The sequence below is a fragment of the Euleptes europaea genome, chromosome 1, assembly GCF_029931775.1.
Source record: "Euleptes europaea isolate rEulEur1 chromosome 1, rEulEur1.hap1, whole genome shotgun sequence".
NCBI classification, from domain to species: Eukaryota; Metazoa; Chordata; class Lepidosauria; order Squamata; family Sphaerodactylidae; genus Euleptes; species Euleptes europaea.
The window spans coordinates 162,270,451-162,372,188 of NC_079312.1; the positions used below are offsets into that span (position 1 = coordinate 162,270,451).

General features: G+C 46.6%; 1 protein-coding gene across 2 annotated transcripts; it reads left to right on the forward strand.

Annotated features, from left to right (window-relative positions):
• Nucleotides 1-26,932: 26,932 nt before the first annotated feature.
• CTDSP2 (CTD small phosphatase 2) lies at nucleotides 26,933-87,885 on the forward strand. 2 transcript variants are annotated; one of them, XM_056858156.1, is made up of 8 exons: nucleotides 26,933-27,040; nucleotides 71,197-71,345; nucleotides 72,771-72,809; nucleotides 78,052-78,153; nucleotides 80,082-80,138; nucleotides 83,936-84,028; nucleotides 85,365-85,550; nucleotides 87,737-87,885. In XM_056858156.1, the coding sequence occupies exons 1-8, from the start codon at nucleotides 26,977-26,979 to the stop codon at nucleotides 87,860-87,862; spliced, it is 816 nt and encodes a 271-aa protein (XP_056714134.1). In that variant the 5' UTR covers nucleotides 26,933-26,976; the 3' UTR covers nucleotides 87,863-87,885. The 2 variants fall into 2 exon arrangements, with proteins under 2 accessions (XP_056714134.1, XP_056714142.1); XM_056858164.1 differs by lacking the exon at nucleotides 72,771-72,809.
• Nucleotides 87,886-101,738: the final 13,853 nt, after the last annotated feature.

Here is a 101,738-nt window from a genome sequence, read left to right on the forward strand (position 1 = left end):
GGCATTAGCGTTTCAATAGAGATCCGCTGTGGGATCTCTGGTGCCACGGAACAATGCTTGGGAGCCCGAGAGATCGCCCGGTCATTTGCTAGTCAATTTCACCAGGAGGTTTAGTGGTGGGCAATCACCGGTGAACACTTCCTTATTGTCACCTTGTATCCTTTCACATTTAAAACAACTCTGCTGCACCTCACCCTTTCATGTCCTACCATTCATGTAATCAATTGTATTGTATGTTCCCTATAAAGATGACCAGTATTTCCCCCATCTGTATTCTGACCTTAAGTTTGTATAGACCTACTGAACCCGTTTGCTTTCTTAATAAAACTTTAAACTCTCTGCAACGTCTGGAGCGAAGTTTATTATTACTGAGATGCAACGAGGTACTGAAGTCTGACACTATTAAAGGGACAGGACATTTTTCTGCAGGCCAGCTGGCAAACTTAAGTTCCTGACAAGGGCCCTTTTCCTCATGCATCGCTTACCCCAGATTTTCCATGTGGTCAATCTGCAAGGCTTGGAGTTGCATTTCACGATTTTTGTCCGCATGCCCCCTTTTGCAATGTTGTTTTTTGTTTCCCTAAATCAGTTTTATCCTGTCCACACTTCCCCTAAAAAGCGATGTTTTCCAGTGGGAGCATCACGTCATTTGTGACATTGTGGATGATTGTGCTGGACATCACTTCCCCCTAATTTTTGTGCATGCGCTCTAACGCTGATGCGCACACCCATTAAACTGGAAAAACTATTATAAATTGAGAAGCGGTCCTGTGATTGAAGTTGCCAGATACAGAAACACATTCCCATTATTCAATAGCATTGTAACCCTCTGTGATTGGTCCCTGGGTGCCCACAAGGCGATTCTGAGAACGTTCTGGGAAAGTTGCATCTCTTGCGCACGTCTCATCCGCCGTTGTACACATAATGGCTGTCCCACACCAAAGCACAATCCTCCATTAGGCACATCTGCACCCCCCCCAAAACAACAACAACAACAAGAGGGCCCAGTGTGACCAGCCACTTTGCTTTACACTCAAGCACTCAAGAATTATCGAATTATCACACACTCAGTCCTATTTGCTTATTGTATTGCTAACCGAGAATCCCACATTCCAAAAGGCCGGGGAGACTCTCACGCTTTTGAAACCCGCCCTTTGCGATTTCCAAAATCCTTCCTCGAGCAAGCAGATAAATGAAAAGGGGATGGGGGCAGTCTTGGGGGCTGAGGCTCTCGGTGGGGTGTAATCTACCGGGAAGGTCTCCTGGATTGCAAAGAGGACTATCTTCGCATCCATGCGTCCATTCAACCCAGCATTCTATCACTAATCTTGGCTTCAAAAAATAAAAGAAAAATTACAGGGGGAAATGGTTGAAGAGAGGGGAGAAAAGCAAAACAGTGGGCGCGAACAAGGGAAGGGTGTTGGTGGGGCAGAGAAATAAAGACGGTTTGAAGAAGTTCGCATGCTCAAGGGATGCTGACTCAGAAACAGAGGGGGAAAGCCATCGCAGAAGTGCTCAGGAAAACAACAGAGGAAAAATGGTGGGAAAACATTTCCAATACCAAATGGAGAAAAAAAGTGTGGAAATGAAAAAATAAAATGTCGCTTTTGACAGCATGAAACATTGTAAACCATTCATGCGGAAAAGGCCAGTGACTCAAAATGATTTGGAAGTGATTGTTGAGAGCTGCTAATAGTCAGTTGAAGAAGAAAAAAAAGGGGGGGGGATTAGCCTCCTCAAAATTTCCTGAAAGTTCCTACAAATCTGGAGATAGTTTCAAAAGGTAACCGTGTTGGTCTGCAGTAGAACAGCTAGATTCAAGTCCAGTAGCATCTTAGAGACCAACAAGATTTTTGGGGAATAAGCTTTCAAGAGACAGCAAGTGTGGTTTAGTGGTTAAGAGTGGCACACTCTAATCTGGAGAACTGGGTTCGATTCCCCACCCCTCCACATGAAGCCTGCTGGGTGACCTTGGGCCAGTCACGGTTCTCTCAGACCTCTCCCAGCTAACACAGAGGCAGGCAATGGCAAACCACCTCTGCACGTCTCTTGCCTTGAAAACCCCACAGGGCCAGCATCAATCAGCTGTGACTTGACGGCATTTTCCACCACCAAGTTTTCAAGAGTCAAAACTCCCTTTGTCAGATAGCCTAGAGGAGGAAGTTTTAAAGAGGTGGGATTTTCAAACTGTCCCCTCCCACAGTTCTCTGCGGGTCCCCAGATTGTTGCATCCGAGCACAGAATAAAGGTCTAATAATCCCTAAAGCATGGTGGACCTTTTCCATTCCTCGTGGTCCAGGTTTGTCTGCCCTCTCTATTATCATACTGAAATACGTGTATTCCTACTCCCTAACAGTAGGAAACCAAAAATATAGTGGTCAGATTTCTTCTCTTCTTTGCAAGGGAGGGAATGGGAGTGGATGTTGATTGTAGTGGTGCAGAAGGTTTTCCAGCTGTCAGAACTGATGGGGTCTCATAATAAAGCCCAGTTCTAAATCGGGAGCCTTCTTCTTCACATTCAGATCTTCCTCTCCCCACTTCTCCAGATTCAACCTGAGGCCAGCATCAGGAGCGCTCTTGAGACTGGAGAAGGCTTTACTAGGTTGATAACTGCACACATTAAGGGAGACATATGTAAACCAGTATTACAACTAGAGTCAATCTTACCAGATGTTTGAGTAATTGGTAATATAGTATACAACCTATATACATGCCCGGTTTTATTTAAACTGTTTGTATATGTATATATTTCTGTAAATGTGTGCAGGTGTTACATGGGTTTTAATTGACCACTGATGAAGGCCGAATAGGCCGAAACGTTTCTGGCATGTGGTTAGAGACATCAACCTCAGGAAATGCCATTGTGCTATTTTAACTTTTTTAAAAAATAATTTTAATCTAGACATAGCGCTTCCAATAAATTATATTTTCATTAAATATATATATATTTATTTCATTAAATATATATATATTCTGAGGGCCTTCTTATCATTCATCTCCTTCCAGCAGCTTGTTCACATTCCACAAGTAGGAACAAACCCTGTCCTCCTTTGCTATGTTCCCCGGAGGCACGGGGCGTGGAGCTTTCCTGCATAAATCCTGAGAGAGACCTCCAGAAAGATGAGTCACAAATGCTCCATTACTTGAAGGCATGTTGCAGGTTCCAAGTCATTTCTGAGCTTGTCCTGAAGCAGCAAGACAAGCAGGGTCAGGGAACACTCTGACAGCGCAGTCCTAAGCAGAGTTACACCCTACCAAGCCCCGTGACCTGACTGGATTTAAAAGGGTGTAACTCTGCTTCGGATTGCATTGTGAGGGTGCAGAAGGATAAGAGCTTGGCCAGGTTTGGGGGTGGGGGAGCTACTTTAATTTTGCAGCCTGCGTATTTTCATTCAATAACATATCATGCCACATCACTGTAGTGTGGAAAGGGACGTCAAGTCGCAGCCGGTTTATAGAAGAGTTGGTTTTTATATGACGACTTTCTCTACCACTTAAGGGAGACTCAAACTGGCTTACAATCACCTTCCCTTCCCCTCCCCACAAAAGACACCCTGTGAGATAGGTGGGGCTGAGAGAATGTGACTTGCCCAAGGTTACCCAGCTGTCTTCATGTGTAGGAGTGGGGAAACAAATCCAGTCCACCAGATTAGCCTCCGTTGCCCATGTGGAGGAGTGGGGAATCAAACCTGGTTCTCCAGATCAGACTCAGCCGACACCACACTAATTAATCAACCATCTTGACCTTGCTTCAGGTCTTCAAGAAGATTTGTCCAGAATGCTCTAGCCTTGGATTTCCTGCAGGCCCTGTGAGGTAGGTGGGGCTGAGAGAGCTCTAACAGAGCTGTAACTTGAGTCCACCGCTCCAAACCACGTTCTTAACCACTACACCACGCTGGCTCCCTGTAGAGTTTTCAAGGCAAGAGATTAACAGAGGTGGTTTGCCATTGCCTGCCTCTGTGTAGTGACTAGGGTTGCCAGCTCCAGGTTGGGAAATACCTGGAGATTTGGGGAGTGGAGCTTGAGGAGGGCAAGGTTTGGGAAGGGCAGGGACTTCAATGGGGTACAATGACATAGAGTTCACCTCCCAAAGCGGCCATTTTCTCCAGGTGATCTGAGTTCTGTCACCTGGAGATCAGCTGTAATAGCGAGAGATCTCCAGCTACCACCTAGGTCTTAGAGGTTGGCAACCCTAGTAGTGACCCTGGACTTCCCTGGTGGTCTCCCATCCGAGTACTAACCAGGACCAACCCAGCTTCTGAGGTCTGACAAAATCAGGCTAACCTGTGGCATCCAGGGCAACGGTGTAAACAAGATTATGTACTAGCCAAAATCTGCACCAAAATAAATCTGCCAAGGTAAAAAATGGCATTCAAAGCAATGTGGTATTGGTTGCTTGTTTTTCACCATTGTTGTGTTTCTGCTAAGCAACTGTAGAGACAGGAAAGCTCCAGTGGAAGTCGTGCCTCATTCGCCCTACCCACCCAGCTTCTAAAATGCCATCGGTCATTAGCATTTCAGTCATAAAAGCTGAACTCTTGCTTTTCTTCTGCAAATGAAAACGGGGGGGGGGGTGTTGAATTCTGCCCTGTCAATTTACATCTTTGAATGTTGCAGTTCACGACTCACAGAACACAAAGAATCCTGGCCCTAGGCCTAGAGTGACCTTCTTATGAGTAACTGTTCCATTTGTGAAATACTTGGAAGGTAGGGTTGCCACTGCCAGGTAGTAGCAGGAGACCTCCTGCTAATTCAACTGATCTCCAGCCGATAGAGATCAGATCACCTGGAGAAAAATGGCCACTTTGGCAATTGGACTCTATGGCATTGAAGTCCCTCCCCTCCCCAAACCCCGCCCTCCTCAGGCTCTGCCCCAAAAATCTCCCACCGGTGGCGAAGAGGGACCTGGTAACCCTATTGGAAGGGGAGACTGAAGTGAGGACTTTTAAGGCCTCAGATTAGGGTTGCCAGCTCCGGGCTGGGAAATCCTGGAGATTTTGGGGGCGGAGCCTGAGGAGGGCGGTGTTTGGAGAGGGGGGGACTTCAACGCCATAGAGTCCAATTGCCAAAGCAGCCATTTTCTCCAGGTGACCTGATCTCTATTGGCTGGAGATCAGTTGTAATATCGAGAGATCTCCAGCCACCACCTTGAGGTTAATCAATATAAGTAAACATAAAGCTGTAGTACTAGTACTGAAAATAAAAGTTACAGCCTAAGGCTTCAAGAATACTATATATTCAAAGATTGCAAGAAAGGCAAAGTTTACTGAACTGCCTATGCATGTGTTTTCATCAGTCACATATATTTTTATTTATGGTTTCTTTGCTTGTTATTTTCACAAGACAATATTCTTTGTTAGTTATTTTCACAGAGCAGTATGGTTACATACCAAATAATAACAGCTTAAAGGTTACAAGTATATATTATACAAAGTTTCATATGAAAATCTCCCGTTTGCTTATTACAGAAAAAGCTACTGAGGAAGCAGATAAGGTAATGGATGAAATTGAGAAAGATGAGGTTGAACTGGCTAACTTATTGGAGCCTTAGGCTGTAACTTTTATTTTCACCTCCTGGAGGTTGGCAACCCTACCTCAGATCCATTCTGCCTCTTCCCCTGGCTGAAACCTCACCTCTACTGCAAGCTCCCTGCTGTTTTTTCTGTTCATAATCATTTTGTGCTGCTGGTTTTTACTGACTGCTGGTTTTTACTGTTATATTATTTTTAATATTTTATATATATTGTACACATGAACACAGGAAGCTGCCTTATACTGAATCAGAACCTTTACCCATCAAAGTCAGTTAGGGTCGCCAACTTCCAGGTACTAGCTGGAGATCTCCTGCTATTACAACTGATCTCTAGCTGATATAGATCAGTTCACCTGGAGAAAATGGCCACTTTGGAACTGGACTCTATGGCATTGAAGTCCCTCCCCTCCCCAACCCTGCTTTCCTCAGGCTCTGCCCCAAAAACCTCCCGCCAGTAGCAAAGAGGGACTTGGCAACCCTAAAGTCAGTATTGTCTACTCAGACTGGCAGCGGCTTCCCAGGGTCTCAGGCAGAGGTCTTTCCCATCACCTACTTGCCTAGTCCCTTTAACTGGAGATGCCAGGGATTGAACCTAGGACCTTCTGCATGCCAAGCAGATGCTCTGCCACTGAGCCACAGCCGCTCCCCCAAATTGTAATATATTTTATATAATTTTGTTAGCTGCCTCAGGCTGTTTCTGGAGAAATGGGGGTCGAAATAAAAAATAAATGCTTAGAATGCTGAGTTATACAAACGTTAGCTCTTATTGTGGTGGAAGATAACTATCGGTAGATCCCCACAAATGGGAACCAATGAAGGGGGTGGTGGTTGAATGGGGCCGTGTCAAGTGTCAATCCTCCCAACTTCAGGTTGGTGACACACACACATCTTCCCAGAACAGTTTTTAGTACGTGTCTTAAAGTTTGTAGGCCCTTAGTCACACTGTTTTTTGGCACAAGGAGTTGCTGTTGATTGATGGGAGACAGTTCAACCCCCTGTCCCAGGAGCATGGAAGCATTACAGCCTCCACCCTACTGCTCCAGAAAGGAAAACGGAATCCTAATATAGCCCAGTCTTGAGTTGTTTGGCTTTTGCCCTTGGTTTGTGGTTCCTCAATGGAATTTTCTGAGACTTGTGAATTCAGGGAAGAAGAGAATGGCTTTCTCCTCTCGGCCTGGCAAAGGAGCCTTGCTCCAAGAGCTTTCCTCCTTGGATACAAGCCAAGAAGATCTTTTGTGTGTGAAAAAGAGTACCAAGGCCATGAGTTGGAGATGCGCTCCTCACTGCTCTCCCGTCTCAAAACAGTGCCTGTCACTAAAGGCAAGGAGATGAACGATCAGGAACCCTAAATGGGAGCTGATTAGTTCTCCCATTACTTTCCCCATTGCTCTATAATTATTCCCCATTGTGTAGGGTGGGGGGAGGGAGGTTCCAGGTTAAGAACTTCCTAAGGCCTCTGCTTAGTTTATAGGGCTGCCAGCCTCCAGGTAATGGCTGGAGATCTCCTGCTATTACAACTGATCTCCAGGCGACAGAGATCAGTTCACCTGGAGAAAATGGCTGCTTTGGAAGGTCAACTCTATGGCATTATACCCCATAAGTCCCTCCCCTCTCCAAACCCAGCCCTCCTCAGGCTCCACCCCCCAAATCTCCAGGTATTTCTTAACCTGGAGCTGGCAACCCTATTAGTTTATGATAGAGTCAAGATTTGGTCCATGATTGTCCAGACCATTTTGGCTTTAGGGGCTCTCCTGCCTAACACTGCTTTTGATCTCCCTGGACCCTCGCCTTATTTTGCAAGTTGTTTCCTGGACTGCAGCCCTTCTCTACTCAGATGCATCTGTAAGACAGTGTGGTGCACTAGTTAGAACATAAGACCAGGATTTGGGAGTCCCAGGTTCAAGTCCCCACTCTGCCATGATGTTCACTGGGAGACCTGGGCTTGGTTGCTCTTTCTCAGCGGAATCAACCTCACAGGGTTGTTATAAGGATAAAATGGAGGAGGACCATAAGATTATGCTTTCTGAGCTGGGCGTTCCAAGTCCTTTGCATGCAGGGAGAAGAGGAAGGGTAAGATTTTTTCAAAGGTAGTATGTGTAGTAGTTGGAGTATCAGGATCTTGGAGCCCCAGATTTAAATCCTTCACTCTGCCATGGAAGCTTTCTGGAAGACTTTGGGCCAGTCACATACTCTCAGCCTGACCTACTTTACAGGGTTGTTGTGAGGATAAAAGGAAGGAGAATGGTGTAAACCACTTCGGATCCTGCACTAGGGGAAGGGGGGCTATAAACAAAGCAAATAAATATAATACCTTTACAAGTGATGTCCAAACAGCAGGACCAGGCTCAGATGAGCTGCAGCCTGCTGTATTTATAGGTTTGCCAGTTCTGGGTTGGGAAATACCTGGAGATTTTAGGGGCGGAGCCTGAGGAGGGCGGGGTTTGGAGAGGGGAGGGACTTCAATGCCATAGAGTCCAATTGCCAAAGCGGCCATTTCCTCCAGGTGAACCTATCTCTGTCACCTGGAGATCAGTTGTAATAGCAGGAGATCTCCAGCTAGTACCTGGAGGTTGGCAACCCTATGTATTTAGGCTCTTGCCTGTGCAATGCAAAATTCTGGGGATCCTCAAATAAAGAACCTTCTTTTGGTCATTGGGTCCTTTGCCGGTCTTGGAGGGCTAATCAACATGGGGTTGGATCCCATGGATCCGCTATGCTAGCAGAGGCATTGTGCCCTGGTAGAAGGAACTTTCCCCTAATGCAAGTTGCTCCTTCTGCTGGAGGAAAGTACTTCCATTAGTGCAACAGATTCACTGGATCCAACTCAAGGAAGAATTTTTGGTGCCTTATAATGACAGCAAACCAAAGAAAAACAACACATGCAAACATTTAGATCAGCTGTCGGATGTCATTACTTAACAGTCATAACAGACAGAATTATGCAAAATGCACAGAAACAAATACAAAGGATAACCCCAATGCCCTCTAAATCCTTGCTAATGTCACCAGCCACACAGAACAAATGAGAATCCATTCATTCCTAACAAGTAACATGATTCTTTTTTGTCATGGCATGCTTCCTAAGGTAAAGGAAAAGGTCCCCTGTGCAAGCACCGGGTCATTCCTGACCCTTGGGGGGACATCACATCCCGACGTTTACTAGGCAGACTTTTGTTTATGGGGTGGTTTGCCAGTACCTTCCCCAGCCGTTTCCCTTTACCCCCAGCAAGCTTGGTACTCATTTTACCGATGGAAGGCTGAGTCAACCTTGAGCCGGCTACCTGAAATAACTTCCATTGGGATCGAACTCAGGTAGTGAGCAGAGCTTGGTCTGCAGTACTGCAGCTTACCACTCTGCGCCACGGGGCTCTTTTGGCATGCTTCCTACTGGAGCAGAAATATTTATAAAGTCTCAAAGAAATCAATCTATGCTATTTTCCATCACAGCAAAGTCTCTTTCATATTGTAAATATTATCCACTTTAAAACCCCAAGTGACTGGAAATCATGCAGAGAAGCTGTTACTTATAGTCCTGCAGGATAAACCATCTCAGCCTCTGAGGGAAGATTAGTCTCTGCTAGAATTTAAAGATTACTGTGCTCAGCTGGAAGTAGAATCATTGCTCAGCTGAAATGGAATCACTGTGCTCAGCTGGAAGTAGACGTGGATTGCTGACCAACCTGGCCTCTTCCTTTTTTGACATCAGGTATTTTCCAACAATATTTTAAAAGTGAACATACCATATCCTATATACATAAAGGTAAAGGTAAAGGTCCCCTGTGCAAGCACCAGGTCATTCCTGACCCATGGGGTGACGTCACATCCCGACGTTTACTAGGCAGACTTTGTTTATGGGGTGGTTTGCCAGTGCCTTCCCCAGTCATCTTCCCTTTACCCCCAGCAAGCTGGGTACTCATTTGACCGACCTCGGAAGGATGGAAGGCTGAGTGAACCTTGAGCCGGCTACCTGCAACCAACTTCCATCGAGATCGAACTCAGGTCGTGAGCAGAGCTTGGACTGCAGTACTGCAGCTTACCACTCTGCGCCACTGGGCTCATCGTATATACATACAGTAGTATAAATCAAGGATGTGTGGGAGATCTCCAGCCACCACCTGGAGGTTGGCAACCCTAACCCCCACAGAAAAGTGTCTTGGAATAGTGAGCTCGGTTCAGTGAGTCTGAGTATTTGATAGAAAACAAACCCCAGAAAATGCTTCATGGAAACCACTTCAAGAGTATGCACAGAATTGTATCTTTTTTTTAGACAGTGTAAAATATAGTTTTAGGCCCTTATGCTAGAACTAAACTGAAGAGGTAGGGGGAACACAGAACAACAACAACAAAACCCTCACAGCTAGCTAATATAGCAGCATTCTCTCAGACTTCAAAAAAATAATGAACAGATGACACGCTGTCTGACCCGTACCTCATGGGATAAGAGGACTTGTCCTCTTATGGATTGAGAGCTGGCTGAAAAATAGGAAGCAGAGAGTAGGAATCAATGGTCAGTTCTCCCAATGGCGGGATGTGAGCAGTGGGGTGGCTCAGGGATCTGTGTTGGGACCGGTGCTTTTCAACCTGTTCATCAATGACCTGGAGTTGGGGTTACACAGTGAAGTAGCCAAGTTTGCAGATGACACCAAATTATTTAGGGTGGTTAAAACAAAATCGGACTGTGAAGAACTCCAGAAGGATCTCTGCGTACTGGAAGAATGGGCATTAAAATGGCAAAAGAGATTCAATGTGAGCAAGTGTAAAGTGATGCATATTGGGGCAAAAAATCCCAACTTCACATATACACTGATGGGATCTGTGCTGGCAGCGACAGACCAAGAAAGGGATCTTGGGGTGGTTGTGGATAGCTCAATGAAGATGTCAACCCAGTGTGCGGCTGCTGTAAAAAAGGCAAATTCCATGCTGGCCATAATTAGACGAGGAATAGAGAATAAAACTGCTGATACCATACTGCCCTTGTACAAATCTATGGTGAGACCACACTTGGAATACTGTGTACAGTTCTGGTCACCACACCTAAAAAAGGATATGACAGAACTTGAGAAGGTGCAGAAAAGAGCAACCAAAATGATTACGGGTCTAGAGCAACTGTCCTATGGGGAGCGGTTAGGACGCTTAGGACTGTTTAGCTGGGAAAGAAGGCGGCTGAGGGGAGACATGATAGAGGTCTATAAAATTATTCATGGTTTGGAGAGAGTGGACAGCGAGAGGTTTTTCTCCGTCTCCCATAATACTAGAACACGGGGTCATCTGCTAAAGCTGGAGAGCGAGAAATTCAAAACAGATAAAAGGAAATATTTTTTCACACAACGCATAGTTAAATTGTGGAACTCCCTGCCCCAGGATGTGGTGATGGCTGCCAGCTTGGAGGGCTTTAAGAGGGGAGTGGACATATTCATGGAGGAGAGGGGTATTCATGGCTGTTAGTTAGAATGGATACTAGTCATGCTGCATACCTATTCTCTCTAGTATCAGAGGAGCATGCCTATTATTTTGGGTGCTGTGGAACACAGGCAGGATGGTGTTGCTGCAGTCGTCTTGTTTGTGGCTTCCTAAAGGCACCTGGTTGGCCACTGTGTGAACAGACTGCTGGACTTGATGGGCCTTGGTCTGATACAGCAGGGCCTTTCTTATATTCTTATGTACCAAGTCAGCCCCACAGTAGCATGACTGACCTGTGTTGTAAGTAGGTAGATAGACTTTCCATTAGGGTTGGGAAATACGGGGAGATTTTGGGAGCGGAGCCTGAGGGGGTTGGGGTTTGTAGCGGGGAGGGATTTTAATGCCATAGAGTCCAATTGCCAAAGTGGCCGTTTTCTCCAGGTGAACTGATCTTGTCAGGTGGAGATCAGTTGTAACAGCGGGAGATCTCCAGGCACCACCGGGAGGTTGGCAACCCTCCCTTCCCTTGTCGAGTTTGCCTTGTGATACCTGGCCCCAGGACACAGAAAGATTACAGTGAGTCCTTTTAAGCGACACTAAAGAAATCACATCTCCCAACTGCAAAGGATTAAGTTGTTGTCTTTTGAGTGGCTTAGTTAAATAATGAGAACTGCTTTCAGGCTGATTTGGGCTGTTACCACACTAGGTATTCCCAGCGATGTATCAAGAGTTTGGAAATGTTATAAAAAACATCGCTTTAAAAGGGTTTTTGGATGCCATGGCTAAAAAATAGTTGGAAGACGTCTTCACAGCTAAAGGGGCCAAACAAAGTGCAAACAGTATTTTTTATAACAGTTTCAAACTCTTAATACCTAGTGCGGTGTTTGTGTGTTTTTCTTCGAACCAGGGTATTAGAGATCTGTTCTGCTGGAACAGAAAAGTTTCGATCGATTCTGGCACTACTAAAACAACAATCGTAACATTGGTCTTTCCCGCCTCGCTCTTGCCCAGGAGCTGGAGAGCTGAAAGCGTTGTGTGTGCGGGTGTACTCTCCCTCCCAAAAAAACCCTCCTCAATGTTTTCTTCTAGGAAACGCAACTAACTAGATTCAGATGTCTTCTGCAGTTAATTTCCCTTTTTAAAAAAAGAAAAGAAACTGCTTATATTTATTCATGAGCAGAATGCCTCTTGTAATGTGCAAAAAAGATGTGTATTTGCAAGGGCATTATAGAAGCTGCAATGTGCACTCCCTCCCCTCCCCAAACCCCGCCCTCCTCAGACTCCACCCCAAAAATCTCCAGGTATTTCCCAACCCGGAGCTGGCAACCCTAGAGGGACTTCAGCAAGGTATAATGCCATAGAGTCTGCCCTTCCAAAGCTGCTGTTTTCTCCAGGGGAACTGATCTCTCTCATCTGGAGATGTAATTCTGGGAGCTCTCCAGGCCCCACCTGGAGGTTGGCAACTGTACAGGTGAGTGAGAGGCCCAAGGCCTCTCTGGACACACTCAGAAGTACTGTACTTAAATTATTACTCAATTACAATGATGATTTTATATTAATAGTCACGTTTTAAATATATACATATGATAGGGCAGTAGGATTGCCAACCTCCAGGTGGTGGCTGGAGATCTCCCACTATTACAACTGATCTCCAGGTGATAGAAATCAGGTCTGGAGAAAATGACCGCTCTGGCAATTGGAGTCCATGGCATTGAAGTCCCTCCCCTCTCTAAACCCCGACCGCCTCAGACTCCACCCCCAAAATCTCCAGGTAATTCCCAACCCAGAGCTGGCAACCCTACAGGGGTGGAGTAAAGGTCATACAGTAGTTGTGTAGCTCTTTTGGGTGATGGAAATTGCCAGTGCAGCTCTCTTTGAGCTAGGGCTGTGTTGGCGAACCTATGGCACGCGTGCCACTTCCGGCACGCGTAGCCCTCTCTGCCGGCACGCGCGGTTCCTCCAAGCCGCTGGCCTTTCCGGCTCTGCCCCGCCCCGGGTGATCTCCAACCAATAGAGATCAGTTCCCCTGGAAAAAATTGCCACTTTGGCAATTGGACTCTATGGCACTGAAGTCCTTTCCCAAACCCCGCCCTCCTCAGGCACCACCCCAGAAACCTCCCACTCATGGCGAAGAGGAACTTGGCAACCCTAGCCTCTCCCTCTGGGCCCCCTCTGGGGGTGGTATTCAGGTTAAATTGCCGCATTGGCACTCGGCGATAAATATGTGGGTTTTCGGTTGCAGTTTGGGCACTCGGTCTCTAAAAGGTTCACCATCACTGAGCTAGGGAGTGAAAGGCCCACTGATTTAGCCCATGGGTTATTCTCCATCTTAAAGTATATGGGCGAAAACGCATGGTCGTTTTATCCTCCTTTAATCCCTGTTTCAGCCAGGATTCAGCCAGGATCGAACGCATGCGTTTCACCTAATGTGCGTTCGATCCTGGCTAAAACAGGGATTAAAGGAGGATAAAGCGACCATTAGTTTTCGCCCTATAACTGCTGTGTAAGCTATTTGCCAATAGGCTTGGATTAAGTATTCACTTTGGAATCATTGTAATCAGTTATAAACCAAGAGAGTTCCATGATCGAAGATGTTAATGAATGTGGCCTAATCTTATGCAACCCTGTTGCTTCATCACGGGATAGGTTTTGTTCACTAGAACATGTGGAAAGTGCGAACAGTATTTTTTATAACATTTTCAAACTCTTAATACATCGGTGGGAATACATAGAAAGTGCGAACAGTGTTTTTTATAACGTTTTCAAACTCTTAATACATCGCTGGGTATACAAGTGCGGTAACCCCCGCATTGCTTTAAGCACCCCCACTGAACATAACTACATTTATTATACCAAAACTCACCCTTCTCCCCACCCCCCACAAATCATGACAATCTAGTAGAATGACATGACAAAACATATTTCTCTGTGATCTTGGGAAATCAGAAGCGAATTCTAAGGAAAAACATTGAAGAATTTACTTGTGAACTGACACGTTTTCTAAACCATCCAAAGAAAGAACCAGAGTGAATATAATGCTGTGAACAACGATGGTACTACCTAGCTATTGGGAGTTGTTATTATTTGGTTCTCATTTTTAATAATGTCCCATATTCAGCTTCTTTCTTATCATGTAAGACAGTACATCTTAATGCCTCAGACATTTTGGGATTTCACAGAAAAGGTGGAAAGGAAGGGGGTGACAGGAAGATATACTGATGTATAATCACCACAGTTCCATTTAAAATTTGATGGGGGAAAGATGGATTTTAGAGGGGAGGATTCATTCACAAAGCCATTGTTTCGCTCCATGTTAATAAACCCCAACTGACTATCACCCCCAGTTTTTTCCAGGTGCTGATGCACATTAGGTTCGAGTCTAGGGTTGCCAACCTCCAGGTAGTTACAAACTTATAAACACAGCAGCATAAGACAACAAAACACATAAATCATACTATGCAAAGAGTGCTATATTCTATGTGCAGTAGTCAAATACAGTGAATAAATATATACAGTGATGTTAGCTAAACAAATGGAACTATATACAAAAATTAAACGTTCTTTTTTAGAACCAGTGTCTTTGGAATCATTGTCCATCAGTAATCCTTTCAAGGTTGACACATTTGGGTGCCTTGTTGCTGAAGTGCATCACGGAGTTGTATCCTGTTGATTGCACTGACAATATGAAGTTGGGGTCATACAAATTTCACAGTCCAACGTGTATAACAGTGGTCCGGATTAATGCCCAGTTTCGACCTGAGGTCTTCATCAGAAAATATGCTATAATATACATATACATTCTGTCAATCAGTTGTTCATTGTTATCAATATAATATTGAGAAGATAGCTTACTCCACAAGAACCACCCTAAAAATTGGTTCTCCTCCTGCTATTACAACTGATCTCCAGCCAATAGAGATCAGTTCCCCTGGAGAAAATGGTTGCTTTGGCAATTGGACTCTATGGCATTGAAGTCCCTCCCCTCCCCAAACCCTGCCCTCCTCAGGCTCCGCCCCAAAAACCTCCCACCAGTTGCAAAGAGGGACCTGGCAACCCTATTCGAGTCCAGGAGCACATTAGACACCAACCAGGTTTTCAGGGTATAAGCCAGGGGTGTCAAACTCAATTGTTACGAGGGCCAGATACGACATAAATGTCACTTGCTCGGGCCGGGCCAGGCCTCGCCAGCCCAGACTGAGAAGGGGGGTGGCTGCCTCAGCTGGCTCGTGGGCCGGATAAGAGTTCTCAAGGGGCCGGATCTGGCCCTCGGGCCTCATGTTTGACACTCCTGGTATAAGCTTTTGAGAGTCACTCTGGAAAGCTAATTCCCTGCAACTCCTGTTGGTCTCTAAGGTGCTACTGGACTTGAGACTAACTGCTTTACTGCAGACCAATATGGCTACCCTCTGATGCACATTAGAATCACCTGTTTGTACAATCACGGTGGCTACCGAATGTGGTTAAAAATGTACTTGAGGGGGGTAACTTGAGCAATACAGCGTGCACTGGAAACCCCCTTATATGTTCGTGTGTGTGTGTGTGGGGGGGGGAAGCTGGCATTTGTTCACGGGACAATTTATGGGATATAACCCTCACTCTTTGGCAGCCCCTCACTCTTTGGAGACAGAAGGGTTGAGGCAGAGAGAGGAGCGTGAACACTCCAGAGGTCAAGGAGGCAAGGGAGAGAAGGGGGCAGGAACGATCCTTTTGGCTGCATACTGCGCCGTCTTTCTTCTCCAGATGGCAGCAACAAGCCCATCTGTGTCTCTGGGGTCACACGGGGCAGTTCCTTTGCTCTAGCTATGTAACTGCTATTGACAATGAGGTCAAAGGGCAGAGGGATATGGGGGCTGTTGCCAAACGGGAATGGCCCATTGTTCTGTTTTGCCCAGCGGCCCATCCTTGACAAAGGCAGCACCAGATGCTGAAAGTGAAAAGGGAAGGTGCAGAAATGATAGGTGAAGATGATCATCTGATTTCTTCTGTAAAAACCTCTTTCCTTAAACAGAGATTGGTTTCGGCTCCAGAGCAAAGTTAGGGGCTTTCCCAATAATATTATAATCATGTAGTTGTAATAATAATAATAATAAAAAACAGTCATAGGGATGCTCATTAAACTCTTTGGTAGCCCTCTTTCTTTCTTTCTTTCTTTCTTTCTTTCTTTCTTTCTTTCTTTCTTTCTTTCTTTCTTTCTTTCTTTCTCTTCTTTCTTTCTTTCTTTCTTTCTTTCTTTCTTTCTTTCTTTCTTTCTTTCTTTCTTTCTTTCTTTCTTTCTTTCTTTCTTTCTTTCTTTCTCAGCTCCTGAGTATTGGCTTTGATTCACAGGCACATGTGCTTGATAAATTTGATTTAACGATAGGCTTAAATCCCTTTGACTTGTTCCATGGATGTTCACGGAGCTCTACGTTTAGGCCTCCCCACTCCTGTGGCAGGCTGAAATATCCCCCAAGTCCTGTTTCTGGGGAGTTCCCTGTCCCCCAAGAACAAGATTTCAGGGATGTTTCACGCAACTGTAGGGCAGGGAAGGGGTGAGAAAGTTGCATTCCCCAAATCCTTCCACCTGTGGAAAGCAGAAAAACTCTGGGGCTCTAAGCCACTGTTTTGTCTCAAGAATGCAATACTTCCCAATGGTTCCTTTGTCAAATATATACCTTGCCATTCTAGCTGTAAGCCACTAAAATCCACTAAAGTGCACAGACTTTTAATTTCAGAATAACAGAATACTGCAAAAGCATCAAGCAGTAGCAAAAATAAGTACAGGTTTTAAAAACAATGTTGTTAGCCATTTATTTTAAACCCAGCAGGATTCCAGCCTAAGAGATCTTCCTTGGTCTTCATTTGCACTTGCCAGTCCCAGTTCCAAAGGAAGGGACCTTTGGGTCTCTCTCAAAGGACCCATTCCTGAGAATTGGGCCGAAAGCCCATAGGAGGCCGACTAAGGCCTCCACTGGCACAGGGGTCCACACTGCCAGCGGCTGGAAGTCGCACGCCAGTGTTTGTCGCCCCAGCGTGCAGGTCTGGCCACCGGTCCCCGGCTGCCTCCTCCTCCCGCTGGCCTCTGGCCGCCGGCACAGGCCGCAGCAGTGAGCCGGGAGGCGTTCCAGCTGCCCAGGAGGCGTGCCCGGGCGTGACGGTGCCGGCCAGGGAGCGGGGCTGACATTAGTCGGCCTTCCTGAGCCGTGCAACCCTATGAGTAGGGTTGCCAGGTCCCTCTTCGCAACCAGTGGGAGATTTTGGGAGCAGAGCTGAAGAGGGCGGGGTTTGGGGAGGGACTTTAATGCCATAGGGTTCAATTGCCAAAGCGGCCATTTTTCTCCAGGTGATCCGATCTCTATCAGCTGGAGATCAGTTGAATTAGCAGGAGATCTCCTGCTGCTACCTGGCAGTTGGCAACCATACCTATGAGGGTTGCACGGGTTTTTTGCTCCGGGCGGAGGTTTTGGCAGTGCCGAAACCTCTTTAGGAGGCAATGCCGTTGGGTTGCCTCCTAAACCCGGCGCAGGCATTCCGCTGAAAATGTGCTGGCTATTCTATATGGCTGCACCAGCGCTCAGTGGTGGGATCATATTGCACCACGCCTGTGACCCGGTATAGGTTATCAATAGAAGATGTGTTGGTAAAGAAATCTATCCCCCCAAAAAAAACCGTGAGCATCACTGCCACCTGGGAAGATGGAGTAAGGATCCTTCTTTCAGCATCCCCAATTCTGGAGTCCTCATAAAATAAAATTAATGCACAAGTATCGAAAGGCCAAGGAATCAGGGCCTGTTGTTTTGATAAAGTAAGAAAGGTTTTCATCTCACTGAATGCCTAGCAGGTGACTTGAGTGTAGGAAAAGTTGATGGATATTAACAAGACAGGGACGCTTCAGCAAAGCACTCTTGACGATTAGGAGAATAAAACAGGGGCGCTACGCCAGGGGAGATAAACAGTACAAACAAGCAAAATGGCTATCGCTATGACAAGCACATTGTGCGGAGGGAAGGCTTGTACACCACCAACACCCTGAGAAGGTGCAATGTGAAAGCCGGCATGGTTAGAATGTAGGACTAGGATCTGGGAGGTCCAGGTTAAAATCCCCACTCGGCCAACTCCCTGGCCAACTCAGTCACTCTCTCTCAGCCTGACCTGGATAAAATGGAGGAGAGCAGAACAATGTAAACTGCTTTGGGTCCCCGTTGAGCAGGGGTGGGGAACCTTTTTTCTGCCAAGGGCCATTTAGATATTTATAATAGCATTTGCGGGCCATACAGAATTATCAACTTAAAATTAGCCTGCTATATTCTTGGGCAGTCCTAGCAGCTCCATAGCTAATGACTCTTCTTCAAGGCAGAAAAAAGGTTCCTTTTCTCGGCAAAACAAACTCACATCCGCCTTGAATAAAGGCTATTGCTGTCTGCGGGAGGGGGCAGATCACCAGTTTTAGATCCTTCTGAGCTAGAGATCTGCCAGGACCCACGAAGGGCCAGACCAAATGCTTTCGCGGGCCTTATACGGCCCCCGGGCCTGACATTCCCCACCCCTGCCGTTGAGGGAGGAAGGCTGGATATAAATGATATAAATGATCCAATAAGTGAAGTAATAAATAATCCAGTAAATAATCCAATACATAATCCAATAAATGAAGTAAATAATCCAATGTTCATTCCCTTGTTGTTGTCACTATAGTAGTCTTGTAAGGTGGGGCATCCATGATACATTGTAGAGCCATTTTAGGTCTCCACTGAGGAGAAATATTAATGAAGCAAATAAATAAAAACAAATAAATGCAATGTCTGTGTGATTTTTCACAAAGAGATATATAACCCCTCCTCAAGTTTGGGATTGTTATAAAAGGGGGACAGTCCACTCTCTGACAGAGGGGGAAGGCAGATTTTGTCCACCACACAAGAGTGTCTCCACATACTGGGTTCCATTTTTCTCTGTAGGGGTGAACAGCAGCCAGGATATAACAAAAAGATAAAATGGTTTATATAATATGGAAAGGAGTGTACTTGAGGACACAGCCAGGGCGGGGGCTGTTCCCTTTCTGTGGCGAGCCAAGTGGCTGAGAAATAAACCTTCTTCTGCATCGCCCACCTCTGGGAGGTTCTGTCTCTTGGTCCCACTACAGTGTGATGGAATCTTAGGAACTGGCAGATGGATGGGTAGATGTTGCATTATCTGCGTCCCACATCCTGTTGCTTCTGGCAAGCCCCTTATTTATTTTGGGATGGCCCCACGGCCTGGCATCAGACACCAACAGAGCTCCCCTCACATATTGTTCCATCTTCTGCTGCATGCTTTGCCCAGCTGGCTCTCTGCCCTTCTCGTCTCAGGGAACCTTACGTCAAAATAGTTATAATTTACGGGCCCTGAAGAAAGAGTCACCCACCAGTCTCTCATCCAGTGCCATTCCCTGCAAATGCCTCCATAGAAAGATGCCAACTGGCGCCCAGTGGGAGGGCCATTTCCTAGACTTGAGGAACAAAGAGCGCACCAGGGTTGGTGGGTCTGACTGAGCTGTTTTGTTCCAAGTAGAGGGAAGGCCAAAACTGGCTGGGGGGACGGTGGTTCAGCTGTGAGTGACATAGTGAGGACATGGTCATAAGCAAGAGAACTTGCATCATGGTGTAGTGGTTAGAGCAGAGGATCCCAAACTGTGCTCCATGGAATGTGGGTGGTCCACGAATCATCTCCTAGTGCTCCATGAAGAGATTGGAAAGAAAAATACGACTGTCGTTTGGTTTAATACATAGGTGCCAGGTGAAAATAAGTGCTCTGTAACAAATTTCTCTCCTGAAAAGTGCTCCGTGACTCAAAATGTTTGGGAACCTCTGGGTTCGAGTGTCGGACTAGGATCTGGAAGACCCAAATTCAAACTCCTCCCTCTTCCATGGAAGCTCACGGGAGACATTGGGCCAGCCTCTCTCTTTCTCAGCCTGACCTTCCTCACAGGGTTGTTATTGTGAATATAAAAGGATGAAAGGAGAATGGTGTTGGACGTTGCTTCGGGTCCCTATTGGGGAGGAAAGTAGAGTGCAAACATCTAAATAAATCAATATATAGTGATGAATGTCACAATACGTGAAAGCATCCTGAGGCAGCCGATAGAGGATGGTGGACAGGAGAAGGTTACTGGGTTGCCACCCAGAGATTGTTCCTTTACTTTGAAGAGAGAGAGGTTGTTCCTTTACTTTGTAAAGCCGGTGTGGTGTAGTGGTTAAGAGCGGTGGTTTGGAGCGGTGGACTCTGATCTAGAGAACCGGCTTTGATTCCCCACTCCTCCACATGAGTGGCGGAGGCTAATCTGGTGAACTGGGTTTGTTTTCCCACTGCTCCACATGAAGCCAGCTGGGTGACTTTGGGCCAGTCACAGCTCTCTCAGCCCCACCTACCTCACAGGGTGTCTGTTGTGGGGAGGGGAAGGGGATTGTAAGCTGGTTAGATTCTTCCTTAAGTGTTAGAGAAAGTCGACATATAAAAACCCACTCTTCTTCTTCTTCTGAACAATGTACAAGGAGCAGGAGAGGTTGCAGGGGCTAATCTCCCCCCTTTCCCCAGGTCCTGTTATTCAGGCTGTTTTTCGGGTCAGTCCAGATATCAGATGTCCGGATAAGGGATACTCAACCTGTATATTTCAACAACCTACAACTGACTCTGGGCCTGTAGCTCTTAACATTTCCCCTCATGTAGCAATGGAAGAAATGGCAGGACCATGGGTATGTTTTTTTTTTTTACAGCATGACAGATTTTATTCATAAAGATGAACAACTTAATACAATATTATGACCAAATCAACCACAGACAGTCCGACAAAACTAACACCCAGGAATAAAATCTTTCTTCCCAGTGGCTTTCTGGAATAAGTACCGGTAGGTTTTCAGTTGATATTGGAACAGTGCATTCCTGAGCCTGGGAGCCGAATGGGCTTAGGAGGTGCTCAGACCCCAATGCCGGCATCTGCGCCACTTGCGCCATGCAAACTGGCACGGACGCCGGCGTAATGCCACTTGCACCCCCCCCCCAAAGACTGTTGCGGCAGCGGGGCCCTCGGAAGCTGGCTTGGCCTCCCGCTGGCATCCTGTCGGCGCAAAACCTCGTGGGGGACGCCCCCTTTTGCTTCAGTAGTGCTGCGCCGGGTTTTTGCTGGCGCAGCATTGCTTTTCTCTATGGGGTTCCCCCCCCCCCAGGCCGCTGCAGGGCTCAGGAATGAGCTGGAAGGCCTGAAAGGAGGAAGTAAAATGAAGATCTTGCAGAAGGAAGTTTCTCCATTGAGTTCCACTTCGCTTGGCAAATGAAATTCAGTTTTGCAGATTTTTTTGATGCACGTTATGAATGTGGATATTTTGTTGGGAATCAGAATTTTAATATCTGAGCCATGCTTATTAAACTCTGCATCTGGTAATATTTGTGCCATGTGCATTGCTGTGTTTGTTTAACATGATGGTAGGGTAAGAATAAGGAAAATAGGTATGAGAGGAGCAGGGAGATTGGTGTGCTGGGTGCTAATGTCACAAAGCTGTGTTCTAGTGTGCATTTCACAGAACCACTTTGTTGTTATTTTTTCTCCTTGGAGTGTTCCAAGTAGAAGGGGCACCAGGGAGGTTTTCTTCCAGATGAAAAGCGAGACATTCCCCCAAACATAGCCTTTTACCTCCCATCTCCCTCAGCATTTCAGTGGTATCTTCCCACCCACCCTGGCCAAACAGTTCCAGAGGAGAAAATAGAAGAGAGAGCCATGTGACCATAAAATGCTGTATACATACATAGGTGATGTCAAAGAAGAACCATGGTAGACAGAAGTGCCCCAGGATTGGAGTAAAAAATGTAAAACAAAACAAAACACCCATATAACCACTGGAAATAATTGTTACATTATGTGTGGGCATAAGTGAAGAGGCACCAATATTTGCTAGAAAATGAATTTACTTCATCTCCAAACCCAGCCTCATCTTCCAAGATTTTGCAAGCTGTAAGACTTAGACCTCATTTAATTTGGGGTTTTTTTTTGCAGGGGGAGGGGCTTCATGGTACAGGTGCCCTGACCTGGATGGCTGAGGCTAGTCTTATCTCATCAGATCTCAGAAGCTAAGCAGGGTCAGCCCAGGTTAGTAATTGGATGGGCGACCACCAAGGAATGCCAGGTTGTTGTGCAGAGGAAGGCACTGGCAAAACCACCTCTGTTAGCCTCTTGCCTTGAAAGCCCATAAGGGGTTGCCATAAGTCAGCTGTGACTCGAGCGCCCTTTACACACAACTGTAACGATTCCCCAGGTCTTTAACAGGCTATTTAGTAGTTTAATTAAACGTTTAGTACCCTTTTAACCCTATCCTTCCTCCAGAAGTCTCAGGGCATCCTACATCCTTCTCCGCTTCTCCATTTTGTCCTCACAGCAACCCTGTGAAGTAAATTAAGCTGACAGAGAGTGTAAGAGGCCCACAGTCACCCACTGAGTTCCCATGGTAAAGCAGCAGAGGTCTGAACGTGGTCCTCATGGGTCCTCGTATGGCACCTTTACTCCTAAGCCATGCTGGTTCTCACTAGGGTTGCCAACCTCCAGGTACTACTGGAGAAAAGAGGCACTTGGTACTAATGGAATTTGGGAGAAAATAAGTACCAACACAACGTAAATGCAACCTAAGTTTAGTACAGTGAAAAAGTGCACAGTGAACAAACAACAAACATTACAAGCAGGAAAAATACATGGCTCTCAAAGAGTCTCACGGAATCTTCAACAATCTTCACTGAAGTTCTTACTAAAGTCCAAAAGGCTTCAACAAGCAAAGTCCATAAGAAGGACAGTGGAAAAAAACGGATAGTGTGAAACGCAGTCCGGATTAACTTTAACGTTTTCACCGCCGCGCAAGCGGCTTCATCAGCACACCGTTCTAATATCGGGAGACAAGGCTCCTAGATAAATACAACAATAATAATATATGATATATATAATCTTCCAGATACATTTTAAATACATTTTAAATACATTTTAAATTTTAATTATTTTAAATAATTTTTTAATAATTTAAATAGATTGTTACTGTTGCTAAAATACACTTTTGCTATTAAAACAAAGACCTGACATACCTTTCTAATAGGGTTTACAAAAATCTCAAGACAATTTAACAGCGCTGCAAAGCTGCTCCGTTCAAAGTCAGATACTGAGGTTACAGGTGAAGTTAATTTATACAATGCTCCACAGTAGAAACGTTATTAAAGGAGACAGCTGACTAAAGACAATTATAAGAAGAAGTTTATAAAAAACAAGACAAGTCCATTTCATTATTGAGCCCATACGGAAAATAAGATTTGAATAAATATATAAAACGCATTTCTTGCTGTAATAAAATTTTTTGTACATTTTCAAGATCAAATAAATTACCCTTATAAGTCCAAATAACAAAAAACCGGATATCATTCTCACTGTGTTTATTGTCTATAAAGTGCATAGTGAGGGGGGCGTCCAAAATCTTCTGTCTAATTCTAGATTTATGCTCACCTATTCTGAGCTTTACCTGACGAACTGTGCTCCTCACGTACAATTTTCCACATTTACAAGAAATGCAGTACACGCATTTACTGGTAGAGCAATTTGAAAATTGTTTTAACTCAAAGGAAAAATTGGAGGTGGTGGATGTAAATGTTTTTAAAGGTAAGCTTAGGGGACAGAAGGTACAAGAGCCACAAGGAAAGTGGCCCTTGGTAGAAGGACTGAATCTATATACAACTGATCCCCAGCCGATAGAGATCAGTTCACCTGGAGAAAATGGACAACTTTGGCGATCCCTCCCCTCCCTCCTCAGGCTCTGCCCCCAAAGCCTCCCACCAGTGGAGAAGAGGGACCTGGCAACCCTAGTTCTCACACATCTCCAGTATGCCTGGCATCCATAGGACAAGGCAGGGCAGCCGTACAGGGCCTGCTCTAGTGAGGCAGCTGCCTCAAGCTTCGGATATCTACTCCTGTTGCACTAGGAGTTACTGAAGACGGGCCTGGAGGACTGTTTCAGGTAGCTCCAGGCACCCTCAAACTGGACCTTAGATCCAGGTCAGGATATCAAGACCTAAGAGGAACACAGGGAGGAGGAGGTACTGTTGCCCGCGGAAGGTCCCAGGTTCAATCCCCACCATCTCCAGCTAAAAAAGGATCCGGTAATAGGGGATGTGAAGTAGGTGATTTGACCTCTCTACCTGAGACTCCGGAGAGCTGCTGCCAGCCATGGCTGACCGTGACTGACCAGGTCTGACTCAGTTTAAGGCAGCAACAAGTATGGTTGCCAGGTCCCTCTTTGCCACCGTTGGGAGGTTTTTCGGGTGGAGCCTGAGGAGGGCGGGGTTTGGGGAGGGGAGAGACTTCAATGCCATAAAGTCCAATTACCAAAGCAGCCATTTTCTCCAGGTGAACTGATCTCTATTGGCTGGATATCAGTTGTAATAGCAGGAGATCTCCAGCTAGTACCAGGAGGCGAAGCAACAACAAAAATCACCAGTGCTGTATACTCATCAACCAGCACAGAGGCCAAGAAAAGACCCAAAGAAGTAAACTAAATGGAACAACAAAAATATAATGAAGTCTCACAAGACTAATAACAAGTGTTATACTGTGTTCAACATTACATTGATGTAAATGTGGAGTTGATACATTAAAATATATTAAAATCTAACAGGAGCAGGAAAGAGGAAGGAAAGGAGGGATGCAGTTCTGAAATAATGTATTTGCTATTTATGCCATGGAAGAGTAAATTGGAGTATCAATATCGTAGCTACGTTATTGCAAGTCTCCTGGTTTGGAGAGGCGCACCCCTCCCCCCCCCATTTTGGTGGAGAAGAATTTGCTCATTTGGGGAGGAGCTGTGGCTCAGTTTGTAGAGTCTCTGATCGGCATGCAGAAGGTCCCAGGTTCAATCCCCGGCATCTCCAGTTAAAGGGACTAGGCAAGTAGGTGATGTGAAAGACCCCTGCCTGAGACCCTGGAGAGCCGCTGCCGGTCTGAGTAGACAATACTGACTTTGATGGACCAAGGGTCTCTGATTCAGTAGAAGGCAGCTTCATGTATAATCATGTATGACCCACCCCAAACAGAGGATGATTGCAAGGTCAGAACTCATGCAGGGCTACTATAGGCACCCCCTCTGGGAGTGAATACTTTGCAGTTCGAGGAAACTTTATTTCTTGCTGCATACCAGATCATGGCATGGCGCCCCCCCCCAATTTGGGAACTACTACAGTTCGTAGTTACACATACACCCCCTCCCCTGCAAAGGTGAAGAGAAAACACTATTGACTTTGATGGGCCAAAAGTCTGAGGCTGTTACCGCACTTGTATTCCCAGCGATGTATTAAGAGTTTGAAAACATTTTTTAAAATACTGTTCGCACTTCCTATGTATTCGCAGCGATGTATCAAGAGTTTGAAAACGTTATAAAAAATACTGTTCGCACTTTGTTTGGCCCCTTTAGAAGTGAAGACGTCTTCCAACCATTTATAAGCCGTAGTATCCAAAAAACCCTTTTAAAGCGGTGTTTTTTTTATAACATTTTCAAACTCTTAACACACCGCTGGGAATACAAAGTGCGGTAACCCAGATCCAGTATCAGGCAGGATCACGTGTTCTCATCCTCCCGGGTTAGGACCGACACCAAAGCGCGCCTTCGGTCCCGTCGAGCCTCTGCCTGCCCTGTTGCGCCGCCTTTCCCTTCCGCACGGCGGGCTTGCAGCCCGGGCCGAGGGCTTTCTCTCTGGCCATTTATGTTTTTTGGGGTTTTTTATAATTTTTATTGAATTTTTAACAAACCGTACAGTATAAAATGAAAAAGAAAAAAAGAAAAAATACAATACTAATAAAAGAAAAAAAGAAAAGTATAAAAGGGTATTTATACAACAACAATATTCAATATTCGTTGCAATCATCAATCTAATGATTCAAAAATACCCTTTCTCCCCCACCCAAAGGAAAACAAAAAAAAGCAAAAAGAAAAAACAAGTGACCCATCACCAGACTTCCGAAGAAGTGTCAGGTAGTTTTGTTAATCAGTAGTCTAAAAGCCATTTATGCACGGGAGGTTTTGCCTTGGATTTGCCGCTCTGCAGAGGCACATTTCCCCCACCCAAGTTCTCAAAACTCAAAAACAAGCCCCCGTGCAGAGTTCTGAGAATCCGGATGGGGAAAACATGCCTGTACAGAGCGGCAAAGCCAAGGCAGAACCACCCGTGCATAAATGACCTCTCTCTCTCCCTCCCTCCCTCCCTCCCTCCGGCCAGCTGCCCAGCTAAGCCAGGCCGGCCCCCTCCGGAGAGGCGTGGCCGCCCCTGCCCGCCTGCCCCTTCCCCCGCGCGGCTGGAATGTTTGTTAGGTAAACACCGCATAGTAGAATTGCTTGGCCACGCCCACTCTCCCCCCCCGCCAGCGCCGGGCCAATGGGAGCGCCGGAGCGGTTTCAAGGCCGCCCCTCCGCGGAGCGCGCCCCTGGACTGGCAACAACAAAAAAAATCACAAAAGCGTCCAGGGTTGCAAAAAAGGGTTGCAAAGAGCCGCCGCCGGGGCTCTTTCCCCCCCCCGCCCCATTTCCCTCGCCCCACTTCCCTCCCGGGTCGCCCCACTTTCTCCGGCCGCCGGGAGCTGTCAGCCCGCCGCCAGGTGCAGGGAAGGGGAGCCGCGGCGGGTTGTTTATCCGGAGAAAGGAGGAGGCGGAGGAGGCGGGGAGACTGGAAACCGCCTGTGTCCCATTTCCTCTCCCTCTGTGCGTGTGTGTGCGAGTGAGTGCATGGTTTCTCTCTCTCTCTCTCTCCCCCCCCCCTTCGCTCCAGCCCTGGATTCTCCATGTTGGACCCGACCTGAGGAGCATCTACGTTGCTGTCTTTGCATGCAGCTTGCTCCGGGGCTTCGCAGTTGAAAGGAGGAGCGGACGACACCCTCCTCCTCCTCCTCCTCCTCCTCCTCCCCTACTTCCCCCCCCATTGCGTTGCTTCTCTCCCCCACCCCCCCGGTTCCTCCTCCTCTTCCTCCTCCCTGGACATTTCCCTCCTCCTCCCGAGCAAAGGGTCCCCAAGGTCTGCGGGATTGTTAGATGGAAAGCCGGTCTATCATCACGCAAGTGCAGAGGGACGAAACCTTGGCGCTTTCCAAACAAGGTAAAGGGGGTGGTGGGGGAGACGGTGGAAGTTGGGAAAGTTTGGGTTGTTTGTTGTTGTTTTGCGAGGAGGGGAGAGGGTGGGGGGGCTCGCGCCCTGCTCCGCGTCGGTCTCCGCGATCTGGGAAATCACGACCCGACGGGGGGTGGGGGGCGCGCCGATCCCTGGGATCCGGGCGCGGAGGCACGAAAGCGTGCCTGTGCAGCCGGCGCTGGGTTGGAGCGGCGCCCGCCCGCCGAAGCGGCTCCCCTCTTTGCACGGACGAGCGGCGGGGCTTCTTCGCCTGCTTGTCATCCCTCTGTTTAATAAAAAGCGGGGTGGGCTTTTGTTTTGGGTGGGTGGCAGGGGCCGATCGCGGTTGCTTCCCCGCTCCCCGGCCGGTCTCCAGTAAACAGGACCCCCAGCCGGGCTCCTCCAGCGCCTCCCTCCCCTCGCGTCCCCCTTGGGGTGGGCTTGTTTTTGTAGCTCGCGATCGCCCCTCGCGTCTCTCCTCTCCTCGCCCCCCCCCCCCGTTCCCCGATCGCCGACTCTTCCCCCGCACCGAGAGGCTGGGATTTGGGGGGAAATGTTCATAAACACGTCGGTTATGTGGCCGGGCGGCGCCTGTTTTCCGCGCGGCCGCCTCCTCCTCCGGTTCTCCCTTCGCCTCTTTTTTTTTTGCGCGTGCACGCACATCCCATTTGTGCCTGGGAGGTTTTTGCCTTGGATTTGCCGCTCTTTAGATGCGCATTTTCCCCATCCGAATTCTTAAAAGTCCACGGCCTTGATGCCTGGGAGGTTTTTGCCTTGGATTTGCCGCTCTTTAGATGCGCATTTTCCCCATCCGAATTCTTAAAAGTCCACGGCCTTGATGCCTGGGAGGTTTTTGCCTTGGATTTGCCGCTCTTTAGATGCGCATTTTCCCCATCCGAATTCTTAAAAGTCCACGGCCCTTGATGCCTGGGAGGTTTTTGCCTTGGATTTGCCGCTCTTTAGATGCGCATTTCCCCCATCCGAATTCTTAAAAGTCCACGGCCCTTGATGCCTGGGAGGTTTTTGCCTTGGATTTGCCGCTCTTTAGATGCGCATTTTCCCCATCCGAATTCTTAAAAGTCCACGGCCCTTGATGCCTGGGAGGTTTTTGCCTTGGATTTGCCGCTCTTTAGATGCGCATTTTCCCCATCCGAATTCTCAACCATTAGCCCCCAGGCAGAGTTTTGAGAATTCGGCTGGGGAAAGCGCGCATCTACTGAGCTGCAAGCCCAAGGCAAAACCTCCTAGGCATAAATGGCCACAGTTTGCCACCCGACACATCCGACTGTGAAAGGGTGGCTCTCTTCTCTTCCGCCACCCCTTTCTGAAATGTTGGCGTGAAATCACGCTTCGCTGGGCTCTCCGCCCTTAGCTCGGCGTCGAAAGTGACGCTCTGAAAAAGCAAATTCCTAGATGCCGAGGGTGAATTGGCCCTCCGGCCTTAAGCACCCTCTTCTCTCCCCCCCCCCCCCGACAGATTTAAGCTCTCCTCGTGGGCGTTGGTGGCCCCGGGTTTCCTGTGCCAAGGAAATGGGGCTATTTTTGCCAAAGTAACTCAGTCCCACCCCTGGGATCGGTCCCGCTGGATGTTTTCCTCAATGATGGCACGCGCCTTGCCAAGTCCTTACAACCTACATTGGACCTGGGCTTATGCATTTGGGGGGGGGGAGCGTCTTCCTGGAAGGCGAGCCTGAATTGGAACCTCCACCTTCCCTCCCCCCTCCCTTATTTATTGCCCGTGTTGATTCAGCTGAGGTTTGCTAAGCAGGCTTTTCCTCGTCCCTATTGGCCAGCAGCTCCCCTCCCCCTTGGGCGCTGGGGGAAAGGGGTCTTGCCTTGCAAATGGCTGAGCACCCTGGGTGGGGAGTAAAGGTGGGTGGGGGGCAATATACGGGCCCCCTCCCCTTTGAGGCTAGGTGGCCAATCCAAAGTGCCTTTGCTCAGAAGTAAACCCCGTTGACTTTGGTGGCATTTACGTCTGAGTAATCCCAGAAGAATGAGCTGCATTACTCTCTTGTAGCAAAATTGAACAGAGGTCCCGGTGGTACCTTAAAAAGACTGACCAGCTTTATTCCGGCATGAATTGAATTGCATCTGATCGAGTGAGCTCTGACTCACCAATGTTTATGCTGGAAAATTTTTTGTTAGTCTGTAAAGTGCCACTGGTCTGCTGTGTTATTTTCAAGTAGCTGTGTTTAGGATTGCAATGCCACCAGATCCTATGTCGAATAAGGTGCACTCAAGCCCCCTTGTACCAAGGATTGGGCCATACATTTTGTTGGAAACGCCAGAGGAAAATTGGAATAGATCTACTTGCAAGTTATCTAGGAACCTCTTTTTTTTCTTAATGGGATTTTTAAAATTAAGTATCTCACATAAACAGCTGCTGCCAGCCAGTCTCTGTACTCTGGATAATGGGACTAATGCATGCATGCGCGCACATACACATTTTTCTGAAAAGAGGTGAAATCCAATCACCGCTATCAATGTCAGAATTTTCAGAAGTTGTTCAAGAGTAACACCAACAAGAGGGTTTTTAGACAGATTATAATGTAATCAGCTCAAAATGCTGTGTGTGTGAATGTGTTCAGGTCCTCGGAATTGAGGGGCGTCCCTTTCTCCATGGCCTGGGTATGCTCTGTTGATTTTAATGCTCTTTTCGTGGCCACTTGAGAGATTAACATTCCACTTGAGTCAGTGATTCCACCCACCACCTGTTCAGGGAAGTGAAAGTAGGCTTGTGCGGGAAGATTTAGGCTTGCAACAGTCCTAAATGCATTTCCTTGGGAGTAAGTCACACTGGGACCCAGTTCTGAAAAGACATGTATTGGATCTGTCTGCTGGGGAGGCAGCAGTAACTGCTGTTGCACATTGACTTCTGCATGTAATGTTCGGGCCTCTGGTTTAAAACATAATTAGGCGTTGCCAGGATTCTTTCTTGGCGTTTCTTGTTTTACGTGTTTGTCCCTTTCCCTTTTCTGTCAGTTTGTTGTTTCTGAGTGTTATCTAAAAGGGGTTTGGTTGCTCTGGCAGCATTTCCAGGCACCGTATTAATGTGTCCCTTTCCCCAGAAAATGGCAGGGATTTTTTATGGCATTTGCCCAGAAAAAAACAAAAGACTAAACAGTATTGTGTTGAATTTTTCTCCTGCCTTCCTTCCGAGTAGTTCAGGGCAGCATATGTCATTCCCCCCCTACCATTCTCCCCCTTACCATTGTATTCTCTCAACAACCCTGCAAGGTAGGTTTTGCTGAGTGTGTGTGTGTATGTGACTGGCCCCACATCACCCAGTGAGCTTCTGTGGCAGAGGAGGGATTTGAATCTGGTTCTCCCAGATCCTAGCCTGACAGTCTAACTACGCAGGAACAAGCAAGGTGTGTGCATGCCCATAGTCAACCAGCTCACAAAGATCCTAGGCTGCCCTCTGTGCTGAAGGTTACCTAGAACTAATAAAGAGAATCGAGAGGCATCCACTAGCAGTGTTTTCTTCTCTTCCTACGGTCAGGGCATTTAAAGGAAGGCTTTGTGAGATGGGGGGTGGGTACGCTGAGGTTCCTAGACATTTGTCTCTGTGTGTGTTCGGTCTCTGTGGGTGGCGAGGCAGAGAAAAATGCAAGTAACTTTCACCAGCTTGATCAACAAAGCAGAAGAGAGGATTTTGAGTGGTTCTCTGTAATCTCTTGTCTTGGGTTTTGGCTCTTCACCAGCACCAGGCAGGCTTTCTCCCCCCCCCCTCCACTCCCGGGAGTGTTTTCCTTTTTAGATCCACGCTTGTAAAAGGTACACCACTGGCTAAGTTTGGGCTGGGCATTTAATGTGCTAAGAAATGCTGTGGTTGAGAACGTTTAAAGCATTACGTTTTATTAGAGCGACAATCCAAAGAGAGAGAGTGTTTAATTGTCAACAAGTATGATACTTATGCTAATTGCAAAAACAGTCTAGATAACGGCTAATGTGAAATGAGGCAATGCACCCTCAAACCATTCTCTGCAAAAACTTCTACATGTTGCATTTGGGATACATTTCCATCCCAAACCGAATTCCCCCATGTATGGGGTTAAAATGTCAAAGAGTTTTTTGTTTGTTTGTTGTCAGGCTGTATCTCTTCAGAGTGCTTAAAAACCATTCCCTGGATCACTGCTTTCCTAATAAACTGATGGGGTGGGGGAAGAGTTATCCTGGTGGTGTATTTTAGTATCCCATGGTGCTAAAAACAAAACCCAGTGGCAAAAAATGCATAGATTACCTGGGATTTATTTACTACCCAGATGCTTACAAATATATATATATAAAATAAAATAAATTCTAAGTGGTAAGTAGCTGTATTTTGGGGACACTGTTTATTACTCAACAGGTGACGGTATCTTAAGGGGAAAAGGTTCTAGACTCTAGAGCCTTTTTTCTCTGCATTCTACCTAAAAAAAGGACAATTGGGATAGCTAATTCATCCCAAGGGTATTTTCAGGGTCAAAGAAAATGATAATGAGTTCACCATTTGAATGAATTTAAATGAGTCGCCTCCTAGGGAGTCTGTTGTGCAGCTGATGACTGGTTTCACAATGCCTGAAGTTATAGCAGGAAGGCCATAGGAAAAGGTCTTGTCCTTAACTGCTTCAGGGCTAAGGAGTGAGCAGAACTCAGTCCTGCCTTTGCTTACATATGATACTGCAAATAAAATCTAAAAGGGCGACCTGCCCCCATATGGTGGCATCCATGGACTTTATCGAATATTTGTCCCTATTTGGCAATGCTCAAATAATAGGTGTTTGGTTGGCAATGTTTAGCCAGTCGATTGCCTGCTCTAGGGTCACCATATTGGCAAGGATTCAGAGGAGATCTACAAGGATGTTAAGTTGACCTATGTGGAAACAGTTCAAAGAGAGCCACTGTGGTATAGTGGGTTAGTGTGCCAAACTAGGATCTGGGAGACCCAGTTTCAAATCCCCTGTCTGTAGGGTTGCCAGGTCCCTCTTCACCACCGGCGGGAGGTTTTTGGGGTGGAGCCTGAGGGCGGGGTTTGAGGCGGGGAGGGACTTCGATGCCATAGTCCAATTGCCAAAGCGGCCATTTCCTCCAGGGGAACTGATCTCTATCTGCTGGAGATCAGTTGTAATAGCAGGAGATCTCCGGCTAGTACCTGGAGGTTGGCAACCCTACCTCTCTGCCATGCAAGCTTGGGCGACTTTAAGCCAGACACACACTCGACCTAAGATACCACACAGGGTTGTCGTGAGGATAAAAACAGAGGCGAGGAGGAGGATGCACGCTTCTTTGGGTCCCCATTGTGGAGAAAGGCAGAGAATAAGTGAAGTAAACAAACCAAACGAGATGGTGATGTTTATCCTAAAGGGGGAAATGGTAAAGGAAGGGTTGTGTTGGTCAGTATTTTAAAGGGAAGTTCAAGAAAACAAAGGGGAACGATAGTTCATGGCCGATCTCCAGAGCTGTGGAACTCCCTTCCTTTAGAGTTCTGGCAAAGTCCAGGATGCCTTCTGGGAACACCGCAAAGCTTTCTTGCGGGTGTTTCATTGCCGCACCAATTCTCCATTGCACATTCATAGCTGATGCAAAGGCATTTGAGCAGTGGCGGTGGAGCATAGGCACGTGGGAAGAACCCCCCCCCCACTTTCCTTGGCCATTCCTTCCTCCCCCCACTCCATCAGAGCACTTTGGGCCCCTTTAAAAAACAAACAGTTGCTTTATCACTATAGTGTCCTAACGCTAGTGATGTGGCAGTGACCTTTGCTACAAATAAAAACCAGCCAAAAGTCCTATGGTAGGATAAACATAACCAACTATTTATTTATGTATTTATTTTCTTCATTTTTATTCCCTATTTCTCCCCAGTAGGGATCCAAAGTGGCTTATGAGGTGGGTGGGACAGTGTCGCAGAGGGGACGCACAGGTAATTCCTGAGCCTTGCCGGGGCCGGGGTGGCTGCGGCACTGCCACGGCTCCTCCAAAGAGGTTTCCCGGCTGCTGCAAGGCTTACAAGGCCCCTTTTGAAAAACACAAAATTAAAAATGGGGAAAATAGACCCATTGAAAACAGCGATGCTGCACCAGGGGAAACCTGGCGCAGCACCACTGTTTCTGAAGGTGGCGTTCCCTGGTTGGAAGGGGTTAGGTGGCAGTTTACCAGCAGCCATGGCCCCAGAACGCCCTGGGAATGCCTCCCAGAATGCCAGCACGGTCCATGGGCTGTGCTGCCATGGCAGTCCTGGGGGGCCAGTGCACTACACCAGTGTCCATGCCAGTTTGCATGGCACAAGTGGCATGGATGCTGACGTAGGGGGCTGGTCGCCTCCTAAGCCCATTCGGCCCCCAGGATCAGGAATGAGCTGAAAGTCAGTAAGATTGTGCCAAAATAGGTGGGAGGTTCAGAAATCTGCACATTCCCATCCACACGCCGGGAAAACCCACTTTGACTGTCTTCTTTCCAGAATGATCATAGCAGAACCAGAAAAGCTGGGAAGTCCATGAAGGGATGACAACATTATACAGAATACTCCCCCCCCCCCAAAAAAAAAAAGACTGCTCCAGTTTGGGAGCCAAGGTGCAGCAAAATGATCATGTGGAAGCAGCCCTGGGTGAACTGGATTTTAATAACGGTGATCAAATGGGTATGGAGAATTCCTTTTTTAATTTCTGCATCGCCTATACCATTTTTATTGCCTCTCTTAAACTGTCAGTAGCTGCCTTGAGTTTTGGGAAGAGGCTGAAGAGCATCAGAAATAAAATTAATAAATAATGCTATGGACAAGACACATTCCTGGAAGGCAGATTTAGTCTTTACAGTCAAGAAAGAACCTAGTCAGAGTCAATAATGTACAAGCCTAAGAGCATGGAGTCTCAGACATATATAAATACAGCTTCTTGAGGGGTAGCCTCATTAATCTGTGGTAGTCTGGTGGCTCTCTAAAGATGGACAGCTTTATCGTGGCATAAGCTGATGCCCCAGTAAATCAGTCTTTAAGGAGTTACCAGATGTTTTGTGTGTGTGTGTGTGTGTGTTTTAAATAAATGATGAATAGAGTACATTCACTGAACTGTAGCCATGAAATAAATTTGGTTCTTATTTTGCTGCGGCTTGAGCAAATACCACTGATGCATTTTGGAATCCCGGAGACAATTGTCATTTAAAAGACACACGATTTTGGCTAAGGTAGACACGGAACTAATTGGATCTCCAATAAGAGGCAGCCATCAAGTGGTTGTGTTGAGAAGACAAGAGTCACGGGAAAAGACAATCATGCTAGGAAAAGTTGAAGGCAGCAGGAAAAGAGGAAGACCCAACAAGAGATGGATTGAATCTATCAAGGAAACCACTGCCCTCAGTTTGCAAGATCTGAGCAAGGCTGTTAAAGTTAGGATGTTTTGGAGGACATGGATTCATAGGGTCACCATGAGTTGGAAGCAACTTGACGGCACTTAACACACACAAGTGGTGTGCCCTGACCTGGATGGCCCAGGTGAGTCCAGTCTCATCAGATCTTGGCAGCTAAGCAGGGTCGGCCCTGGTTAGTATTTGCATGGGAGACCACCAAGGAAGTCCAGAGTTACTATGCAGAGCCAGGCAATGGCAAACCACCTTGGAACCTCTCTTTGCCTTGAAAACCCTACAGGGTGGCCATAAGTTGACTGTGACTTGATGCATTGACTTTACGCATTGAGTAGTATTAACTCGTGGGGGAAACTGTTAGAAGTATCCACCCCGGGCTCAATCTGGATGGGATGCAAAGAAAAAAAAAGGAGTCAGCTGAAAGAACGTGAAACAGTGTAAAGTTTCCTTTTCTTTTTAGAATGGTGAAGGCAGCCATCCTAAACAGATTTTACTAGGGAGTAAAATCCTATGGAACTTATTTCCAAATTAGGGTTTGCAATGCACATTTTATTTTCAAGATGGCATTGAAAAAGACAGATTTCTGTGTGCTTGGAGGCTTAGTGAGAGCAGCAGGCCAGCGGCATGGGAACACTGCTGCGTCTTCTGATCCGGTGTCCATAGCCTAATGCAGCACACAGCATGTTTAGGCTGCACACCTAAGCAAGGTTACTTGAGAGTAAGCGTAATTGAATTCTATGGGACTTCTGAGTAGATGCCACTGAATACTACTAGCAAAAGAGGAGAGAGCTTGAAATGTTAGCACCAACACCTTCAACGTTCTCAGTTTACAGATTCCACTAGTCCCCTTCCCAAGGGATCATTTCATGCTTGGTTTATACTCCCTAACTTCTGTAGGCATTTCATCCAGGCTATAGTTTTTAGTAAAACCAGGACCGGAGTTCCAGTGGGCAAACTGGCCACTGAAGCAGGGACCTGCCCTGAGCGTAGAAATTAATGGTTTGGCACTGAACCATTTCAGTTGGGTAGACATAATCGAATATCCGATACTGGAGTTCCACAGTTTCCTAGGGAGGCTGTGGAACTGGAGCTTCTGGGAGGATGTTGCTGCCTTTGAAGCATGCGGGGTGTGTGTGTGTGTGTGTGTGACGGTCCAGTGTCTTGGAAGATCTATGCCAGCTCTTTGATTTGCTCCCTTCCCTTTCTCTGCCAAACCTACATGTGCCGCCCACTTCTTCTCCCCTTACTAAAAACAGGCCCTTAGGAGAAGAACCTCTCCAAATCCATCCCACAGCTTCTCAATGACCAGCTCCATTGGACAAAGCAAACAGCATCTTGTGCCTCCAACTTTTAAGTGGCAGGATGAATTCTTATGCGTGGATGTGGCCTTCTTTGCATTCCTGTGTTCCTTAAGATGCATGTGTGTGTTAAGTGCTGTCAAATCACTTCCAACCCATGGTGACCCTACAAATTAACGTCCTCCAAAACATCCTATTGGTAACAGCCTTGCTTAGGTCTAGTAAATCTTTATTATGTTTATGCTTGTTTTTTTAAAAAAGGATCAGGGTAAAAATCTGCTGTTTCGACCTGTGGTAGAGCAGCCTGCAATCGGGGTCTGAGATTTTTCTGAATATCCTCTGCTCTTCCTTGTTCTTGTGGGTCTACTTCAGTGGGTCTCAAACAGTGAGGTAATTCCCGTAGTGTGTGGATGTGCCGGTGATGCTTGCTTCCGGAAGCAGAGGCTGACCTTTTTCTTCATACTAGCAAAAGCTAGGGAACAGCTTCTTCCTCACACAACGCATAGTTAAATTGCGGAACTCCCTGCCCCAGGATGTGGTGATGGCTGCCAACTTGGCAGGCTTTAAGAGTGAAGTGAACATGTTCATAGAGGAGAGGGGTATTCATGGCTAATAGTAAAAATGGATACTAGTCAGGATGCATACCTATTCTCTCCAGATTCAGAGGAGCATGCCCATTATATTAGGTGCTGTGGAACACAGGCAGGATGCTGCTGCTGCAGTCGTCTTCTTTGTGGGCTTCCTAGAGGCACCTGGTTGGCCACTGTGTGAGCAGACTGCTGGACTTGATGGACCTTGGTATGATCCAGCATGGCCTTTCTTATGTTTTTATGTCCCCCTTTTCTTAGCTGTCTGCTTTTAAGAGCGAGTCTGAGCTGTCCTTTCCTAGTTCTCCTATCTTGCCAGTTTTGCATTACTGACCAAGAGTGTATATCTTCACATCCACAGCAGCGGACTGCACATGATTTGCAAGGGTTGTGTGCTTGTCTGCCCAAAGGATGGCCACCTGTGGGGGGAACTCCTAAAAGTAGAACTGGATACTGTTGCTAAAAACCTGGAGGAGAAAAAAACCCAACCCTGTCTCTTTAATAGAAGCTTAATGGGAAGGTTTTTTTTTAAACCAGGTGATGTTATCGATTTCTGTCCCATGAAAAAGCTTCAACTGCCCATTTCCACACATTACGTCTGTGCTAAAGGGGCAGGCTATATTTTTTCTTCCGGTTGTAGGAAACTCTGCGAGCTGACTTGAGACACTTTGAGAAACACTGCTTTATTACAGGAATTTATTACAGGAATGTTTGGAATGAATCCCTCCCTTTGTTTAAAACATGCCCTAGGTACCTTTAAAAAGACAGCTGCAAGTCTTGATGCATTCCTCCTAGATGAACAAGGATAGCATTGCATGAAGTTATGCTCAGTGTTAGCGCGTGCATTGTTCGGCTGAATTCTGGTCACTTTTATTTTTAAGGAAGAAACACCCCCCCTTCATTTTCTTAATGTTGCATGAGAAGTTATGGTTACTATCCTGATTGTGGATCCATGACTGCTATGGATTACCCCCCCCCCATGTACCATTAACAGTAACTTGGCTTATAGAAACAAACTAACTAAAGCTTTCCCATTGCATACAAAATGACATTGTGTGTGTGTTCTGTCAAAAGCCCAGAGGAAAAAAATGGTAAAAGAGCCAGCGTGGTGTAGTGGTTAAGAGCGGTGGTTTGGAGTGGTGAACTGTGATCTAGAGAACCGGGTTTGATCCCCCACTCCTCCACAAGAGCGGCAGAGGCTAATCTGGTGAACTGGATTTGTTTCCCCACTCCTTCACATAAAGCCAGCTGGGTGACCTTGGGCTAGTCACAGCTCTCTTAGAGCTCTCTCGGCCCCACCTGCCTCACAGGGCGTCTGTTGTGGGGAGGGGAAGGGAAGGTGATTGTCAGCCAGTTTGATTCTGCCTTAAGGGGTAGAGATAGTCGGCATATAAAAACCAACTCTTCTTCTTCTAAAAATGTACGATTGTTATTTAAACGATTCACCTCAAATTGGATGAGGTTCCCTGGTGTTCTGTATCTACACTTGAAAAATGCAGAATTCTGTTGGCTTTTCAAATGACCAGGTGGTATGGGAATTTTGTTGCCATTGTGTGCACTATGTTATGCTGGCAAAATACTTGTTTCTGCACCACTAGTGCTTTTAATGATGTGAACATAAGGGGGGTTTCTGCAAAGGGAAGGTTGGTTTTTCCTCTACCTTTTAAAATGAGATGGGATCTAAAGCTGTCAGAGGTGGGTATGGAATCACTTAAGGCATTTGGGTTTTAGGATGAGATTTACCTCAGAGAGGAGGTAGCCTTCCGCTCTGTCTCCCTTTTGGAAGGGACCTGTGAAACCTGCTAGTAACACACTGAATAAGTTCTCACTATTTATGAAACAAGGACAACCAAAAGCATTTTTAATTAAAAAGCAATGCTGGGATAAGATGTGGGAGACTGTATTTCAACTCAGCGGTGACGGCACGGGTATTATCCTGTACGTGCCAGTGACAGTTAATTGCACAGGGAGATTAGACCTCTTTCTTGCTTGCTAGTAGCACAGGGGAATGGCATTTTGCTATGCAATGCAGCATTATGGTTTGAGCGTGTGCAAAGGGTGAATTCCCCACCCAAGAAGCACACTCTGGACAGAAGACGGCTCCTTGAGATCAAAAGGCTAATTGATCTGTTGAAAGACTAATTTTCTATATAAACAGTTAGGGCCGGGGGCGGGGGGGAAAGGTACTTAGAGTTTAGGATCCTACCCAACAATGGTCTCAGAAAATACTCCAGTTTTGCATGCCAGTATTAGATTATTTGGGGCTTAATGAGTAGGTACCCAGAATTTATCAACGCCCAAGTTTAATATTTGTGTATGAGAGGTGTGTACATGTGTAAAATTCTCTTTAGTTGCTTCTTCGGAATTTCTCTCCAGTGCTTTTACTCATTGGAGGTGTTTGCTGCTGACTGCTTATGCACATTTATGCCACTTTTTGAGACCCCCCCCTCCCCAATGTAGGAGCCCAGTGGCACAGCATGGTAAGCTGCAGTACTGCAGTCAAAATCTCTGCTCAGGACCTGAGTTCGATCTCAACAGACGTTGGTTTCAGGTAGCCGGATCAAGGTTGACTCAGCCTTCCATCCTTCCGGGGTCAGTAAAATGAGTACCCAGCTTGCTGGGGGTAAAGGGAAGATGACTGGGGAAGGCAATGGCAAACCACCCCGTAAACATAGTCTGCCTAGTAAACGTTGGGATGTGACGTCACCCCATGGGTCAGTAATGACCTGGTGCTTGCACAGGGGACTACTTTTACCCCTCCCCAATGTAATGGAATAGCTGAATGCCTTGGCAGACAGTAAAATCATGTAATATTTTTTTATTAGCTTTTGGCTTTGGTCTGGAGTTTGCTTTGGACTGATGCAACTACCTTCAGTGTCCAGGACTGGAAGATCAATAGAAGAGAGACAGGTGAGGGCTGTAGAGTTGGGCATTTGGGTTTTACAATGAGATTTGCAGTACAATCCTAATCAGAGTCACACCCTTCTAAATACACTGACTTCAATGGATTTAAAGGGCTATAACTCTGCGTAAAATCGCACTGTTATGAATATATCAAATACTCTGGTGCCAGCCCAGTATCTCCAAAAGAAGAGCTATGGGGATTGAGAACGGCACTTTCTGGCTTGGAAGCCTTAATATCCCAGATAGGTAGAAAGGGCAGGTTGTTGTTTACTGGGAGTGATGGAAAGGTACTCTGCATATATTTTAGAGGCAATTTGATAGTTCATATTCTAGGACTGGCAGAACTAGTTATTGTCTGGTCGTAAACTGAAACAAGCTGAAAACTTCTAGTTCCAGCCCTGGAATCTGTATGTCAAAGAGTAATGGCGCTTTCACTCATGGTAGAGCACTAACTCAAAGGGTTGTTGTAAAATTGGGGGATATGCCACATATGTCACTCTAAGCTTCTTGGAGATCAGGTGGGATAAAAATCTAATACATTTGCCAGGGTCTAGGAGGGCCAGTGTGGTATAGTGGTTAAGGCAGGGGTGTCAAACATATGGCCCACGGGCCGGATCCAGACCCCTGAGAGCTCTTATCTGGCTTGTGAGCCACCTCCCCCCCCCAGTCCTGATCTGGGCTGGCGAGGCATCACCCAGCTCGGACCAAGTGACATTTATGTCATATCCAGCCTTCACAACAAATGAGTTTGACACCCCTGGGTTAAGGTCTCGGACTAGGATCTGGGAAAGCTAGGTTCAAATCCCCACTCTGCCATGGAAACTTGCTGGGTGACCTTGGGCCAGTCATACACACTCAGCTTTGATCCTGGCAAGTATTACGATGGGAAACCTCCAAGGAATACCAGGGGTGGGACGCGGAGGCAGGCAATGGTAAACCACCTCTGAGCTCTTTTGCCTTGAAAACTACGGGGTCGCCATAAATCAGCTGTGACTTGACAGCAAAAACAAACAAACCAGAGGACTACTGCCTCTGGACATGAAGGTTCTGTTTTTTATTTTAGTTGATTGCCATTGACAATAATCTATCCATTAATTTATCTAATTTTTTAAGAATCCTAATTTTATTTAATGATCAACCTAAAAAAAGCCTGGGAAATACCTTGAACACTTAAAAATGTGATGCTGGAGCCAAAAAGTTTAACACGCATTTTAAAATCACTGCACAGGACTCATGCCTAAACATTTGACATTAAAGCCCAGAAATCTGAATTATTTCCCCTTATCCATGCAAATTAATTTATATGGTAATCTGACACATTGGGTTTCTCACACCCCTTTCCCCCATCTGTTTATAAAGATCCTTTTCCCTTCCTTTCTCCTGAAAGGAGAAATAGCGAGAACCTGTTTACCGGGAATTTGTGACAGCAAAACGGGTCTCCCTGGAATTATTACAAAAGTCTGAAGTCTCTTCTAGCGTGTCAATTTTTGTAGCCTTGGATGACAGGCAAACTTGGGTGGGCGGGAAAATGTAGACTTGCAAATTGCCGCTGTTCTTCCATTGCTACTCTAGCTGTCCTCTTCCCTCCATTCACAAGAGGCCCCCCAGCACAACCCAAGAAGTTTCTGGCTAAGGGATCAGTCTGAGTTGAAGGATACCTAAGGATTCACTGGGGGCAAGGACAGTGAGAAACAGCAGTTTGTTTATCAAAACATATATACCACACCTTTCCTTTTGTCTCAAGGTGACTATGTTTAGCAGAAAGTTATTTAGAGTTACTTAACAAATAGTTTGTTAATAAACCACAGTTTGTTTATTAAAACATATATGCCACACCTTTCCTTTTGTCTCAAGGTGGCTATGTTTACCGGAAAGTTATTTAGAGTTACTTAAATAGTTTGTTAATAAACTGCAGTTTGTTTATTAACACATATATGCCACACCTTTCCTTTTGCTCAAGGTGGCTATGTTTAGCGGAAAGTTATTTAGAGTTACTTAACAAATAGTGTAATTTAAAGCAAATGTGTTTGAGTGATAAGTACTTCTCAAACACTCCAGTGCCTTTTGTATTTCTTGGCTAAAATTCCAGAAGTTAGACAGAGCCTTCTTGGGGAGGGATTAGAACATTTCCTGCATGTTTGTTTCCCCCTATATATTTCTTAAAATAAAAGGCCTGAAATGTTCCTTTAAGGGTCAAGATCCTCTAGCTAAAACCATAACCTCTAATCTGGTTGAACTGTGTTTCGCACAGTAGCACAATTGTCCTGGCATGTCTCTTCCCGTAACTGGACTCCCAGCAACGAGAAGTCCTTATCATTGTTTTGATGTGACCATTTTTTAACGGTTTCAGTGAACTCATTGGAGAAATTATAATTTGACATTTCTGGAAAAGGACTGTTTTACAGCCTATGTCTGCTGGATGATGCTGTTGCAGCGTCTTTAGTGTGCAAGTAGATTCTCCCCCCCCCCAATTCTTGTAAAGGTTGAGCAACATTAATGGACAAAAGAGGTTTGTGGTCTGGAAGAATCCTGGTTGTATGGGATTCTCTTGATTGCGGAAGAAGTTGGTGTCAGTGTCTAAGAATTTGAATTCCATCGGGATGCGCAGTGTTAGTCTATCACGGGGGGGGGGGGGAACCGGCGTTTGGGGGCATTTTACCGATTTACAGCTTCTTATTCCAGCATAAGAAGAGCCCTGTGGCGCAGAGGGGTAAGCTGCAGTACTGCAGTCCAAGCTCTGCTCATGACCTGAGGAAGTCAGTTTCAGGTAGCCGGCTCAAGGTTGACTCAGCCTTCCATCCTTCCGAGGTGGGTAAAATGAGTACCCAGCTTGCTGTGGGTAAAGGGAAGATGACTGGGGAAGGCACTGGCAAACCACCCCGTAAACAAAGTCTGCATAGTGACCCCATGGGTCAGGAATGACCCGGTGCTTGCACAGGGGACCTTTACCTTTTTATTCCAGCATAAGCTTTAGTGGACTACAGTCTCAGATGCCCCAAGAATGTACCTTTGGTTCCTTGAAGAGCAAGTCGGCTGCAGGCTTCTTTGAATTTCGCGTAATTTTTCTTCTTGGCTTGGGGTTACTGGTGCCATAACTGGTCACTTCTGCACTTCTAATTTTCCTTATACCCATCCCTGCTGTTGGAACCAGTATAGGATTAAGAATGTTCACAGCCCTTTAAGATATTGTTGCTGAAATTTCTGCTGCTCAGATAGACAGTTACTGCTCTGACGATATTGTGCAAAAAGATCCACTTGCTGTTGATGGGTTAGTTTCTTCTGTGCCCCCCCTCCCCCATTGGCATTATTCACTGATGCAGTCTTGAAAACTGGCTTAGTTATTCCATATGGAAAGAAAACGTCAAATTGTGTAGTGTTATTTTGGTAACTGTTAAGATGGTCTTTAATGTTCACTTCTGAACCACTGTTCCTACAGTCAAGGATATCGTTTATTGCACATTTAATTTCAAGTTCTCTTTCCCACCTTATCTCTTTATATTCAGGGCCGAGAACAGACGGTTTAAAAGGAAAAAAAATGCATCATATTAAAAATACAGAAATATCTCCCTGGGTTCGTCGCCAGCCACTAAAAGCAATTTTTTTAAGTCTTGCGTTGCTTCTGGAATACGCCCAGGCTCTGGCTTTGGCAGATCTCCAAGTTCTCTTCCTAGGAAGCGAGTAATTGGTGTTAGACTGAAATGGCTGAAGGAAAGGGATTGACTTGTTTGCCAGAGATGAGGGGGGTTACAGGTGGTCCAAGCAGAACCAATTACACCTCTATAAAACAGACACTAGGGTCCACCTGATGTTGCAGGGGGCAGATACCTGCTGCTGAGTTGAGAGTTTGGTCCTGGGGACCAGCAGAGAATCTTTACTGTTACATCAGTAAAATGGGTAACAAGGCTCTGAGAGGCTGTTTGTTTAACTTGCAGCTGTCTGTTATTTAATGAGGTACAGCTGGGTTCTTGTAAGACTCTGGAGTATTGCTCCTTCCCGTGAGGACAGAACACAGGGATTGTGAAGACTCTGCCCCACCCCTCCTTAAAATCAGCTTCATCTGCCTCCCCTGGCAGTTAATGCTCAGGTAATAAAAGAGGGAGATGGGATGCTCGATGTATTTTTTAATGTTGTCTACCTCGGCTTCCATTGCTGTGGGAGATTGCTGAGAGATTCTGTCCCAACTGTAATGAAACAACTTGATGACCCTATAAGGATAGGTGGGGCTGCTAGCCCATTTTATGAATGGACAATTGAGAGTTTGGCTTCTCATTCAGTTGATTCAGCTTGAGCTGGTGTGCTTCTTGCCTGAAAGCAAATTGGGGCGCACCTTACAATACACTCTCACAGTGAAATGCCAACCAGAGTTACCTCTTTCAAAATCTTAGGATGGCACTGCTGACTGAACAGGGGAGGTGCCAGAAGATTGGAGACCGGCAAATGTTGTCCCCATCTTCAAGAAGGGGGAAAAGGAGGATCCAGGTAACTACTGACCCATCAGCTTGACGTCTGTACATGGAAAAGTTTTAGAACAAATCACCAAACAGTCAGTCCTTCAGCATTTAGAAAGGCTGTGATTACTACAAGCCCACACGGGTTTCTCAGGAACAAGCCGTGTCAGTCTAATCTTATCTCTTTTTTTGACAACGTTACTACCTTGCTGGATCAGGGGAATGACGTGGACATAGTTTACCCTGATTTCAGCAAAGCTTTTGATAAGGTTCCACATAATATTCTTGTTGACAAGTTGGTAAAATGTGGTTTAGATCCTATTACTGTTAGGTGGATCTGTAACTGGTTGACAGATTGCACCCAAAGAGTGCTTGTTAATGGTTCCTCATCCTCTTGGAGAGGAGTGACAAGTGGAGTGCCTCGGGGATCTGTCCTGGGTCCTGTGTTGTTCAACATCTTTATAAATGATTTGGATGAAGGAATAAAGGGGATGCTTATTAAATTTGCAGATGATACTAAATTGGGATGGGCATCAAATACGGTAGAAGACAGAGCCAGGATGACCTTGGCAGGCTGGGAAACTGGGCTAAAACTAATAAAATGAATTTCAGTGGAGATAAATGTAAAATTTTGCATTTGGATAAGAAAAATCAAATGCATAATTATAGGATGGGGGAGAATTGTCTTGGTAGTAGTATATGCGAAAAGGATCTTGGGGTCTTAGTAGACCAAACACTGAACATGAGTCAGCAGTGTGATGCTGTAGCTAAAAAGGCAAATGCGATTTTGGGCTGTATCAACAGAAGTATTGTGACCAGATCACACAAAGTGATGGTATTGTTTTACTCTGCTCTGGTTAGTCCTCACCTAGAGTATTGTGTTCAGTTTTGGGCACCACAATTTAAGAAGGATGTAGACAAGCTGGAGAGTGTCCAAAGGAGGGCAAGGAAGAAGGTGAGGGGTCTGGAGACCAAGTCCTATGAGGGAAGGTTGAAGGAGCTCAGTATGTTTAGCTTGGAGAGCAGCACCTATAATGTGATATCCCAACCCTATGTAATGTCAGGCCTCACCTGGCAGCCTTAGTAGGCTGCAATCTTGTTATGAACAAAAGTGCAGGAGGTTAGTTTGGTTCACACATGCATTCTCATGGCTTGAGATCTGCGGCGTTTTGCATGTATGAATGGGCCATCACAGAGAGACCATTCATTTCACCTCATAAGCTCAGTGACTTTCAGTGGGGGGGTCCATTCACTCCTCTAGTGCCCAGTGATCCAGAGTACAATAGTGTAGTGAAAACAAGCAATGTACTCACATGTATGAACCAGCTTATGTAGCCTTAAGGACATAAGAACATAAGAAAGGCCCTGCTGGATCAGACCAAGGCCCATCAAGTCCAGCAGTCTGTTCACACAGTGGCCAACCAGGTGCCTTTAGGAAGCCACAAACAAGACGACTGCAGCAGCACCATCCTGTCGTGTGTTCCACCGCACCTAAAATAATAGGCATATTCCTCTGATACTAGAGAGAATAGGTATGCAGCATGACCAGTATCCATTCTAACTAATAGCCATGAATACCCCTCTCCTCCATGAATATGTCCACTCCACTCTTAAAGCCCTCCAAGCTGGCAACCATCACCACATCCTGGGGCAGGGAGTTCCACAATTTAACTATGCGTTGTGTGAAAAAATATTTCCTTTTATCTGTTTTGAATCTCTCACCCTCCAGCTTTAGCAGATGACCCCGTGTTCTAGTATTGTGGGAGAGGGAGAAAAACCTCTCGCTGTCCACTCTCTCCAAACCATGCATAATTTTATAGACCTCTATCATGTCTCCCCTTAGCCGCCTTCTTTCCCAGCTAAACAGCCCTAAGCGTCCTAACCGCTCCCCATAGGACAGTTGCTCTAGTACCTTAATCATTTTGGTTGCTCTTTTCTGCACCTTCTCAAGCTCTGTAATATATCCTTTTTTAGGTGTGGTGACCAGAACTGTACACAGTATTCCAAGTCTCACCATAGATTTGTACAAGGGCAGTATGATATCAGCAGTTTTATTCTCTATTCCTTGTCTAATTATGGCCAGCATGGAATTTGCCTTTTTTACAGCAGCCGCACACTGGGTTGACATCTTCACTGAGCTATCCACTACCACCCCAAGATCCCTTTCTTGGTCTGTCGCTGCCAGCACAGATCCCATCAGTGTATATGTGAAGTTGGGATTTTTTGCCACAATATGCATCACTTTACACGTGGAGTGTTTAATTGAAATTAGCATTCATTAATTTGTGGTTTGAGAAGGCTTCAGCCAGGACATCTGGACTGACATCTGATTTCCAAACAAAAGACAATTTGTCAGAGTGCTTGCTTCATAATTTTGCAGTCTCCAATCCTAGCAGCCGTCTCTATATAAACAGAGTTAACCTTACCCATTGGTTGCAAAATTCTTTACAAAGGAGTGTTGTGCCGTAACTGTTCACAACTGGAGTGTCCACATATTAAGAGCATGGAGCCTGCTGAACTGTGAATCCACTTCATACTGCGCTGACAGATATTTAAGCTAGGTTGAGTGTTTTTTTCCCATTTCCCACATCTGCATGATGTCATCCCAGCAGCCTAGATTATGTATGTCCAAATGGCACCGTTGTTGTCAAAGGGTTTCCATCACAATGCACTTTGATTGGCACTTCGTATTTCCAACTGAATGCAGCCATTTGGCTTTCAACCAATTCCCGGCAAATAGGGCTAGCCCCATAGAGATGCAGGGGTAGAGAGTCGTCCCCTTGTTTGTGTTGTTATCCTGGCACCCAGATGACAAAGGAGAACGGGAAATAAGCACTGTGTGCCATTCTTGCCTCTCTTTTTTTTTTTAGCTCTGTGATTCCCCTACCCTTAAAGGTATCACATCCATCTGGGTGCTGCATTTTCCAGAGTGTGTCCTATAGGATGTGCCAAAGAAAGAGAGCTCGTGCTAGATTTCCCAACAGCCCCCTGCCCCCTGGCAGTTTAAGCCTGCATACTTGTGTTCACAGGTATAGTATGGAAAATGCATATCCATCAGGTCGTACAAATGTAACAATATTTTAAAGAGCATGTTTGAATTAAACATTATCTCTTCCCCTGCCCCCTGTCATCTTGCCACATTTGTAGCCTGTCTTGGCTGGGTGTGTGTGTGCGTGTGCAAAACGAGAAATGTCCTTGTACTGCTACGAGTTGTCCTTTCTTGGCTTCATTTCCACCCAGGTGTGTAAAAATGTACCATTTTAAGAGAAGTGGAAGCAATATCACTTCTCTGTCTGCGTATGAACTTCTTCATCTCTAATGGGAACCCACTGAAGTAAACAAAGCTCGTTGTGTAGGTCTGTGTAGCAATAGGGGAGATTCTTTTTGTGGATTGTAGTTATTGACATAAAACTATCTCACCCAGGAGCTTCTCTCAAAGAAGGGATTCTGCAGTTTGGGGGCAATAATGGTAACTCCCCCCCTTCATTTATACCCCACTTTACGCCCCAGTGGGGATGAGGGTCGCCAACCTCCAGGTACTAGCTGGAGATCTCCTGCTATTACAGCTGATCTCCAGCTGATAGAGATACGTTCCCCTGGAGAAAATGGCCGCTTTGGCAATTGGACTCTATGGCATTGAAGTCCCTCCCCAAACCCCGCCCTCCTCAGGCTCCACCCCAGAAACATCCCACCAGTGGCGAAGAGGGACCTGGCAACCCTGGTGTGGACTCAAAAGTTGCTTGCCACGTTGTCCCCGTCTCCATTTTGTCTTCACAGCAACCCTGGGAGGTAGGTTAGGCTGGCCTGAGGTCACCCAGTTGAGCTTCCATGGTACAGTGGCGATTCAGACCTTCAAACTTCCCCACAGTCTACTGACCCAATGGCTTTTTCATTACAGAAGCCTAAGGGATATGCTCCTCTGAGGGTGGGTAATTTATACTCTTTCAGTCACAAGAAGGAAGTGGGCTTCCAGTATAAACTCAGAAGAAAAGTGCACTCTGGCTATTAAAAACAACCCCTGGGAATTAGGTAACCCATCAGGTGCTGTGTCTACGTAAGGTGTGTTTTGAGTCGCTTCTCCAAGACGTCCACCAGGCCTTGTCACCAGCCTCTAGGAAAAATGGTGTTAGCAGGGTTTGCTCTCATGCCTCTGTTCAGAATCGCCTTTCCTTATTTACGGCGCTCTGGAATCTGTTTCCTGTCTGGCGTCAGGAGCTGTGTTGTCTTTGTCCTTTACCCTTATTAAAAATAGGCTGTGAAGGAAACAGTCAGCTGGGATTGCCAAAAGGGAAATCTATTGCACATTTGCAGCTGGTGGGGAGGGGTATGCATTTTTGAGGGGCTGAACCAGCCTGTCTCATGATGACACCTGGAAAGAATCTTTTTGGAAGGTCGTTTGGGAAGGAAACGGTTCAAGTTCGCAATTCCCCCCTCCAGCATAGGAAACTGCTACAGTGCTCTGAAAAAAGAAATTCTATACAAATACAAATGAGTTACAATTCCAAGGAATGCCCACCATTTTACGATTCATGCCTTTTGTTAGCTTTTAAGGCTAGCCAGCATGGTGTAGTTAGCTTTTAAGGCTAGCCAGCGTGGTATAGTGGTTAAGAGCGGTGGTTTGGAACGGTGGACTCTGATCTGGAGAACCGGGTTTGATTCCCCCCTCCTCTACATGAGCAACGAGGCTAATCTGGTGAACTGGGTTTGTTTCCCCACTCCTACACACGAAGCCAAGCTGGGTGACCTTGGGCAGGTTACAGCTCTGTTAGAGCTCTCTCAGCCCCACCTACCTCACAGGATGTCTGTTGTAGAGAGGGGGAGTAAGCCGGTTTGAGTCTCCCTTAAGTGGTAGAGAAAGTCGGCATATAACTCTTCTAAACATAGGCCTTGAACACATATGGGCATGAGCCTGGTGAAATTTCAGAAGTTGCGTGTGAGCTTTGTGGATTTGTGAGGTAAGGGCTTCAGAAATCTCCTTGTTCTTACAGTCCCAGTAAGAAGCCAACACTCAACTCCCCAGAGGTATATCAAGGCTGATGGCTCATGACTTCTCTGATGGTTGGTGGTTCCCAAATGGTGCAGGACCCATGCGATGTACTGTTTACATTATTTCAGCTGGTGGCTCAATTATTACCTGTTGCCTGGCTTTGATATCTGGTGCCTTAGTTGCTGTGTACACAAGCACACATCTAAATGTTGTGATGAAAACCTATAATAACTTGGCCTTAACACAAAATACGCGGATAGCTTAGCCTTGCCTAACATCCTTCAGAAAATCCAATGACGTCATTTCTGTAAGAGCACTCTTGGGAAAATGTCAGCGGCGCTAATTGGGGGAAGAAGTGGGAATTGCAGATGCTTGCTTCTCTTGCAATCGAATGACAGCCTTCCAGTCAACCCAGCTCAAAAACAAACAAGGTTTTCGAGATGGATTCAAGTACTATAGTGTGGGCTTAGAATCCATCTGCAGCCATTACTTGTTGAGCTGTTAAAGTAGCCATTGTGCCTTGAGAGTTATTGGTTGCTGGTGTATATGGAATTCATATTTTGCTTAGTCGTCAGATACTGTCAAGGGTTGGAGGGTAATAACAGAACTGTATTCTGCAGAAGGATCGTATTGTGTTCCACCGGTCTCATTTTGGAGAAAGCAATTTCCTTTCTTCCACCCCCATCCATTAGTATCCAAGGGATCTAGAAATCAGTAAGTTTCTGCTTTTTCAGGGAGTCAGAGCCAGAGTTCCCACACTGTAGCCTGCCAAAGCTTTCAGTAACCCTGTGGATACTAGAAGAATATCTACCTGCAAGGGTTTGATTTAAATGTTACAGTGGCCAGAGGCAAAGTGCTTACCATGCGAATGTTCCATATGGCTGCTATTCCATGTAAGTGATATGATAATCATCTTCAAGTACTTGAAGGGCTGTCATATAGAGGAGGGTGCCGAGTTGTTTTCTGTTGCTCCAGAAGGTCGGACCAGAACCAACGGGTTGAAATTAAATCAGAAGAGTTTCCGTTTAGACGTCAGGAAGAATTTTCTAACAGAGCGGTTCCTCAGTGGAATAGGCTTCCTCGGGAGGTGGTGAGCTCTCCTTCCCTGGAGGTTTTTAAGAAGAGGCTAGATGGCCATCTGTCAGTAATGCTCATTCTATGATCTTAGGCAGATGATGAGAGGGAGGGCACCGTGGCCATCTTCTGGGCATGAAGTATGGGTCACTGGGTGTGTGGGGAGGGGAGGTAGTTTGGAATTTCTTGCATTGTGCAGGGGGTTGGACTAGATGGCCCTGGTGGTCTTTTCCAACTTTATGATTCTATGACTCTTTCCACAGCCCATATGTGTTTTGGGTTATAGGACACCAAGGATCTTTGGCTTCGCCACATGCAAAACCTTGTAAATACTTTTTACCGAGGGCAGCCCGGATGACGCAAAACATTGTGCAAGCTTTTGAGTTCTATAGAATCCTTCACCAGGCTGACATTACCAAAAGCCACATTTTCAAGTCCAGATCTTTGATGTTGGATACTGGCAGGCTCACAGTCTGATCGCTGTAGGTGTTAGATTACGGCACTTGACCTAGCAGTCTTTGAGCAGCAAAGGCTGTGGATTCAGTGGAGAGTCAACGGATCCAAATTGTAATCTGGAATGTCCACTGTTCTCTGCCATGTTCCGCTTTCAGTGCTTGTTACTTCAGAAGGCTGCATTCAAAGGTATCTGCACGATGTGATTCCTGCTTGCACCATGCAAATGGAATGTCTCATCCACAATTGATACTTATGGGGGAGGGGACTAGAAGCATGTTTCTAGTCCTCATGGATGCTGAGGGGGAAAAAAAAAATAGCTTAAGCAGCTTGCTGCAATGCTCAGGCACCAGAACTAGAAGGGTCTTATCACGTGGTCACCTGGATGTGCAGGGGACACGTGAAACTTCTATATGACTAGGCTAATAGCTGTGAGGTGCACAAAGATGCTTCCATGCACATGATTGTAGTACATGATCCCACCACCTAGCCACACTTAGGTTGCTTGTGTCATAGTTTCCAAAAAATTCAGGTATGGTCCTATCCATATGCTGGTTCCGGCACATGACTGTCATCCCTCTGGGACTAGAGAATCAGTGGGCACAGCAGCCTTAATGATCACCAGATTCTCAGTGACGGTGTGAACAGCATTGCTCCTTGAGCTGTACAGTTGCTCTCTGAATGAGCTTGCCATTTTAACAGAACAAAGTGTCCTGTTCTCCTTCCCACATTTTACTGCTGCTCAAAGACTGTTCATCTTGAGACCTCAAGGCTATGTCTTATATACAGCTGGCTCGGATGCCATGTAAAGAAGAGGGTACAAAGAGTCCACCATCTTTTGCTACACCTTTTCAGAGTCAAAGAACTGTGATTGCTGGCTGGTACTGTGAAGCCTGAATAAGAGCCGGGGAGGAGAAATGGTGGAAGGGCAAATGGGTGTTTGATATTTAGGGTTGCCAGCTCGAGGTTGGGAAATCCCTGGAGATTTTGGGGGCAGAACCTGAGGAGAGCAGGGTTTGGAAAGGGAAGGGACTTCAATGCCATAGAGGCCAATGGCCAAAGTGGCCATTTTCTCCAGGTGAACCGATCTCTATTGGCTGGAGATCAGTTGTAATCGCAGGAGATCTCCAGCCACCCTAGAGGTTGGCAACCCTATTGATATTGGGTTGGTGTGTCGGTGGCTAGAGGACAACGTCATGGCTTTATAGACATTGCTGTGTCTCAGATTTTGGAAGTAGGATCTTCACCAACCTGGCTAACACGGCTGTTCTCAAAGTCTTACAAGGTCGGGATAAGACTTGGACTCTGTGTGCATGGACGCATGCGCATTTTCCACTTGATTACAGCATTCCACTTCCTATCTGTCTTATCCACAGTCCCTACGAGGCTCCCTCCCTGCTATCTTGCTGGATTTTAATAGCAGTGGGAGCTCATCGGAGCAAGCACGAGTTTGATAGAAAAGAAACCACAGACATAAACAAAGTGTGGCCTTCTGGAGCTAATGAGGGCCTGCCTGTGAGGGCGGGAACAGTCCTTTCCAGCAGCAGATTTCTTGTGCACCCAGCTGTCCCTCCCTTCATCCCGTAAAGGGTCCAACACATCTAGAAGCTTTTAAATAGGAGGCTGAGGACACCTAAGAACTAAATTCAATAGCGCCTCTAAAGGCTTTCAAAGACACCTTTAATACCTTTATAAAATTGAAAAAGTTGATATTAAGAGAGGAACAACGTGCTAGGCTTCAGCAAAGCATGGTGCAGGTTGGCAAAGGGTAAAGGCACAGTTTACTATGGGGATAAAACCCTTAAAAAATCAATTTAAAATCCTTCATAAATGTCCAGGGTTCCTTTTATACAGTGGAAAGAAACATTTTCAAAAGCATTTCTGTACTTCCTAGTGCCAGATATATCTCCAGACAGGGTTCAAAACTTAGCTATTTGTATTGCAATCCTGGCCTAAACCCTGGGGGGTTTCCTTCTTGGGGAAGAAGCAAAAGTCTGCCTTGCTGTCTGTCTGGCTAATGACCTCAAAGCATATCTATTGTAACAACAAGAAGAAAACCCTAAAAACCAACTCTGTTCACTTGAACTGGTAAGGGAGCCAATTTGGCGTTCATTTATGTGTTTCTTGCATTTTGTTTGCTGGTAAGAGTGTTTTTGAAGCCAATGACATAGAATATGAAGGCAGCCAGTCACAGGGACTAACCTATGAACAAAAACCCAGTTTCTATCCCTCAGGGCTGCAAAGACACATGTTTGAAGGGGTGTGGATAATGCCTAGGATACTCTCAGAAACTGGGCTGGATTTCTAGTGGTCAGGAGTAGAAAGAGTCCTAGCAGAAGCAGAATACATTTCTATCAGAAACAGGATAAATTCTGCAAAACAAGTAAATAAGCGCTAATTTGTATAGTGTGTGTGGGCCATGGATAGGATTGCCAATGTTGGGTTGGGAAATTCCTGGGCATTCGGTGGCGGAGCGTGGGAAGGGCACTCTACAGGGGTGTGGTGCTGTAGCGTCTTCCCCTCAAAGCAGCCATTTTCTTCAAGGGGACTGATCTCTGTAGTCCGGACATCCATTCTATTTCCAGGAGAATTCTGGGCCCCACCTGGAGGCTAGTCACAGAAATTAGTGTTTCATGGTACAGAGTGTGAGGTTACCCTTTTTGCAGAATTTTGGGTTTCTTTCCCCCTAGCCCAGAGTATAAACAGGCCTGCCTATAACTGTGGGGGTTTGGGGGGGGGATGTTCATGCATATGAGGGTTTAAGCAATGGATGGGTATTTGGTGGCCGTTGAGCGCACAGGCTCCAATCCTGCAGCCACAGTTCAAAAGGGACAGCAATATTTGGGAGAGCACCAGGGATGGTAAAAGTGTAATCTAACTTTGTAGGAGAGGTACTTAGGAAAGCCTGGACCTTTCCCTGCAGCAGGTTGATAATTTGCCATTTTTTTCTGCTGATCCATCTCTAAAGCTTCTGCTTCCAATTCTACAGGGGCAGCTGTATTAGTCAGCCCGTCGTAGCAAAATTAAGCAGGAGTCCAGTAGCACCTTAAAAACAAATGCCAATATAAGCTTTCACGAGTCTTCTTCTGTTATCTACAGAAGATAACACTGTGAATTATCTGTTATCTACAGTCTGTATAGTGCCAGTTAATCTCAGGTGGCAGTGGTAGTGCCAACAGCTGGACTCGACTTTGGACGAGGGTTTAGACCAGGGGTGTCAAACATAAGGCCCGTGGGCCGAATCTGGCCCCTTGAAAGCTCTTATCCGGCTCTCGAGCCAGCCACCTATCCCCCACTCTCTGGGGCTGGCGAGGCATGGCCAGGCCTGACCAAGTGACCTATTTGGCCCTCGTAACAATTGAGTTTGACACCCCGGCTTTAGACTAATGTAACAGGCTACTCCTCATGTATTAGTATGTTAGCACATTAACAGTGCTTCCAAACAGAGCTACACCCTTCTAAAACTATCGACTTCAATGGACTTAGCAGGGTGTAACTCTGTTTAGGATTGCCCTGTAAGTTTCCTCCTGAGAGTGATCACCAGGTGTGATGGAGCGCTGAAATGCCCAGAGCATGGCACACTACTCGGTGTGTGTTTTCCCTACTCTTTTTGATGGTCATGTTTTGGGTGACAGATGTAAAAAAAATTATCTTGTAATCAGGGTGTCTTTAAGGGTGCAATAGATTCCAGCTTTTCTGGGTGGAGTGGAAGAAAGACATATTTGAGGGCAGGCAGTGTTTTCAGTGGTCTGGGAATAACTGCGGCACCTTGGGCTGTGTGCATATAAAATTTAAGCTTTCTCTGTTAAAGCGCACCAGGATAAACCAAGGCTATCTGTTTTGACTAGGAAGACTTTTCCCCTCCCTAGTTTTGCACTGAGATTGGACATGGGAATGTATCCATGCATGTTCTCTGCCACTTAGCTGTGGCTTTTCTCCAATACAAACGGCATTGATTTCACTTCAGGTGATGGCTGATGGAAGTATCTGTGGAACCACATCTGAAAAGCCTGGTCTGGGCACATTCATGTGACCCATGTGTACTGTGCAAAGATTAGTAAGAACCAATATCAGCATGTGCCGTTGTCCTCGAAGTGCTGCCAATTTCAAGAGGGGCAAGCTTTCCCCCTCCACCTTTAGATTGCCTCGGCGTCGAGTCAAACCACAGTTCAAGCACTGCAAATATCAGCGCGACCAGATGCAAACTGTGGCCTTAAAATCAAAGATGGACTAGCTTAGGATGACCTGGCACAGACAACATTTAGAAACATTTGCCTGCTTCTAGACTAGGGATCAAGCCCGTCACAGAACATTAATATCACTGCTCATCTGCTCAGACACCATGCTTTTCAGTGGAATGGGTTTACACTTTTGGCTGCCTGAAATGGAGTGATAACGCATGAATGAGAAAACCAATCTCCTGTGAAGCATGATTCTAGTTCTCAGGGTTCTACAGTTCTGTTGGAGAAAATGCGGGCCTACAACTTATTCTTCTGATCTTGGGGGGGGGGGACTTCTTTATCCCACATGTGTTTCTCTCCTGTGTGTGTTCTGGTAGCTATGGAACCTCCTAAATAAACCACTACACTTCATTTTAATGTGCTTTGAATTGCTCTCAAATGCTCCAAATTGCCCTCCTTCAGCAGTGAAAAGACCTTTCTAGGAAAAAGCCAATTTGCAATTAGTTCCCAAGCTGCCTCTGGGTCTGCTGTATGTGTGAGATGCAGGATGGCTGTTGTATGAGGAGAAAACCCAGACTCTCTACCCTGGGGAGGGGGAGAATCTCCCTATTTTCCCCTCAGAGTTTCTGTTGTAAGCATGTGGTAGCATCCTGGGCTGGGTTCTGTTGGTACTGAAAATAACTCTTGCTTTAAAATAGAATGGACATTGAGATGTTTAAATATGCCGATGTGTAATCTTTTCTCTCCCCCTACCCAGTTTTTAAGTTAAATTTTATTCCATTTTGATACAGAACATCACATACATATAGAATACAAAAAGCAACAGTTTTACATCTACAGATCTCCTATTCTGTGTTCCATGCACTGAATAACAACTTTTCGACACATATTTAGTTTTTTGGCATCCAAAGATTTTTCTTTTTTTTTTCTTTTTCTTTTAGAAATTTTATTCATTTTTAAAAGGGGTACAGGAAGAGAAAAAGAGAGGGGAAAGACAAATAGGGGGAAAATATTGCAATTCATTTTGTGTCTGTGCCCTCCAAAACCCGTCTACATGCCTTCTTTTGTTGTTGTCGTCATTATTCCTCATGCCCTACTCCACCCCCTCCCTATCCTATATCACCAAAAGACCAATGTGTATTCTTGTAGACAATCCTGTTGAGTGAATGAGGGCCGTGGCATGCAATATCCAAGCTGTGCAGGCCCAGGGAAACTAGCGTAGGGAAGGAAATCTGGACCAGGGGCAGCCACTATACATAACGGGATGTCAGGGTGCACATCAGGATGCGGGTTGTGGATCATGGAGAAAGCTAAGTGCAATCAGGCAGGGAACAGCCAAACGTACCAGGAAGGACTCTTGGATAGTCAGGCTGCAGCAAACCCAGGGGATGTTGACCAGTCTGCCACCAGCTTCTTCCTACTTCCTTTGACTAGGGGCTGTTGAGAGTCTGCAGCTGAAAAGTCTAGCTGCAAACCATGGTCTTATAGGCATATCCTGCAGCAACCTTGCTTGAGACTAAGCAAGCTTTGATCAGGGCAGCCTCCAGGTGGGAGTCAATTTGAAGACCCCTATGTGTGCTTCTTTGAGCTCTATGGAAGAAAGGTGGAATTTAAATCTGATAAAGAAAAAAAATGGAGTAACTTGTGGCTTCGAGTAAGTTTGCATTCCAGAGCTGGGTGGGATTATTTCTCCATGCTGGCTTATTATTTGTGAGTTTAATTTCTTGCAACAGAGTATGTCAACTGGTTCAACTGAACAGCGTGTTTATGAAGGTGAAAGGAGAGTTCTGTCTTCACTGGCCCATTCACACGTGCAAGCCCTCCCTTAATACTCTAGCCATCAAATGATGAAATGCACAAGTGAACCAGTATTTGGGATAATGATGCCACAAGGGAGAGCCAGAATGAGACCAGGACACTGTCCTATTAACATGAATCTTGGTTCCAGCCCATCGCAGATGCTAGCTACTTCAAACATCTCACAGCTTCCTAACATCTCACAGCTTCCTTACCAGGGTAACATGAAGATCTTCAAGCCCCAGTGCCGCTCCATGAATTCCTTGTAGGTTCACCAGTATGACGTGCAAGATATTTTGCCAAGACCACCTTGCCAAGATCACCTTGTTCCATGGGAGGGGAAGCATCTTCAGGGGGAAAAAAATTCTGTCTTAAAAATGCTAATGGATCAATGTCCACAATCATAATCCCAGAATTTAGTTTTTGTTAAATAAGCATCTAGTCCTCATGGCTTGAGGAATGTTCACTAGTATGATGTTAAATAATTCTGAACTTCTGAGGGGCGGGAATTGTTCAGGAGGTGTCACAAAATACATTAAAAAAATATGATAGCAACTTTTTGAGAATGAGTTCTGATATGACTACCACCTAGAAAGTTTAATCACTTACCTGATTTGTTGGAAGTATATGTAAATTATACACAAATTAAATAATGGATGAAGAAAAAGAAGAGTTGGTTTTTATATGCCGGCTTTCTCTACCACTTAAGGAAGAATCAAACAGGCTTACAATCACCTTCCCTTCCTCTCCCCACAACAGACACCCTGTGAGATAGGTGGGGCTGAGAGAGTGTGACTAGCCCAAGGTCACCCAGCTGGCTTCATGTATAGGAGTCGGGAAACAAATCCAGTTCACCAGATTAGCCTCCACCGCTCAAGTGGAGGAGTGGGGAATCAAACCTGGTTCTCCAGATCTTGTAACCACTACACCATGCTAGCTTTCTGGTGCTTCAGCCTGTTAGTATATTTCCAAGGCGGTCACTGGCAGTGAACAGATTAATAATCCATCTCTGTTGATTCATGGCTGACTTTCCGAAGTGAACCGCTAGCAAAGCTCTAATTGGGCTATGCTCCCCACTCCCAATGGGTTTACTCATGTTTTTGCCTTGCTCAGCTTCCCGGATGCATATTCAGAACTGCACAGATCATAGCAAATTCCTGGCGGCTTTCAGCTTCTTCACGGGCTTGGTGTGTGAAAAACTCAGCACTGGAAAAAGTAGAAACTGGGTACTTTGTTAAAATACTCCCCCCCCCCAATGTAATTTTTGCCTGTTTTCATCTCAATTTTCTTTTATGATTTATTATTATATTGTGAGCTGGCCTAAATAGCTCTACAGAGTCATGCCACAGGACAAAAATTCCAAACAAATACAAGTAGTACTACTACATTTTATTTATATCCTGCCTTTTGGATCCAAAGATCCCTCAAAGCAGCTCTGTAAAGCAATTTTAAGACCAAGAGCTGAAATCCAGAAATGGTAACAGATGAATGTCCTTGTATAAAAAGATTTTTAAAAACAATCTTTTAAAGTCCACCAAGGGAGAGACATCATGGGGGGTTTCACTGGGGAGAGGGTTTCACAGTGAAGGTGCAACCACTGAAAAGGCCCTTCTTTTTATAGCACATTTCCTAAAAGGCATTTATATTAGGGCCTCATTTGAAGGTACCTGGCATGGTTCAAATGGGAGGTGTCCCCTTAAGTGCCCTTGAACCCAGACATGGCTCTCAACGGAATGCAGCGGCAGAAATATTCATGGGAAAACCAGGTTCCTTCCCTTTTCTTTTCCACTGCTCCCCAAGTTCTTGAACCCTCTCTTGCGCTCAGTTCACAATTGTCTGATTTGCAGTGTGGACAGGATGAGGGTTTTGCCATTCAGGACTAAGGGTGCCTGATGTGTGTAGTTGGTAACATTGAGATCTTCAGACATATGCTTTGTAAGGCAGTCTTGCAAATATTTGATGCCAGCCACCTGGCCCTTCCTCCCAGTCCTGTTCACCCTACAGTCCTTTCTTCTCCCTGGCTCCTCAGCTAACCAACTCAGCACGCTTTGACCTGGCTCCAAAGAAGGAGCAGAAATTACTGCTGTCTGACTCAAATAGTTTGGTCAAGGCAAGGGATTCCAAGGTAGATTGATGGGCACTTCCTGTCGGCAGTTAGCCAAGCAGTGTCATGGAATAGGACTCACCTAGTAGAACTTCGTATGCTATCGGTGTAGTGGTTCTGCCATCCAAACTGTGGCTCTCAGATGGAACCAAAGTGTGGGATGAGTCACTCTGTAGCCTTTCTTTAGCTTTATGGAATGAGGCATCCAGGACAGATTTGTACTGTTCTTTCCTTAAAGGGCCAGTGTACACTTGTCACATTCATTGGTTATGTGATGTTTTTCCCCTACCTGGAAAGAGTACCGTGGTGCAAACAGGCATGCAGGAGCCTTATACTGAATCAAACCAACAGTTCCTCAAGGTCAGTACTGTCTACTCAGACTGGAAGCCGCTCTCCAGGGTCTCAGGCAGTCTTTCACATCACCTCCAACCTGGTCCTTCTAACTGGAGATGCCAGGGACTGAACCTGGAACCTTCTACATGCCAAGCAGATGCTCTGCCACTGAGCCACGGCCCCTCCCCAAAGAAGAGGGCTTCCATCCAGTATGTGAACACATGAAGCTGCCTTGCTCTCTCAATGTCAGTATGGTCAACTCAGACTGGCAGTGGCTCTCCAGGGTCTTTCACTTCACCTACTACCTTATCCTTTTAACTGGAGGTGCCAGGGATTGAACCTGGGACCTTATGCATACCATGCAGGTGTGCTCTACCACTGAGCCATGGCTCCTCCCTGAAGCAGTGGGGCAGGTGTCACCCCCACACTTGTTCAGGTTCTTCAGTGAGTAGCAAATTCCTTTTCTATTAAGCTTTTCTAGGACTGAGCTCTTCCTAGTAGAGGTAGGAGGTCCAGCAACAACAACCAGGTCCAAGCCAAAGATTATGAACACACACAGTACATATCCAGGCACATTTATTAATCTCTCCCTGGTTTGTAGCATTATTTGTTTGGGAGGGGGGTAAGCCTGCTCCTCACTGCTTCCTTTTAAGATATGCTGACATTGTTTTGTACTTTTTGTTTGGGATACAGCCTTCCCTGCCCACCTGCGCAGAATTCCTAAGGGTCATTCCAGATGCTCAATTTTATTATGCATGGTTTTTTTTGGGCGGAGAGAATGCAAACATCTTTTCTCAACTGCAGCATCTGACTGTGTATTTGTGGGGAGGGAAGCACTGTAATTTCCTTGGAACAAACCATGGAATTTTGGTACTGGGGTGCGGGGAGAGAATGTGATTCTCCTTTCATTCCCCAGTTAGTGTACTTCTTGCAATAGCAAGTGGTGGGTTAAAAAGTGGTTGCATGAATATCCTGAAGACTTGCTGGATAACAGTTGTGGTGTCACCGGCATTGAGGGACAGACCTCGTGGCTGTGGAAGAGTATACAAATGGATTGCTGGTATGAAACATCAGAAACTGAACAGGGTTTTCAGAGAAGAGGTTGAGGGCTTCAGTTCCAAATAAGCATATCTAAGTCAATAAAAACATAAGAAAGGCCATGCTGGATTAGACCAAGGCCCATCAAGTCCAGCAGTCTGTTCACACAGTGGCCAACCAGGTGCCTCTAGGAAGCCCACAAACAAGATGACTGCAGCAGCACCATCCTGCCTGTGTTCCACAGCACCTTAATATAATAGACATGCTCCTCTGATCCTGGAGAGGATAGGTATGGCTCATGACTAGAATCCATTTTTACTTCTAGCCATGAATAGCCCTCTCCTCCACTTTCTTCTTAAAGCCTTCCAAGTTGGCAGCCATCACCACATCCTGGGATGTTCAGAGCTTGGTTTTTCTTGAGACAGAGCTCTGACTGGCTTGATGCTGAATTTTCATTTTTTTTTCAAAGTTCATGTATGTGGTGGTGGTGGTGGTACTGATCTCCTGTACAATGGGAAACCTCTTCTGTTTTTCCCCACTTCTAAGTAAGAAACTCCCTGACCTGGATGGCCCAGGCTAGCCTCATCCCAGCAGATCTCAGAAGCTAAGCAGGGTCAGCTCTGGTTAGAATTTGGATGGGAGACCACCAAGGAAGTCCAAGGTTGTGGTTCAGAGGCAGGCAATGGCAAACCACCTCTGAACATAATCTCTTGCCTTGAAACCCTTACGGGGTCACCATAAGTCAGCTGCAACTTGACAGCACTTTCCACCACCACGACAGAGACTCAGCTGCAATGTAATTTTTCTTCCCCCTTGAAGACTATTCTGGAGTCTCATATTTAGTGGTTTAGGAATAAGCTGAAATTTTGTTAGTCTTTAAAGGTGCTATTGGACTCTTTCTGTTTTCTACTGAGGAAAAGGAGCAAAGAGATTTGGGGGGCTAAGGCGTGGTGGAATTTGGGGGAAGCAAACAACAAAACACAAAAAATCGTGCCAATCCAACCAGGGCTGCCCTGGTGAACTGAGTCCTAGTACTCAGATTAGGGTCAAGGGAGAAGAACATAGCAGGATGGGGACGGTGTGGTGTGTTTCCTTTGTCAGCCAAGGCAGGAAACGGAGCAGCCCAATGAGATTGTGTATCCCCTGGCAACTATCTGCTCCTTCCTAGAGAGCGTTTGTCCCTCTCCCTTTTGAGAACTGATGCTCGGCTGCTTCAGTGTTGCCAGAAGTGTTGGGAAGGAATCCCTGTGCCTCTGATAACTTTGCTCCCCCTCAAAGCATTAAGTCAGGGGTGGGGAACGTCAGGCCCGGGGGCCGTATAAGGCCCACGAAATCATTTTGTCTGGCCCTTCGTGGGTCCTGGCAGATCTCTAGCTCAGAAGGATCTAAGACTGGTGATCCGCCCCCTCCCACGGACAGCAATAGCCTCTGTTCAAGGCGGATGTTTGTTTTGCTGAGAAAAGGAACCTTCTTTCCCCCTTGCAGAAGAGTCATTAGCTATGGAGCTGCTAGGACCGCCCAAGAAACTGTGTTAACCCTTTCCCACCCGGGCAGTGGAGAAACATGGCAGACACTTGGAGCCGTCTCCAGTCGTGCCTCTTGGCTAAATTTTTGACTGAATATAGCAGGCTAATTTTAAAGTTGATAATTTTGTGTGGCCCACGAATGATGTTAAAAATATCCAAATGGCCCTTGGCAGAAAAAAGGTTCCCCACCCCTGCATTAAGTGCAAAGGCTGTGTTTCCTTGCGATTCTGTGCAAATGCATATAGAATGTGGTAAGGATGTGTCACTTAAGTGTGAGGATGTGTCACTGGCCACCAAGATCAAGTTAATTCATGCCATCGTATTCCCTATTACTATGTATGGGTGTGAAAGATGGACATTGAAGAAAGCTGATAGGAAGAAAGTAGATTCCTTTGAAATGTGGTGTTGGAGAAGAGTGTTACGGATACCCTGGACTGCCCAAAAAACAAATCAGTGGGTTATAGATCAAATCAAGCCTGAACTGACCCTAGAAGCTAAAATGACTAAACTGAGGCTATCGTATTTTGGTCACATTATGAGAAGACAAGAGTCACTGGAAAAGACAACCATGCTAGGCAAAGTTGAGGGCAGCAGGAAAAGAGGAAGACCTAACAAGAGATGGATTGACTCAATAAAGGAAGCCACAGCCCTCAATTTGCAAGACCTGAGCAAGGCTGTCAAAGATAGGACATTTTGGAGGACGTTGATTCATAGGGTCGCCATGAGTCGGAAGTAACTTGATGGCACTTAACACGCACACACACACATTGGACAGGGATTCCAACTTCCCAGGTCTGATCTGCTTTCAAGTTTCTAGCCCTCATGGCCATGTGGTGGTAAAAACCAGAGGTGTGGGTGGGCTGAATAACACTTTCCAAACTATCCGTGTCTGCAAGAAAGAGTAGGAGTCCAGTAGCACCTTAAAAACTAACAAAATTTCTGGCAGGGTATGAGCTTTCGCGAGCCACACCTGACTTCTTCAGGTACCTGTGTCTGCATACGCTTTGCCCTCCCAGTAATTAACAGAAGCACAAAAAAGTATGCAAAATAGCAAGGCTATGCAAATGTCCTCCTCTATATATAAACATATAAGCCTTGATTGCCTTGCCAAAGCGGGTGGGGCTCGATTTAGGGAAGGCTCCGAGCAAACTTTTACTGATGACCAAGCATCAGTTGCTATAAACCCTCCTGCTGAGTGTATTATTTTAATTATTATTTCCTGTCTTGCTCTAATGATATGACACCAGCGGCCGCTGGGTCCCCCCCCCCCCCCCCGCTCCGAGTTACAGCAGGGCACAACTCGAGCCGAACGGTTAGGGCCGTGATCGGGGCGGGCGAGTCTGGCTGGGTAGCCTCCAGTTTGAACTTGGCTCGGAGGTCCCTGCTTTTGCCGCTAGTTGTTATATCTGCAGCAGATGTACCTCAGCTGTGCCTGACAGCTGACGGAGAGACGCCAAGGGCAAGGGGGGAGGAGAAGGGAAGCTACGGCATTCCTTTCCTACTTCCTTCCAGCTCTATTTCTGCTCCAGCTGTTGCGAAAAAGACTGATGTAGCCTTTCTGTTTAGACTCAGGGGTTCAGGAGGGGAAATGCCTGGAGGCAAGAAATTAAAATGCAAGATGAGTGTGAGTAAAACGGGATTTAACATAATCCTGATATAGCCCTGTAAGGGGCGTCCCTGCTTCCAGCCCAGCCTCTCAAAGAATTCTCGCTCTCTTTAATGCGCTGGTTCCCAATCAGGGGTCCGTGGACCCCCAGGGGTCCGCGAGAACGAAATTAAGGTCCGCAAAACAAAGTTATAAACCCATAATAAATTAATATTTTCAATTAAAAGTTCTCTATTAGAAAAATATATATATTCAAATATTATTCTAAGTTTAATGTTTAACTAACAGTCATGATTAAAGTTTATTTTCAAATTCTCTGAATTTTTATTTTGAACCTTGGGGTCCCTGCACCGAACAAAAAAGCCCTAGTGGTCCCTGGTCAAAAAAAGGTTGGGCACCACTGCTTTAATGCCTGGAACCACCCTACCGGGATCTCTTCCACCCTGTACCACTGCTGTTCCTTCAAAGACCTCCTCTAAACATTAACTCTTCATGTCTCATCTTCAGTCAAAATGAAGCCTCGCTATACGTTGAAAGCCATTGCGGTGTTGCGGTTAGAGTCAAGGGTCCCGCAAGCCATGTTGAGCCTGAGGAAATTCTGAGAATGTGTGTTGTGCACCTACCACAAAATGGCTGCTGGAGGAGCTGCGACCGGACACAAAATGTTGGAAGTTTCCAAGCCATGTGGAGGCCATGTGTTTCTGAATGGGTGCTCTTTGCAGATATGTAGGTGAGGCCCCCTGGACTCTCTGAAGCACCTTCTGTGAGGAGGAGGAAAGCCAGGATATGCCCTTTGCTTTAGGGAAGAAGGATAATAAGCACCAGGAAACACATTGGTGGCTGCCATGTTTGGGACCTCTGGGTTAGAGTGTCAGAGTAGGATCTGGGAAACCCATGTTGTGTTCTCCACTGTGCCATGGAAGCTTGCTAGGTGACATGCTAGGGTTGCCAGTCACCTGGTAGGGCCCCGAGTCCTCGCAGAATTACAGCTGATCTCCAGACTACAGAGATCAGTTCTGCTGCAGAAAATGGCAGTTTCAGAAGGTGGAGTCATATATCTGCTGAACTCCCTCCCTTCTCCAAATTCCACCCTTCCCTGGCTATGCCCCCAAATCTCCAGGAATTTCCCAACCCTGAGCTGGCAACCGTACCTTCTCCCAACTCTTCATGAACTAGCAGAGTCTGCCTATAGTACATAAGTCTAATAAGGAACAAGCCCTTTTTGTAGTGAGCTGACCACCTCCCATCCCTGTTGAGTCCAAGTCTAATGATATCTGCATATGAACTAAGCCGCTTCCTGCTGGAGTCTGCCTTGGAAACTTTTCTGCCGAAGTTCTTGAAATGATGGAGCTATGAAGGAAAAGGCACCTTCCTGAGTCTCTACCTTGGGAGGAAGAGGGGAGGGGCTGACTACTCTGTTGTGTGGTCTGCTCCCCTCTACAAGAATCCCTATGGTTCACCAAAATCTGTTAGGCAGGGTGCATAGGTCCCCTTGCCTGTTAGGGCCTACTCAGTCTATTCAATGAATCCTGAACTTGAGATCTTGCATAGGTGGCCCCACTTGATGTAATCCAGCAAAACACTTCTCATACGCCTGTCTGAATGTTATCCCCTAGAATCCTATCAGGAAGCATGTGACCCATCAGAAATTACCAGTGTACCACTATTGGGTTATAGTCTGTCCTGCCCTCCCACACACATGGACACACACATGAAGCTGCCTTATACTGAATCAGACCCTTGGACCATCAAAGTCAGTATTGTCTACTCAGACCAGCAGCAGCTCCCCAGGGTCTCGGGCAGGGGTCTTTCACATCATCTACTTGCCTGGTCCCTTTAACTGGAGATGCCGGCGATTGAACCTGGCACCTTCTGTATCCCAAGCAGATGCTTTACCACTGAGCCACAGTCCCTCCCATTTGTGTATATCACAACTGGGGCATTTGCTGTCACCATTGACTTTAGTTAACTGCTGTTCCTATGAGAACATCACTCCCTTCCCCCCTGCAGTGTACTTTGGATTCCCGCCAAGGCAAACTAAAGGTTTGTCATTAACAAAACGGTGTTCTGGGGATGGATACTAGCATTTCCCCTAAAGTGGCTAGCGTGAGGTCCAGTTGTTACAGTGCAGTGGCCTTCAAGCTTTCAAAACTTGGGATGCAATTTTAAATCCCAGGTGGCAGCATGGGACCCACTGAACGTAAAAAGATCCAGGATCTGGGAGACACAGGTTTGAATCCCCTCTCTGCCATGGACGCTTTGCTGGGTGACCTTGTCTTTTTGGTGACCTTGGGCCAATTGCACATTTTCAGCCTCGCTAACCCCACAGAGTTGTGTGGGTAAAACGGAGAGAGGGAAAGAACATTGTAAGCCACTTTGGGTCCCCACTGGGAAGAAAAGTGGGGTATAAATGAAGTCAGTCAATAAGAAGAAGAGTTGGTTTTTATATGCCGATTTTCTCTACCCTTTAAGGAGAATCAAACTGGTTTACAATCTCCTTCCCTTCCCCACAACACACACCTTGTGAGGTAGGTGCGGCTGAGAGAGTTCGGAGAGAGCTGTGAAGAGCCCAAGGTCATCCAGCTGGCCTCATGTGGAGGAACGGGAAAACTAACCCAGTTCACCAGATTAGAGTCCACCGCTCATGTGAAGGAGTGGGGAATCGAACCTGGTTCTCCAGATTAGAGTCCACCTCTCCTAACCACGACACCACACTGGCTCTCCTGGGCTGTGGGCTAGTGACTGCTGCTGAACAGCATGTGCTTGTAGGTACATTATATAATGACTTTGAGAAACGGGCATGAACCTGTGGACAAGGTGTTTCAATTATGAGTGTGCTGTGCTGGGGTGTCGTAGATACAGCAGTGGGATGGTTCTTGAGAAGGGTGTGGAGGAGGAATTTTGCACACATATACATGCACAAAGTCCCACCTTTGTCGTTTGAAGTTACAGAATTTGAAGCGCGGTGCAAACTTGTCACTGAATACCTGTTGCCAACCAAGATTATTTGGCTTAGTTATTTGTCTTAGTTGGATTATCAGCTTGATTTTGAGGCAGCTGCCTAGACGTTTGCGAGTGCAGACCAAGAATATTGTCCCCTGGTCTTTTGGGGACTGTTATTCAGTCATAGTAATGGGCTAATCCTCCCCTCCTCTCTCTCTCTCCCCTAGTGGGAGTTGCCTGACACAAACGGGGATCCAGTTATCTGTGTGTAAAAGATCATTGTGTGTTTGTTTTGGAAGATGCATATGTCTTCAAATGCCACAGTTTCGTTGCAAACAAGTCTTCAAGAGAAAACAAGGGTCTAGCACAAAGCTTCTTAAAATGTGGGCCGCGACCCCATATGGGGTCGCATAACTGAATGTGGGGGTCGCAAACATTTGGCAACAGTAAAATTATTTGTATACCAAAGAATTTTTTTAAAATAAATTTCTTTATGATTTATTATCAGTAAATGTTTGATTTGTGTTCCTATTTTATATGCCTATATACCCGGGGTCACTTTAAAAACCTTTGGGCAAAAAGGGGTCGTGAGTGGAAAAAGAAGCCCTGGTCGAACACGGGTGTCAAACATAAGGCCCGGGGGCCGAATCCGCCCCCTTGAGAGCTCTTATCTGGCCCGCAAGCCAGCCAAGACAGCCACGCCCCTCCTCCACTCTCGATCTGGGCAGGAGATGCATGGCCCGGCCAAGTGACATTTATGTCATATCTGGCCCTCGTAACAATTGAGTTTGACACCCCAGGTCTAGCGCTCATCGTGATAGAGAAGAAGAAAACAATACTGTGTTATCACTTCGCTTTAGTGGTCGAAGCCCTTCACACTGCACAGATGTGGGGCGAGAATGCGGCTTTTCCAGGGCTACCACATCTGCAGAGATGAGATCTAAACTGGAGAGCTGCTCTGTTCCCAGCTCAGGTAGCTGCTGTGCTGCAGTTTCCTGTAAGAGGTTTAAGGCCCCCTCCAAACATGTGTTGCCTCCCTTGGGAGAGCTCTTGGGAAACCTTTCATGAATTGCACAGGGAAACGTTTCCTTGGAATGGCTCAGTGTGGTGTAGTGGTTAAGAGTGGTGGACTCTAATCTGGAGAACCGGGTTTGATTCCCCACTCCTCCACGTGAGTGGCAGACTCTAATCTAGTGAAGCAGGTTTGTTTTCCCCCTCTTCCACCTTAAGCCTGCTGAGTGACCTTGGGCTAGTCACAGTTCTCCCAGAACTCTCTCAGCCTCACCTACCTCACAGATGTGTGATGTGGGGAGGCGAAGGCATTTGTGAGCTGCTTTGAGACCCCTAAAAGCAGGGGTGGGGAACGTGGTTGGGGCCGGATTCTACAGCCGGCTCCTGCTGCTTCCACCTACAGGGGTGAAATGAGGACACACTGGCTAAGAACTTACCCCACCCCGTGCATTCTGGCCCTGCCCCCTTTAACCCCTCCATTGTCACCACTTCCGCCCATCCCTCTTGTAGTACAAAGGGAATATGTTTCCCACGGCCCGGGTGGGAAAGGGTTAACACAGTTTCTTGGGTGGTCCTAGCAGCTCCATAGCTAACGACTCTTCTGCAAAAGGGGAAAAGGGTTCCTTTTCTCAGCCAAACAAACTCACATCCGCCTTGAATAGAGGCTATTCCTGCCCGCGGGAGGGGGCGGATTGCCAGTCTTAGATCCTTCTGAGCTAGAGATCTGCCAGGACCCATGAAAGGCCAGGCCAAATGATTTCGCCAGCCCCGGGCCTGACGTTCTCCACCCCTGCCTTAAAGGTAGAGAAAATCGGTTATAAAAGCCAGCTCTTCTTCATCCTCAGGACCTGCTTGAAAAGACAATCCACCCTCCCATTCGCTGCAGCTACATTCCTGGATAAATCCGGTTTTGCAGAATTGTCTAACATCAGCTTTTGCACAGATGATCTGTTCTGACAGAACAAGTCTACAGGTGCAGATCTAAGGGAGTGATTTCAAGGCTCGTCACATGCAGGCAAAGAGGCTTTGCCTGGACTGGAAATCCGGAAGCGATTGTAGGCTGTGCATCTCTGTGTCACTGCCTTTTGTTCCTGGTTCCTCAAATCCCAATACTTGAAGGGATGGTGGTATTGGAACAAATTAATCCAAGCTCTGCAGAACTCTATAGTGGGAAGGGGAAGTGTAGCCAGAATTGTGCAGTTTTTTTTAAAGTTGCAGAATTGTTAATTTGATAGTTACAGAATCTGTTATTTCTGGCACAGAATTTTAGACCTCTTTTTTTGAAATTGTGACCCTCATTCGGTGAGCGCCCACCAAAAGGAAGACTACACTTAACAATGCAGAGAAATGCTGAGCACACATGTTGTAACGGAGGGGGTGGTGCCTCTGAATGCGTACAGAGTGTGATTGCCCTCACAACCGAGTAACCTCAGACAACCCTTGTCTGGGGCAAGAGGGAAGGACGCATGAGGCCAGTGGCTTCCTCATACAAGCTTTGGCCCCAGCATCTCTTTCCAACAAAATTCAGAGCAGGGGGAAAGGGGGCAGCAAGATAAACCCACCTGACACGCACGCACACACGAACGACTATCTCCTAGCAGGAGAGGAGATTTATTTGTATGATCAAAAGAGGGAACATTTGTATTGTTTCCCTCTTTATATGATTCTCACAAAAAGAATCTATGGCAGTGTAGGGAGTTGATCTCTCAACTATTCATCTGATAAGATTCCTGGTGGGCAGCTAGACATAACACAGCATGCATGTGAAGAAGTTGGTTTTTATATGCCGACATCCTCTACCACTTAAGGAAGAATCATACCGGCTTACAATCACTTTCCCTTCCCCTCCCCACAACAGACACCCTGTGAGGTAGGTAGGGCTGAGAGAGCTCTAAGAGAGCTGTGACTAGCCCAAGGTCACCCAGCTGGCTTCATGTGTAGGAGTTAGGGTTGCCAAGTGCCCGGTGGTGGCGGGTAAAAATCCCGCCAATCCACCGGGCTGCCCGCCGACGGGCAGTGTGTGCACACACGTCACTTTCGGGTTTACCCGGAAGCGACATGGACGCTCTGGCAACCTCGGCTAAAACACTATGGAAACCATAGAGTGTCGGCTGAGATCGCTAGAACGTCCGCGTCGCTTCTGGGTAAACCCGGAAGTGACGTAGGCGCGTTGCACGGGGTGTGTGCGTGCGTGCTGTGACAGGCACGTGCATGCATTGCGCACCATGGCTGCAGCCCTGCAAAGCTCTCACCAGTGGAGCCACGGGGCCTGTCAAGCCTAGTAGGAGCGGGGAAACCAATCCAGTTTACCAGATTAGCCTCTGCCACTCATGTGGAGGAGTGGGCAATCAAACCCGCTCCAAACCCCCGCTCTTAACCACTACACCACGCTGGCTCCCCTAATGTAGTACTCTTTGGTCCTGCTTCGTTCCCCTAATAGTGTGGGGGTTTTTTGGGTTTTTTTTTTTAAGAAAAAGCGTATTGTCCTTTCAGTTTATTTTCAAGAACCGAATCTCTGTGCTCAGGTCTTGTTCTTGCATGTCAAATCTGTGCCTCCCCTTCCTGGGCTCTGTCCTCTTGCCCCCACCCCAGTTGATGGGATTCAGCATGCATTTGCAGAGGCAAGAAATCCCAGTTTTTGGCAGTTTGTTATGTGGGCATTTTTTGAGCCTGTATTGCCCCCTGCTGGTCATTCCTGAGCATTGTGGCTCGCGGTGACCATTTTCACCTCCGGATGGCTACTAAAATATTTTCACAGATTGTTTATTTTCTCCACAAAGTAGGGTGGCGGGCCTGCAGAATGTGTTGTCATGGTAAAGCAAAATGGCAATAAAGAGAAAGGCGAATCTATTAACGGTGGGGTGTTGCTGCTTCTTTCTTAGGGTGCTGTAATCCCAGTGGTATTCCAGGCGCTCTTGTGCAGAGCTGGAGTATGAGGGAAAGGATGACATTCTAGAAATTATAAATTTGACAAATATAATATACATGGTTGCAATGTGTGTGTGTGTATCTGTGTGTTTTTAATCCACCAGAAGTTTCAGACACCAAAAGAAGCCGTGAGCAGGACTTCCAGTAGCTAGGGCACAGTGAAATGGCTATCTCTGCCCCATTCTCCATTATTTCCCATTCCTAGCTACCCACATTCTTTATGTGGAGGTCAGGCCTTGTGGTCTAGAAGGAAACAGAGATGAGCGGCTCAGTTTTGGACCTGAGCAGCCTCAGTCTAAGAAGCTGGGCCAGGCGGTGCCCTAAAGGCCCCTCGTGCCGCCTCATCCCCGCCAAGTTGCTACCGGGATCCGGCCATCTGCGCTGGTGCTGCTACAGTGGAGCACAGAGCTGCCCAGAAGCCATCTTGACAGTGCAATCCCAAGCATAATTGTGTGTGTTAAGTGCCGTCAAGTCGCTTCCGACTCATGGCGACCCTATGAATCAGTGTCCTCCAAACCGTCCTATCTTTAACAGCCTTGCTCAGGTCTTGCAAATCGAGGGCCGTGGGTTCCTTTATAGAGTCAATTCGTTTCTTGTTGGGTCTTCCTCTTTTCCCACTGCCTTCAACTTTTCCTAGCATGATTGTCTTTTCCAGTGACTCTTGGCTTCTCATGATGTGACCAAAGTACGACAGCCTCATTTTCACTTCTAGGGTCAGTTCGGGCTTGATTTGATCTATAACCCACTGCTTTTTTTTGGGGGGGGGGCAGTCTAGGGTATCCATAACACTCTCCTCCAACACCACATTTCTAATGAATCTACTTTCTTCCTATCAGCTTTCTTCATTGTCCGTCTTTCACACCCATACATAGTAACAGGGAATACGATGGCATGAATAAACTTGATCTTGGTTGCCAGTGACACATCCTTACACTTCAGAATCTTTTCTAGCTCCTTACCCCCTTCTAAGTCCGTCGCAACCAATGGGCTTAAAAGGTTGCAACTCTTTTTAGGGCTGCACCATGAGTCCTGCTCCGCGAGTCTTCTGATTGAAGGCCCCTTGTGCCAGGGTTGGCACCAACATACCTTGAGGTGGGGCAGCTGCCAGGGTCCATGGCTTCTGGCCCGACCCACTGCTACTGGCCTCTCGTCGGCGCCTTCCCCCCACCCACCAAGTTGCTCACAAGCCTTCCCACCACCCACACTTCTGGCTGTACATACTGCACAGTGCCACCAGTGGAAGGGTGTGCATGTGGGGATGACAGTACAGGTTGCGATAGGGCTCGCAAGTGAGCAGATGGTGAAGGATGCACTGGCACAGTGTGGGAAAGGGGCATGTAGGTGGGTGAGTGGGCAGGAAGTGGGGCGCAAGCAGGTGGCAGGCAGGGGAGGGTGGGCCCAGGTGTCCTCTGCTTGGGGGCCCCAGACATTCTCAACCCAGGGTGCCCCGAAACCTGGACCTGGCCCTGCCTGTTGCCTTATCAAAAATAAACAACCAAAATGGGTTGTTTTGTATGTGTTTAGCTGCTTTATAGAACCAATTTGATCACAAATTTGACCAATTTGTTGTGGTTGTGTTTTTCAGTCTTGGTGTCCAAATCCTCCCCCAAGAAGCCTCGTGGCCGGAATATCTTCAAGGCGCTTTTCTGTTGCCTTCGTGCACAGAATGTCGGGCAGACGGCCTTTGGCGGAGAGCATGGCCCGCACAAGGAGGAGACCAGCACCATTGCCAAGGTAAGCTGAGGTGGTCACCTGACTCTACCTAGGCAGAGCTAGCAGGATCAGAGCTCCTTTTCAGCTGACATTTTCTTTTTCTGGTACTCCAGGTCTTAGAATGTGCCCCTTGGGAGACAATCTGTATCATAGGCCTCCAACCCCAGAATACTGAAAGTCTCTCTTTGTATGCGAGTTTTTTTCTGATTAAATTATTCTCTCTTGTCTATGTCCGCTGCTTCCAGGACCCCATATCTAACTCTGTCATTAGTTCTTCTACTAGTCAGGATTCACAGTAACCTTTGTTAGCCTCTGTTTACATTTAACCGGCTTCCTTCTTAACAATCGATTTAAAAACGTTTTCTGCAGGCAGATATGGCTTTGAACGTAGCTTTTTCCAAGACCGTTTCCTACACTATGGGCTACCCCAGAATGCACTGCTCTGTAGGACATAGCACACAACTCACACATTGAGCAAATTTGACTGTACTTATTCCCCTGCATGCTCATATGCTGAGAAGCCATAGCCAATCTCGGCTTCTCGGTACAGTGACTTGCAACCAAATCCAAGCATATAAGTGAGGCAGAAAAGTTCTTGTAGATAACTGTTCGTCTTATAGCCCCGTTCTTCTCCTGACCACATACATGTAATACCACGGATTTGTATCTGTGGCCGTGCCCTCCTCCCCTACCTTTGGGGGGGGGAACAGATACAAATTTACATAATAAAAGTACCTCTGATCATGCACAGAGTGTACTTTCATTGAACAGTGCAGCCTATTCCTATACACTTAGAATTAAGAGCTTCTTTCCAGGGCAGATGGCAGGAAATCTCTTTTCCAGTGTGGTGTAGTGGTTAAGAGTGATGGTTTGGAGCGGTGGATTCTGATCTGGAGAAACGGGTTTGATTCCCCACTCCTCCACAAGAGCGGCGGAGGCTAATCTGGTGAACTGGATTTGTTTCCCCACACCTACACACGAAGCCAGCTGGGTGACCCTGGGCTAGTCACAGCTCTCTTACAGCTCTCTCAGCGCCACCTACCTCACAGGGTGTCTGTTGTGGGGAGGGGAAGGGAAGGTGATTGTAAGCCGGTTTGAGTCTCCCTTAAGTGGTAGAGAAAGTCGGCATATAAAAACCAACTCTCCTTCTTCTTCCTAAAAAAGTTAAGCACCATCTCCTTTGACAACACCTTTGAAGCTTTCTGTGTTTGTCATTCCACCTGCACCCCCATTTCTGTCTTCTGCGCACTCTCTTGCTTTCATTCCTGCTGCTACGTGGAAGTGCTTTCTGAGGAGGAAAGGTGTGAGGCAGCCCTTAGACTTCACCTCTTTTGAGCTTTTAGTGGGTTAGTCAAGAGACTCTCTATGCTCTCTGGTGGTAGCATTACAGTCTCTCCTTTTTCATGATACCTACATCTCTTCTCTCCTCTTTTTCCCCCCTTTTAGTCTGATCTGTTGCAGTGTCTTCAATACCAGTTTTACCAGGTATGTTTCTGTTCACAATCTGGGAAGGGAAAACAAACAAATAAATCTGTGTCTTCTGCTATAGCCAGAACCGTGTTTACTCTGTCCACAACTGTGCATACCAGCTTTCCACCAAAATAGCACCAATTTCAGGTTCTTCAGTCAGGTCAGATGTAAGCCACTCGGCACCATTATGCCTTCTGTCTCTGTTTATTTGCTTCATTTATACCCTGCCCCTTCTCCCCAGGGAGAACCTAAAGCAGCCTGCATTGTTCTCCTTTCCTCCATTCATCCTCACAATAAACCTGTGAGTTAGATTAGGCTCTCTCTCTGTGTGTGTGACTGGCCCAAGGTCACCTTTTCATGGCAGAATGGGTTTTTGAATCCAGGTTTCCCAGATCCCCATGGCGCAGAGTGGTAAGCTGCAGTATTGCAGTCCAAAGCTTTGCTCACGACCTGAGTTCGATCCCAACAGAAGTTGGTTTCAGGTAGCCAGCTCAAAGTTGACTCAACCTTCCATCCCTGCGAGGTCGGTAAAATGAGTACCCAGCTTGCTGGGGGTAAAGGGAAGATGACTGGGGAAGGCATTGGCAAACCACCCCGTAAAACAAAGTCTGCCTAGGAAATGTCAGGATGTGACGTCACCCCATGGGTCAGGAATGACCCGGTGCTTGCACAGGGGACCTTTACCTTTTTTCCCAGATCCAAAACTCTTAACCACTACAGCAGTGTGCGTCTCACTGGCCATGCAAAAGGGAGCAAGGAGCTGTACAGACCATCAAAACTCACAGGCTCCTAAAAAATGCCCTTTTCACACTGCCCCCATCCCCTCAACCCTGGCTTCTAAAAATAATGGAATAATTTAATTGCAGCTAGTCCCATTGTTTTGAATGAGCCAGCGTGGTGTAGTGGTTAAGAACGGTGGTTTGGAGCAGTGGACTCTGATCTGGAGAACCGGGTTTGATTCCCCACTCCTCCGCATGAGCAGTGGATTGTAATCTGGTGAACCAGGTTGGTTTCCCCGCTCCTACACATGAAGCTAGCTGTGTGACCTTGGGCTAGTCACAGTTGTATTAAGAGCTCTCTCAGCCCCACCTATCTCACAGGGTGTCTGTTGTGGGGAGGGGAAGGGAAGGTGATCATAAGCCGGTTTGATTCTTCCTTAAGTGGTAGAGAAAGTCAGCATATAAAAACCAACTCTTCTTCTTAATCATAACTAATTTAAGTTTGGAGCTAATCTAAACTCTACAATTATATAGATTTGAAATGTGCTTTCTTTGAAAAAATATATAGCTGAGATTCTTGAGGGATCTCAAAACTATATGTGTCCAGTACTGGATTTCATGTTTGTGTATCTTCACTGTGATGCCCAATGCATCTACAGTCCTGCCTACATTTCTTTTTGCCCTCATATGTGTGTGGTTGTATGAGCCAAAGGGGAAAACTATCCTTCCCCATCTGAGCAAATCTCTCCTTCTGCTCTGCTGAGGAGGAATTCCCTTTTCTACTGCTGAGAGAGAAAGTACCGTATTTTTCGCTCCATAAGACGCACTTTTTTCCTCCTCAAAAGTGAGGGGAAATGTCTGTGCGTCTTATGAAGTGAATGCTGGTTGGGTGCGTGCACGTCGGGACGGCGCGAGACGGCGTTCCCTGCCCCGACGGCCAGCTGGGAGGTGGGCGGGGTGCACAGAGCCTGCTGGGCGCGTGCGCGTCGTGACGGCGTGAGCCGGCATTCCCCGCCCCGACGGCTCTGTGCGGCCCCGCTTGCCTCCCAGCTGGCCGTCGGGGCGGGGAATGCCGGCTCGCGCCGTCCCGACGCGCACGCGCCCAGCCGGCATTCACTCCATAAGACAAGTTTTTAGAGGAGGAAAACAAGATTTTTTGTTTTCCTCCTCTAAAAACTAGGTGCGTCTTATGGTCAGGTGCGTCCTATGGAGCGAAAAATACGGTAAAAGAGCCATCACAGGCCTAATTGCAGACAAAATGGTGAAACTGTTCCTGGACTTTACAACTTCCAGCTGCCCATTGGAAGGCTGTGATTGAAAACTACCATATCAATAGGGTTGCCAGGTCCCTCTTTGCCACCAGCGGGAGGCTTTTGGGGGCGGAGCCTAAGGAGGGCAGGGTTTGTGGAGGGGAGGGGCATCAATGCCAAAGTGGCCATTTTCTCCAGGGGAGCTGATCTCTATTGGCTGGAGATCAGTTGTAATAACGGGAGATCTCTAGCTTAGTACCTGGAGGTTGGCAACCCTACATATCAAGGAGAAGGGTCTGCAGGGACTTCCTTCTTTCTGGAATTTAACTTCCTGTAGTGGTACGGGTTTGACATGAAGCAGCATTCAGTAGTGCAAGCCTCTCCTTGGACTCTGAAGCAATGCAGCTTAAGAACAGCTTTACCACATCATTTATGTGAGCAGGACTGAGGATGGCTGCTCTAAGGTAGGGTGGGCAGAGTGTTGTTTTGGTGACTTTTGCCCATCCCATTGCCAAAAATTGCAACCCGGAAGGCTGGCCCTTGCTCCCCCTCCCCATAATGGCTCCCTTGGGGAGTGTGCCTGCCGAGCGTTGACCACAAAGAGACCACTGTCAGTAGTACCCTGGAGTGGCTGCGTCTGAGCCGTTCACGCAGTGATCTGTCATGCACTTAGGACAGTTTTTCTCAGGCTTCGGTACTTCCATGTGGGGAAAAAATTGTTTGCACCAGGGTGGAGAATATTGCACAGTCTGTGTTGTCCCTGCATGGAACTGCTTGCCACCGAGAGGCCACCCCTACGTGGAGCAATTTGAAGTAGTCTCAGCATGGTGGTTTTTTCTTCTTCTTCCAAAAATGCATACCCTGTTTTTTTTTCAAGGCCAGCTTTTCTGTTTGCATTCCTGAGGTGAGGTACACATATGGCCTTTTAGCATCCTTCCACATCAGAAAATAGTAACTTCACCATTTTTGTGTGGGAGTGATTCCAGACAAACACACCCTTGCGGGAAGTGGAGTGGAAAAGATGCAGTGTGGGGACTTTACCACTTCTGTGGCAGGTCTAGGTTAAGCCTTCGGGTGAAGAGTAAGTGCAAAGTGATTCATGTTGGGACAACCTCCCCACCCACCTCGCCAATATGTAATCTGATAAAATGAAAGATGGGTTGTGAATATTCTGGCAAGAGAGCTTAGGGTCATAGTAGAAAATTCATTGCAAATATCTGTGTGCTGAAGGAATGCCAAAGCAGATTCCATAATTTGGAATGGGACTGGCAATAAAACGGGGATAATATTGTTGTGTATGAGTCTGCGGTATGCACACATTTAGTATATTGTGTGTTATTCTTGTCCCCTTACATGAGAAAAAAGTACAGATTATGGTGGAGAAAGTATAGAAAATGGCTATTAAAATGGCAAATCTTTATTGTGAAGAAAGATTTAAGCAGTTGGGATTTTTAACTTTCCAAAAAAAGGTTAGCTTAGTCAGGGACTAGATGTGGTTCTATAAAATTATGCACGTGGGGTAGAGAATGAAGTGAATTTTCTTGTTCTGTCAGATTTCAGGGTCACCCCACAGACTGCAAATTTGAAACAAAGCTCTTGCATGCCACAAGTGATAGCCTCTACTAGAAATGACTTTCTTGAAGGGGCAAAATCCCCAGATTGTCCCCAGAGTATTAGGGGACAATGCTCCTGCATGTTTACTCATTGTGTACACAAGGGAACAGTCTGGAACCACATCTTCCACACAACAAATAAACCTGCAAGTCCAGCCCTCTTTTCTGTCTTGTTACCATCCAAAATGGGTACAAAAAGCAAACACTTCCCTCCCCCTCAGCCGGTGCCACTTCATATTTTCCTACAAAGTCGACGGTTTGATCTTGTTTCAAAGCATTTTTTTCTTTTAAATTTGATTCAAAGCTTAGATCCTGAAGTGAAATGAATGATTAATTTTTTTACACAAAACAAACACCTGCTGCGTATCTGGTGTGTGCGTGTGTTGGGGGAGGGAGTCTTAAAAACAGTTCAACCACGTGTCAGCGCAATCACTTATAATCCTATTTAAAGCTATTTTATGATGATAGTACATTTCTGAGGGCAGAAAGATTTCCATCTTCAGCACATGACTTCCTTGCCTCCCCCCCTCCCACCCCCCAAATTCCCCTGGAAGATCGCAGAGGCGTGTGGGGAGGTACAGTGAGAGAGGAGAGGTGAGAAAGTCATGCTTTGCAGATGGAAATCCTTCTGACTGCAGAAACGCTCCTCTCCATTAGATCCACCCCAAGGAGTTCACCTGTCCGTCTAGGTTTACATTGTTCACACCTCCAGGATTATTGGGCTGGGAGGGAGGAATGTAGGGGGGAAAACAGGTGTCTGTAATCTGTCCCTTGTGACAATAGATCCATTACAGACCTCAGGCATCATCTCTGCATAGCTGTCACCCTGCATTATAAAGAAAACCATTTAAAAGTTAATATTTTATATTTAAGTGGGAATGATTATCAAGCAGGTCTCTAAAAAACAACAAAAATCCTCGTGACTTATTGCTGAATAACAAGTCTTGGACCGGCCAAAGGGTAGTTTTGCATAAAAGTACACGAACCCTCTGAAACAACCCTGGTTTGGAAGGAAGAAGGCACGAGGGTGGAAGGAAGCCTTAGACCAGGAGTAGGCAATTCCTTTCATGTGGGCCAAATAGCGGCCATTTTGCCCAGCTTGTTTAGGTGGTTCTCTGCTCAGACAGGTAAGGGAAGAAGCCCCTGGTGTTTCGGGCGTCACTTCTGGGGTCAGCAGTGTGACAAAAATGATGGGCCTAGTTTATACCTGTCATAGCTTTCTAGACCAACACCCACTAATGAGGTCTGAGATAAACCCCTGAGGCCTAGTCTGCTTCCAGTCTTTTTGGTAAGGCCAAGTTCTGTTTCTCCTCCCCCTTGTACAGGCATAAAATTATTTTCACTCGTAGATGGTGTGTGTTTTTCTGGCCCTCAGGCCACAAAGGTTGTCCTGCCTTAGATCATATGAAATTATATCTATATATATCAAATTTATTTAATACAATCTGAGACCAATAAAAATAGAATCAATACAATAATTCAAACTTCCAACATCTATATATTTTTTTCCACACACAGTTCTACTAATTTTATTTCAGCCATACAAAATGCTACCCATAAGCCCATTTCTGAGGGCCAAACACTTGGTTTTCCACCAGGCTTGAAGCATGTTAAATGTACCAGCAACAGTATGGGTCAAGGTCTTCCTGGTGGTGAAATGTGTGTCTTCTTCTAGATTCCTGGAACGTGTCTTCTCCCTGAGGTGACTCAGCAAGACCAGGGCAGAATCTGCGTGGTGATCGATTTGGACGAGACCCTTGTGCACAGCTCCTTCAAGGTGAACCCCGAGGGGTGTCCTCTCCTTTCTCCAGTGGTGGGTGGACCAAAAAGAAAGAGGCAAGGCACCAGCTACAAAGAGGGCACAGAAGGCATGGTTTGCGTGTTTGTGAGGGGGTGATGCTCGGCAGGAAAGGAAGGATTTGGATTCCACAGAGCAACTATCCACTAAGGATTTGTGGTATGACTTGACTGGGGCAGGGCGGGGAGAGAGCATTAAAAGGCCTTAGAGATGCTGTGTGAGAGCTTGTGAGGGGAAGGCAGGCCTGTCTTCCCAGCATGGCTTAGTCTGCCCCGGTTGTATTTCACAGTAGACATCAAGAATTCAGGAGAAAGAAAAGATAGGCTTTTGATAATTATCCGGTTGTGGAAGGGGATGAAGGCTCATTGAGGAACAACTCTTTGAAGAGAGGAAGCTGGGCTCTCAGAGGGGAAGAGAAGAACCTCTGCCACCTTGAATCTGTTGCAAAGCTTTCTTTTCAGAAGAACCAGGTGATTAAAACATTGGGTGAAGGCTGTGAAGTTTAGAATACTAAGATTTAAAGATTCTCCTATCATTTGAACAGATGATCTCAGGAACAGCCTTCTGTTACCATCATCAAAATGTACACCATTCCTCCTGGTAATGGAGAAGGGGCTCCATGAGTTCACGACTGCTTCCATTTTGATTCTTAAATCTGACTTCCACACTTAAAAGATGCTAGTCAGTTAGACTCCCAACCCTGCCCTGTTCATGTTGTGAACCCTTCACATACATTCTGAATCTGGGAAAACATTATGAATGCAGTTGAGTTGTGTCAGTGATTCTGGTCAATAAACCTGAAGAAAATATTAGAAGGTTGAGTAGGAAATGGAAGGACATCCGTAGCTTAAAAGCGGGGTCAAACTGACCCGGAGAAGTTGGGAAAAATGGATAAAACTTTGTTTTCTGTCTTCCACAATTCAGTACACCTTGCACTTCTCATTCTTATGAAATCAATAACCCTGTAGTGTTTCTGTCCCACACTTGCAAAATTATTATTTTTTGTAAATTGCAGTGATGGTGTTGAGGTCATTTAAAACCCCATTGAAAGGCAAACTAAAAGGAGAATATAGGTTAAGAGTGACAAATTATATCTCCCTGGTGTCTTCACTACTGTTCTATACCTTCAGTTCTGTTTTTCTTAGCAACTGTTGCCATGCTCATTGCAACCCTGAAAGATTTTTTTTTAAAATTCTGTGATTAACTTCGGAGTCCATTTGACTCCCACACCAGATTAGTTAAGTACAGTTTTTGTTTGGACAGGGAGTAGGAATGACCCAACTAATCAGTGATTCAGCTGTAGATGTACTGCTTAAATGGTTGTGACGGTCACTTAAAAATTGGACCACATTTACTGACAGAATATGCAAGTCTGTTCATATTAGCAATGACAGGTGGTTTTAGATTCAAGCTAAGCTGATGCAATAACCTGGAAAGCCCCTAGAAGGCCTGAGACTGTGTTAATGAGTTGCACCTGTAGGGTGACTCAGCCTGAAGGTGATGAGTTGCACCTGGAGAGTGACTCAGCCAGTAACACTAATTGCTGCCTGGAGATGGCATCTGTATATAAGTGTAAGACTCTGTGAGTCTGTGTCGGGAGATAGTGGTGGAAAGAGTGTGTGTATAGCACTGTGAATAAATAACTGCATTTTCTACAAGCTCTACTGGTACTGGTGGTTATTCCTGGGCGTTGGCACAATCCGCCAGCTCCCGCAACATTTACAAGAGACAGGAGCAGAAACCATCAAATAACAAGAATGTTGTTTAAAGACCCTGAGGAGGTATAGAAAGCAGATTTTGCAGTTTATGTAGAGATTGGGCTGGGAACATCCAGCGTAGAGGGGAGCCGAGCATTCTGTAAGGGCAGCTTCCAAAACTAACACACGCCTTTCCAAAAATTTCTGCAGCCAATCAACAATGCTGACTTCATAGTGCCTGTTGAAATAGAGGGGACAACCCACCAGGTAAGTCCGTTCTTTTTACTGGGGGAGTTTTCTCTCAGCTAGGGGCTTTCAGCTTAATTCATTCTAGAAGATGGCCAGTCCCATGTTGTGAACCACAAAGGACCACTCTGCTGAAGCGCCGAAAAAAAGAAGAGGCGGAAAACCATTCCATTCCATGCAGGCTCCTCCCTGGTTCAAGTAATCCAGGATAGGCTGTTACCAGGCAGCACGGCCTATTCTTGATTACTTGTTTCAGGAAGGTGGCCAATAGACCCCTGGAGACAAGAAGTTCAACTGCAGCAGCAGCAGCAGCAGGAGAGAGAAATGCAGTCAAATGAAGAACGGTGGGACTTTCTGGGGAATGAATTTGGGGAACCCTGCAGAATGCTAGCTTCCATTAAAGCACTTGGAAATTGCGTTCTTTCTTCGCTACAATGTCGGTGGCTGCCATTAATGCACAATCCTGCAGTCACATTTCTTGAAAGTGCATTAATTGAACTGCTGTTATTTTCATATTTGTCAGCAATGAGAGGTCTTATTGCGCTTAAAAGAACCATCAGCTGTGCTGGAGCACTCTGTAAAAGGCAAAGAACTAGGGGCATGGCTGTGATTTTACTCTAGATAAATCCGTAAAGGTAGTCCCCTGTGCAAGCACCTGGTCATTACTGACCCATGGGGTGATGTCCCATCCGAACATTTACTAGGCAGACTATGTTTAACAGGAGTGGTTTGCCATTGCCTTCCCCAGTCATCTACACTTTACCCCCAGCAAGCTGGGTACTCATTTTACCGACCTCGGAAGGACAGAAAGCTGAGTTAACCTTGAGCTGGTTACCTGAAACTGACTTCTCTTAGAATCAAACTCAGGTTGTGAGCAAAGCTTTTGACTGCACTGCTGCAGCTTCCCACCCTGTGCCAAGGGGCTCACTGGATAAATCCATAGCTAGAGTGTTATGCCAGGAGGTCTATCCAGGAAGCCTTTGGGGCCAGCAAACTGGTGGAAACACTGTCCAGGTAGGCAGTTCCCAAAGTAGACATGGATAAACAAGGAACAATGGGAAAGAGAGCCACAGTTTAAAGACCAGTAAATGCCAGACCAAGGGACCCTAATGTCTCGTCTTTCATTGACCCCTTATAGTTGGGGTCTCCTCTGTAGGGATTGTACATTTGGAATACTGTGCGCAGTTCTGGTCATCGTATCTTTTAATTTCATTTCATTAACCTTTAATAGGCATAGCTCAAAAGACATCTCATGCATATTCTCACAATCAAAATCAAATCACACCAACCCAAAATGAACAAACCAGGGCCCCTATCAGGCTCAGAAATATACAATATATATAAAAACAAATAAATATGAAATATATAAAATATACCACATTATTAAAATTAAGCAAAAGGTTAAGATAATCTGCCCAACCAGCTGGACAGCAATACAATGCATTAAACAATAATAGTCATAATAATTGACCATTTACTGATTATGACTGTTATTGTTTAATGTGTTGTATTACTGTCCGGCTGGTTGGGCAGATTATCTCAAAAAGGACATTGCAGAGCTGGAAAAAGTACAGAAGAGGGACAACCGAGATGATAATGGGGTTCAAGCAGCTTTCCTATAAGGAAAAGGCTGAAGAGTCTGGGACTTTTCAGTTTAGAAAAGAGACTACCAAGGGAGGACATGATAGAGGTTTATAAAATTATACAATTAAAATGATTTTTGTCCTTCTTCCCAAATTATTAGAACTCAGGAGCATCCATTGAAGCTGATGGACAGTAGATTCAAGATGGGCAAAAGGAAATCGTATTTTATACAAGGAGTGATTAAAATGTAGAATTCACTGCCAGAGGATGTAGCGATGGCTACAGGCATAGAGGAGATTAGGCCGATTCATGGGGGAGAGGTCCATCAATGGCTACTAGCCGTGGCTGAAGGGAACCTCCACAGTCAGAGGCAGTAAACCTCTGAATACCAGCACCAGGAAGCAACATCAGGGGAAGGCCTCAGCCTCTATGCCCCGTCGTTGGACTTCCAGAAGAACTGGTTGGCCACTGTGTAAGGCGGGACCCTACTCCACATGTTCCACTGGTGGTCTGATCCAGAAGCTCTCTACTCATTGTTCTTATACATAAAATTATAAAGTGGTTGCTTGGCCCTACATTTTGTGAACTTTGTGGTGCTAAATCTGCTTAGTGGGCAGAACAGTGGGCCCAAGGCACACTGTTCTCTCTGTATTTGGGGAGACACCCCTCTTCATCACCAGGTAGGGGGAAGAATGTTGCCTATCACACCCTGGTGACCCATGGATCTTCCCTCCCTTCCCCTTACCTAAATAGCTGAGGAGAAAGCTGGGTAGAGTGGATTTGCTCTTCCCTCCCTCAGAGGCTTGATGCTGCAAGTGTGAAGCGATCTCCTTCCTTTTGACCCTTCTCTGTTGCACTGGTGGAAACAAGATTGCATTAATCCCTTCTTTTGGTGGTGCACCAGATACGCCAGCGTTGTTGCTGATTGTATCGGTACACAGGGTACAAGTGGAAGGAAGGAAACTGGAGTGTACCACCATGTAAGGCTCCTCACCTGGCGGCGATGGCCCTTCTCTTGTTTTTCCATAACTACTGCCCTTGGCAACGAGTCCCTTGAGAATCATGGCTGAGATGAGGGTTTGAGTTTGACTCTGTGAGATCCGGGCCTCCTCTCTGTGAGATCCTCTAGGGGCTCACTGTGTGGCCTTTGGCAAGCCTTTTACCCCTTTAGTATTGTAGTGACAATGAAGAAAGCTGATGGGAAAAAGTAGATTCCTTTGAAATGTGGCGTTGAAATGTGGATACCGTGGACTGCCAAAAAAAACAAATCAGTGGGTTATAAATCAAACCAAGCCTGAACTGACCCTAGAAGCTAGAATGACTAAACTGAGGCTATCGTACTTTGGTCACATTATGAAAAGACAAGAGTCACTGGAAAAGACATTATGAAAAGACAAGAGTCACTGGAAAAGACAATCATGCTAGGAAAAGTTGATGGCAGCAGGAAAAGAGGAAGACTCAACAAGAGATGGATTGACTCTGTAAAGGAAGCCACAGCCCTCAATTTGCAAGATCTGAGCAAGGCTGTTAAAGAGAGGACTTTTTAGAGGACATTGATTGATAGGGTCGCCATGAGTCGGAAGCAATTTGACGGCACTTAACACACACACATTGTAGTCAAGGTGGCAAACTGTCTTATTGCAGGGTTGTGTGGAAGAATGAGAGAATAAAATGTACTTGTCCTGAGTCTTTGGCTGAATCTGCATTGCAATACAGGCAAAAAGGTTTCCAGCCCCTTGCAAACGTCACTTCTGCCCCCATGCTTATGTTGTTCAGAAAACAGAGGTTCTCAGACGACACCCCCCCCCCCCATGTTTGCCCAATAATATGAGCATGAATGACAGGGGGGCATTTGCAGCTAGCAGAAAGAGGTGTGTTTATTTCTTCTTTACCTGCTGTTTCCCCCCTCCCTGGCAACCACCCTCCCAAGCAGCCATTCTCACCTCCCCCCCCCCCCCAAAAAAAAGAACTGAGAAATGTATGATCGAGAGGAAAACTGCCTGAAGGGAGAGTTGGGCAAGGTTGTGGGGCAGGGAGAAATGACTGGGGAGACGGCTAAACAACCGCTTCCTACCTTCAGCGTTCTCTCCCACACACGGTTATTTGGCAAATGTGGTGTTGGAAATTCCTGTTTTGTGGCTTAGCGTGTAGTAATTCTACCTGTAAAGTGGATTATTGATATGGATGAAGTCCTCCCTCTGTGACCTACCTGACCTCTGCTGCTGATTTCCTAGGTGTATGTTTTGAAGAGGCCGTTTGTGGACGAGTTCTTGAGGCGGATGGGGGAGCTGTTTGAGTGTGTGCTATTCACGGCCAGTCTGGCCAAGGTGAGTGGAATGAGGAGGGCCTTGGTCGGGTTTGGGGAGTTGTTTTAGGGTTTCAGGGCAAACTAAGGCTATGAACCTGTGTGTAGATGCAACCAGCCTTCAATTTTTTTTAACCAATTTTATTGTTTTCCATAATAACATATTCATATTCAAACATTTCAACAATTAATAAAAATCGTCGACAAAGAGAAAAAAGGAAATGTAATATTGTTGAAAATACACTTTATCTTTAAATAAAAATTGAAACTTCCCCTTCACCCCCCTCCATCTTATTATAAATTTATTTACTCTTTTGTATAAGAATTCTAATCCTAATAGTATTATGTATAATTAAGTATAATTTCTTATTTGCTATCAATTAACTTGTAATTGTATACAATTTCAAAGCATAAATTTCATTATGTCAGATTAACCATAATATAGTACAGCCCTCAATTTGTTAAGGTGGCCACTGTGTATTTTTTTTAATGGCTGGAACTGAGCTTGGGGGTCTTGCTAAATCTTTTTCGAGAGCTGTATGTACTCGTTTTAAAAAGACAAATTCTACACCAAGGAATGCTAAATACTTGACCCTGAATAAATGATTCAAACCTGGCACACTTGCATATGTTTGCTTATCTTTTTCACTAGAGAGCCAGCGTGGTGTAGTGGTTAAGAGCGGTGGTTTGGAGCAGTGAACTCTGATCTGGAGAACCGGGTTTGATTCCCCACTCCTCTACATGAGCAGCGGAGGCTAATCTGGTGAATTGGATTTGTTTCCCCACTCCTCCACATGAGTGGCGGACACTAATCTGGTGAACCGGGTTGGTTTCCCCACTCCTACACATGAAGCCAGCTGGGTGATCTTGGGCTACGCTCTCATAGAGCTCTCTCAGCCCCATCTACCTCACAGGGTGTCTGCTGTGGGGAGGGGAAGGGAAGGTGATTGTAAACCAGTTTGATTCTTCCTTAAGTGGTAGAGAAAGTCAGCATATAAAAACCAACTCTTCTGCTGCTGCTGCTGTTCCTATCCATAGTGAGGGGCAGGAACCTATGCTGTGCATCAAAAACTTCAACAGCTGACCACTGCAAGCCCTCCTGCTCAGGCCTTCTCTGGTTTTTGGAAGTGGTGTCAGGCATAATTTATATGTTCTCAACTGTATCTCCAAATCTTTGAGAACTAGAAACTTAAAAAAAAAAAAATCCACGCTGGATTCCTTACGTACATGATCTGCACTTGCAAGTGGATAGAATTCACAGAGAATTTGCCTGTGCTTTGGGACTCCCTTTGTTTTGGATTTCTGCTTGTACGCTGCACCTTAGTGTGATCTGCTCCATTCTCCCTCTCTCTGAGCAGTATGCTGACCCAGTAACTGACCTGCTAGACAAGTGTGGAGTCTTCCGAGCCCGCCTGTTCCGTGAGTCATGCGTGTTCCACCAGGGCTGTTACGTTAAGGATCTCAGCCGGCTGGGCCGTGATCTACGCAAGACCTTAATCCTGGACAATTCTCCTGCCTCCTATATCTTCCATCCGGAGAATGCTGTGAGTATTCCTTGGGGGTCTTCTGGTATCAGTGGTCTGCAGCCTTTAGGTCAGGTGCATTGTGAGCCCCTATCTTTTTTCCTGCTGCTTTTTGAAAGGTCCTGCCACTAGGGCACATGTTTTGAGAGCAAGGATCCCATGCCTTCTTCCTCTTTGCATGCAACAGAACAGCGAGGCAAAGCCATGCAGCATCGGAGAGCGCTCCTTTGTGGCTCTGACCCTTGGCTTGTTCTTCTCGGTGGTACACTTCATGGCGCTTGAACATAAGAACATAAGAAAAGCCATGCTGGATCAGACCAAGGTCCATCAAGTCCAACAGTCTGTTCACACAGTGGCCAACCAGGTGCCTCTAGGAAGCCTGCATAAATGTTGGCTTATATGTTGCCTGCCACTGGCTCTTCTGGTCACCTGTCCACCATCCTGACCTTTACACAGGTGAGGTCATAGTTCCGGTTCCTCCTCATCCAGTGACATGGCTCGGATGCCATGTGACTGTGATGTCACATGTTTGCAGCTCAGTGGACTGGAAAGGTCCAGCACTTCTGCAATAAAGGGTTGTTGGGGTGGGACTGTAGATGCACGCAGCCGCAGCCAAGGTTGCCCATTGACCTAGGCGAGAAATGAAGTAGTGACAACTCTTAAGCAGGGCTGCATCATTTAGTAGATTAATTGGGTTTTTAAAAACAAAACTTTGATGTATTAAAAATCTTCCCGTCTGATCAATTAGGGAAATTCATTTTCCCCTCTTTATTTTTTTTATTTTTTTATTTTTTTGAGGGGGAAAAAGCATAGGCAACAGGCGCCATCTCAAGATGCATTCGCTGCTTTTCCTACTCTTGTGTGCCATCTTTTAAGGAGATGCTTCCTATAACAAATGTTATTCAGCGTGAGTGGGATGTGATGGCCATCCTAGAAGAAGCATTCTTGTACATACAATTTACCGTTTTTATCCCAACCTTTCTCCAAGAAGCTCAGGGCATTTTGCATGGTTCTTCCCCCACCTCTCCGTTGTATCCTCACAACAACCATGTGGGGTAGATCAGGCTGAGAGACCGAGAGAGAGACAGAAAGAGAGTTTCACTGGCCAAAGGTCACCTTCTGAGCCATTTGCCACAGTTGGGGGGGGATTGAACCTGGGTCCTCTGCAATCTTAGTCTAATCCTGTAACCACTACATCGTGTCACGTTTATGAGAGAGAAGGGCGAGCGTTTCTTCTAAGATGGTGCCCTCTGCCACAGCATGTCAGTACAGGACCAGGCATCCATGTCTTCATTCCTTTGCTTTCTCCGGTCCCTGTGTGTAGGGACCTGCTATGCCCACCCCGCTCCTTGGCCTGCTGGTTTACCACAAGCATGGAGGTTTTAATGTGAGGGCCTCATCCAAACCTATGCACCACTCCACCCTCTGTATACATACATACAGAGTCATAGAGTCTTGGAACAGCAGTCTTGTGTCCTTCAGGTTGGAATAGGGCTTTCGCATTTCCTTACAAGTCCAATTACAGGCCATGGTATCCTCAGTCGTCTATTGCTTCTTTTCTGACACAAAAAAGGTATGTTCTGACCCTGTCCTGAAGAGAAGGTCTAATCTTTTGGCACACTTTCACAGCTTAGTAGCACGGTCAAGAATTGCAGCACCGAGTATTTTGTTATCAGGATGTATATGACGGCTCAGTTGATGTACAGTTGTATTTTGTGCATATTCTGTTAAAAATTAAATCTTGTATTACTATAATATCTCTGATATGTATCTGAACACATTTATTTCTCAGGTCCTTCTCTAAACCTATGAGTTTCTTTGTGAGGCACGATTCACATGTTGAATGGTTTTTGGTATTATTTACGGGCCTCTGGGGGTATGGCCAGTTTTTATATTAAAAGTCAGGTACTTGCAGGATATAAATTCCATCCCTTTCCCACCTTTATAGCTGTTTCTTACAAATGCCCAGTTATTACTGTATTTACCCACAAGGAAAACTTTTTTTTTCTGTCAAGAAAAAGAGGGGGGTCATCTTATTTTTGAATAAAAGTTCTGAGTACGTCTCGCTTTAAACTTGCGTGTAATATTTTTTAAAGGGGGGGGGGTCATCTTCCTTTCAGGTAAATATGGTATCTGTTTGCTCTCTGCCTAACAGGCACTCAGGTGCTCCTGGGCTGACTCCTCTTCTTCCTCCAACTCCCTTCTAGGTGCCGGTGCAGTCTTGGTTCGACGACATGGCGGACACAGAGCTGCTCAACCTGATCCCAATTTTTGAGGAGCTGAGTGAAGCAGAGGATGTGTACACCAGCCTCGGCCAGCTGAGGGCGCCCTAAGGCCCTCTGAGCCCTATACCCACAGAGGGGGACTTTCGTTTTTCACTCAGTGCCTTCAGAAGCGGTCTGGAGGGTTGGGGGGAAACTATGCAGGTGTCCCCCCCCCTCCCCATGCCCCAACCCAAAGGCGGATGCAAGGACTTTGGAAGCAATAACCTGCATGGCCACCCATTGGGGTAGGGCTGGTGCAGTTTGCAAGCAGGGTATTGCTTAGACTGGTGAGCCTCTGGCCTCTTCCACCCAAAAGCAGAGACATACAGGACCGGTCCTCCGCCCCAATAGCTGTCGTATCTATGCACTGTGAGGAGACAGGGAGCAATCGAGAGGATGCGCCACTTCCCCTGGGCTGCGCTTCTTCCCCTCCTCCTTCCATTTCGTGCAGGATATTTAGTCCGGGTGTGGCTAGTGCGGCTCAGCACACACACACATCCCACGCAATGCCAAATGATTTGACTGAAGATTTTAAAAGCTCTATGCCTTCCACTTCCCTTGAGAGCACAGCCTAACCCAGGCCTCGAGACGTGGCCAAACGAGGCCTAGTCTTTCTGCCTTTCCCTCTCCTCACAATCAAGGCAAGGTGCCACAGTGCCTCTCCGTAGCTCTCCGGTACTTCCGCCCCAGCTGGGTGACCTCATGTGACATCCGGTTCTTCAAGCAAGCGGATCTTGAAGGAGAAGGAGGGGAAGGGCTTTATTTCTCTTTGATAACGGCCAACGATAAAGAAAATTCCTCAAGCTCCAGCCATTTTTCTGAGGTCTCCTCTTTCAACGTTCCCCCCTTCAGAACAGCTAAGGACCCTTTCAGGACCCTGGGCCCTTAGTTATGCTGTTGACATTGGGGAAACCCAGTATGTTTCAATACATTACCATGTGCTTCAGCAGTGCCTCCAGGTGAAGAGCAATGCCCTCAACTGTCCCCCTGAAGCCCTTCTACATCAAAATAGTGGCACAGCATAAAGCCACAGATTTAGTCCAGGTTGGTGGCTTAACAGCTAGCACCCAACTCCCACTACACTCCATCTTGGTTCCAGACTTGCATTACAGATATTCCCAGGTTCCTGCCCTAGCGTTGCTTCTAGGGGGGAACATGCAATATCTCTGCCTTAAACTGCACCTGACTTGCGAGCCGCCACCTCTCTAAAGGGACCATCACAGCGCTGTTGGTTCTTTCTCTGGTATGGTGTGGGTCCTAAGCCCCCAACTTAGGATGTGACTTTTGTCCACTGCTGGCTTCCCTGCCACTTGCTTACCTCCTTCGATGGGGCCTGGGTGCACCCGCCATAGTAACCCACTCCCCTATCAGGACTCGTTCCAGGCTCCATCGCTGTCTCTTGAAAGCCCGGCCCTTCGGGTGGCCTCAGGGAATAATGGACTAGCATCTTAGAAGCTGGAGGGGGAGGTCATTCCTGGTGTGCGTGCCGTCTGCTCGGCGCTGTTCGCCTTGAGTCTCTGGGGGAGCAAGGGAAGGTGCTGCGTCTCACTCAGTGTTCCTGTGCCCCGAAGCTGCTAAAAGCAAGTGAACATGCCTCATAACTTTGGGGATGGGGTCAGGCATTATTTGAGGACTAGGCTCCAGAGACCCGGCTGAACCAGCCTGCACACTTCTTTCACCGTGATCTTCCTCTGCATTTTTTTTTTTTTTTGAGAAACCAAATGCAGACATTTGGGGCGGGGGGATGTTGTCATTGTTAATGTTTATATGCTACAGGGGCTTTCCTCAACTGCCTTTTCTCCCACTCCCAGTTGTGCTGGAGTATTGTACGGCCTGCCTTTCCTGGTCTTACCTGCTGTGTTGTGAACAAAACGCTTTCGAAGTGCCATGGGGGGGGGGAGGGCAATGAAATATGACACTAAGCCAGCCTGCTTTTCCTTTTCCCCTTTCCCTCCCATAAGCAATACATTGCAAGTGACTCCATGTTTAGCAGCTGGGGAGGGGGACAGACCCCCCCCACCAGTGCTGGTTTCCCCCCTCTCTTTCTCTGGTGGTCTGCCTCACTGGCTTGGGTCCAGTGAGGAGGGAAGTTGTAAGTCAGCTCATCAGAGACGGGATGCTCAAAAGGACCAAACATTCAAGTTGTGATGTTGGTTGGGTGAGCAGGGTTGCTCTTAGCCTGGCCGAAGCGCTGCTTAAAGTTTCATCGTAGTTTTAAGTGTGCTGATGGGCTACTAATGGACTTTTGACTCTCGGGTGGGCCTGTGTGCACGGGTGTATCCGGGGCGGGGGCTAGGCCCCAACTGATGTTTTGAGAGGCAGCTGCTGCCGCCGCCTACCCCACACCCAACCCTCTCTTTGTCTCAGCTGCTGTTGGGGTCATTGGAAGAGGAGGGTGTTTCCAACTTTGCAAAGGGTTGTGAGGGGAGAGATTCTTCTTCTAGTTAAATAAGCTGCTGTTTCTCTTCAAGGCAGACCCTTGAACTGTTGCAAAGTTAATGAGTGCCAGGAAGAACAGAAGCTTGTTGTGTCTGCTTCCTGGTTGAGGCTGTGGTCACAACTGTAGTGTTGCACTCTTGTCAGCTGAAGAGAAATCGCCTCCTTCCTGCCCCTCCCACCTGCTGGCAGCTGTCTGGACCTCTTGGCCAGGGTGAAACTGGCTGACAGGTCCTTCACCGTGCTAAGCGCCAGGACTTCCGTGTGAGAAATGTTACATGAGCAAAGGACACACTCCCAAAGGTTTTGTTCAGTCCTAGATTGCCAGATAATGTTATACCCTTGCCAGGCCTTCCCCAGCTCCAAATATTGGGGTAAGGTTAGACTGAGGTGACCAGGGTGGTCCCACCCTTCTACAAAGATCATGGTGAATCCATCCCACTCCTGTGAGGCGGGATCTTCATGAACCCATATTTTGTTGAACTGAAGGAGTCCCAACGCAAGATGAACTTGGATACCACCGCTGTTTTATGTAAACTTGTTTTGTGGAAAATACTGTGGGGAAGAGTTTGTCAGGTGATAGATCACTTCTGATGGGGGGACTTGGCTGCCTTCTTATCCTAAGGCATATCCCCCCTGCTTCAAACATACACATTTTGATGGTAAGGCGGGCTAAATCCTTGTTTAATAGCCATAAATGATAACCTGGGTCCAATTGCCAATGTTGGGATTGTGCCTTGATCAAACCCAACTGGTGGGTTTAGGGTAAAATGACCAGCCGATAGGCAGCTCTAGCACTTAACAAGGGGGTGCCTTTTGGGGGGTGCCCTGCTCCCCCTCCACCAAAGTGACCCCACTTGCTGATCTGTTCCTCTTGCTTCCTGTTAAGGTTGGTGCCCTGTTTTATACTGAGATTTGTAGCGGGTGGCTTTTTAGTAACCCAGCCCTGGGCTTCCTCTTCTCTCCCCACCTCATAGAAGTATAAAGACATCGGTTGCCTTTGCAACACGTACTCACTTGCTGGGTTTTTTGTTGTTTTTTAAAAAAACTATTTTAATTGAAAAAAAATCTCAAAACTTGAAGCCGGCGCTGCCGCCTTTTTCGATCTCTTTCTATTTTTGGAATCTTTGTATTAACTGCAATTTAAAAATAAAATAAAAAAGAATGTAAATGTATGTCCGGTGTTTTTCCTTAAACCTTGGAGAAGGTCGGGGTCTGTTTTGTGGTGCTGGGGGCAGCACAGAACAGCATTTAGCTACTAGGCACGTAACCTGTGAACTGCTTTGATTTTCCCTTGCTGCAAATGGGTAAATAAGCACTCTCCTCAAATCCTGGGCGCAAGGCTAGATCACACAGGATCACCATAACTTCATGTTATGTGTGTGACGAATGAGCTGCTGTTCCCGCAAACATGTATCACTGGACTCGGTTCTCACATTCAGCTGCCTGTCACCAAGCAGTGAGAAATCAAGGTATACTTGCATGTGGGAATCAGATATAAATAGGGTGGCCAATATTGGCTTGGTAAATTCCTGGAGGTTTGGGGGCATTGTTTGGGGAGGGGAGGGAGCTTAGTGGGTATGCGATACCATCTGCCCTCTGAAGCTGCCATTTTCTCCAGGGGAACCGATTTCTGCAGTCTGGAGATCAGTTGCCATTCTGGGAGATCTCCAGGTCCCACCTGGAGGTTGGTAACCCTCTAATGATAGCATCTGGAGAAAATAATTTGTCCCTAAATTTCATTTCATGAATTTCTTAGGACTTGATCCCATGATAAAAGTGACTTGAGTTCTGCTGATTTCCAATAGTGGCACATAACTTTCTCTGGCTACACAGATGTAGGCTGTGGGTGGGAACAGGAGTTACCTCAGAATTAGGAGGGAGTGATTCCAAGATTCACACATGCAAGTCATGTGCAGTGACACTGTGGTTATATTCCTGAAAACAGAGTACTAAGTGAAATAAGAGATTGGAAACACTGGCTCTGTTAAGGATGTGCCCACAGTATCACCATTTAGAATCTCAGAGTTGAAAGGGGCCACACAGGCCATCTACTCCAACCCCCTGCTTAATGCAGGGTCAGCCTAGAGCAGTGATGGCGAACCTTTTAGAGGCCGAGTGCCCAAACTGCAACCCAGAACCCACTTATTAATGTGCTTTGGGTGACTAGCTCCTAGCAATGCAATCTCCTAAACTAATGTTCAATACAAAGCCAGCTCCATTCTTGCCACTGCTCGCGCCGTGCAGGACAGATGCTGGAGGCGCAAAGCAGGAGCGGCGTGGCGGCTCCCGCTCAAGGAGAGCCCGGACACGCTGCCAGCCATCCCGGCCGGTCCTGGTGCCTGGGGGGCTGCCGCAGCAAGGTCGCCCTGCACCGCCGAGGGGGAGAGAGAGGGAAGCTCGCAGGCGCCCTGGCGAGCTCAACTTTCTCCCCCCCACCCCTCCCCTCATGGCTGCCAAAAGGAGAGGAGAGAGGTTGCCCAGTGCAAGAGCCGGGCTGCAGGCAGGGGCTGCCACCATGAGGCGGCTCGGGGGATCCCTCCCGCCACCTCTCCTGCTGCTGCTGGGGCTGCTTTTCTGTGCTGGGGCGACGGTGCATGTGCCCACAGAGAGGGTTCTGCGTGCCCTCTCTGGCACACGTGCCATAGGTTCGCCACCACTGGCCTAGAGCATCCCTGACAAGTGCTTGTCCTGATGGATGAGTGACACATGAAGTGGCAACGGCCAGCTGACTACTGGTTGTCTTCCACATCGAGGCCTCCGCTTGGGAGAGCGGCCCCACCTTCTCTGTCAGCCCTGTGGCTCCTACGTAGGCCCCGTGTCTCAGCTGTGTGGAACTTTTAGATATCAACAGAGTTGGAAGGTGGCCATCCCACCGCCGGCGGTTCTCCGCCGCTTTTGGCCAGCCGTATTTCTTTTCCAGTTGGGCCTATCGTGCAGCGGTGCCACTACCCAGCTTCCCTCACCCACACTTTTTTTTATTATACCCAGGACAAAGAGTGTGATAGCGAAACCACATTGCAGGCAGCATTATTGTTCAGCATTCATTACATGATAAAATGTGTATGCCCCTGAAAATATAGCAGCTGCAGGGAGTGGCTGTCGGTAGAGTTAATGTATTTAAAAGACAGCAGAAGTTATCCAGGCTGATATGCTGTGGGTAGGTGGGGGAAATGGTGGCTCCAAGATTTTTGGGGGTGGGGTGTCAGCCAAGGCTTGGGTTGCCATCTCTGGGTTGGAGATTTTGGAGGTGGAGCCTGGGGAGGGAAGGGACGGGACCTCATCAGAGTATAATGCCATAGAATCCACCCTCCAAAGCAGCCATCTTGTCCAGGGGAACTGCCCTTGGTTATCTGGAGGACATTTGTAATAGTGGGAGATCTCCAGGTGCCACCTGGAGGTTGGCAACCTTAACCAAGGCACCCTTCAGGCGTCTTCTGAGCCAGCATGACAAGAGGCATACAACTGGGAGAACTGGGCCTGTCAAGGTCGCAGACCTTCTGTCCATCTTGAATCGGCAGTAAAATCTGGACTTTGGCAGCACCCTGTGAAGCAGGCCCAGTAGAAGAAGCCTCTTTTGTGATTTGAAAGCCACGAGAAAAGATTTGATGGATAAAGAGATCTGTGGAATCCTGTGACATGCTGCTAAAAGTATGAAATATACTTGTCCAGTGGCACTTTTAACAAAATGTATTTACTGTGTAAGTTACCACTAGACTTCTGTTATGCTACAGCAGACTTAACACGGGTACTTGTCAGGCTCAGGCGTCTGCCCCTAGCGTCCCGTAAGCAAACTCATTCAGCCAGGTGATCCTGAAGCAGTAATACTTTATTAGGAGCAAATAGGCAGATTAAAGAAGCTGACTGCTTACACGCAGATGAGGCTACTAATGGCGATACATCGGTTGGTTACATGTTTAAACGTGTTACAGGCTACGAAGGTAAACACGGCTAAGCATCCCCGAGATAAGGATTCCCAGGACAGGAAGACTAAACATCCCCACAGCTGTGGGAAACAAGGCGAGGGAAACTGTACACAGAGTTTACAGGCATGAGAATCAAGGACTTGGTATGTAGCCAGAAGCTGGCCTGCTCATGTCAAGAGCCTTTACCCCTGCTAGCAGCAAAGGCCTGACAGTACTCTTTTGAAAGATAACCCAAGCCTATTTCTGACTTCTGACCCTTTTCTTGGAAGGACAGAAGCCTTGGAGCGCGGCCATTGCCTTGACTTAACGTTGCCTCTCGGTTCCGAGCAAACCACTTTAATGTGGTTACTTTCCCATCTCTTCCCCCCTCGGCATTAAATTATTGATGGGCTGCTGCACTTTAGAAAAATTGATGGGAAATGGGTGTGGTGGTGGTGGACAGTCAGAGAAGGCGGCCTTGGCAGCCTCTCTCTCTGGCTCTTCACATTTCAGGGCTCCCCCCCAAGAGAAACAAATAGATGCTTTCCCTAAACTAATTCCAAGCTATCAGGCCCGGCTGGCACTGATTGGCCCAGGCAGCAGATATGTAGACAAGATGCAAACGCAGGCAAATCCGAGGCATAACGGGTCGAGACGAAACTTTGGGCTGACGTGCGCCTCTGGACTGGAAGGACCCGTTTGCTCTTTGCCGGACAGATTGTGTTCCTCAGGCCTGAGCTGGTGGGCAGGAAAAAGCAGCGAATCCAGGTAAGTGCTGGTTCATTTATAGGCGGCTGAAGCATCACACAAGATGGGAAACCGGGAGAGGGTGGGGTGTGGGAAGTGTGCGAGGGGAAACCTATCCAGATGACTCTTGCATGAAAGGATGGATGAGAAATGACCAGCTGCAGCTTTCCCCTATGTTCTAGAATAACACCCATTCCTTCAATAGGAAAGAGGGACAGAGGGTAAGGTCTCTTTACAATGCAACTGCTTATTTTCCAAAATAAGCAAGGACACAGATTAGCTTGGAATGGCTTGGGGCGGTGGACTCTGATCTGGAGAACTGGGTTTGATTCCCCACTCTTCCACGTGAGCGGCGGGCTCTAATCTGGCGAACCGGGTTGGTTTCCCCACTCCGACACATGAAGCCAGCTGGGTGACCTTGGGCTAGTCACAGCTCTCTTAGAGCTCTCTCAGCCCCACCTACCTCACAGGGTGTGTTGTGGGGAGGGGAAGGGAAGGAGATTGTAAGCCGGTTTGATTCTTCCTTAAGTGGTAGAGAAAGTTGGCATATAAAATCCAACTCTTCTTCTTAAAATGCAACTACTTATTTTCCAAAGTGAGTTTGCAAGGACTCAGATTAGCTTGGAACGGCTTAATCATAAGGTATCTACTTTGTACTCCACCTTTTGTCCTTGGAGCTCAAGGTGGCATACATGTAGCACTGTCTCATTGTATCTTAACAATCCTGTAGGGTGGGTTAGGCTTAGGCAGAGTGGCATAGCAAAAGCAACCTGCAACTTGTTTACCTAGCTGAAGTTCAGTTTTGCCTTTAAAGATAGGTTTCCCAGACGTGTGAGTGGGTTAAGTGGGTCTACCCAGTGGCAAGCAAAAGGTTCTCTGTATCTGCTCAGAAGCACTCTCCTTGCTGATCCAGGGCTGAATACTGGTCATAACGGCAACTAAGGCCTTTATGTAGGGATGTTTCCCAATGGTCACCCCCGCTGACTAATTTTGGGCTTCCTTTTGATTACGCATGCTTTTCCTGACCATCAGAGGTCGCCTCACTCTCCCAGCGCATTTGCCTGTATTTTCCAGAAGCTGTTTTAGCCAGAATCTGGAAAATGTGGGCAAAACGCACAGGAAGAGCGAGGTGACCGCTGACGGTCGAAAATGGCATGCACAATCAAAAGGAAGCCCGAAGCAGTTGGCAGGGGTGACCGCGGGGAAACGTCCCGGCATAAAAGGTGTTTCTGGTCTGAGCCATGACTCAGTTCGAGCCCTGTTTCAGTGGTGCTCTTCTGGCAGGGCTTGAGCATTTAGGGGACAGTTTCAGCAACAGAATCCAAGTTAAGTTGGCCAGTGGCTCTCTGAGAGGTATGAAGTGGCGGCCCCCAATCCCAGCTCTGAATCTAAGTTTTAAAAAAGGGGTGGGATTAGTGTGCTCTGGACCAAACAAATCAAATGCAGTGATTTATTACAAAGGGTTTCAGATTATGCGCTTATTCCAATTGCAGTAATTTTGTTTTTTAATATGTTTTGACAAGGATTGGGCTGATGGAATGATGAAGGAAGGGAAGTCATAGGGCAGAGGAAAAGATCAGCAGCCTTGGCTGAACAACCCCTGGTTGTAAATTAAGAGGGGGAGAATCTAGTCACCAAAAATCCTACCCAAGGCTGCATTTGGTTCCTTAGGCTTCATTAACAACCACATGCATATTTGGAAATGTTTTTCTGGGCCTATGATGGAATCTTTGGGAATCTAGAATGCTTAAGGTTGCCAGCCTCCAGGTACTAGCTGGAGATCTCCTGCTATTACAACTGATCTCCAGCCAATAGAAATCAAGTTCCCCTGGAGAAAATGGCCGCTTTGGCAATTGGACTCTATGGCATTGAAGTCCCTCCCCTCCCCAAACCCCGCCCTCCTCAGGCTCCGCCCCAAAAACCTTCCACTGGCAACCCTAGGAATGCTGGATTGGGAGAAAGGAAGCCTGAGTTCAAATCTTCCCTCACTATGAAGTTTACTGGGTAGGGTTGCCAGCTCCGTGTTGGGAAATACCTGGAGATGCTGGAGGTGTGGCCTGAGGAGGGTGGTGTTTGGGGAAGGGAGAGACTTCAGTGGGGTGTAATGCCATAGACTCCACCTTCCGAAGCAGCCATTTTCTCCAGGTGAACTGATCTCTGTCACCTGGAGATCAGTTGTAATAGCAGGAGATCTCCAGCCACCACCTGGAGGTTGGCAGCCCTAATACTGGGTGACTTTGGTCCAGTCATTTTCTCTCAGTCTAATCTACTTCACAGGGAGGGAGGGAGCCATGCAGGTCACCTAAGAGCTCCTTAGAAGAAGGTGGGATAAAGGCACTGAGTAAGTGAATAAATAAAACTTGCTTTGAAGAAGGAAGCTGATGGTGTTATTCTAAGTAGAATTACACTGTTCTCAAAGCCCATTGATTTCCTTGGACTGAGAAGAGGGTAACTCTGCTTAGTTAGGCTGCTCAGAGTCACTAAGGTCATTTATGCATGGTCGTTTTACCCTCCTTTATTCCCTGTTTCAGCCAGGATCAATTTTTTCAGTATGCACGTTACCTCATTCCTTGGAAGCTCAATGCTGTTTCAAGGCAAAACGAACCCGGCTTTTCCCATTCCTCTTCTGGCCCGAATTAAACCGTTCATCCTGGCTCATTCTAGAGTCACAGAGCATGCACACTCTGTTCTTGGGTTGAACTTCGCCCCACCCTTTTCCAAACCCCTCTTCAAGGTGGCATGCAGATAGCCAAACGGGAAGCACAGAAGATTGGATTCTGTCACAGCCAATCACGAAGCAGTGTGTAAAGAGGCAGGGATTCAATTGTTTCCTGCTACCTCGGAGCTCTTTCTGAGCAAAAGAAAGGCGTTTTAAAAACGAGACTTGGATTTCTCTCCCCCCACCCTTCTTTCAGATTGCTCCGGTTTTTGTTTTTTGTTCATAAAATGCTTCTTTATGTGGCAGTTAGGTCTGGGGGGAAGGAAATCTTCTCTCAGGGTGAGTACTGCAAGTCAGCCAATTACAGAGCAGCATTTATAGAGGCGGGACTTGATTTGAACTTGGGAGACTGCTTTTCTGTATTCATGTCTCCATTTGCACACAGTTTCGTCCCTGATCATTCCAGCCAATGCATACAATTTCCCCCAACCTGGGTTACTTTGATTCTGGCTGAAACGGGGAATAAAGGAGGTTAAAGCAACCATGCATAAATGACCTAAAAGTCTAGATTAGTATTGGGCTGAGATCAACGACAGCACCAAAGACTTTAGTTTTTTGATGCACCACCTTTCAGGCTTCGAAAGACTCAAAATTGAAGGCCTCTCCCACCTTTATTGCAATTCATAATGCTCTTTCCTGGACTTTAACTTTTAATGGTGGGGGGGACAGTCACCAGCAGGGTTGCCAATTTCCAGGTGGCACCTAGAGATCTCCTGCTATTACAACCAATCTCTGGATGACCAAGATCAGCTCCCCTAGAGAAAATGGCTGCTTTGGAGGGTGGCCTCTGCAGCATTGTACCCTGCTGAGGTCCCTACCCTAGTCAAACCCAACCAAACACAGACTTCACCCAAAATCTTCAGGTATTTTCCAAGCCTGAGCGGGCCACCCTAGTCACCAGGCATCTGTATTGGGCATACCTATAATATATATTTACAATGGTTTTATGCAAGCTTGTCATTCCCCAACCCCATATTGGTACTGCCGCTTAGTGAAGCTGCTGTGCGTTCTCTTGTAGGGTATCCTCGGATTCCCTCCCCCCTCACAAAACTACAGTTCCCAGGGTCCTCTGGGTATTGGCCACTGCAATCACGCCCTGTTTGTGACTGGAGTGTAGATAGGTCCATGAACGTATGCCAGGCAACAGTTATGGGTAGATTATGGTGTGTTGTAATACATTTATGTTTATCAAGGAGAAAATTTGTTTCTTAAAAGGAGAATCATAGTAAACATATCACTTTGTAACAAAGTCTTGGATTTTCTTTTTAAAAGGGGCTAACAGTGCAATCCTAACGAGAGTTACTCCAATCTAAGCCCATTGAAATGAATGGGTTTAGAATGGAGTAACTCTTTTTAGGATTGCACTGTTATGCTTTATGGGGGTTATATGGGTTCTGCATGGGGAAATTCTTACCTCTGGAATACACACAATAACTCAAAGCCAGCTGAAGGCACAAGTTGTGGGTTCTCTTCCTGGATATTAAAGCTCATTTGGATCCAGCGCATTCAGTGTGGTTCCATTTGCATTAAAAATGCGAACAAGGGCATTCATTTGCATCCTTATTACAGGTAGAGTTACACTGCCTTGTAGGTGGAGACTGAAAGCCTGCCGTTGTTAGGTTGTTTGTTGTATGTTGTTGCTCTTGTTTAACAGCTGATACAGGTATTCTAGTGAGATAGTTACACCTTTGCTTTTTGATGGTTCAGTGTACACACAATTATTTAAAATATTGTTTAAAATTACATTCAGGCTATGTGTCTATATAAAACATAAATGCATTTGCATCCCATTCCCAAGATATCTCATTATGTATATGCAAAAATTCCAAAATATTCCAATATAGGGAAAATTCCAAAATACAGACCACTTCTGGTCCCAAGCAGTCCGGATAAGGGATACTCAGCCTGTATAATGCAGCTAGAAAGCCTGTTCTCCAACCACCGCCTGGCCTGCCTGCACATTTCTGAACATTATATCTAGATACAGGGCTATCCTGTAACTCTCCTGCCTTATAACTGGATCCTGAAAACCGCTGAACCAGCATATAAAATGACTTTTCTGCTTTTAAATTCTGATAAAGTGGATAAAAAAGACAAAAATTTACCCAACAAAATAAACAATAAATATATTTCTTTACCATTAATAATAGTAAGAAACACCACCTGAGTAATTTAATGAAAAGAGAACTCCAGTAGCAATTTTTAGAGGCCTCAACCTTGTAATAAAAATATTATAAAAATTTTCAGTGATCAATACCCACAAAAAACATTATGTATGGATGGCTTGACGACATTTAAATCTGGTCTATCCATATATTCTACAACTAGAACCAGACTCCCATAAATGCCTCTGGCTGAGCTAGGGATGCCAGCCTCCAGGTGGGGTAGGGTTGCCAACCTCCAGGTGGTGGCTGGAGATCTGCAGCTGTTACAATTGATCTCCAGGCGACAGAGATCAGTTCCCCTGGAGAAAATGGCCACTTTGGCAATTGGACTCGATGCCATTGAAGTCCCTCCCCTCTCCAAACCCCGCCCTCTGTAGGCGTCACCCCCAAAATCTCCAAGTATTTCCTAACCCGGAGCTGGCAACCCTAAGGGGTGGGTTGGGGATCTCCCAGAATTACAGCTCATCTCCAGAATACAGTTTCCCTGGAGAAAATGGATGCTTTGGAGGATGGGCTCTGTGTACTTCAGTGTTCCAAACCACCGCTCTTAACCACTACACCACACTGGCTCTCTAGTGTACTGTCTTAGGCTTGCCAGGCCCCGTAGCTCCACCGGCGGGAGCTTTCCCGGGGTGTGGCTACAGCATGCAATGCTCATGCACGCCTGGCGTGGCACGCGTGCGCACCCCATGTGACACAGACGCTCTAGCGATCTTGGCCAAAACTCTGTGGTTTCCATAGAGTTTTAGCTGAGGTTGACAGACGTGCGTGCAGCGTGTGCGCATCCACGCATTGCCCGCCGGCCCTCAGCTGGTCGGCGGGCAGCCTGGTGGTTTGGCGGGATTTTACCCACCACCACCGGGCACTTGGCAGCCCTATTAACTGTCTAGAGTGCTACTGACAGACAGAGCAGAAGATGCTGAGTCTAGAAGGAACCAGGGGCTGCCTCAGTAAAAGGCAGTTTCATACGGTGCCTATTTGGGGAAAGACCCCCATTCCAATTCATCTACATATATCTTTATTGCAACTGGCGGCCCTAAATGGAGACACACTATTGTGTTAGGAGAGGCATCCATCAAGTTCAGTGGGGCTGCAATAAAGATCTTGATGCTGAGGAGCATCTGCGCCAGCTTTATATGCAGACATCTCCCTTGCCGTATGAGAAAGAACATGCAAAGGCTGTTTCTTGCATAATAGCAGTGTGTCTGAGTGCAGTGGGATGCTTCCTGTGGGACATCCATTTTTTTAAAAGAATTGCGTAAGAATGGAAAATGTACACCAAGTTGGCAGGAAGCAAGAGCCAACGAGACTTTCATATCCTACTTGCATCTTTCCTGCAAAATCCACATGGATCCTTTCCCGTTCTTGGGTAACATTTTCCATGTGTGTGTGTGTGCCTCTGAAGAAACGATTCTAGAGCTTTCCTGCTGGCGGAAAGCCTTTACATTGGAGCCACCCCTAAGCTGGAATGGGTTACCCGGGATTTTTGCAGAATGCAAAGCTAAACTTCCAGCGTCTCTAGAAAGAACAGACAGCCTGTCTCAAGGGCATCTGCAGATGCGTCCCTCCCTTGCCAAAGGAGGAAGGGGTCCCGACAGTTCTTTCAGAAGCAGGTCCAAGCAGCCGAATCTCTAGCACTTAAGCGGGTCCGACCCTGCATGTTCCTGGCTAATCAATCCCAGCCTTTGGGCTTCCTCCAAGCCCAGCAAAACAGTCTACAGCCCGCGTCAAACCTCGCCATCTGGTTTCAATGACTGAATAATTGGGGGTATGGAGGGGGAAGGGTGAGGGCTGCCTTTATGGTTTTGGCTGCTCTGAGCCTTCTGCTATTTGGTCTCCCAGAATCCTCCTCTCCTCTTGGAGCGTGCCACTCCTTGCCTTGTTAAGAAGAAACTAGCAGCGAGGGCTTCACAGTGACTGGTAAGTATCTGCATGTTCCCCCTCCCATCCTTCATAGGTGTCTCTGAGGTCCA

Excerpts from the sequence above, each read along its gene's own strand:
- CTDSP2 (XM_056858156.1), top strand. The coding sequence starts at position 26,977 with ATGGAAAGCCGGTCTATCATCACGCAAGTGCAGAGGGACGAAACCTTG. Across the intron at positions 71,346-72,770 it reads AGACCAGCACCATTGCCAAG|TCTGATCTGTTGCAGTGTCT; the intron begins GTAAGCTGAGGT and ends CCCCCCTTTTAG. Across the intron at positions 85,551-87,736 it reads TCTTCCATCCGGAGAATGCT|GTGCCGGTGCAGTCTTGGTT; the intron begins GTGAGTATTCCT and ends ACTCCCTTCTAG.